This window comes from Sceloporus occidentalis, unplaced genomic scaffold (genome assembly GCF_023333645.1).
Source record: "Sceloporus occidentalis isolate IW3139 unplaced genomic scaffold, rSceOcc1.0.p SCAF_9, whole genome shotgun sequence".
In the NCBI taxonomy this organism is placed as follows: domain Eukaryota; kingdom Metazoa; phylum Chordata; class Lepidosauria; order Squamata; family Phrynosomatidae; genus Sceloporus; species Sceloporus occidentalis.
In genome coordinates, this window is record NW_028316989.1 from 32,723,868 (window position 1) to 32,845,913 (window position 122,046).

A 122,046-nucleotide genomic window follows, 5' to 3' on the forward strand; every position below is an offset into this window, starting at 1 on the left:
ATTTCATAGCATTGAGCTATGGCAGTTAAAAGTGGGGTCAAACTGGATTATTTCTGAGGTGCAGATGCAGCCAAGGGATCATCTTTAGGTCTCAGGTTTTGGCCCTGAAATCTTGGCTTTTTATAGTCCCGAAACACTAGATTGCTATGCTTATCTTCAGCTATTGTTTCTCCTTTGGGGCATGGGCAAAACTTGAAAAGTTACTTCTTGGGCTACAACTTGCCAGACTGACTGGGTTCTAGGAACTGTTGTCCAAAATCTTTTCTTAGCTGTGGCACAACTATGCCGCCCATCACAATGAGTAACTGCACACCAAACATTTCTTAGCAATGCATCCGTCCCGAGAACATTAAGATCCCAGTCCAAATCACTTCTCAGCATATCATTGCTTTTATGAACAAAACATCCCATTAGGAAGCTTCAAAGGCAGAGCTGGACTCTTAGAACAAGAAGCACCTTTCCTTTTAATAAAGCTTTAAAGTGAATGTCTGTTTCAAAAAGCTTCTTTTTCTGGCAACGCCTGAAACTCTTTCTTTCAAAGAATGAGAGAAGGCAAGGCCACCCAAGGGTGGCATCAAGCTGGTTGGCAATTCTTTGTTCCTAAACGCCACGCCAGTATTTCAAACTGCCACAAACAAAACAGAACACCCAGGACAATAATGTACCGCAGGCTTAGAAGAAAGGATTATGATTTGGGGAGGGAAGAAAGGTGTCTTCTTACCTAACCAGCAGAAAGGTAGCCAAGAACCAAACATCAAAATGCAGTAGAGCATTCAAAACTAAGAAGTTAAGAAGATCCATGTTGGATCAGATTGCAGGGATATCTAATCCAACATTGCGATCCAACACAATTTTTCTGCTCTTATCATCTGTGGGCTTTGCTACAAGATGTAGAATTATCTGGACAAGATGCAACAAATATATACAGTGGGCTCTTCGTATCTGCTCAGGTTTGGTTCCAAGATCCCCTATGGATACTAAAATCTGTGGATGCTCAAGTCCTTTATATGCAATGGTTTCTCTTATATAAATGGCAAAACAAGGTTTGCTTCTTGGAATTTATATGTATATTCAAGCCATAAATGGCTGGATCTGTGGATGCAGAATCCATGGATACTGAAGGCCAATGATAAAACTATTTGGACAATAATTCTAGAGTTGTGCTCTTAAAAAATACCAAGTCATTGGGGGAGTCTGGGCGCTATAATCCAAAAAAATCCCTAACCATATGGGCTGGACAATTCTGGGGATTATAGTCCAATGGCTGGGGACATTCTGGGAGTTGCAGTCCAAAACTCCAACCCAACATGCTGGTCAGGGGATTCTAGGAGATGTAGTTAAAAACAGCCCATGCTAGTTGGAGGTTCTGGGAGTTGTAGTCCAAATACTTAGCCATGCTGGCTGGGGTATTTTGGGAGCTGTAGTCCAAAAAATGGGGCTAATGTGGTATAATCATTGAGCGTTGGGAGATTAGGATCTGAATCCCGGCTTGGCCATGAAAACCCACTGGGTGACCTTGGGCAAGTCACACTCTCTCAGCCTCAGAGGATGGAAATGGCAGACCTCTTCTGAACAAATCTTACCAAGAAAAACCCAGGATAGGTTCGCTTTAAGGTTGCCATAAGTCATAAACGACTTAAAGGCACACAACAACAGTCCAAAAAGTCACACAGCAAAAAAAGGCAAGCAAAGCACAGCTCAGGGGCTGGTGACAATAAGGGCTTCTTCTCTCATTTTCACAGGCCCTAAGAAATCTACAAGGTAAAACAGGAATGTCAAGTTTGCAGAAGTTTCCTTTACATCTCTGTTAGTCAGTGGAGGGAGGCAGACCCAAAACATTTCTGGAACAAACCCACGCGGTGGAAAGTTTTAGCTGCTGAAAGCATTAGGGCTGGAAGGGAACGGTACGTCAAATCATAGCAAAAACAAATGACATGGAATAATTCAGGCAAGCCCTTCTCAGCTGAAACTGAGTGAGCAATTTTAGCTTTTGGAAATGTGCTGGAAAAGCGGTTAAGAACATGCACTTTGCATGCAGGAAATTGCAAGTTCCATCCTCACCCCCCTGAGATAGTATTGTGCTTTCCTTCAGTTGCTTCAGAATGTGGTAAACCAGCCCTTCTGCATTTTGGGAACCTTCTGCTTATTCTGAGAATAAATCTACCCCAAAATCCTGCCTTGATAGCATCACAGTATGTGCAACCACTCTTAAGATATTGGTTTAGACAAGTACCTAAAGGAGTAGTAGTATTTACTAGTTCAGTTCAAAACAAGGAGAGCTAGAGGCAAGATGCAATGGCCAGGGTTAAGGATGATTTATTTAAATTAAGATATTTCCATAACACTTCCCAGCCCACAAGGGCTCTCAAGACAATTAAGAAATAAAAAGCAATGAAAATGGTACAAAGTTAAAGCATTTTTAAAAAAGATATATATTAAAATGCTCTTTACATTAGGCCTTGTCCACTTTGAATAAGGTACAAGTTGAATCTTCCTTATTTGAGATGCTTGGGACCAGAGGTGTTTGGGGTTCAGATTTTTTGGATTTTAGAATACCTGTATTTGCATATTTGTGGAGATGGGACCCAAGTTTAAACACAAAATTTATTTACATTTCATATCCCAAGTCTAAACACATAATTTATGTATGTTTCCTATACCCCATAGACACATACCTTGGAGGCATGTTTATACAATATTTTAATAGTTTTGTGTACATTGAGCCAAAAGTGCCACAATCTCAGCCACCCATGGAAAAAGGTTTAGGTCTTGGAATATTTTGGATTTGGGAACTCCAGGTTCAAATTGTAGACGTTGCGGTTACGAATTTCGGAAAGGATAAAAGGGTAAATTCTTATATTGCAATTGCTGTTCTGTATTTGCACCTATTTTGTTGGTTTTAAGACTTTTATGGTTTTCATCATAGATTACAATCGCAAGGATATATTGAATGGTCTTACAATTAACTCCTGCGCCAGCATCTCATTGGATGCCTGGAACCTTGCGATACTGGATAGGTGTTCAGTGTAGTATATAAAGTTGTGTTGTTTTAAAAGAATAAGCTTAAACTGTGATTGTGGTTACAGTATTTATTTATAACTGGTCCCACAGAACCTGGAAAGATGTACACCAGCATCTCCAGGAGAGCTGAGAAAGATTCCTGTTCAAAAGCCCCTAAATGGTCACTGCTAGGCAGAGAAAGGTCTGGTGACCTGTTTTTTGCTCTATAGCCCAGACTGCCAAACGCACATGAAAAATGGAAGCGGGCACACACTTCTCATTTTCAATATTTCCTCACAATAAGTAGCATGGGGAAGTCTGTAAACTATTTAAAGGGCAAATTGCATTTCCTAGACACTACAGAATTTCAAGGAAGTGAACATAAATACTCTAAAGGTCCCAGATCCTATCTGATGTTGGAAGTTAAGCAGGGCCAGCCATGGTTACTCCTTGAATGGGAGACTGTCAATGAATCCCAGGTGCTGTAGACTGGATTTCAGAGAAAGGAACTAGCAAAACCACTTCTGAGCATTCCTTGCCTAAGAAAACCCTATGAAAACTGTGGGGTCACCATGAGTCAAGAGGCAACTTGAAAGCGCATACACACACAAAATTATTCCAACTAATTCCAGAGACTAGTGCAATTTTTGTTCTTAAGATTAGTGGAAAGTTAATAGCATGTTGCACAACCACTGTGCTTGGCAATTTATTTAATGGTTTGGAAAGCTGCTTTTAAGAACGACGAGCAAAAGCTACCAATAACTGAACAGTAGGAGGGTGATGCTCTCTGAATCCCACAACATCACCTTTCATTTGGAGATGGCTTCTGCACATCATTATCTTCATTCTTACTTTCAATAATTAATTAATTAAATTACATAATGAAATAAATCTACTAACAGCTTCCATTCATAATCCTTGAAGAGTTGAACTTTCCCCTGTACATGCCAAAGAAGTGCAACTCATGTCCGTTTTTTTCTTGTTAACTAGCTGCAGTATTTACATGCTATTTTGTGTGCTATGCAGAAGTGCCCCCTGCTGTCCCCAGAACATCTTACAGCAGTCTGAGTTTGTGCCTTTGTCACGCTGCGTATGCATTCTTGTGTAGCAAATAAAAAAGCATAATTCAAGCCTAAGAGGAAAGTGGAAAAAACCTTGGCAAACCCCCATGGTTTGCAGAAGTTCAAATACACCATCTGTGTTTCAGGACACTTGATGGCTGTTTCCTTGTCATCCAAGGATCACAAAGCCAAGCTACACACCTTGAGCAAAATCTGAGCAAAAACACAGAACAGAAGGGACAGGAAAGCTTTAATGAAGAGTCTGTGAACCAAACAAACTCGACAGAGCCTCAGAGAGCCACAAACTGAGCAATATAGTGAGGGAAGCATGCAAGTTCTGTAAGACAACAAAGGAACAAGTACTGGGTACATCATCCAGCAGGCAGTCTTTCCGGTCCACCCTGACAGAGATGTTGTTTTTTTACATAAAATGTCATTCCAACATTGAATGCTCCTGTCCTATCACTCTTCTCTGTTCTGTCCCCATCTGTTCCACTCAGATGACAAAAAATAAGTGTGACTAGGATTCCAGGCAGCTCAACACAAGGAAGACAGAGCACAGTACCACCAAGGGGCATCCAAAGACTGCTTCCATTGTGGAGGGATCAGACATGCAGAAGGATCTATCAGGGTCTAAGTCCTCTTGGGCAGAGAGGGAAGAGAGAGTAAAATTAAGGCGCTCCTCCAGCAAAGATGAGTTCCAGGGCAGCCTGGATATCCCCTCCAGTGGCTTGTAATGCTCGGAGGCTCAGTTCGTCATCGTGAATGCCCATGTCTCGTAGCTGCTGCAGCTGGGGCTGCCACTGGCTCTGCAAGCAAAGAAAAAGGGAGAGAGAAAGAGAGAGGAAAAGGGGGATGTGTGAGCTAGGCTGGGCAGAGAGATTCTCACAGCCATTTGCATGAGTGAAGTTCAGTGTAATAACTTGTGGAGACCCCAATGAACACCTTTAAGAACACATATATGCCTCATTTGATGTGAATAACCGCACAAGCATGCAGATCAATTATTTGTGTGCTGTGTTCAGATGTGGAATGTGACATGTGAATAATTATACAAATGTCCAGATCAAGAGTGTGTGTATGCATGTTGTTCTCTTTTGGAACTGGGCAAACTTCCAAGCCTCCCCAAGACTTCATTTGGCACTGAAGACTGGCATACCTTGCTGCTACAAGGAAAGCTTTGTTGGTGGTAAATGATGAAGTAGATGGTCTACAGCAAAGAAGCATTCAAGTCATTTTGCTGATGTGCGCCAACATTCCCTCACAGCGCAATGGTAAATTGTGCCCCTAAACAAATAATTCTACCCACACTGTCCCTGGCAAACAATCCATTTCCCCATGGCTGGATAAATGGGGAGTCCTTAGGCTGACATTCAATCTCCACCCTACCCTTGCTGCCAAGAGAAGGGTTATATATATAGTGCAGATGCAAACAAAGAAAATCTAAGTGCAAAAGCATGACCCATCCCCACCCCACAACTAAGAAAACTGTGCAAGTAGGTTAGTAACAGAGCAAAATCCACTCTCCAAGTCTTTCGTCCTTCTGATCTTTTTCCAGCCAGAAATTGTCAAGCTAATGTAAAATAAAGTATCAGTCACTAATATAAATTAACCCATACTATAATGCTGGACAACTGTTACTATTTGGTCATGATGCTGACAAGGACTCTTAAACTCATGTGGCCTAGTGGCAGAAGCTCAATGCACTACTCATGTAGACGGAGGTGGAAAATAAGGATAAATAACATCTGCACCTCCTTTATCTATCTGCTACCTGAGAGCCTTTTCCACACAAATTGTTTGTCAGTGCCGCTTTGCACACCATTGCACAGTGCAATGCAGACTTTCTTCCAACAAGCAGGAGGAACAGCGGGATGGGTTACTGACCTGTAGATTTGGCTGCCCAGATGCCTGAAGGGCATGCTGTAAAGCCTGGCTGAAGAGGTCGTTGGTGATGGGTGTTCCCGACTGGACACTGGAGGACATTGGAGACGTGCCTGAAGAATGTCCCTGAGGAAGCAACAATAAGGGCGATGTTAGAAGAGACAGGTCAGATATTCCTAAGAAAGCAATAACTTGGGGTTTAGGGCTGAAGGAGGTCAGTTATGTGTATCATGCATGAAAATTTGCAGCTGGGTCAGCAGACAGCTTCTCATAAGCTGAGATCAGGTATGCACCGACCAAGGCCATTTTGAGGTCCCCAATGAACACACATCTCAGGAACATTTTGCAAAATTTCAGAGAGAGTGGGATGCAGCCTTTCAAGACCCCCTGAGATGCCAGTGTGATTCGCTGGCAATCACCCACTCAATCTTAGGTGGAGCAGGTAACAAACTCCCAAGAGATGACTGAGACTACTCATGGGTAAACATGCACCCAACTGCATCTCTAATGGCAAGGGCTGTGTGTGTGTTAGAGAATGTGTGATTCTTGAGACAGTCCTCAAGGAGCTCTTCTCAATGGTTCAGCACTGTGTAGGGTTTAATTCTGAGAAACTGAAAGCTGGCCAAGAGGCTGTGCATATATTTCATGGTGAACATCCAGTATGCTTGAAAAAACACCACTGACAACATCCTGTTAACTCAGGCATATGCAACTCATGGCCCTCCAAATGCTGTTTGACTGTATGCTCCATTTGCCTAAACCCACCTAGCCACTGCAGCAGAATGAAGGACGTTGCAGTCCAACATCATTTGGACATCACCACTTGCCCACCCCGGTTTACACATGCACTATGTGTGTGGATGGTGCATCCATCCACACATATAATGTTGCTATTCACAGTTAACTCATAGCTGGAAGGAAAGTTTTTCTGCTCTGCCCCCCTCCCCCCCAAAAAACTCCACACTCTTAACTAAAAGCCTTCCCTGTCTTCCATCAGGCAGCTAGAATGCAAGGATACCCCATGAATGCAAGTTTGGGCTCAGAGCATGGAAAACTTACTTTCTGGACTACAATTCTCAGAATGCCTCAGCCGGCATGTTGGCTGGAAAGTTCTGGGAACTGCAGTCCAGAAGAAATCTTTTTCACCCTTTCAGCCTAGTCATCCTTCACCCTTACCTGTGTCCCAGGAGTTGGAGTGTGGGAGCTACTTTCGGGGGTGCTGGCAAGGGCCAGGGCTGTCGCCAATTCACTCTGTGTGATGGGCCGTGGCCCCGCTGCTCCCGTATAGCCAAGGGATGCTGGGCGGGACCCAGAGGTACTGCTGGATGGGGTAGTCCTTGTACTCTGTTGAGAAAGAAAAGGCAAGCTTGATAACAACTGCTGGCATGAAACAGTGCTGATCACTTTACAGCTTAACTCATCAAAGATGGAGAACCTCAAAGTTATGGTAATCTGTGTTTGAAATGTGGACAGCAAGATATCTCCGTTAGTGGACTTGTGACAAAGCAAGAAGATATTGGAACAAATACAAGGGGTGATTTAGAAAATACTTAAAATCCTTCTTAAACCAGATTTTTTTTCCTGTTAGGAATATTTGATGATCAAGTCAGCATGAAAGGATTTTATTATAAAGAACAGCAGGAGCAAAATTCCAAAAAATGTTGAAATGCCAAGAATGCTAGACTGAACAGCTAATCTATTTGAGATGGTAGAAACAGATAAATTAACTATGCTGTTAAGGGTTAAACTGACTGATAATTTTTTGAAAGACTAGGAATCTATACAATTCATAAGAGCAAAAGGGAAAAAAAATAAGTCCTGCAGGTTTTCAAGACATACATGGGTGGATTAGCAAATTAATATGCAGTGGTGGGAATTTCGCTTAGATGCAGCTACAACACTTCTGGTAAAAAAGCGGGAAGTCATTTTTTATCTTTTGCTTTATGTGTTGTATATTTCTATTGTGGAATGTTTATTTATCTTGTAATGTGTGTCTTTGTGGGGTATATTTCTCCTTGTTCCTTGTACTGTTTGTTATGTACATATGTTGGGTACTGTGTGGCAAATTTAAGCAAAACAAAGGTGGTTTTTTTTTTCTTAAATAGAGATGGAGAACTTCTCTCAGCCTGAGGACCAGGCTGAATTCAATGACAGAGAGGTTCACAAGGCCACATTCCAGTGGTGGGTGGCAGAACAAGAAAAGCAGCATATTTCAGTTTAAAGCTCTTATTGTTAGGGACTTAGCCTTTGAGAGACACATATCAGCCTTTCAAAATGGCCAGGAAAAAAAAGTTTAGAAACCACCAAAGGACTAGGTCATGGAGAAGATGCCATCTGGAAAATCCAAGAGTTTCAGATTGGGATGGCAGGGGGCCCAAATTCAGCCCCAGAGCCTGATGTTCTCCATTTGTGGCCTAAGGAAAGAGCTCAAGCAAGGAAAGACCTCAGAGTTGGGCAAAAAATTTGCCCCTATTCTTGAACCACCCTCATGCAGAGATGTCTTATGTAATGATTTAAGGGCTTGACTGGGACTTAGGAGATTCCAGTTCAACTCTGCTGAGCCATGAAGTAGACTGAATGATCCTGGGCCAGTCATCCACTCTCTCTCACTCTCACATGCTTCATGGGGCTGAAGATAAAATACAGAAGAGGAGAGCCATACAAGCCTGAAGGGGGATAGACAACCAGTGTATACTGCGGATCACTCCAGCTTCCAAAGTTATGTTTCAGACCTTCCTCTACAGAGACACCCTCCTAGATTTTGGATTCTTTTGACATTGTGTATGCATGTGCTTTCAAGTTGCTTGTTCACTCATGGAAACCTCATGAATTTCCTTTTCTTTGGCAAGGAAGACTCAGAGGGGGTTTTGTCAGTTCCTTTCTCTGAAATATAGTCTACAGTACTTGGTCTTCATTGATGGTCTCCCATCCAAGTACTAACCAGGGTGAACCCTGCTTAGCTTCGAAGATCAGACAGAATCTGATGCCTCCAGGGTACAGAGGCTCTCCTTTTTGATATTACCTGATGGAAATCATCTTCATCATCAGAAAGACCTTCAAACAGGAAACCACCTGTCCAAGAGATGATACCATAATGAAGGAAATTCAGGTCCCATTAGATAGCTACTTCCAAAGCCTGTCCAAACCCTAGATTTAGAAGTGGGAATATCTAAGAATTTAGCACAACTGGGCTCTACCTAGCTCTACATCCCTGTGATTCACAGAACCATGGGCAAAGTCTTGTCAACTATTTAGTCCAACCGCCCTGCTCAATACACGAAATCCAGACCAAATCCAACCTCAAGAGATGGCTGTCTAGCCTCTGTATGAAGACCTCCAGTGATGATGGGATTACACATCCTTATTTAAGCGATCAATGCCACTACTAAACTGCCCCTTCTGTTAAGAAGTTCCTAAGGCTGCCATCACTAAGGTATGCCTTTTAATACTGTTCCTGTTCAGGCTGCTCTGGTAATCTAAACTCAGTCTTACAACATGTCTCTTACCTGGCATGTCCCGGTAGGAGCTAGAAGGCATGCTACGCGAGGAGGTCTCTCCAGTGGGCAAGGGTGTGCTACCAGCCACAGAGTGGAGAACTAGGACAATGGCGTTCACCAAAGCAGGATGGGTTGGGATTAACCTAGAAAGAATGATGAGAACAGTTGGGAAGTCTGAGGGAACAAAAACAACCCGGGGGCACACTTTGCCAGCCTCTGGTTTCAACTGTTGCACTTTTAGGTTTTGCTTATAACCGTATCTCTGGTATTACTCTTGGAGGAATCAGCCTAGAGAAGATGTACTAGTCTCAGGGTAACATCATTTAAAATGTTAGCTGCTTTGAATCCCATTATGGAGAGAAAGGCAGGATATAAATGAATAAAATAACAACAACTGGTGTTGCACGGGGATCCTGCCCATCCCTAGCAGTTAGGAAATTCCCTATTGGGAGAAATCCCTTATGAGCTGGAAGACATATATCCTTACTTGGCTATAAATAGTTGCTGCATCCATCAAGCACCAATACATTTAAAAAACAAAACAAAACAATAGCCTTTTCTTATCATGATCACCATCCAATCTGTTCTGTTGTGGTGGCACTAATCAGGTCCTGATTCACGACATATCTAGGTCTGTGAAGTTTGACAAACTTACGTGTCCAACATGGTCGGATCAGCAAAGACAGAGAAGAGGTCCTTATCCTGCAAGACTCCTGTGGAAACATAGAAAGGGAGGTCCTTGTAATCAAAAGGAAAGAAACCTTTAAATCTTATTTCCCCAGGGAAGAAGAAATCTCTTTTTTTAAAAAAAATAGTTTCTCTTAGTCAGGAAGGTAGCATATAAATGGAGGTCCAGTTAATTATGCATGTCCTCCCTTCTCCAGCTACTGGTTTTGCTCTTGCTTTTATGACATACTGTTGGTGGCTTTAATTTTGCTTAATCTGTCCTGGTTATTTATTGAGAGAGAGAGAGAGAGAGAGAGAGAGAGAGAGAGAGAGAGAGAGCATGTTTTTATCTGTACCTCAAACACGATAATTTTTTTTATGACTGGAGAAATTAAAATACGCATAAGAAATTTAACAGATAAAGGTATTTAATAAAATGGAATATATAAATAAAACTTCTTATTTATAAATTTAGATGTGTATTTTTCTTGCATAACATCCCATGGAAAAACATTCAGATTTTCCTGACAAAGGTCATTTTCTCACTGGAAAAGTGAGATACAGAGGAGCAAAGTGAATTCTAAATTCTATTATTTACATTGACGGGAATTCACCATCACAGTTATTCTAGGCTAGGTTATACATCCATAACTAATTCATGGTTATAGCCCCTATGTATTCACAATCATAACATTATAGCCAGGATTGTAAGTCACCCAATAGTACTTTACCAGGTAGCTGCTGCTGTGAGTACAGAGGTTTGGTCTTCTATCAGACAAGATGTGATGTTTCCAATGCAAAGAAGAATTGTGACAGGGATTCTCCTTTTGATTGTCACATCAAAAATGAGTGAAGAGAGGGGGTGGAAACATCAGTATTGTGCACCTGGATCAACAGAATAGACCTCTGTTGCTTGCAGCAGCTGCTACCCAGTAAAGCTGAACTGGAGTGGGGTCAGGCCAGGAGACACTATCTAGTTAAATATATTTAACTTAACAGTTAAGTATATTTAACTTAAGCTAAACAGTATCTCAATACTGATCTATTATCTCAATTATTATTATTATTAATGACACCCATAATGAAAGCTCTATCCTTGTTGAAATAGTAAGTCAGAATAACCATGAGGAAGCAACATACTTTCCTGCATCCCACACCTTACTCGGCTCTACTCACCCAAAGCAATTGGGTCATTGCTAAGGCCCGGTGTAGCAACTACAATCTGATCCAAGGATTCTTTATTCCCCAGCATCTTGAAGACCTGCATAAGGAAACCCATAATAATCACCAAGGCTGTATAAGAAAGCTGTAAGTTGGTATTTGTAAGAACTCTCCACCCATCTGCTGTGATGCTTCCCATCTTATCATGGAGGGAACAAATCAGGCACAGAAGAGCTGGAGTTTATCGTGCTCACCGAATCTCTGAAGACTGGGCTGCTATGCAAAGCAGTGTGTAGAACACGAAACTCTCGGACAGCAGCAACTTTATCTACTGGTTCTGTGGGCAGGAGAGGCAAATGTTCAGACACCAATCAGAATAACCTAGCACAACTCTTGAGATAAAGATCCAAAAGGCCACTGAGATGAAAAGTACATGGAGCAGGGGCTTCCTGGTGTGGGGACATCTCAAGGCTGTAGTGTGTCCGTCCCACTACAGTTTACAGAGCTGTTTCTAAACTCATGCCCAGATAACTATGGATAAACATAGTTACAGATACTTGCATATATGTATGTATATATGCGTGTGTGCCAACACATGCATGCGTGCGCACACTCACAGAGCATCCAGTAAAATCTCAATGTTTGATCATTATTCTTATTAAGTAACATTAACTTAGACACTGATGGTTTAGCTGGCAGACAGATCTACTTGGGAGTAGAGCAGGCTAGAGTCCCACAGTCCTCTCTTTCTATAGATGAAAGTGTCCACAGATTAAAGTATGGTGCTTTTGGGTTGTTATACTTTGCATTATTGTCACTTTCCTTTCCCCAAAACTACCCACTATGACCACGACTCACTAATCCTACTCACAAAGAGTGAACCATACCTGGTTTCTGTTCTGGTTCAGGCCAGGACTTTCGAAGGACATGGACTGTGGAGCCGGACTGGATGCCATAGAATTCCAGTGTTTGGTCGTCTCGGAGCTTACGGCCACAGTAGATCAGGTCTGAAAAGACAGAGATCAAGATTGTAATGGAGGATGACACATCAGTAAATGCTGGTCTTGCAGGCCAAAAAAACCCCACCAGCAAGACTCTCCATTTCTTGAGCAAGACTTCTGCTTAACATTCCTCCAGCAGGAAGTATTTTATTCAGGATAGCTTTTGGAAACTGACCAAAGGAAAACTGGATGCTGCAATCTTATTACTGATGTGTTTTAAATTTTATTTTAGTTAGAGTATTGTGTTTTATTTGTATATTTTAAAAAACTTTTTTTGTGAAGCACACTGAGTGCTAGCTTTGAGAGGAAAGGCAAGATATACTATACATAAAATTAGATAAATGGTAAAATGAGCAGCTTACCAATGAGCTCTGGGTCAGGGACAGATTCTTGCAGTTTCCCGGTGATTAATTGTTTTAGGTATGAGATGCTACAGCCTCCCAAGGGGCACTCTCCCAGCTCTGTTTCTGGCAGCCTTAGGATGGATTTGGGAGCCAGGGGTTGGTCGGCTAGCTTGACGGCAATGTAACACTCGGAGAGGGACATGGCATCAGTTTCTTTGGGAGGACTTGATTGTGTGAAACTCCAGTCAGCACTCCAAGTAGTATCTGGAAAAGAAACCAACTGACATAAGACTCAAGCTTCACTCACTATACTAGTTCTATTTCAAGCTGAGAATAAATTGATGCAGTACAACTATCTGGAGATTTTATTTCAAAAAAGGAAATACGTAAGCCTATGGGCACAGGCTATCTGCCACATTTGTCTCCACTACTTGTACCTGTGACTGATTCAGAAGTATAGAATCATAGAATCGTAGAGTTGGAAGAGACCACAAGGGCCATCCAGTCCAGAACCCTCCTCCATCAAAGCATCTCGACAGATAGCCATCCAGCCTCCATTTGAAGATCTCCAAGGAGGAGATGACTGGTTCCAGTACAACACACTCCGAGGGAGTGTGTTCCACTGTCAAACAGCCCTTACTGTCAGGAGGTTCCTCCTAACGTTGAGCTGGAATCTCTTTTCCTGCAGCTTGCATCCATTGCTCTGGGTCCTGTTCTCTGGAGCAGCAGAAAACAAGCTTGCTCCCAATATGGCATCCCTTCAAATATTTAAACAGGGCTATCATATCACCCCTTAACCTTCTCTTCTCCAGGCTAAACATCCCCATCTCCCTAAGCCATTCCTCATAGGGCATGGTTTCCAGACCCTTCTCCATTTTAGTCACCCTCCTTTGGACACATGTCTCCAGTTTCTCAATGTCCTTTTTAAATTGTGGTGCCCAGAACTGGACACAGTATTCCAAGTGAGGCCTGACCAAGACAGAATAGAGTGGCAGTATTACTTCCCTTCATCTATACTATACTTCTATTGATGCAGCCTAAAATCGCATTGGCCTTTTTAGCTGCCGCATCCCACTGTCGACTCATCCAAGTCATTGATAAAGATGTTGTATAACACTGGGCCCAGGACAGAGTAAGAAACAAGCTTATTATTGTGTTTATTTGTTAGTCTATTCCTCTATAGCTCTACGGTTTATCAATGCTGCTCTCCTTAAAAGAATAGTCAGGATTTAATTCCTGTATTTAGTCCATCTGACATGACTGGTTCCAGTACAACAGCATTTTAGGACTTCGACTGGACAAAAAAGGGAGATGGATAGAGTTGAACTGTGTTGCCCCGAATGGCTTCTGGTTTTTATCCCTAAAATGGGAATGAAAATCTTGGTCAGTTTATCACACCTCCCTCCTGGTTCCCAGCCTACAAACACCCCATTCCCAAACCCCCTCCACCATTCATATGGCCACCCATCCCCCTTGGCCTGAGGCAATATATTTCCTCCTAACATTGTCCTTCAATGACCATAGTTAGAGCTAAACTTGTCGCCTCATCATGTTTTGCATTTCTATGGCTATCCTTACAATCTGATCATCAAGGTTCTTCCTGGGCAATAGTTTACTCCATGCATTTGAGTCATGGCTAAGAATCCAGCCTGATGTATTGGTCTCAGTGCTGGACTATGGCTCTGGAGTCCAGGGTTCAAAGACATAGCTGTGTTAGTCTGTAGATTCAGTACCTGAAGAGATCTTGTGACACCTTTGAGACTCACTGAAAGAAAGAAGTTGGCAGCAGGAGCTTTCCTAGACTAAAGCCTACTGCTTCAGAGGCTTTTGGTGGAGTGGAAGCCAGGTACATATATACACACCATTAGTGTGTGAGGATGTCAATACACATACCCACGGCACATATATGTCTGTACTTGGCTGCCAACCTCTTTCTCTCAGTGTGTCTGGAGACACTGTGCCATGAAAACCCATCTGATTATAAAGGTTCTTCCTGGGCATGACTCCATGCATTTGAGTCCAGCTTTGAGCATTGGGTGACTTTGGCAGAGTCACACTCTCTCAGCCTCAGAGGAAAGCCATGGCAAACCTCCTCTGAACTCATCTTGCCAAGGAAACTTTGGAGGGCTGCCATGAAGTCAGAATTGACTTGAAGGCACACAACAACAACAACAACAACAACACAACAACAACAACAACAAAACAACAACAACACAACAACAACAACAACACAACAGCATGACTAAGAAACATGAATTCACATTCCTAGGAGTGTCTTTTTAGCTTTTTATTTGGGAAAGGCCCTCCATTTTCCCCTCTGGGCGTCCTCCATTATTCCCTGGTTCGTCCTCCATTGTGTCCTCCTCCTCCTCCTCCTCAGGGAGGACAGCTGCTCCCTCTTTAACAACCACAACCACAACCACAGCCAGGCTTTGCTGACCTGAATCCCAGTCCCTTCAGGGGTTAAAACACAACCCCTGAAACGAAGTCCTATATATAACGATGTATATAAAAGCCCTGGCTGTAACCATTGGAGAGCACTGCCTTTTCAGGGCCGTGTGCAAACCCCCGAGGGAAGAAGAGGAAAGGCCTCTCTCTCTCTCTCTCTCCCAGGGACCCGCTTCTCTTAAGAACCCCCGCGAAAAGTATTACCTGAGTGTTTACAACCGACGCTCTCGTCCAGCCGGAAGCGCTTCCCGCCGGAGCCCGCGCGAGGCATGCCGGCCCTTGTAGTCCGCAGCGAGCGAACGAACGGCGAAGGGAAGAGAAGGAGGAAGACTAAGAAACAAAATGGCGGCGGGAAAGGCGAGGAGGGCGGTGGCTCCGGCCCCGCCTCTTCTTCGCAAGGGTTTATGGGAGTTGGAGTCCCAGCGTCCCGAAATGGCGGAAGAATAAGAGGCGCGTGTATGACGTCACGGGGCCCGTTCCGCCAATCACGGGGAGGGAGGGAAACGAGGCGGCCAATCGGAGCGCGGCGCCGCTGAGGGTGGGGCTCGGTTTAAAAAGGGAGCCAAGGCGCGGGGTTCTGGCGTCGCAGCGGCCGTTGGGAGTCTGAGAGGCAGAAGCGCTTTGGAAGGGCAGGTAGGCGTCCACGCTGGGGAAATAACACGGTTTGGTACCGCTTTAACTCCATTTTGGCCCAAAGGCGAAGGGATTCTGGGGGCTGGAGGTTGTTGCGGGGCCCAGAGCGGGCTTTTGGGGGAGGGTTTGTGCTGTTCTAAAGGGTCGTGTTTTAAACCCCTTTGTCTTCTTTGGCTGTTGCTGTGGGCCTTCAAATCGTTTCTGGCTTATATATATATATATATATATATCATTAATATTTACATGTGTACATATATATATATATATATTCACATATGTGTGTGTGTGAATATATATATATATTCACACACACATACATATGTGAATATATATATATATATCTGTATATATACCCATGTAACTTTTATAAAAATTATATCATATATATATATACATATATATTGGCGTAATAGTATATAGTATATATATATATATATATATATATATGTCATAAATGATTTCAAGGCCCACAACAGCAAAAGAAGACAAAAGGTTTTAAAACGACACTTTAAGATATATATAATATAAATAATATATATAAATGTGCATATATGTGTGTGTAATATGTATATATAATATATAAAAAGATTTATATATATATATATATATATATATATATAGTGTGTGTGTATATATATTTATATATATGTATGTGTATGTGTGTATATATATATATATATATATATCTAGAATGAAAGTGCCTCTTTGAAGGAGGAGAGTTGTTTTCATTCTGTAGGAATTTATTCAGTATTATGTGCCTTCAACTCATTTCTGGCCTATATAGAGTAATACTATGTGTATCTATGCATATGTAATATATGTATACATTATGTGTAGTATAAGTATAGAGCTAAAATACTTCTTTGTAGAAAAAGAGGTGTTTTCGTTGTATAGAAACCTATTCAGCATTATTCAGCATCAGCTCATTTGCGACTTGTATATAATAGATAGATAGATAGATAATACACACACATATAATATGTAGGTAAGTATAGTATTATAATGTTTCTTTGAAGGAGAAGGGGCATTTTTATTCTATATGTAGTATAAGTATAGAGCTAAAAGGTTTCTTTGAAGGAAAAGTGTTTTCATTGTGTAGGGATTCAGTATCAACTCCTTTGTGACCTATATATAGTAATATGTGTGTGTGTTGTGTGTATAATATGCACACACGCACACACATATATGTAGGCAAGTACAATATTAAAATGCCTCTTTGAGTTAGAAGAGGTGTTTTTATTCCATAGTAATTTATTTGGTGGTAAGTGCCTTCAAGTCATTTCTGACATATATAGTAATATATATATTACATTACATGCGTATCATACCTAGTATGAGTATAGAATTAAAGGCCTTCCTTGAAGGAGAAGCAAATAGCAAACGACCAGACAATATACACAATTCATTGTGTAGGAATTCAGTATCAACTCATTTCTGACCTATATATAGTAGTGCGTGTGTATAATATGCACACACACACACACATATTTACAGCGCTTCATAAATAAAGGTTAATAATAAAGGTTAATATAATACATAGGTAAGTATAGTGTTAAAATGCCTCTTTGAAGGAGAAGCAAAAGCAAAGAACCACTGAGTGGCACAAAGCTTCAAATGCAGCCCTAAACCATGAATATTAGCCAAAAAAGAGTTTTTTGCCATCTATTTGACTGGCTTTTGAGAGGAAGCTACGCTGGGATTTCAAGATAATATTTCTAAGAGAGCACTATTAAAAGATTCCTCTGTTGCAGGAAAAGCGATAAGGACTCTAGGGATCAGATTTCATAGACTGCAGGCCATTGCGTTAGTTCGTGTATCATGCACATTGTATTCTGCCCGCCCAACAGGTTAAACATCTGTCGCTATCTCCTGTATTTCCTGCAGGTTAACTCAAAATGGCCGACGACGAGATCGCTGCTCTGGTGGTGGATAATGGCTCTGGCATGTGCAAGGCGGGGTTTGCGGGAGACGATGCTCCCCGAGCGGTGTTCCCCTCCATTGTGGGGCGTCCCAGGCACCAGGGGGTCATGGTAGGGATGGGCCAGAAGGACAGCTACGTGGGCGACGAAGCGCAGAGCAAGAGAGGCATCCTGACCCTGAAGTACCCCATTGAGCATGGCATCGTCACCAACTGGGACGACATGGAGAAGATCTGGCACCACACTTTCTACAATGAGTTGCGCGTGGCCCCCGAGGAGCACCCAGTCTTGCTTACTGAAGCTCCCCTCAACCCAAAGGCCAACCGGGAGAAGATGACGCAGATCATGTTTGAGACCTTCAACACGCCAGCCATGTACGTGGCCATCCAGGCGGTGTTGTCCCTCTACGCCTCCGGACGCACCACCGGGATCGTCATGGATTCGGGCGATGGGGTCACCCACACGGTGCCCATCTACGAGGGCTATGCCCTGCCCCATGCCATCCTGCGCCTGGACCTGGCTGGCCGTGACCTGACCGACTATCTCATGAAGATCCTGACGGAGAGGGGCTACAGCTTCACCACCACGGCTGAGAGGGAGATTGTGAGAGACATCAAGGAGAAGCTCTGCTATGTCGCCCTGGATTTTGAGCAAGAGATGGCCACTGCTGCTTCATCCTCCTCCTTGGAGAAGAGCTATGAGCTGCCAGACGGGCAAGTGATCACCATCGGCAATGAGCGTTTCAGGTGCCCTGAGGCCGTCTTCCAGCCCTCCTTCCTGGGCATGGAGTCATGCGGCATCCACGAGACCACCTTCAACTCCATCATGAAGTGTGACGTGGACATCCGCAAGGACCTCTATGCCAACACAGTGCTATCAGGTGGCAGCACCATGTTCCCTGGCATTGCTGACAGGATGCAGAAGGAAATCACGGCCTTGGCTCCCAGCACAATGAAGATCAAGATCATTGCCCCACCAGAGCGCAAGTATTCTGTGTGGATTGGGGGCTCCATCCTGGCTTCCCTCTCCACCTTCCAGCAGATGTGGATCAGCAAGCAAGAGTACGATGAGTCCGGCCCATCCATTGTCCACCGCAAATGCTTTTAATGGTCTTAGGTGGCCAATCTTGTCTGCTCAAGTCGATAGATATGTTTTGCTCTCCTTTTAACTACGTTCTTCTCTATTGCAAAACCTCAGAATTGTGCCAGTGCTTCTATCTGTCTATTTCTGCAATATCTGTCTAGTGTATTCCAACTCATCTTGATAGCCATTCCTTTGACCTGTGACCACTTCTTCTAACCTTAGTGTATGAGCATAAAGCATTTAGTTTTTTGTAGATGTAATAACAGATGTCAATAGTTCTCTTGCTGGCAGCTTTCTTGTCAGAAGAGCTAATAAAAAGTGCTGGTAATACAGTAAGACAATTGTAGTGTGTTTATTGTAGTCTCTTTTCTCTTGTCATCGTACGGGTAGAACACAGATCTATCTGTGACAGGTGCTGACACAGACTATGTTTTTCTGAAGTGAAACCTTCAAGGGGGACAACCTGATGCTTTACCAGTGTTTTGAATTGCAGATCCTGTGTTGGCTGGGATGGTGGAAATTGGAGTATTTCAATATTCCCTGCCATTTAAAAGTGTATTTTAAAGACGATGCATTAGAATTTCTTTAATATATATAGTCTACTGGTTCACTTGTTTGAATGTATGCCATATGACAATCCTCTGCACAATTCATGCAGTGTTTGTTTTGTGTGCTTTCAAGTCATTTCCGACTTAAGACGACCCTAATTCAGCCTATCTTAGGGTTTTCTTGGCAATATTGGTTCAGAGGAGCTTTGCCATTGCCTTCCTCTGAAGCTGAGAGCATGTGACTTGCCCAAGGTCCCTCGGTGGGTTTACATGGCCAAGCTGGGAATCAAACCCTGGTTTCCAGAGCTGTAGTCCAACACTTGGACCATTATTCATCAAGGCTGGCTCTCACTCAGCCTTGATGAATAATCATTTTCTCTCTCAGTGGTAGGTTTGGCTGGTTTAATTCTAATAAAATTGTAGCTGTCTTACTCTTGTACAATCTGGCTACCAAAAGGTCCTGACTGAAGTGCCCACTAACCTAGCCTCTCTCAGTGATGATGTGTAATGCCTCTGATTATTATTAATATTGGTTCTTGTCCCATGGAAGGAATCATAGAATCCTAGAGTTGGAAGTGACTCCAAGGGCCATCCAGTCCAACCTCATTCTGCCAAATCCTCACTCTTACTTTATGCAACCTCTTCCAGGAGCTCTGAAATCTCCCTTATTTGGAAGATGGAGATGGCCCATTGGTGTAACACCCCTTCTTTATCCTGTGTTTAACATATAGATAAGAAAGGGAATTTCCTCTGATTTGCAAGTGTTGATCAGTAAATTCCTTTCTTAAGTGTAAAGTTCAAATAAACGTCCACAAAGTGCCTGTTCTGAATTTCACCTGGATAAACATTAAAATCAAGATGGACAGTCATTTCGTACCTCTGTTTATCATGTGTGACCATATACCCACTAACTGAATAAAACTCCATGAATCTGATGAAATCAGATCAAAATCTTGTGCCATAGTGTGTTAGCCTTTAAGGTGCCATTGGAATAGTGAAGTTTCTTCTGGCTCCTTTCAGGCTAAGGATTTATACTCCCCATAGCATAATGCTGCTAAACAAGGTAGTGTGGTTTTCCTCCCTATGCTTCTTGTGACTACACATAGTCACAAGGGGGCATTTTTGGAGTAAAATGTAGTCTTCCCTTTCCTATGTGTGTCAGGCACTACAACTTGTAATATCTGAGGGGCGAGCAGAGGATAAAGGACTCTGCTTTGCTCCGTATACCTTGTAGCAGTTTCTGCAGAGGAACAAGTAGCTTTTAGGTACTTTCCAGCAATATTTCCTTTATGGATCTACCTTACTTCAATACCTGGCAGAACAATGCCATAATGGATGTATCAATGCAAATCCCAGTTCAGTGACATTTACACAAGTGCAAGAGCTGCCTCATCAGATTTGTTCTTCCAAAAATGGTTGTCTATTTTCACCAACATTGGCTGAGAAATGTCATTTAAATGCTCAACATGTCTTAAGTTTTCTTCCCATTTTCCAGAGGCACATTTTCAGATTACATAGTTTTGTGTCCAGCTGCACACTTAATGAAAGAGAGACGTTGGTAGCATGCTCTTTCGTAGACTTACGCCTGCTTCCTCAGATGCATGTGGTGAAGTGGAAAGAAAAATAGACAGCTATCTCGAGAGCAAGGATGTTTTATTGAAAGCAACAATGGTGGGTGCACCAGCAACAATAAAAGGGCAAACCTGGGATAGCAAACAAATCTGACACATTTAGGAACATTTTCTACAATTGATTGGCTAAAAAATGCTACATAAGCTGTGGATATGTTGGTGAGGCGAATGCCTTAATATCCCACTCCCTTGCTTGTGTTTCTCTGATTAATCTCAAGGCACTTGTTCAATGTGTGACTGCTTATCAGTCTTAGCCTTAGTATCTAAGGCACAACAGGCTTCTTATCTCACTTTCCACTGGTAAAGAGCAGCAGTACATACCTTCCAAAATGTAATAGATAAAACCCGAAATATTCGTGGCTAAGCATCAGAGAGTGGTTCATATGTCTTCAGCTTTCATTCATATCTAACCTATTCCCCTCTCTTACTAATCATCACTTTTTGTTGTTGTGTCCCTTCAAGATGTTTCCGAGTTAAGGTGATCCAAAGACAAGCCTATCATGGGTTTTTCTTGGCAAGATTTCTTCAGAGGTTTGCCACTGCCTTCCTCTGAGGCCGAGAGAGTGTGACTTGCCCTAAGTCACCCAGTGGATTTCATGGCTGAGCTGGGAATCGAACACTGATCTCCAGAATTGTCATCCAACACTCACACCCCTACACCACTCTGGCTCTGTACACCACTCTTTAAAATCCTCTTTGCATGGTCAGTTACTGGATTCCTTCAGAATGACATGCTGTCACCAACTTGGCATACACTTACATATACTATGCATCCTATTAGATGTATTGTGCATCCCATGCATAACCATTTATCTGAATTCCTGTAATACATACAACTTCTTTGTGTGCAAAACTGCAGAACATCACAGTGACCTCCAGCCTGCAAGCCTAATCTAGACCATACTACTGTAGTTCTGTGAGCAAGCCTCACAATTTGAAATCCCCACCCTTTCTGCAAACTCCACCTCTGTATTCAGAAGGGAATCTTCACAATCCCCATGCCCTGATCAGAGACAGGACTAGGAGCACTTTCCTTCCTTGAAGCACTAGTGGGCAATAGTTTCTTGTGGGGTTTTCAGGCGATGAGGTCATGTTCTAGAAGAGATTTTCCTGACATTTCACCAGCATCTATGGCTGGCATCTTCAGAGAATGCTGGCATGGAAGTCACTCACTTCCCTGCCAGCATTCTCTGAAGATGCCAGCCATAGATGCTGGCAAAGCATCAGGAATAAACTCTTCTAGAACATGGCCACATAGCCCCCAAAACCCACAAAAAACTATGGATGGAGGCTGTGAAAGCCTTCCACTTCACACTAGTGGGCAATATTTTGCTCTCCCCGCTTCTGATGTGAGAAACTGAAAAAGTGACTTCGGAGCTACATCTCTCAAACTCCCTTCACCAATACGGCTACTGAACTCTTTCCAGCTCTAGGGGTGAAAAATGAAAAAAAGAAATTGATCTTTGGGATCACTTTCACAAAACCTAGAGCAGCGGTTTCCCGAACCTTGGTCCTCCAGATGTTTGGGACTTCAATTCCCAGAAGCCCTGGCACACTTGGTCAACAGTCAGGAATTCTGGGGGATGAAGTCCAAAACATCTGGGTGACCAGAGTCTGAGAATCACTGACCTAGAGGATTCCAAATCAGATAGACTGACCACAAAAGTACTAACCTGACAACATACTGCAACATTAGTACTAACTTGACTAGTTTAGGAAGCTGAAAAATGTAAGCTAGAAACTACAGGGAATTCAAAAAAGTCGAGGAAAAGCCAAATGTAAATGCATAAATAATTTTGTTTGAGGGAAAGCAAGTGAAGAGAAGGAAATAAAGTTAACCATCATACACAGACTTGCTAATAAAGATCTATACATTTGTTCTAAATTAGCTGGATAGATATAGCCTGTCTGAATAGAATTTGAGCCTTCAGAGCATTTACCTAATTCCTTGCATCTGAGAATTCTTTAGAGAGCATTAAATTCCTGAAGTTGACAGTTCCAAGGACAGAAAGGAAGTGAGAAGATGCTCCTATATATATATGGGAATATCAAGCCAACAACTACTGACCTCTTAGGAGAGAGGTTATTACTATTGCTAAAAATGTTTTAGGCAGTCCATCAAAAGTCAGTCTATAGGCTGTTTCTAACCTCTTACTTATTCTGAATCTACATTAAACAGAACCACGCAACTTGGACTAGATGGATTGTTGCAGGAAAGGGGATTAAACTATAAGTGTTGTATGAGATGCAATCACCAGCAGATGGCTTTATTAAAGAGGGTGCTGAATTCAAAATGCACCAGATGGCGGTGTTGGTCCAAATCAGAATATAGGAGTTTGTCAAATTGTCACCAATCTCTTTGTCATAATCACGACTTACCCTCTTTTAGAACGATAGTGATCTTTGTCATGCTAGGAACCAAGTCTGTGGTCTTTTTTCACACCTTCTTGGAGACACCAGAGTACATGATGGAAAGTACTAGGATTGCTAGGTTTGCAGCAGCAGCAGCAAAGGCAAAATCTGCAGATGTAATGTAGATGTATGTATGTATCATCTAGCCCTTGGGCCAAAAACGAGTAGAGAGCACTAGCTAAAGTTATCTACGTGTCGTACATCATTATTCTGTTTATGCATGAAAACAGTAAAAAAAAAAAAGTCAAAAGCATTTGCGGCTGACAATGGACGGGCCAGACTCATCGTATTCTTGCTTGGTGATCCACATGTGCTGGAAGGTGGAGAGAGAAGCCAAGAGGGAACCGCCAATCCACACTGAGTCCTTGCGCTCGGGAGGAGCAATGATATTGGTCTTCATTCCCTTTGGAGCCAGGGCTTCCAACTCTGTGTGCATCCTCTCTGCAAGGCCAGGGAACATGGTGGTCCCACCTGCCAGCACCATGTTGGCATACATGTCCTTCCGGAGATCTCTGTCACACTTCATGATGGTATTGAACAGCGTCTCATGGATGCCGCATGACTCGCTCCCCACAAAAGCTGGTTGGAAGAGGACCTCAGGGCACCTGAAGCATTCACTGCCAAGTTTAATCACCTTCCCGTCTGGCAGCTCATAGGTCTTCTCCAAGGAAGAGGAGGCAGAGGCAGTAGCCGCCATCTCCTGGTTAAAGTCCAGGATAACGTAGCAGAGCTTCTCCTTAATATCTTTCACTATCTCTCTCTTAGCCATAGTGGTGAAACTGTAGCCCCTCTCCGTCAGCATCTTCAGGAGATAGTTAGTCAGGTCATTCCCACCTGTGCGGAGAACTAGAACAGCATGCAGCAAGGCATGGCCCTCATAAATGGGCACAGTGTCCACATGACTGCCCCTGGCAAGAGCAACAACCCCAGTGGTTCGACAAGAGGCGTACAGAGACAGCACTGCCTGGATGGCCACATAGAAGGCTGGGACCTTGAAGGTCTCAAACATGATCTGTATCATCTTCTCGCGGTTGCCTCGGAAGTTAACTGGACATTCAGTAAGCAAGACTGGATAGTCCTCTGGAGCCACCTGCAACTCTTGGTAGAAGGCGTGGTGCCAGATCTTCTCCATGTCATCCCAGTTGGAGATGTAGCCATGATCAATGGGATGCGTCAGGGTCAGGATGTCTCTCTTCCTCTGCGCTTCTTCTCCCACATAGAAGTCCTTCGCTGTCCTACCTCTTCTCCCAACAACAGAGGGGAATACTACACTTGGGGCATCATGTCCTGCAAACCCTGCTTTGCATACTGTAGTGCTGTCAACGATAACCAAGGTAGGAATATTGTTATCCACCATTTTTAACTCGATCTGTAGGAAAACAAGCAAATTGTTAAAATTGTTTCTGCTCTCACCCAGAGTGACCCAAATGCTTCTCCCAGACTCCATTGTGAAAAGTTGAATATGCAGTTTCTCAGTGGTTAAGACAGCTTACCCTGATAAAATAGAATTATGTATATGTAACCCTCTTCTCCCCTCAACAATTAATAGATTGACTATTTTAGTGACCTAGTGCCCACCACTGCCACTCTTACTATAGATGTGCTTTACTTTGAATCCAGTTGTTGTTGTTATTGTTGTTGTGTGCCTTTAAGCCACATCTATTGGTGGGGTTTTCTTGGCAAGATTTGTTCAGAGGAGGTATGCTATTGCCTTCCCCTGCGGCTGAGAGAATGTGACTTGTACAAAGTCACCAAGTGGGTTTCATGGCTGAATGGGACTCGAACCCTGGTATCCAGAGTCCAACACACAAGCCACTATGCCATACTATCTCTGAACCCATTTGACCCTGGTACATTTGTTAGAGTATCAGATTAGGACCTCACAGATTCCAAATCCACCCATGTCTTTTTCTTTTTCTCATGCTCTCTTCTAGTAAGACCTCAGCAAACTACAAATCCAAGGATTCCACAGGGTGGACCCATTTCAATTGAAGTGGCATCAGTGCGCTGGAATGGCATAGTGTGGAAACACTCTTGGCTAATGAGGAAATGGCTGAACAACACTGCAGTATCTCTGTGGGTAGGGACTAGAAATATGGCGTGGAGACGGGAGCGATCAGATTGTCCTCCAAGAAGATGGACACATGTTGGGGGTGTTTCTCCATTCTCATTTGCTAGTATTTCCAGTTGCCAAGCAATTTTATTCAAGCAAATATCCAGAACAATATAGCCAACCCTCTGTATCCATGGATTCTCCATCCATGGATTTAACCAACCAGAGTTTGGACATATTTATTACTACTACTACTACTAATACTAATAATAACAATAATAATAATTTCCAATAGGCCTCAATATCCACTGGAGTTTGGTTTTACCATTATATAAAGCACACCATTTTACTATGCCACTGTATATAATGGAACTTGAGCATCCATGTATTTTGGTCACCATGGGGGGGGTTCTGTACCAAACTCCAGTGGATATGGAGGGCCCACTATATGTTAATTTTACAGAGAAACAGATGCTAAGTTAAGTCAAAAGCAGACTGGTTCTTCCTTCTTAATTATTTGAATTTTCATCAAACAAAACCACTCAGTTTGGACATGGTGGGTTATTGTAATAAAAGAGATTAAACAGTGAATGTTGTATTAAACACGAATACCAGTTGGTGACTTCATCAGGAAAGGTGCAGGATTCAAGGAACACTAGATGGCAGCGTTAGTCTAAATCAGAATATAGGAAACGTAGGCAGGTGTAGCTGTGTTGGCCATGTAGCAAAGTACAATAACATCCAAAATCCACGAAACAGTGATACCTTTAATTGAGCAACCAAAATGCACAAAATAAATTATGCAAGCTTTCAAAGTTCCATTGGCTTCTTCATCAGGCAAAAATGTTATGAATCATGCAAAGGGAAAAATGAGAAAATTAGTCACAGGCTTGCATTTTCTTAGCTTGTTTTTTTGTGTTCATTGGAGGTATATCTATCTAAGCTGGTACCTCCTCCTCTTGGCCATGTGGCATCGGGAACAAAGCCTTCCAAAGTCCATGAGATAAAATTTGAATGCCATTAGCAACACAAAATGATGCTTCTTCTGACATGCCAGATATCTCTACCTTTTGTCACATTCCCTTTTGTTAGGTAGAGAACACTTCTTGGAAGCACCATAGTACATGATGGAGGGTACTAAGACTGCTAGATTTGCCGCAGCAGACAAGGCTCAATCTGCAGATGTAACACAGACACATGTATCATCTAGCCCTTTGGTTAAGAACCTCTTGTCACACAAGTAGAAAGCACTAGCCACATCATGATGCTATGTTTGAATACTTGGAAGACCAGTCAGCGTATGGTTACACTGGGTGTCCACTGCTATTGCCTAAGATTTGAACCATCTTAAAAACAATTGTCTACACTACAATATGGCTTATGCATGAAAGTGGCAAAAAACAACTCCTCAAAAGCATTTGCGGTGGACAATGGATGGGCCAAACTCATTGTATTCTTGCTTGGTGATCCACATGTGCTGGAAGGTGGAGAGAGAAGCCAGGAGGGAACCCCCAATCCACACTGAGTCCTTGCGCTCAGGAGGAGCAATGATATTAATCTTCATTCCTTTTGGAGCCAGGGCTGTAACCTCTGTGTGCAACCGCTCAGCAAGGCCAGGCAACATGGTGGTCCCACCTGCCAGCACTGTGTTGGAATACAGGTCCTTCAGGAGATCCGTGTCACACTTCTTGATGGTATTTAGAAGGACCTCATGGATACCCTCATGGTTTCCCATCAGATCTCTGTTCAGCAACCAGGGTTGGAAAAGGACTTCAGGGGATCTAAAGCGCTCACTACCAATAGTAACCACCTTCCCATCTGGCAGCTCATAGCTTTTCTCCAGAGAAGTGGGGGAAGCAGCAGCAGTGATCATCTCCTGCTCATAGTCCAGAGCAACATAGCAGAGCTTCTCCTTAATGTCAGTCATGATCGCTCCGCTAACCATGGAGAAGTAGTTGTAATCTCTGGCATTCAGGGTCTGCCAAAGATAGTTGGTCAGGTCATTCCCACCCACGCTGAATCTCAAAACAGCATGGGGCAAGGCATGACCTTCATAGATGGGTACAGTGTCCACATGACTACCCCTGACATGAACAACAACTCCAGTGGTTCGACAAGAGGCGTACAGAGACAGCACTGCCTGGATGGCTACATAGAAGGCTGGGACACTGAAGGTCTCAAACATGATCTGCATCATCTTCTCTGGGTAACATTTTCGGCCCATGGAATGTTTGGTAAGCAAGACAGGATAGTCCTCTGGAGCCACCTGCAACTCTTGGTAGAAGGCGTGGTGCCAGATCTTCTCCATGTCATCCCAGTTGGAGATGTAGCCATGCTCAATGGGATGTGTCAGGGTCAGAATGTCTCTCTTTCTCTGTGCTTCTTCTCCCACATAGAAGTCCTTCGCTGTCCTACCTCTTCTCCCAACAACAGAGGGGAATACTACATTTGGGGCATCATGTCCTGCAAACCCTGCTTTGCATACTTTAGTGGTGTTGACGACAACCAAGGTAGGAATATTGTTATCCACCATTTTTTAATTGATCTGTAGGAAAACCAACAAACAATTAGTTTTTCAGCTATCATGCAGAGTAGACCACATGCATGCCCCAAACTCTAACATGAGAAGTTGCATATGCAGTTTATCAGTGGTTAGGATAGCTAGTCCTGGTTAAAGGGGATCTTTTAACCCCCTTCAAAAAAAGTGGACTAGTTTTCTCAGCAACCTGGTACCACCACTGCCTACCCTACCATAGAAATCTTTCCTTTGGACCCAATTTACTCTGGTACTTTTTTTTTGTTAGAGCATCAGATTAGGACCACAATGCATATTCCAATCCTTCCAGTGCTTTTTGTTCTCTTCTTCTCATGCTCTCTTGCAGTCGAGAAAACCACACCAAACTACAAATCCAAGGATTCCACGGGTGGATCCAGGGCAGTGAAAGTGGTATCAATGTGCTGTAAGTGCATAGTGTGGAAACACCTCTGGATAGTGAGGAAATGGCTGAACAATACTGCAGGACCTCTGTGGTTGTGGACTAGAAATGTGGAGTGGAAATGGGGCTGAAGAAATTGTCCTCAAAGAAGATGGATGATGCACTGTTTGCTGGCATTCCCTGTTGCCAAGCATATTCATTCAGACAAATCACAGCCAAAGAGTTTTCTATTTGACATTAGACTTCTTTCATAATAATAATAATTATTATTATTATTTGTTGTTGTTGTCGTCATCCTTGTCCTTCTTCTCTTTCCTCTTCTAATCCGATTTTTAAAGTCTAATTTGTTCCTGGGAGAGTTGCCAGAGTAAAAACTGGAAATGGATCCTATGCCTTTCATGGTTGTGTAGAAGTGGGAGTTAACATATAAATGTAAAATGTGTGTGTGTGCGTGTGTGTGTGTGTGTAAAGGTATCTAACGAATACAATAAATCTATAAAATAATCAGTTATTCAAATTAAAGCTACGCAATCCAATCCCTAAATAGCAATATGGGAGAACGTCCATAAGACATAAATCATTTGTCAAAGGAAAGTCAATGGCTTGAGATCTCATCAGATTCTTCATACAAATGGAAGCCAGATGCATTTTGGTCCTAAGGTTGGACAAATTCAGAAAGTCCATGGACCAGTTATTCACCTCTCAGGACTGTCTTTGGCCAAAGTGCAGAAAAATTAGATTTCAACTAGTTTGGAAGTGGTGTTGAAGTCCTTTTCCAGTTTTCCTTTTTAAAATTGCTGATAGAGTTGCATGGATCATCCATGCAACCTGGTTAAATGCAAAACCATTGCCCCTGAAATCATCCACCAAGTCCCAGCTCCAGCAGCAACTTAAAGTCTTTGCATTTTTTAAAAATTTGATTGATTGATTGATATCGCACCTTATTCCTTAGGCAGGATCCAGGGTAACCTACAGCATTTAAGAATCAAGGTGCAGTTACAATATGATTTATAGAAAAGTTTAAAAATAAGAGCAGTTCAATTAAAAGCAGAAGATTCCAACAGTATAAAAACACAAGAGAAAAATAAAATAAAAAATGTTTAGAAATACAACCCCATCACAAAGCCTTTCTGTTACATAGAATTTAAATCCAAAGCCTGCCTGAATGAGAAGATTTTCACCCGCCAGCAAAAGGAAAGGAGAGAGAGGTCAGGGATTAGTAACTAAAAAAGTTTTCTCCCAGTTTTACACCAAACATGCCTGTGATAGTAGTGGCACTGAGGGTGCACCTGAACTGTGTAACTAATGCAGTTTGACACCACTTTAACTGCCATGGCGCCGTCCTCCAGAAATCTGGGATTTGTAGTTTGGCGAGCAGAGAGCCAGCATGGCACAGTGGTTTGAGTGTTGGACTATGTCTCTGGAGACCAGTTATGTAACAGCAGGAGGAACTATTCTGTCTGCCTAGCCTAGCCGAACACTCACCTTTGGGCGATGCACCTTCCTTTGCAATCAGTCCCATAGAAGTCTCAGCAATGCAAGCATGAAATCTTTTCTTTTGCACCCAGTTCTTTCCGTGAGGCTGCTTTGCTGAGCGGTTTCCTGCTCAGTTGCCCTTTGCTTTCTTTAAATACCGTGTTAGGGCTTATCTCTGAAAAGACCTTTTTTAAAAAAAAAATCCCTTGTGCCATAAATAGACATTGTAAACACACCTCCTCTAGTGATTTAGTGAGAAGAGGAAACAGGTGGCCTTTTGTAATATGGGTGTAACACTGGCCCATCCAAGACTGTCCCCGTAGTTCCTAGCCTTGCATGCCAGTCACTCTCACCTTGTGGTTCCCAAACTTCAGTCCTCCATATGTTTTGGACTTCACCATCCAGAATTCCTGACTGTTGGCCAAGCTGGCTGGGCTTTTGGGAACGGAAGTCCAAAACACCTGGAGGACCAAAGTCCACTGCAGCTAAAGAGATTATCAGATTGGGGGAAACTGGAGAAGAAAAAGGCATCCTACTGGCAAAGTTGTGCGATTGCGCTGAAGGTTTTCAGACAATGTTGCGCTCACCTAGGACTCAACCCGTGAAGATCCAGGAATGCTCCAGCAACAAACCATTCTCGGGACTGGAGCATTCCTGAATCTCCATGGGTTAAATCCTGGATAAGTGAAATGTGTCTGAAAATCTTCAGCACAATCACACAACTTTGCTGGGAGTATGCCTTTTACTTCCAGCCTTTTTCCCCTTGTCTGATAATCTCCAAAGTCAAGAGGGGTGCAGTCAGCCCTTTCCTTCACTGTGGCAGCACAAACTGGTGCTGCCGCAGTGCAGTCAGGAAGGGCACGCTTGGTCCTCCTTTGATGTGGCATCACCAGCTGAATCATGAGGAGTCTTGTGCTACTGCATCCAGGGGTGTGCTCATCCCTCTCCTTTGCTTGTACCAGTGTGCGTCTCCTCATGAAGAGACCATTGCTATGCTAGTGCATTCAAGAGGGGCGTGCTTGACCTTTGCTGTGGCAGCCTCCCTAGCGAACTCAAGAAGGGCACACTTGGTCCTCTCCTCACCCCACAGTGGGAAAAAGGCCCAACCAGGTCTCACCCCTCTTCTAGTGTGTCACCCGATGTGTTTTGCACCTCCTGCACCCTCCAGTGACACCACTTATAACATCCTTATAAAATGTTAAAATATGAATATATATGAATGTTTGAATGAAAATACGCGCACGAAACAATCAAAATATTTTTATCCATACACTACGTCAACGTGTGGATGTAAAGCCCTGGTGGTGCAGTGGTTAAATGCCTGTACTGCAGCCATTCACTCAAAACCACAAGGTTGCGAGTTCAAGACCAGCAAAAGGGCCCAAGCTCGACTCAGGCTTGCATCCTTCCGAGGTCACTAAAATGAGTACCCACATTGTTGGGGGCAAATTAGCTTACTTGCTACTTAGCTTACTTGCTGTTCACCGCTATGATATTTGGAATAGCGGTATATAAATAAAAAACCAAACAAAAACAAACAAACAAAGGGGGCACACATACACATCTGAATCTTGGGAACAAAAGGTTTTAATGACAATAGAAAAATACATGATCTCTAGGTATATTTGGCTAGTCTGGATGAACTCAATGGTAGCATTCCTCTCCACCCTCTTCCCTGCCAAACGTCATATAGAGGCCAATAAGATTTCTTCTAAGGTTGCACTGCAAGTTTTCTTTACTCAGGTGGCAAGTTCCTTGTTTTGGAACTTCAGTGGACAGAAAATTAACTTCAGCTTCTGCTCTGAATTGTTTTTAGAACTCTGTAACCAATATTGCAGAACCAGGCCTTGTAAGAACCAAGGATCAAAGAAGGAACCAAACTAAGCAGTATCATCAACAGACTACACACACATGCTCTTTCTCTCTCTCACACACACACACACACACAAGTTTTTTCTTAGCACTTTAGACAGGACAAAAACGAGAAATTACAGCTATACTTTTGCAAGTTGGGTTTATTGCTGCAGAATAAAATATATTCAGTTAGAGCATGGATGAGCCACTGCTGGGCCTCCAGATGTCCTTGAACTTCATGTGTCTTCATTACTGGCCATACTGGTTATGGGAACTCCAAGTTCAGCAATATCTGGAGGACGACAAATTTCCCATTTCTGATTCAGAGGCAGGACCCACTATTACTTTCCAAGCAATTGAGGATGAGATGATAATTCAAGGTTGTACAGCTGTCTTATTTTTTTAACCATGGATTAGGACAGCACAGAACATTACGGTGGATACAGTATGGTCCGGATTCATCATACTCTTGCTTAGTGATCCACAATTTCTGAGAGGTGGGGAGAGAAGCCAGGATGGAGCCCCCAATCCACACAGAATACTTGCGCTCTGGTGGGGCAATGATCTTGATCTTCATTGTGTTTGGGGTCAAAGCCATCATCTCCTTCTCCATCCTCTTTGCAATGTTAGGGAACATGGTATTCCCACCTGACAGCACCATGTTGGCGTACAAATCCTTGCGGATATGCGCATCACATTTCATGATGGCGTTGAAGATGGTCTCGTGGATGCCGCATGACTCCATGCCCAGGAAGGAAGGCTGGAAGACGGCCTCGGGGCACCTGAAACGCTCATTGCCGATGGTGATCACTTGCCCGTCTGGCAGCTCATAGCTCTTCTCCAAGGAGGAGGATGAAGCAGCAGTGGCCATCTCTTGCTCAAAATCCAGGGCGACAAAGCAGAGCTTCTCCTTGATGTCTCTCACAATCTCCCTCTCAGCCATTGTGGTGAGGCTGTAGCCCCTCTCCGTCAGGATCTTCATGAGATAGTCAGTCAGGTCACAGCCAGACAGGTCCAGGCGCGGGAGGGCATGGGCTACAGCATAGCCTTCATAGATAGGCACTATTTCGGTAACCCTATCCCCTGAATCCATGACAATCCCAGTGGTGCGGCCAGAGGCATAGAGGGACAGCACTGGCTGGATGGCCACGTATATGGCTGGCGTGTTGAAGGTCTCAAACATGATTTGCATTATCCTCTCCCGGTTGGCTTTTATGGTACGGATACATTCAGTAAGCAAGACTGCGTGCTCCTCGGGGGCCACGCGCAACTCACTGTAGAAAGTGTGGTGCCAGATCTTCTCCATGTCATCCCAGTTGGTGACGATGCCATACTCAATGGGGTACTTCAGGGTCAGGATGCCTCTCTTGCTCTGCGCTTCGTCTCCCACATAAAGTTCCTTCTGTGTCATACCTGCCAAGGTACTCTGACACTTGGGCCTGCCCACAACAGAGGGAAATACAACACGTGGAGCATCGTCTCCTGCAAATCCTGCCTTGTACATTCTAGAGCCATTGTCGATAACCAACGCTGCGGTTTCATTATCTGCCATTTCCAATTACGCCTGTAGTAACACAAGCAAATAGTTTTATGATTATCATCCAGATTTGACCATATGTATGAAAGTCAACCTGGTGTAGTGGTTTAAGCATTGGACTACGACTTTGGAGACCAGGGTTCGCATCCCCTCTTGGCCATGGAAACCCACTGCTTGACCTTGGGTAAGTCACACTCTCTCACTCTCAAAGGAAGGCAAAGGCAACCCTCTTCTGAACAAATCTTGCTGAGAAAACCCTGTGAAAGGTTCCCCTTAGGTTCGCCATAAGTCAGAAACAACTAGAAGGCACACAACAACAACAACAACAACACCCTCTTTAAAGTTTTCCTAGTCTCCAAATTTTATACAGATGAGTGAGAAAACGCTTTGATTATTCACAAATTTGATTAATATCTTCTCTCTAGGAACATCTAGGTTCTCCAGTGCAACTCAGTGGTCAACTTTAACTAAAAGTTGCACTGAAAGACCTAGAGATTCCTAGAGAGAATACTCTGCTAGGCCTTTGTAGCTCCTCCAGCACAACTCTATGGTCAATTTTAACTACAAGTTGCATTGAAAGACCTAGATTCCTAGAGAGATTACTCTACTAGGCAATTGTAGCTCCTCCAGAGAAGTTCTATGGTCAGTATCTGTCCGACGTTGACCCCAGAGTTTCCCTGGAGGACCTAGAGATTCCTAGAGAGGTGTCCTCTCAGGTAAAAACAAGACATTTTTGTTATTTGTGGTTTTTCTATATTCACGAGGGTCTTGTGCCCTGAACCCTAGGAAATATGGAGGGACAAGTGTATATTTCTTTCACTTGGTCCCTTACAGCAGCTCACCTGGATGTTTTCTTTCTGCAACAGGCCAGAGATGTCTGTAGGTGGTGATGCTGCCTTTGTGGCAAATCTCACAGTAGTTTCAAAAAGTATGAACTCTTTTCCTTTGTTCTCACTTCTTTTTTCTGATGCTACTTCTGCCATTTCCTGCTCACGTGTCCTTTGCTTTTTCCCCAAGTCCATTTTTGGACTTTTAAGAGAAGCTTTTTGAAAAACACCCAGGCAATAAAGAAACATCATAAACTACCTCTTGTAGTGTTTTAGGAAGGAGAGGAAACAGGTAGCATTGTATTGCATGGCCAAGGATATACCTTTGGCCATATTCCAGCAACAATGTATGAGATCTCATTGTTAATGCAAACTCTCTATCCTTGCTGGAGCATATGAGTTCTTCTCAGAAATACATTTAATGGTGTTATAGGGAGGGACCGTATTCTTCTTTCAGGTTTGATTCTTGATAGAGAATATTTTAAAGGCTGTGTTATCTGAGTCTTCCATTGATTGCTTTGCCATTTCATTCAAAGGAAGAAAGCCCTCTATTTGTTCTAAATCAATGGCAAGGAAATACTCAATGAGAAAGGCATTTAGGTTTCCTCTGCGCTTCAGAAATAATGCAGTTTGACACTACTTTAACTGTCAAGGCTTGATGCTATCAAATTCTGGGAGTTGTAATATTGTGAGGCATTTAGCCTTTAGTCAGAGAGTTCTGGTGCCATAGCAAACTACAACTCCCAGAATTCCATAGCATTGAACTTGGCAGTTAAAGCGGTATCAAACTGGATTACTTCAGCAGTGCGGATGCAGACTCAGTGTGAAAGCATTTTTCCTTTGTGCTCAGGCCTTCCTTATCCTGTGTGTCCATTCCCAGCCCTTTTGCCTTTTGCCTGCCCTTGATCCCATTTCCGTTTCCCTGTTGACACACAGTTTTATTAGAAACCTCTTATGCAATAAAGAAACATCATAAACGAATGTGAGGCAGCCTTTTAACAATGAGTGCAAACTCTATGTTTTGTGATATTGGCAAACTTGGGTCAAAGACATCTCTTTGGCCATATATGGTCAAAATCATGTCTTTGGCTTTATGTTAGCTGTCCTTTATCTCTCTCTTTTTGGTATATGTGGCCATGTTCTTATCTGTATGTGTTTTACATGTCATTGGCCAAATTCACCATCATACACACCTGCTCTTGTGCCTTTTCATACTACAGAAGTATAGCATTATGATTCTATTTAACAGCTATGGGCTGCAGACCATGGAATCCTGGGATTTGTAGTATGGTGAAGCTTTGGCTGGGAATTCCCCTCCCTAAACTGCGAATCCCAGGATTTCAAAGGATGGAATAATAGTGGAGTGGATTTCTAGAGAGCCAAAATGACATAGTAGTTTGCTTATTGGACTAGTTTTTTTGGAAACCAGTGTTCAAATCCCCACTCGGCCATGGAAACCCAGTCTGTGACCTTGTGCAAGTTACACACTCTCAGCCTCAGAGGAAGGCAAAGGCAACCCTCCTCAGAACAAATCTTGCCAAGAAAACCCCACAACAAATCTTAGGGTTGCTATAAGATGGAAATGATTTGAAGGCATACACCACTAACAATATGACTCTGCAATTGTGTAGTGTGAACGGGACCCTTGGGGGATTTTTATGTCTGCCAGGTCTGGTTAGGTTCTTATGTCAGGAGGCCACTGTGTGACCTTGAGCAAGTCACACTCTCACAGCCTTAGAGGATGGCCATGGCAAACTCCTTTGGAAGAAACATTCCAAGAAAATCCCATGATAGCTTGGTCTTAGGGTCGCCATAGAAACAACTTGGAGGCACACAACAAGACAAAGTGTGGCCTGAAATTCATACCCATCCCGGGTGTATGAATGCAGAACAGCAACCTAAATCTTGGAAAAGAGTGACATCTACTGCCAGAAATAAGAAGTCAGCTTTAAAGAGAAATTTTCCATTTGCAATGCCTCATATAAAGAGAGCTTCCAGACAGAAACTTAAATCCAGTGGTTAGGTCTCTTTGGATCAACGGAATTTCCGTCAGTATTGGCTTATCAGGTTTCCCATTGATTGAATGGGTGGGACTCATATTAGGATCTAGGTGAGATGAATTCTGATATTGTGCCTGGTTTTGTTGTTGTTATCCACCCTAGAGTCGATCTTGATCCATGGCGACCATGTAGATGAGACATCTCCAAGACTCCCTATGCGCCACTGCTCTGCTCAGGTTCTGCAAATTCATACTCCTGGCCTCCTTACTAGAGTCCATCCATCTGGCATGTGGCCTTCCTCTCTTTTTGCTTCCCTCAACCTTTCCTAGCATTTTTGTTTTTCCAGTGAGTCTTGATGTGGCCAAAGTACAACAGCCTCAGTCTAGTCATCTTGGCTTCCAGAGAGACCTCTGGTTTGATCTGTTCTAGGACCCATTTCTTTGACCTCTTGGCTTTCCATGGTAACCTCAGCACTCTTCTCCATCACCATCTCCAATGAATTCATTCTCTTCCTATCCACTTTAACTGTCCAGCTCTCACATCCATCCATGGCTTGTACGATTCTTTCGTGTTCAGTTGCATGTCTTTGCATTTTAGGATCTTTTCTAGTTCTCTCATAGCTGCCCTCTCCATCCTTAGTCTTCTTATGGTTTCTTGACTGCAGTCCCCACTCTGATCAAGATTTGATCCTAGGTATGAAAATTCTTTTACTATTTCTATTTCCACATTGTCCAGGTTGAATCTGTGTAAATTTTCTGTGGTCATTATTTTTGTTTCCTTTATGTTCCACAATAAGTTTGCCATTGCACTTTCCTCCTTGGCCTGATGGCAAGAGCCATCATAGTCAAGGCTGACTGAATAACAAAGAAGATGGAGCACTAGTTTGCCTTCCCCTGATTGTGCCCCAGCTGTAATCTCATCTCAGCAGGAGCCTGTCTGCCCTGCCCTCAGTGGCCCTAGAAAAGATCTATACTTTTATTTAAGAGTGGTTTCACTGAGACCTGACAGTCTGCTTCCTGGAGCCGGGAAAACTCAGAGGACGGTTTGTGCTGGAGCCCCACTGAAGAGCAAAAGTCTGCAAGAAAGTAGAATCAACAAAACATCGGTTTGCAGGAATCATCTCAGGGTAGCCGCGTTGGCCATATTGCAAATCCAATCGCATCCAAACCATAATACCTTTATTGGAACAACCAAAATGTACAATTACATGTTGCAAGCTTTTGAAGTCACACTGGTGTCTCCATCAGGGAAAGAGAAGAAGGAAATTGAAGATGTTAGTCATAGGTCTGCATTTTCTGTTTTGGTCTTAAGTCAGATGGTATGGAGGGCTATCGGCAGGCTGGAACCTCTCCCTTTTTGGCCATGCGGTCACAGAGAGATTTTCAAAGTCAAGGAAATTTTAATGTCCATTTGCAATTCAAAGATGTTTCCTTGGAATCCAGCATGTCTCCCTCCTTTGTGAAGCCACAGGCTCCTATGTAGGTAGAGAACACTGCATTTCTCAAGAAGCCTTTATGTTTTGCATTAGGGAAACTTCAGGTGGTGCAGAGGTAAAGCATGCCAGCGCAGTCCCAATATTAGGGTAAAAAATGCTTTACCGTTGTTGGAGGCAGAAGCCTCAGATGGCAAGGTTCCAGTGCACTGGCTCTTTCCATAGGATTCCCATGACGGCTATAATGCAGTATCTTGAAATCCAAAATACAGGATTTTTTTCTGAGCCATTGTGGTGCAGTGGTTTGAGCGCTGGACTAAACCAGGGATTCCCAAATGTCACTCCTCCAGGTGTTTTAGATTTCAGCTCCCAGGAATCATGGACGTCGGCCATAGCGACTGGGCCTTCTGGGAGCCAAAGTCCAAAATACCTGCAGAACCAAAGTTTGGGAACCTATGGAGATCAGGGTTCATTCCATGCCATGAAAACTCACCAGTTGACTTTGGGAACGTTACACACTCTCAGCCCCCCAAAAACCGCGATAGGGTTGCCCTGTTGTTCTTAGCTGCACTCAAGTCGGCTCCGACTCACGCTAATCCCTATCCTCCGCTGGCTTGCCCAAATCCTGCAAGCCTTTGCCCATAATCCCCAACTGAGTCTATAGTGTGACTCTTGGTTGAGAGCATGTGATTTATATGTTAATCTCTGTGTTGGTCTGTTGTCTATTTAATTTATGATCCATTGTCTGCTGGGAAATCTCCCTGACCCTGGGTGGTTATCATTTGGATGAGCTGGGTATTCTCATCATATTCCTTTTCCAGGCTATTCCTGCAGTTTGTAGAGTTTGTTGGGAGTTCTTTGCAATCCATTTTTTATTCTCACCACCCTAAATAATTTAGTGCCAGCAGCAAATGTAGCCACCTCACTACTAACCCCTGACACCAAGTTCATCACTAAGACGACAACATCAGGAGATGCTTTACACCTTTGCGTTCACTTCCTAAGGGTCTTGTAGGTTGTGTCTCATTGCTTGATATATTAATTTTATACCTGACTCAGTTTTGCAATGTTTAATTTTTACTGCACCACAGCTTTCGCGGTCATCATATTGTTAACTGCTGGAGTAAGAGGATTTTAATACAGTGCATTAAATGTTTTCACTGCTTTGTTCGATGGTTTTCATGGTACAACGGGCAAAACTCCTAAGAACAAACCTGCCAGTCTTGAGCCTCTCTTCCTTAAAAACAGTTCCAGAGCCTTGTCTATTGAGACTGTTGAGTCACAGTCTTATTTACCGAGCTCCATGCTGTGGAATTCTGGGAACTGTAGTTTGTTGTGGCACCAGAGTGGAGCTCTGGTGCCACAACAAACCTTCTAGGGATGCTTCAACTGGACATCCTTTACCGAGCGGTCTAACCGCAGCAACTACAAATCCCATTATTCTGTAGGATGAAGACAAAACAGTTAAAGTGGTATCAAATTGCTTTAAGACAGATATATGCGTCAAGTGACCTGCGTATTTGCTCAGTCGTATATCTCAGCGCTACCTGTACATTCCCAGAATTCCAAAGCATGGAGCCGTGGCAATTAAAGTGGTGTCAAACTGGATTATTTCTGCAATGCAGATACAGCCTGAGGCTCCATAGCATGGAGCCAAGGCAGTTAATGCTGCATCCGCACTGCCGAAGTAATCAGGTTTGACACCACTTTAACTGTCCTGGCTCATTGCCATGGAATTCTGGGAATTGTAGCTTCTTGTGTCACCAGAGTTCTCTGACAGAGGGCTAAATGTCTCACAAAACTACAAATTCCAGAATCCCAGAGTGTTGAGCCAAGACAGTCGAAGTGGCATCAAACTGGATTATTTGTGCAGTTTGGACGCAGCCTATGGCTCAGTGCCATGGCATTCTGGGAACTGTAGTTTCTCGTGGCACCAGAGCTCTCTGACAGAGTAGGCTAAATGCCTCACAAGACTACAAATCCCAGAATCCCAGAATGGAGAGCCAAGGCATTTGAAGTGGCAGCAAACTCGATTATCTCTGCGTTGTGGACACAGGGCAGGTAAGAGTGGTGTGCAACTGGAGTATTGCTGCGGTGTGGACACAGTCTTAGAGTGAAAAGCAGAATTCATTCCCGTGTGTGTGTGTGTTTGTATATATACAGTACACACACATATATACACACATATATAACGTCTATACACACACACACATCTATACACACACATATGTAATATGCACACACACATATTTATCTACACACACATATATAATATCTATCTACTGCATACACCCCACCTATATACATACACATACAACCATACATACACATATATGTATGTAAATGTATAAAATCTATAATACACATATCTATCTATACAGAACCATATATATAATTACACACACAATATCCATACACACAGACACATATATCTACACACACACATCTATTATATATATATATATACACACACACACACACATATATAATATGCATACACGCACATATATCTGCACACATACATACATACACACACACATATATCTATTATATCTATACACATACACACACATATATATCTACACATGTATATATATATCTATTATATCTATACACACATACAATATGTACATACACACATATATATCTATTATATCTATACACACATACAATATGTACATACACACACATATATATCTATTATATCTATACACACATACAATATGTACATACACACACATATATATCTATTATATCTATACACACATACAATATGTACAGACACACACACACACACACACCTATTATATCTATACACACATATATAATATGCACACACAGATATATGTGTGTGTATATATATATATATATATACACACACATATATCTATTATCTTTATACACACACACACACACACACACACACACACACACACACACACAGAGACACAACCGGAAGTGTCCGTCCTGTTTCCCTCTCCCCCTCCCCGCTTCCATTGGTGCCCTGACATTTCCCTCCCCTCCTCTCTCTCCTCCTCCTCCCCCTCCCCCTCCCCTCGGCCTGTCACTCACTCTCCTTGGGCGCCGCCCCTTCCGGCGCGCGGCCAAGTGGGCGTGGCTTTGCCTCCCTCCCCTCCAGACTCTGACTTCCGGCGAGGCGGCTGTGGCTCCTCCTCCTCCTCCTTGTGAGACGGAGCTCCGCCGGAGGAGAGGAGGCTGCTGCCGCCGCGGAGGAAGAGGAGGAGGAGGAGGAGGGTGAGGCGGGACCGGACCGGGGCGCTTGGTCGCTCCTCCTCACCGAAGCCCCGAGGGCTCCCCTTCTTCCCCGCTTCCTTCCTCAACGACTCCTTTCTCTCCTCCCTTTAAGAACAAGCATTCATTGCATTTCAGGGAGGTGTCTGTTGTTGTTGTTGTTGTTGTCTTAAACCTCCGCCCCGGGATCCTAGGCAGCCCTCCTCCTCCTCCTCCTCCTCCTTCTGGGAAGGAAGGAAAGCCAGGTAATCATCATCATCATCATCATAATAATAGTAATATAATAAAAGAATTAAATTTATTCCATTTATACTCCGCCTTTCTCCCAGGATGGGGCCCAAGGCGGACTACAGAGAGGATCACTTAAGGGACCTTCATAATAATAATAATAATAATAATAATACATTTATTTGTAATGATGATAATAATGTAATAAAAAGATTAAACCTGTTTCATTTATACTCAGGATGGGGCCCAAGGCGGACTACAGAGGGTAAGAATAATAACAACAACAAGAATAATAACAAGTTACTATAATTAAAGGTTAAATTTATTTCATTTATTGACTATTTTAAAATACTTCTACAATTACAAGTCTATACTTTTATAATTATAACTCTCTAATTATAACATGCTTTTATAATTATAGACTTAGGTTCCGAAACACACTGCAGGAATCATAATCCAGTCTGAGACCGCTTTAACTGCCCTGGCTCAGTCCCAGGGGATTCTGGGAAATGTAGTTTTGTGAGCCATTGAGCCTTCTCTGCCACAATCAACTACAATTCCCAGGATCCCCTAGCATTGAGCCAGGGCAGTTAAAGCGGTCTCAAACTGGATTGTCTCTGCAGTGTGTTTCAGACCTGAGTCTGTACCGAAGTGTTCCTGGGCCACGGCAGACGGTGCAAATGTACTCCCTTGGCGCTCTCTTTCCAGCACAGTTGCCGTCTCATAGATGTGTGTGGGGTTGTGGTGTGCTTTGGGGATGTCCGTTATAGGTGTGGTTGATGGGAGGGTGTGTGTGTGTGTGTGTGTGTAGGGATATTTGTGGGTTCAGGCAAAGTCTGGTGGGCGGATGGTGCTAGGGCTCCTTGGTTGCCGCCTGCAGCTCTTGTTGGCAGATAGAGTAAGTTGCAATGTTCAGATAAGAAAGTCCTCTCTGTGTGTGTGTTTATGGGTATAAGAGAGAATAGAGAGACTTCTCCCATGATATATATATAGATAGATACAGTAGATAGATATAGACCTGTTACAGACAGCCAAAATAAAGCTGCTTCGAGTCACAGTGGAGGTATGGTGTTTCAATGATGCATGCGTCCTAAGAGCACAGAAGTCGCACCAAAGCCACACTTCAGCCCTAAGGACTGGAGCGTGGCTTTGGTGTGGCTTCTGGACTCTTAGGACGCATGCATCATTGAAACACCATATCTCTACTGTGACTCGAAGCAGCTTTATTTTGGCTGTCTGTAACAGGCCATAGATATAGATATAGATATAGATATACCATATCATTCCAAATCAACAAAACAGTATTATCTTTATTGTGCCAACCACAATACACATTATACACCATGCAAGCTTTTGAAGCTCCACTGGCTTCTTCATCAGGCAAAGGTCAGAAATCATACAGGAGGAAAGAAAGAAAGATTAACTGATTGATTGATATTCATGTTGCAAGCTTTCAAAACTCCACTGGCTTTTTCTTCCAGTAGAGGTGTCAAAAAGAGGAAAAGAAAGAAAGGTTGACTGGCCCCATACAGACAGACCAAAATAAAGCGGCTTCAGGTCACTTTGGAGGTATGCTGTTTAAATGATGCATGCATACTAAGAGGCCGGAAGCTGTGCCAAAGCCACAATCCAGTCCTAAGGATAAGAGCACAGCTTTGACACAGCTTCTGGACTCTTAGTATGCATGCATCATTTAAATAGCATACCTCAAAGTGACCCAAAGCAGCTTTATTTTGGCCTGTAGGTAGTCATAGCCCTGCGTTTGGTCAAGACGTTGCGGTTGTAGTCCTCCATTCAGATGGTATGGATGGCTATTCATGCAGGTGGACCTTCCCCTCCTCCTGATCATGAGGGTCCTGGAGATTCATTCCAGGAAATAAACTTTAAATTCCATTAACATTATTGTTTCAAACAGCAGAAAAGCAGGCAGAGGCTTTGGAAGACCATAAACCGTGTGCTGAGGATTTGCCGTCATTTTCAGTGTCCCTTTCTTTAAGCCATCCAACAGGTAGATTTAGGGTTCGTGGTGGGCAGTTCCGGAAGTTCATTATATGCGCTCTTCTTGTTTGGGAAGAACAACGTGTTTATGGCAGCCATGGCTCACCTGGCACCATTGGCCACGAAGGAAAACCTATCTGGAGGGCAGAAGATCAGAGAAGGGAGGTCTTTGGTTTATTGTTGAGAGATCCACATCGACTCAAAGAGTCTTAACACTTTGGTAGATACAGCCGGTCTGTTTTGTTTTTAAAAATCATAGTTAAGAGTAACCACAGCTTATTTATGTTTTCTCAGATGTCAATCCCACTGTATTCAGTAGGGCTTACTCTGTGTGTAGGCTTGAAGACAGAGACAGGGAGTTTGCTCCATTGAGTTTGGTGAGACTTTAAGCACACATACAAAACGACTGTTTATTATATATAGAGTCGGCCCTTCTTATACATGAATTTTTTATACACGGATTCAAGCATCCACGGTTTGAAAATGTTCAAAAAAAGTATACATTTCAAATATCAAACCTTGAGTTTCCATTTTTTATAAGGGGCACCATTTTGCTATGCCACTGTATTTAATGGGACTTGAGCATCCGCAGATTTTGTTATCCACGGGTGATCTTGGAACCAAACCCCAGCGGATAACAAGGGTCCACTGTACAGTGACCATGGAGTCCACAGATGCTTATGCTAGAATTTTCTTTATCTCAGTCTCAAAGGTGCTCCAGGATTTCCTTACATCTTTTTAGGTAAGATTCGGTTGCGGTTGTTTAGTTTGTATTGTTCGGTGATCCCCTCTTCCCCCCCGAAGTGATGCATAGGTATCTGAAAAATGCTGAGTGGCAAGATGGAGATGTAGGAGGTCTGGGGTAGAGTAGGGACATTGGTGAAGAAGTGAATCTTGGGAGGTCTGTTCAGGCAAAGAGCTTTCTTAGAATGGTTATTGGAAGGACAAAAGAGACAGTGTCTTTTCTTCTGCGACACTTAAAAATCTCACAACAACCTCTTGACTGAGATGTTGCTCACTTTACAACAGGGACTCTTAGTTCAATAGGTTTTTAAAGATGTTGCTTCATCTAGGCTGAGGTCATTTGGCATTGTTTGGGTTGTTTGCTGTTGCTTTTTGTCTTATTAAAAGAAATGATTCCATATAGTGATGTCACTCTATGGTGATATTTTTATCCATTCTTGGTTTTCACCTTGATTATGTGTTAGAGGTGCTGGAAACAAGTCAGTAACACAGTATTATGAAATATTAACTGGAGAGGCAAATTGGATGTCTTTTTAGTTTATGGTTGACTTTTTGATCCATAAAGTATCCTGTTTATAGTAGTGTAATCAGAAGAAATAAGGATGTAGCGCTGAGGAAATCATATTTGGCTTTTATGGCTGTAACCTGAGTTCTATTAAATGTAAAAATTCGTAAGATCAGACATAGATGCTCTTCAAAGATTGGAAGTCAGATGCAGCTGGCTGCCTATAAATGGATGGCATTCCAGCACAGTTCGGGATATGAAGTGTTGAACAACAAAAGAATTATAGCAGACTAATTTGAAATTAAACAGAGATAAAAGTGTCCCACGGAGGATTTTTTACCCAAAATCACTCCAAAGACTGAAATATTATTAAATTGTTTTGACAGGCTTTTTGGTGGTTGTATTAATACTTAAGGTGTGGCAGCCATCCTTGCTCAAGTCCCTTTCTTTAGCGCTGGAGGCTAGTGGGGCTTTGCATTCATGTGTAATTACAACATTCAGCGACAATGCCTCCGTCTTGCTGGAACCTGCCAAGTAGGGTTGTTTCTGACCTGTTTGAGATCTCCGAGGAGCCAGAACAAGAGTTCAGTGGATCTTCCTCCACTTGAGGTGTTTACCTGATACATCAACAAAATACTAAGGTGTGAATTACAGTATAATACCTGGGGCACGTGTTCCATGTTTGCCTTCTGTTGGATCTCTGCTTCTCAGGCACAGTAGACAATATACAGTTAAGTATATTAGGAATTGTTCAAGTAGAAATATCCATCTAAAAGTGTTTAGATGTGGCAGCTGTTTTGTCCCAAAGCCTTGCTGTGGATAGTTATGGGACTCTAGGGGGTATTAATAGACTTGTGCTCCCAAACATTGCCCTTGCAGTTGCAAATCATAAGCAACTAGTAAGTTCAGGCATTTTACAAGAGTCTTTGTCATTTTAGTCTAACCAAAAGCTTCAAGCAAAGTAGTGCTGTGGGGGTTGGCAGTAAGCTTGCCTTGTGATCTTGAATACTTCTTTATGACTTGCAAGTATTATTCAGCCAGTTGCTTAACTGAATATTTGAGGCGGATGCTGGAAATTCTTTGTCTTGTGTTGATCTTTTGGTCTCCTAAAATAGGTGAGGGGTGGTTTTATTTATTGCTTCTCGAGATGGCTTACTTAATTTTAGCAAAATGTCCTCATGCTCTTCCAGAGTGAGGTTATTCTGCTAAAATTAAGACAGCAGTCTCTAGGGTGGCAATAAAAGGAAATGTGTTTTGTTTTCTGCTTTGCTTCAGCAGGAGGGTAGCTGAGGCAAGGGTATTGTTTAGTTCTGAATTCCAATCTGATACTCTGTTTTAATGAATCCTCTCTACATTTTGCTTGTTTAATAAATGGATATGAGATTCATCCCAAGAAAGAGCACTTAGGTAAATTCACAGAACATGAATAACTTGTGTGGAAGTGAACAAAATGCAAGAGGTTGGGCTCTTATCCTGGGATGTTCCCAAATTCTCCTACAGTTCAAGGAGAGAACAGAAGAAGGGGAAAGTAAAGTAGGGATAAACAGGGAAAGCCCACATGCTTGTTTCAATTCTGTGCAGAGTTATGGGAGAGATTGTGGACTTCATGTCTGACTTGTATTTAGCCTGGCATGGCATCAGCCCTTCAATTATATTTAAATCTCCCCCCCTTCCACGAAATTTCTTTCCTGATTCAGGATCAATAGGTAACTTTCCTTGAAGATGCTTGAGCTCATAATTGCTGGCTGCCTTTTCTCGTTACATCTTATGAGCCATCTGAACTTCACAGGTTGCTCTTGTGTTGATAGGGCATATCTAAGGGTCTGAAACTGGGAAGTAGGTCTCATTAATAGAGGAGCAGTTGCTATGGGAGAATAGAATACTCCTTCTTGGCACCCTGTTGTTGCTGCCGTGTTGATTGATAGTGCTAGTCCTAGTGTGATTCTTCTCTCACTGCCTTGCTCTCTCTTCCCAAATCCCATTTTTCACAGGCATCTTGCTTCCCAAGTCCTATCAGTGAGGGGCCTGTTGCTGTGGCAGCAAAAAGTGGTGACAGAGGCTTGCCAAAGTGTGTGTGTGTGTTATATATGTGTGTACATGTGTGTGTGTGTGTGTGTGTGTGTATGCACGCGCGCGCGCGCACGCACACACACACACACAGGGTAAATCCCATGTGTTTTGTTGTAAAAATTTCCAGAAATTATAAGCTGACCCCTGGACTTTTCTGCCAGAGCATGCAGATTTGATGTCTATGTATTTGGAGTTGATGATTTCTTGTTGCTGCTGCTGCTTTTGTTTTTAGCTCTTATATATTTAAAATTGACAATGAACTGACCTACTCATTCATTTTTATCCTACTGTTTCTTCTTCGTTCACATTTTTCCTGATGACCTGTGAGGTAGGCAAGCATTGAGCTTCATGACTGAGTAGGGATTGGAATCTGGGTCTTCTCAGCCACTGCACCACACTGCCTCTGACCAGTGTAGCCTGTTGGTATTGACAGAACTGAGATAAGAAAGGGAAAACAGGCTAAAAGACAAACTGTGTCTAAGCACCCCCTATTTGAGTTTTAACTACCAGTGCCTACAAACAAAACTGAGGTTTGCCATGGTCCTTAAATGATCGACTAGATCCGGATGTAGTAGAATAACAGGCAAAACAGAAAGTCTGTCCAGCATGCAAATCAGCTTTAGAATAAAGAATCCCCTGAGTGTATTTGCAAAGAAATTTAGATTTGACGTGTGAATTTCAGACTTCTGAGGTTTTCCACTCTGGGAGGAGGACATGAGCTTTGCATTCTGCTTCTTGTCCTGCAGGGAGGAAAGCTGAAAGCAATTTATAAAGACCCAATATTTGTGTTTCAGATTCCCTTGCTCTTGGAAGAAGCCTTTGGCTGGCGTCTTGTCCAGCAGAACTCCCCTCTTATCACAGCCATGTTAACAGCAGGATGAAGCTGGAGGCCGTTGTGGAACAGCTGCAGAAGCAGCAGCAACAACAGCAGCAGCAAGCCCCTCTGCAGATGGATTCCAGAGAGAGACAGCAGAGGCAAATGAGAGAAACCCAACTGCATTATGCGCAGCAGCTGACGGTTCAACAAGCTGCTCTTTCGGCCACATCTGGCAAAGCCTCAGGTGGCCCAGCTCTTGGCCCTTCAACTCGAGTCCCACCTGTGCTTGGGGCTGTCCGAACATTTGATCAGAGCAGTATAAATTCAGAGGAGGATGAGGAAGAAGAGGAAGGAGAAGAGGATTTGGAAGACGGCAATCTTGAGGACGATGCTCCACGAACTGGGAAAGATGCATGTTCCGCTTTGAAGTACTTTCACGCTTCCAAAGTTGTCCCCCACAACCAAAGAGTGGCTTCTTCTTTGAATCCCCTGCCAGTTTTAGGGCTACAGCGGGGACCACAGGGAAAGGATGAGCAGGGTAAAGAAGCTGTGAATACTCCATATTCTGGCTCCTCATCTGGGAGGCAGAACTGGAGATTGGATGAGCAACTCAAGCAGGTCAGTGAAGATGATTTTTCTTTCTCTTGAGGTTAGCTGTTAAATGGGAGAATTAGAACTTTTTGATCTTAGAAGTGGCTGGCTCTACTTGGGGGCTTCCTTTTGGGATCAAAGATGGGAATTGTTTGTCCTTGAGGTGTTCTTGAATGACAGCTCCCAGCATTCTTCATCATTGATTATGCTGGCTAGGGTTGATGGGAGTTACAGTCCAGCAACATCTGGAGAGCCACACATTTCCCACCCCATGTTTAGAGCAGGAGTGAATAGCCTCAGACTGTGGAGCCAAATCTGCCCCCCAGGGCTCTTCAGAAGGTGACATTCCCTTCCCTATGACACCATTGTTTGGGGTTTTCCTCAATTTGTATGTCTGTTTTCTCATTCTGAAAGACTGAATTACGTCTGCTAGGACTTACTTTGATGTTGTACTTTCAAGTCATTTCTGACTTATGGCGACCCTGAGGCAAACCTATCAGAGGGTTTTCTGGGGCTGATATTGTGTATCGCCCAGTGAGTTTCCATGGCCAAGCAGGATCTCCAGGGTTATAGTCCAATGCTCAGACTACTAGTGGTAAGGGTTTAAGGTAAAGCTAAAATGAATCTATACGTTTGTTTGGCTTCATCCTGCACTGGAACGTGCCAGCCTTCCAAGAACTTAACAAATGGAATTTGACCTTTAGGCCAAACAAAGTTCTCTGAACCTTTTGGTGCACCAGATATTTGGATTTCATTTCCAATAATCCCTTACCAACGGCTATGTTGGCTGGGTCTTCTGGGAACTGAAATCTAAGGTATTTGAAGGACAAAGGTTCCCCAGACCTGTATTCAAGGTTGTCAGTGAGAATGAGATGGATTGAGTACTTTTTTCCTGTCTGTGAAATTGTAGAACAGACCAGAACACCATGTTGACTGTGAAGGAAAAATTATGGCAGCCCAATTGAAGGGTTAAAAAACATTGGCTCTGAAGTGGAGGATAGGGAATCAGTCCTAGCCCTAAAACACTTCTTCCTCGGCCTTTGTGAGAGCAGTAGTAGTTACTGCCTTCTCAGTGAGTTTGGGAAGAGGAAATGCATTTTGGGAGTATAGTGACTCTTGTATCTATTGGAAGCCAGTGAAGCCGCCTCTATTCTTCTCACAGGTTCTGCTTGTGCTTCATACTGACATTTTTGATATGGCTGTCTGGAGAACTTGCTTTTTCCCCCTGCTGCTTTTGTGTGTAATGCTTCTGTGGTCAAAGAGCTTTCTAAGTGTTGCAATTTGAAAACATGCCGAGTGATGCAACTGGCAGAAGTTCATCCATTCTGCTGAATCAATGGTAAAAGGGCCTCTGGGTGTTGTGTATTTATGAACTGTCTTGCTTGGGATGGAGGTGGAGTGAGTAGAGCTGGCAAAATTTCAGTTGCATCTCCTGCATGCTTGTTGCTCAAGAGCAAATGTTTACAACGGCGTCCTGTGTGTGTAGCACTGTGAGCTTTCATGGACATGGCCTGTGTCATGTATCTGATGAAATGTTATCATCAGCTGATATGTGTATGTACATTTCCATATAGAGTGAAAAATGTGCTTTTTTATTCATTAACACTGGCGTTTTTATTTTCCTCCACCTAGTGCAAGGTCTCCTTACATGGCTCTCCTTCCCACTTTATTCTTATTACAGCCCTGTGAGGTAGGCTAAATTGAGAGATTTGCTCTAAGTCACCCAGTGAGTTTCATGGCTCTCCTAAATCTTAGTACAAAAGATTTTAATGGGAACATCCTGATTCGCAAATGTACGCAGTGGGTCTCCAAAGGTAATGACATGCAAGAGCTCCAGTTGTTTGTGGTGTTTCCAAGGAGAGCTCAAATGAATGCAAATAAGCACAGTCTTGCCATTCATAGCCACAGCTGGTCCTGTTGTGAATACCTTTGCAGACTGAGAAGTGGGTATGTCAGTCAGGAGATTACAGGATTGTTGCAGAGATGAGATTCCCCCACCACCACCACCACCACCTTTATTATCATTTGTTTTCTTTCAAGCTCTTTTGTTTGGAGATATATAGAATTCTTGGTAGGTCTCATGTATCTGGAATGGCACAATTTAGTGGGTTATACATCATCCCTAATAAAAGTGGCTTTGTAACCAGAGTAATATGAATTCTGTTATTGACTTTCTATTATTATTATTATTATTATTATTATTATTTTATATATATATATAATTATAATATTATAATATAATCCAGGTATTATCCTGGCTCTTTGATATGATCATGCCTTAAATCTTGGGTGGGAATCCTGTGGCCTTTTAGATGTTGTGCTGTATATCTCAGCATTCCTCACAATTGGCTCTACTGACTTAGGGCCACTGGGCGTTGCAGTCTAACAACATCTGGAGAAACGCATGATTCCCATTGTTGCCCCATAATAGTGCCAGAAATTCCTTGCCTGCAGTGTTAGAAAGATCCCAAGAGCTGGAAATGCTGGGTGTCTCCTGCCAAAGCACTGGGATTGTTGTTGGTTTTGTCTTGATTGGTTGTCAGTGAATAACAGCTAGTTACTAAGTCCTGTGTTTGAAGGAAGACAACCTCACAAGATACAGCTCATGAAGTTTAGAGTGTCATGAACAGTGGCTATGGCATTTGAGAACTTTGGTAGCACTAAGACATTAAATTACATTACATGCAATCAGATAAGTAGGTACACCTAACTGAAACTATTTTTTGGACAGAGTCTTCTCCAGATGTTAAGATCTTTGCGGAGACCTTTTTGAAACAGGAGTTGTCTGCAAAGGCCTGCTAGTAGCCACATGTTGTTGTTGTTAAATACCTTCACGTTGATTCCTGATTTATGACAACCTGATCTTGGGCTTGTTTGTTGGTTTGTTTGGCAAGATGTCTTCAGTGATGGTTTACCATTGCCTTCCTCTAGGAAAGAGTGCCATTTGTCCAAGGTCTCCCAGTGGATTTCCATGGCTGAGCAGGATTTGAACCCTGGTCTTCTTAACGCCTAACACTCAAACCACTATACCATGGTGGCTTTCAGCGGCCAAATGGGAGAGGATTTTTCTTGGGTCTTCCCCAGAGTTACACTCAGTTTCCACCCACATAGCAAGGGGGGTTTATTTCTTTATTTTATATCCACTCTTTCCCCCCAGTTGTGAGTTTTAAATTAGCTTACAGAATTAAAACAGACACAGATAAAAATGCAATATGTATTTAAAATATATTTAATGTTTAAAATATTCAAATATTTTTATTTGAATAAAATAAAAAAGGTATAATCACATAGGTCTTCACACTGGCCTTTTAAACTGTTTGGATCTTGATTTATTTATTGTGATGATTTTAATGGCTATTTTTAAACTATTATTAGTTAGCTGCCTTGCGTGCTATTTTTTCCTCAAAATGGAAGCCAATAAATCAATAAAAAACCAATAAAGAAATAAATCCTTGGGAATAGCCAGATACTGGCATAAATTGTGGTGCTGGCCCCTGTAAGGCACAATGAATTTGTCATTAAGAGGACAAATTCAAGGAGAGTGGGCTATTCTAGTCATGATAATATTTTGGAATCTCAGTGTTTAGAGGAAAATGTCACCAAATACCAGTTGCCTGCTGGGGAAGGCATTGTGTTGTGTTTTATTTGTGCGCATCCCAGAAGCAGCTGGTTTGCCGCTTTGAGAAGCAGAATCCTAAACTAGTTGTATCTTTTGTCTGGTCTCACAGGGCTCCTTCTAAGAACATAAATGAGCCTGCATAGGACTATAGCTGAATGTTGTTGTTGCTGTATGCCTTCAGATCATTTCCGACTTATGGCGACTCTTAAGGCCAACCTGTCATGGGGTTTTCTTTGCAATATGGTTGGTCCTAAACTTTTGCGGCTTTGATTATTCACTAGGAATCTCTAGGTCCTCCAGTTTTCTCTAGGAATCTCTAGAGAAAACTCTAGTGGTCAACATCTTCCAACAGTCATGCTGGAGGATCTAAAGATTCCTAGAGAGGACACTTCTCTAGGCATTTGTAGGTCCTTCAGTGTAATTCTATGGTCATCTTCCATCAACTGTTGACCAGAGAATTGCCCTAGAGGACCCAAAGAGTCCTGGAAAGATTATTATTATTATTATTATTATTATTATTATTATTATTATTAACCTTTATTTATAAAGCGCTGTAAATTTACACAGCGCTGTACATACAATCTTTTTAATTGGACGGTTCCCTGCCCTCAGGACCAGTAACAGTGGTTTTGTATATGCGGGTTTTCCATGTTCACGGGAGTCCTGTGCCCCTAACGACAGTGAATGTGGAGGGTCCACTGTACTTGTTCAGTGGGGGGTTTGCTACTGTCATTCTCTGAGGCTGAGAGAGTGTGAATTGCTCAAAGTCACCCAGTGGGTTTCCCTGGCTGAGCAAGTGCTTGAGCCCAAACCACTACACCAAGCTGTCTCTCTGGATGGTCCCATTGAAAATACAACTTTAATTTGCTTTTATTAATTGAATGACCTGTGAAGCATGTGAAGTTGATGTTATGGCTGCTCTCTAGCCAGAAGTGAACATTTCTCAAACCCCCACTCCACCCCCAAATTCATGCTTGGCTTCTTTCTCTAAGTGTTTATTCAGTGCCACTGTTTGCCAGCTATTTTGTCATTTATTGTGAAATTGTATTGGGAGTGGGGATTTGCAGGAAAAGTTAATCTAAGTTTCTTGAAGAAATGTCAACACATTTTAGACATACCTTTATGTTCAAAGGGTATTTCTCACATCTTTGCTTCAGCTATGAGCAGTGCTGGAATGCACCCAAGAGAGAGATGCCAGTTGAAAGCAAAAAGCTCTTTTACATTAGCGTGCCTGCTGTAAAGAGAACAGAACTCGAGGGCTGCGTCCTTATTTGTGTTACTCTGATTTAAAATCAAACAAGGAAAAAGTGTGGAAGTGCAATCTGGTGGGTTAGCATCAGTCTTTCTCCATTTTACGTTAACCATGACAGATACAAATCTATAAAAGAAAAAGGGCCACATTGGGAGCAAATAGAGGTAGGAATGACTTTAGAGTGGCTTTCATGGAAAGGCAACGCAGAGATGGGAAGTGTGTGTGTGTGTGCATTAATGACTAGTAAAATGTTACACAGGGAATGCAAAGATGGCATGAGCTTTTGAGTTTTCCCAGAATGCTTCCTCAGACATGAGGGTACAAAAATTAGGAATTAATCCAAAAATAGTGGCTCAGCCATTGTGTGCCTCTCTGTGAGCATAAGATGGTTACTGCAGGCTCCATAAACAAGAGAGGTGTTAAAGCATCAGCTTTCAGCTTGTTGGGATGGACAATTAATGACTCCCCATCCTCATTGACCAGAAAGATTTAGGCCATTGTCTTTTTTGAGCACAGAGGCCCCTGACTTGGCTTGAATCAGAGGCAGTGAGAGGAAAACAGTCTTTATAAGAGCAGTTAGATTTAGGTAGTTGGCTAGGTTTTTAAGAAAAGTCTGTTGAAACCAGATTTCAAGTGCTGTGGGTTAGTTGAAGGCATTGTTCTGTGCAGCCTAATAGTCTGGCCCGTGTAAGTGAAAATAGTGTTTTATGGCTGGGATCACTGCTAAAAATGGCATGGAGGGCTGGAGGTGGAGAGAAGGAAAGTGTCCAGTTGTGGATGCATGGGAGGAGGCTAGAGAAAAGTGTCTCCTCTGAGACTTCTCAGAGGACTTCTTTCATCAATACAAGCAGACAACTAGATTTCTGGCCTAGACCTTTTCATCTTCAAATTTTATTACAATGTTTTAAAACACAAATCTGAGATGTATAGAAATCAAAAGTGATACAAAACATAATTCAACCAGAAAGGCTAAAGCCATCCCTTCCAGATATCCAAAGAATGAAAAAAAAATTCTTAATGCTAGTGAGCAAAATGATCTAGTGTATTTGTCAAGGAAAGAGCTTAGAAAAGTTGCATTTTGGGACATGTTGCCTGGGGGATTCTGGGAGCTGTGTTCTGAAGAGTAAGTGTTTTTACTTTGTTGTTGTTGTTGTGTGCCTTCAAGTCGTTTCCCAGTTACAGCGACCCTAAGGGGCTTTTCTTGGCAAGTTTCTTCAGAAGATGTTTACCATCACCATCCACTGAGACTGAGAGAGTGTGACTTGCCAATGGTCACCCAATGGATTGCCATGGCTAAGCTGGGATTCGAACCCTGATCTTCCAGCATCCTAGCTCAAACAACTATACCGTGCTGGCTCTCATATCAGGGTGCCACCACCAAAGGACCCTACCTCCAGTGTATCTTAACATGGCAGGGGACTTGGAGAATGGTTGTATTATAGTGCACCCCTTGGAATTTGATCCTATACCAAAGTTACCGAATTGAATTATTTGCAGTACAAAAAGCCATTCAATATTGGGGCAACCTGCCGAAGCGTTTAATGAAGACACCTTTTCCATGCAAGATCACACCCCTCTGAAGGGAAATCTATGTTGTGCTGCATTGCCAAATTACAAAGCTCTGAAACCAAAGTGATTTTCTTTCAGTTTATACCTCTTGAGGATCTTATTTTAAGATGTCTGTAGCTTTTAGGCTTTGCCCAGGTTTTGTCTACTATAGGCTGTAATTTTTGAAAAGTTATAATTTATTGAATACACTGTGCCTTTAAAGAAAGCAAAACATATGGAAAATAGAACAAAGGTGCAGTAAGTTGTTTTGACTGACCAGTCTTAGTCTTTTGAGTATCTGATTATGAACCTTGTTCCATACTGATAACATAGTCAATTTAGTCTTCCAGAAGAGGTGTTTGCTTTATGTACATTATTTGCAACACTGGCACAATTAGGAGAGCTGAAATGAGTCCGATTAAAGCAGTAGTTAGAAAGAGAAATCTTAAGCTGTTGTAGCAACATAATAATATTTTAAAGTCCCGTGCTTGGTGTGGTATTAAGAATTACAAAAATTCTTATTATATAGCTGGATGTTAATCATTTGGGCCTTGATGGTGTCCCAGTATCTTTGATAACCTGGGTGAGTCCCAGTTCAAATGGGCCTAATCTACAGATGGACCCAGCCTACTGATGCAGATGTGGCAGAGTTCTCTGATAGTAAAAGGAAACTCCTCCATTTGTTACACACTTGGGTCATCCCTTTTATTAAACAAAAGCACTTGTTTGCAAGCAGGCACTGAAAGAGAAAGTACTTGGTAAACCTTATTAAAAATATTTTCCAGTGGCCAATTTCAGGATGTTCAGGAGTGTTAGTTTGAAAAAGTAGCTTTCCTAAGCTTTGGGAGTGGTGGGACTTTCCCCCAGTGTAGGATATTTTTGCACAGAGAAGCATTGAAAATTGGCATTCCCAACCTACAGTTTGAAGTACAGTCAGCCCTCTGTTTTCGCGGGGCATTTGTTCCGGATCCCCCTTCAAAAACGGAGACTTGCTGATATTCAAGCCCCTATCCAGTCTCAGGTTGGCTTTCCTGCTGACCAGTAGAATGTCTTGTCTGTTTTTTGTTTGTTTGTTTGTTTGTTGTTGTTGTTGTCTACCTTTGAGTCATTTCTGACATTTGGCGACCCTAAGGTGAATCTATCATGGAGTATTCTTCGCAAGGTTTCTTCAGAGGAGGTTTGCCATTGACTTCCCTTGAGGCTGAGAGCATATGACTTGCTCAAAATCACCCAGTGGGTTTCCTGGCCAAGCTGGGAATCAAACTCTGGTCTCCAGAGTCGGAATCCAACACTCAGACCACCGTGCCACAATGTGGACTGAGCCCCAGTTTATTCACCCACATCCATTTCTTTACTGGATCTGCACAGTGATTCTGGACTTTCACAGCTTTCTCAGCATCACTTGTGAAATAGAGGGAGAGCTGGATATCACCAGAATAAAATCTGCAATATGAAGAGAAACCATTTTACTCAATTTGCTGGTACTCATCCCCTCCCAAGACTTACGGCTACATGGGTGGGACGAATGGATTCTTTTGATCCCTCTTGGTAATGTTCTCCTGTCAAATAATCTGTTTGCAAGTGCTACTTAAATTGACTTTCAGTCAGAACGTATGTTTGATCTAAAAATGTCTCTCTCTTGCTATCTGTCGTGCATTAACAGCATTTGAAATTGATGAGTCCTGGACTAAAAAGGTGTTTCTGGCATCACTTGGCTCTTTTCCTCGTCTTCCTCTCATTTTTAAAAACCTGAGCTCCATTCCACCGAGAAGTCAACTGGAAGATAACTTGCGCCTTTTCACTTACCGAGTATGCTATCGAAAGGAAGAAGGGTGTTGATGCCTGGCTGCTTTGATTTCCATTCAGCCTCCCACAGCCAAGTAAATAATTGTTGAACACACTTGCAGACAAAAGAGCTGGCTCAGCTTATGACACTGGGGCGGTGAGAATCTTGTCAGCACAAAACGAGGAGGGAGTGTTGGCCGCTTGTCAAGAGGCTGGCAAATCCCCAAAGAAAAGCAGAGGAAGCCAGTTCAGCCTTTTCTCTCTCGTAACACTTCTCAAATCCATCTGGACTTTGTTGTCAAAGAGTTTTAAGAGCTGTAGTAGGGAAGGGCGATTTGGCTAGCTGTCGCTGAATGGAGGAGAAATTAAAACGGACATGTGAGAGTGACATTATTTTAGTAGATGGTAAGTTACAATCCCTACCTAGTTTACGTGATAGTTAAGTACTGCATATACGCGACTAAAATCAGCCTCAAGTCAAAGGCAGGTTTTGGGGCCAAAATTATGGAATTTGATATGACCCGTGGGTAAGTCAAGGGTAAAACTTAGGGGTATATAACAAAGGATCTAAAGCAGTGATTCCCAAACTTTGGTCCTCCAAATGTTTTGGACTTCTGCTCCCAGAATTCCTGACTATTGACCAAGCTGTCAGGGGCTTCTGGGAGCTGAAGTCCAAACCACCTGGAGGACCAAAGTTTGGGGACCACTGATCTAAAGGATGAAGCAAAGGAAAACAATGCCAAAGAACTTAGAAAATTACAAAATTCTAGCAGGGGTAACTGTTTGTGCTCACTCTAAAGGCTGGATGGATGAGAGAGTATTGGGGCAGAGTGCTTCTTTTAGGTGCTCCCAGGATGGATTAAGCTGCCTTTCACCAGGGGATGGGTCCTTTTTTGATAAGAGTTAAAGTACAAGACTTTGAGCCGTGGATAAGTCTACCCAGTTTTTTTTTTTTTTTGGGGGGGGGTGTGTCATTTTTTTTACTAAAATTTCTAGAATTATACATGAATATTTTTTTCTAAGAGCAACACATTTTGAATGTGCATTCTTCCTAAATATGGAGAAGGCACCAGATCCTGTCTGATCTTGGAAACTAAGCAGAGTCAGCCCTGGCTAGTACTTGGGTGACAAACCATCAATGAATACTAGGTGCTGTAGGGTGTGTTTTAGAGGAGGGAACTGGCAAAACCACCTCTGGGTATTCCTTGCCTAAGAAATCACTGTGAAATAGCTTTTCCATTGTAGGATTGACATACTTGTTTATATTTGTAGGACTTGGCACAGAAATAGTGCCAAGATTTCCAAGCTGATAAGTTACCCAAGGTGTGTTTGTGAGTGCTTGACTATGAGCACTCTGTAGTCAAATGCAAATCAGGCTCTTTAAGTGGGGTCAAAAGTGAAGTCATGCAACTCAAGCTTGCAGTCAGGATGGTTCATGTGGGATGGGATTTTTTTTTTAAATAAAGCCTTGCACCTGCCAAATTTAGATACTGCTGAGGAATTTGGAATGCAAAACATCTCTGCCTTGAACATAAAATCTCTGAACGATAGACGTCACAGTTTTCATAACTGGCAGAGACCGTTCAAAGATGTGCAAGCATTTTCTTGACAAAGCATTCTGTAACATATATGGAATATTTCCCTTTCCCCTTTTTAAATACTGAATCAGCAGCATTTAGGGTATAGTTTTTTTGTGGGTTTTTTGGGCTATGTGGCCATGTTCTAGAATGGACGCTGGCCATGAAAGCCTTTGACTTCGCATTTAGGGCATAGCTTAGCAGAAAGAAGTAAGCTTGATTTTCAGTACTGTTTCTGCTGAGGTGTCCATTTCAATAGTGCTAATCCCACCACTCCTTTTGCTTTCTCCCAAAAAGGTAAATGACTGTCTCACACTTTGCTGGGAAAAAGGAAAGGACTGCACTTGTGAAAACATGTTTACAGTGAAGGCCAAACCTAATCTCCATCCCAGACTTACACTGCATTGTCAATTTCATATTGTCCGGGGATACCCTGTATGACTGCATTGGGTCCTTGTGAATATATAAGGCTTCCCATCTGCACACTCCTCTCTGCATAGACGCACATTGCTCCCTGCCCACGTTTAGTCTCATTGCTCTTTATTTATTTATAGCATTTCTGTAGTGTCCCATAACCAGCAGTAGTGGAGCGGTGAAGTTGGTAAGAATTGTATTTCCCTGTCGTTGTTTGGATGTGGGCGGGCTTGAGCAACTGCAAAGCTGATAAAAAGTCATAAAATAAACCTAATGAAAACATACAACTGGTAAAGTACCCATGTGTAATTCAGCCACTTTCCTGTTTTTCACGCAAAACTCTGATCAGGTAAATGCTTCTCAAGCATTTAGAAAACTGGAGAAGTCAGACTGAGGCCCATGTTCAATAAGAAGGGGTGGGGATATTTTCTCCCCTGGTTCTTGCAAAATATAACAGGCAACAGAAGGTTTGTGTGTGAGAGAGAGATAATTATTGCTTTTCTCTTACAGTGCATGAGAGCTTCCAGCACAGGGCAGTAAGCCTGATCTTATCAGAGTTTTGTAGTACAACATTTCCCCCCCTTTTTAACAGCATCTGGTTCACTTCCGAGCGCTCTTCTCCACCCACAGAAGGAATTTCTGCTGTTTTTCCAATAATCCTTGATTCGTCCCTCCCTCCTCCACCCTTAACTCGGTGTGTGGCAAACGTGTCAGGCTTAAGTCAAAATGGCCCCCTTGGACAGCATGTCCTTGTCTCAGGCTAGGTGTCCATTATTTGCAGGGGCTGCAAATCAAGAAGACGTTTGTGATACTATAGAAAAAATTAGGGGGCCTGCACAGAATTAAAGGTTAAGTTAATGAATCTGGCCAGGTCTGTAGCTGCAGTTGGGAAGCCCCTTAGATCACACAGCTTTGAAACTCTATAAAGTGTTACTGTAGTCATGATTGGTCCCAACCCTTTGCATGGTGGCTCAGAACAATTCTCATCTGTTCAACTCCAGGCTCATAAGAAGGGTTTTGTCTCCTCCTCCACCTTCTCAGATTTATTCTTAGCAATGGTAATTTGTAGTCTATTATTCTTGTGGGTAGCCTACAGTAGCAATGTGTAAGATTTCACTTGGTGACTAGTCAAAAGCTGCTCATGAATACAGTGACCTAATTCTTGATAGCTTGAAACATGTTGCACCATCTCATACCACCACTGTTTTTGGCTTTGACAACCTTAAAATAGTTTGGGTACCACGGTTTAACATGAACTTTTGACATGATTGTAAAACCCCAATGAACTAATATCTGCAATGACTGTAAACTAATATCTGAAATGACTTCCCTTCCTCAGACCAGGTACTCCAGATGATCAGCTGAATATTCCTGCTTCCCAAAGATGTTCCCTGCCTGGCCCAAAGGGATCCTCCAGTGGGGAAATATTCCCCACTGGAAAGGATGCAGAAATGGACAGACAGAATATCAAGGTGCTGGAGCAAACAACCTAAGAGGACCAATTCCAACATTTGTGATGTACATTGCAAATAAAATAAAAATAAATGGCAAATAAGGATAGGAAAGCTGATAGCGCTGAACAAAATGGTGGAAGATGTGGAGAAAGTAGATAGGTAAAAGTTTTCCTTCATCTCTACTAATACTAGAACCTGAGGATGTTCAGTGAAGATGGGAATGTTCAGTAAATGATGGGAAATTCAGGACAAATAAAAGGGGAGTCCTTCACATAGCACACAGTTTAACTGTAAAATCTGATGGCTACCCACTTGGACAGATTTTAAAGGAGATTAGGCAAATTCATGGCAGATAAAGCTGTGCATTACCAGTTTTCTCAATGGCTACATTGCTTATAATCCCACAGGCAGTATACCTCTGCTTACCAGTTAGTGGGGAAGGTAATCAGGAAGGTGCATTTCTAGTAGATTGATGGGTTTCTTAGTAGAATCTGGTCAATCGCTATAGAAACAGAATGTGGCAGGAGAAAGACCTTTGGTCTCATTCAGCATGACTCTTGTGTCTTTAGGCATGCAAGCTGGTGAAATAAACCTGTACAACCCTATCCTGAGGAACTAAAATTGTTATGGAAGTAATACATAAATATTCCTGATTCACTTGGCTTTTGAGAGCGCCAGCCAGTCTGGAGGCTGTTGAGTCATACGTAAATTTGGTATCCTATTATTCAGATGATTTACTCAATTATTTTTATACCTTTGCTTTTCTAATAACTGTGATTTGCCCCAAGACTTCTGATCTGTTCAGGATAAAAAGGCGAATAGACGAAATTCTCTGTAACTGTAGTGATGGAGACCATGGAGTGGGTTCACGGAAGGGAACAGTGCATGAGAATGCCATCTGAGGGCTGGAGTCTGGGCCAACAGCCATTTTGAGATCGAGTGTAAGAAATGTTCAGTGTCCCCTTTTCATAAAAATTGACCTGGAAGTTGTTGTCTACAAAAGCAGCTTTTATATCCACCATGAAATTTAGTGGTGCAAATTTAAATTCATGCCACTGGCAATAGTGACTGGTCTCTTCTGGGTGTTATAGTCTTTAAAAAGCACTGTACAGCTATTGCAGAGGTGGTGGTGGTAGCTGACACCTTCGGACCTTGATTTGTTCCTCCAGAATGAGGGTACCTCAGGATTTTAATTTTAGAGATTGCAAATGCTGCATCATGTCATCTGTCAAAGACAACCTTTTAAAAGATACTGATATGGCTGGGCTGCTGCACACAGGCAGAGAACTTGTTGCATAAATGCAGGGGACGAATCTCACTGCAGATGAGATGGTGATGTTTCTTGGTCAGTTCAGAACTTTGCTTAACAAGAAATTGAAACGGGTGGGTGGAGAGGAATAGTTTTATCTCTCAGGAATTCCTGCTTCTGTTCTTGAGGAAAGGGTTAACAGGCTTTTGCAAAGGGGGGTGGTTCTGGTGGGGAAACTGAAATTGTTTTGGACATCTGAATTCCACTCTAATAAGATGTTCCAGGTGGCTGGGGAGTAATCCTAAAATAGCTGGGGCTCTAATTGCTTCTGTAAAGTCAGGCTTGCAATCTCTGGGGAGGAGCTGCTCCCTGGCATGCTTTGATAGCAAACTAACCTTAGAAGGTGTGTTTGTGGGGTGGAGATGAAGGGGGAATGTTGCCAGCAGGTTCTTGGGATGCCCCAAGGGCCTAAAACTGCCACCCTTCCTCTCTCTGGAACAAAACATTTCAGAATCTTTTGTCTGTGATATCTGTCTGTTAGAGCTCACAGGTAAATTGCAACACACCTCTTTCCTCCTCCAGATTTGTAAAATCATTGCAAATACTTGCTGTTTCTGATCTGAAACACAACTGGAGGTTTTATATTCCATAATCAAGTATTTATTGTGACAAGAATAGCAGTCTCGAGCAAAGAAAATCTCTCCAGAGATTTGAGAGAGAACAAAGGCTGAGGTCCAAAACACACTGCAGAAATATTCCAGTTTGAGACCGCTTTAACTGCCCTGGCTCAGTGCTAGAGAATTCTAGGAACTAGTTTTGTGAGATATTTAATCTTCTCTGTTAGAAAGCTCTGGTGCCGCAATAAACAACAGTTCCTGGGATTCCCTAGCACCGAATCGGGGCAGGTAAAGCAGTCCCAAACTGGATTATTTCTGCCGTGGGTTTTGGACCAAAGCCAAAGGTTCAGATACCTGCTCAGTCTCTTGGAGCAGAGGAAATGGCCACTAGGTTGAATAAAAAGGGATCCATTTGAGTGAGAAAATGGAAGAGCTGCTGTCCGTCTGTGGAGGATGGTTGGGTGATCTGCTCGACATGGCTAAAGCTAAGGCTGGGATGGTGGTGGTGTTAATATTTATTCTGTTATTATTATTATTATTATTATTATTATTATCATCATCATCATCATATATGATGATAGTGAGGTTGTCATTAATGCTATGTCAGCTAGCAGCCTGTTTTGTTACAAGGGGGGGGGGAACAGATTGTGTCACTTATATGATTGAATTAAATGAAGTAAATTGACCTAACCTTTTTTTTCTTGTATAAATCTTTATTTTTTACCTGCTAATTTACACATTTTTAATTCTTCTGCCAGTTGTGAGAAAACGCACATGACGCACATCCCTTTTTATTTAAGAAATAAAGTCTATACTTATCTCTCTGATGCAACCATGTTCTAATTGTAAACAATGATATTTTTTTAATGAGTAGCCTTTAATGTATCTCAGGCTATCTGATGGAGGAGACCAGAAGCTTTTGTTTTCTAATGCGCCAGGGAATGGCACCATATTTGTACCCCTTGGCTATAATTCTTTCTTTTAAATTTGGAAACTCTTCACAGACCATAAGCGGTTGTGTACCAGCACCACTTCATGGACTGCCACTTTGAGTAGCACTCATGTAAATGGCATTGCTTAAAAACAGCACCTTATTAAAAGGTCTTTCTAGTATTTTTCTGCCACTAGAAGGACAGGAAGGAAAGATGCCATACTAGCCTCTCCAGGTGCCTAACATTTCACCAGGTGTAGCCTACAAGCTTTCAAGCCTTTACCAATCCATATGGATCTTTTAACAGAAGCTCAGGGTAGTAGTTAGTGGGATTCTGCAGCGTTCTTGCATTTCTGCTAAGGTTGCTTTCTTTCAGCAATGTACAGTAAGTACACCGTGCTCTTCACTCCAAAGACTTTTAGAGCAGATTGCAGTTAAAGCTGATGCCATGAGACATATCGAGAGGGAATTCAAGACTCTAGCACCCGGAGGAGAACTGCCAAGCTACAGTTTGCCAGCTTTGAAATCTGATACGAGATTTATATCTATTCGTCATGATACAAAACTGTCCGTGTGTTTGGCCTCGACATGGATTTGTCGTTGTTGACAGTCTCATTAGAAAAAGGAGTGGGCAGAAAGTAGATAGAGATCTACTTGTAGCTCTGGGTGATTTGCTGGAGATAAGCACAGGATTCATCTGGTTCCCATTTGTTTCATAAGGACAAATAAAAGTGTAAGTGTGTATGTGTATCAAATAAAATCATCTCTGCTATGGGAGGTGGTGTACTGAAAGATTGCTTATTTCTCAATCTCATCATTTTGCTTTTATGAAGTATGAGCTTTCATTGGCTGCTTTTGAGTACCTTTTGAGCACATCTTTGTGCATTTCTGTTGGCCTGGGAGGCTCACGTTTAGAACTCTTGACCTATATTAATTCAGTTTGCATAAGAAGCAGAGATTATCTTGGTAGTCAAAGCTTCTTGGAAAGGTAATTTTTTGGATAATAACTCTCAGGATCTGGGAGTAACAATCTAAAAAGTAACTTTTCCAGGCTGTGGATACAACCGGTAAGTAGTTGCATTCACGACTGATTATTCTGCATCTGTTCCACCCACTCAACCACTATTTCGTATCTGGTTCTGGTTGGTAGACCTCAAGATTCTAGTAACAAAAAAGTAGATTGTACAAATCTGAAGTATGCTGTAGAAAGCCAGGGTAGTGCTAGAATGTAAAAACTGTTTCTTTTATTCTTAATGGGAAAATGTTCTGTTGGCTTAAAGAAAATTATTCCCCATGAGTGGTAAAAGGAAGATCCAGAATGAAATTTTAAAAAGCTAAAAAAAAAAACCCACCCAAAAACATGCTTTGCATTTTTTAAAAACCTTTTTGCTTGTACATAGCATTTCCAAAGGTGTACTTTGTTGAAAGAGAACCATTGTTTTGGATTTGACTCTCAAGCTGCCTCCAGTTCACAGCTAAAGTAGAGAAGAGATGTGCGTTGCCATTGCTTATGACTCATTTCTTATGCCCACAAATGGGGCATGGGAATAATTCCTGCTTAGTCTCTACCTCTCCTCCATACCTGGTGATTGATGTTGTTGTGTGGCTTCAGGTTGTTTCTGTCCTAGGTGACCCAATCACAGTTTTGTTTTGTGTTTTTGTTTTGTTTTGTGTTTTGGCAAGATTTGTTCAGGGGAGGCTTCAGTGACTGAGCAGGGATTTGAACCCTGGTCTCCAGAGTCATGGCCTGATACTCATACCAATACACTATGTTGGCTCTCAGTGACTGATGTAGCTTCCTTTATGTCCCCTGATGGCCATTGTTGTCTGACTTGTGTCCATCTGTCTTAACCAAGCGCTGGTAGTTGTGAATGATCTGGCTACTGCTGCATATTTTTAGACTAAGTTGGCTAATATTGTAGTTGAGGCAATGGGAGAGTGGTGTCTGTGATTTTTTGCATGAGTGACACCTAGATGAGTTCTCCTGCCAGCAAAGCTCATTTTCAAAGCTCTCCCTGAAAAAGGGCTGGGAAAACCGACTGCCTGTAATAAACAGCTGACATAACAGAAGTGGCAATAATCCTCCATTAAATATCTTTCAGCTGATGGGGCTCACTGGGTAATTGACTTTCCAGCAGGAATTACTGGCTCAAACTAAATCAGTCGGCATTAGGGCAGCCTGCTGCCATTTGGAAAGGGGGAGAGTGTAGCTTTGCCTGACTCTGACAGGGGCTATTCATCTTGGTAATTCAGTGTACGTGTCACTACCAGATGACACTAAGACTGTAGACATTAAAGTGGAGTCTAATTAAAAACTGTTTTTGTTTGGAAATCCCTTCATGAATTCAGTGGTTCTTTATCTGATTTTAGATCCTGTGTGCTCACCACCAGATGGTGGACGGGTGATCCGAACCAGCCGGCGATGTTTGACCTCACTCATTTGGCTTTTTGTCCGTTGCCCAGGCTACTTTTACACTCTGGTGTTTGCAGTTCAGATGGCCACAGAATATATCAGTCCGTTCCCACAATCATTAGAAGCAAATGCTACTCTACCACTTTCTCCTGGTTTGGCTGTCCCTTGAGATGATGATGAGCATGATTAGATTTTGCATATAGTTGCTTCTGTCTGTCAAATGAGTGTCAGCAGGGTCCAACTTTAAGCTTGGATCCAAAGTACTATGAGCAGGAACAGAACATATATTGCTGGAGTTGAGTGAACCCTTGCAGTCTCACTAGGAAAACGATCTCTCAGTGAAGTGTCTTGGGACTGCACTACAGTTTGAGAACAAGTGAATAAATAAAATACAGGCTATATATAGAAAGTGCAACTGTTCATAAAAAGGTTTTGAAAAAAGCTGCTGCAAATCTTGCACAGGAACATTTGAAAATGGAAAATCTCCTTCAGATCTGCTTAGCATTGCTTTTCTTAGGCAGAACTCTCACAGTAAAACAGGAAAAGTCCATATGTGACCAGAAAGGGTGTTTGGATATAGCTCTTGTTTCTAGATGACATCTGACTCGCAGAATCTGGTTGCAGCAGTTAAGAAGATCTTCTATTTCTTAACTGAAATGTTTGCTATGTACTGAATGATTCATTTATATTCTACCTGCTTGCTCCTTTTAATTGCCACCTCTTACGGTCTTTTTTTTTGCTTTCCCCACTTTAGAATGGGAGCTTGAGCTGGAATGAAGATGTTGATGGCAGCAGAGGAAGAGAGGTATCTCGAGACTTTGCCAAGGTTAGTACAATGACTTAGGTTTAATCGTATGTTTGACTCTAGGAGGGAACAATAGCTGAGTTGCTTTCACTGTACAAATGTTGCTATCAAAGACATTAATCTCTGTAATGGTTCTGCAACTTGAAGGGAATTTCAGAAAGTTATCTCTTTAATTCCTGCAAAGTGCCAGGTGAGCCTAGCAAAAATGAAATGGCTACTTGGTAGAAAAATGTGTGCATTCCTTCCATTCCAGCTTTTACGTATGTCTTGATTAGGCCAGGAGAAAATGGGCTGACCATCCTTTATTGAGTCACTGATTCAGATGATCATAACTCATTCCAACACAGAAACAACAGGATCATCAACATTCTCTCTTTCCATCTCCTTTATTTCATGCACCTGAATCACCTTGTTGACTTAAGAAGCCTTGCTGCTCTTCTTTCTTTGAATTGTTTTGTTCTGGAACAAGAGGGCTCTGCCAAATGTAAAACGATAGACCCCAGTTTTTACCATGTAGTGTTATCACTGCTTAGGGAGGGAAGCAACAGAATCAGGGAGATGTGGCCATATTTATCTCATTATTCAAATTAGGCTTTGGGTTGATGTTTTCCTTTTGGTGAGCTCATGTTATGTTCCTAATGAAATCACCCCTGCTTGCGGCTGGCGCTCCTCTTTGGCAGCTGAAAGCAATTTAATAACCCTTTACCACCCTTGTATCCACTTAAAAATATTTCTGCTGCAACTTTTCTCTTCATGGAGATAGAAAAACAATTTTGTATCTGTCATAATGGCTCAGTGAAGATGGTCTTGATTTTAGGAACTTAACTTTTGCTTCCAGTCTTGGGGTGGTGAGGCATGCATGTGTGTGTTTGCATGTTAGTTCAAGGTAACGTTACCCTCCTGCCATTTCATCAGATGACACCTAAATTGCCCTGTGTTGCCTTATTTTTTCCCCACAAACAGTCCAGTGTGAGTTAAATTTTATTTCTTTTATTTCTCCAGTTATACGAATTGGATAATGACCCTGAACGGAAGAAATTCCTGGACGACCTCTTCATCTTTATGCAGAAGAGAGGTGAGTAGACTCTATATAAAGTTTTATTTAAGTATCCTGCAAAGGAGCAGTGAAGAATAGGAAATAGTTTCTTCATCGGGTTCAGCAGTTGTGAGCAGGGAGGAGAGACAATTAGTAATGCCGATTTTAAATAGAGAGATGTAAGTAAGTACTCCATGAAGCAGCCCTTCTGTTGAGTACTACATCACAATGTTTCTGACAGCTCCACCTCTCGCCCTTATTTGGTTCAGAGCCAAGTATGATTAAGTCATCATGTAAGTATGCTGAACAAAAAGTCCATGTTCCAAAGAGTTTAACATTAAAAGTGTGACAAAGGGAAAGAAAAGTGAAGGGTAAGAAAGAGAGCAGCAAGGATAACAAGAGATTAATATTAGCAAATAGACATTGCACAGGCTGTGCTCAACCTATTTTTTAAAATCCTTTCCAACTCAAGAAGTAGCAGCTGTAAGCAACATATTTTAATTCTCATAGTACAACCAAAGTTGAAGAGTGTCTTAGCAAATTTTCTAGCAGGGTGGACAAACACTGACCTTCCTGATGTTTTTTGGACTGCAACATCCAGCTTTCTTGACTAAATTGGCAATGTTGGCCAGGGCTGATGGGAGGTACTGTTCAACAAAATCTCTGTCTTTGCCCACTCTTGTTAGAGCAAATATGAAAGAAGCCCTTTCTTTCCTCCACCAGTGTTGACAGCCCAAGCCAACCTATTGAGACTTTATAATAATTGAAACAGGTTTTTCCACATCTTGCGGGCTTCTGCTTCCAAATAAGACACTATAAATAAATACAGCAAATCACCTCTCTGTTTAGTGCTGCTAAATCTAGAAACATAAATATAACCTTGACTGACTATAGTGTGTCATTTGGTGTGCCACAAAATGCAGGGTAGCTATGAAGCCTTTTCACTCCAGATGAATGTCTGAAGCAGCCTTTCATGATGAAGAAGTTGCTTCCATCTTTAGGTAGCATGATCTGATATGTAACATGATGAGCTAGTCCAAGCCAGTGAGTTAAGGTCTAATCTTGGCGGCTCGATGTGAAAGACAAACAGCAGATTTCACATAAGCTTCTGAAAATGATCGAGGATAAATAGTCCTGGCCCTGAATACTTTTCTCTGGCAGAAAACTGAGGGAGGGGGGTGTTGTTGTGTGTGTAGAGAAGTGCCTTGCTATATTAGGCCTGACACAGATTGAATATACAGGCCTTGTCTGAACACAGCAGGTGGCCACAAAGCAATTGCACCTGCAAGTGATAAAATGCCTCTTCAGTGGCAACAGTGATGGGAGAGCAGAATAAAAACCATAGCACATTTGGAGAAGGGAGGGAAGATCAGAAATGTGATCAGAACAAATGGATCAGCTTGGTCAGATTTTTAGCTTGAGCCTTCCAATCGGAGGAGTTGATTTCACACCTGAAAATGTCTTCTTCTGTAGTTTTCAAAGAGGTAGCCTATGTTGTTTGGCACCTTTAAAACTAACAAAGCTATTTTAGCATATGTACATAGACATGGTCATTAATATTGGAGTGAAACTAGGCGGCAGTTACACTATTAACACAGGTAATAAAACCATGAATCCTGCAGAAAGAGCCTTGGAGCTGGTTTGGGTGAGCTGAAGAAGAGGGGTGGCTATGGAGATGACAGCCCTGACTACAAACAAGGTTGATGTTGGGACAGAGTGCCTTTTAACCTAATTCTAGCACAGATGTCAAATCTAGATCCTGAACAATAAAACAGAACTCTGGTCACACTTTCTGAAAAATGCAGTCAGTGGTGATGGTTATGGATTTCTGTTCCATCTAGTGCTCAAGGCAGCTAAAGTAAATACTAAAATGTAACCAAGCAGAGACAAACTAAAAACAATAAAATAAAACATAAGAACCAGCATAAAAAAAAAACCATGCAACAGAGAGCCAACTTAGATTTCAAAAGGAAACCATTAGCTTACTTGAAGAGTATGTTTTTCAGTGGATATGAGATATTGGGAACACGGGGGCTGAAGGAATCTCCCAAAACTAAAAATTTCTGTATTTTATAAAACTAGTCTTAGACTGAAGTATTGGCTTTTCCCACCTTCTCAAGTGGGATTATGTCTGATTATTAACCTGGCTTTTGAGAGACCTTCTTTTTGGATGCAGGTTGGTTTCAGTGAAGAAATGATGCCTCAGAAAATGAATTGCTGAAAGCCAGCATGGCATAGTGGTTTGTGTGTTGGACTATAACTCTGGAGACCAGGGTTTGAATCCCTCCTTTGCTATCGAAACCCACTGGGTGACTTTAGGAAGTCACACTCTCTAAGCCTCAGTGGAAGGCAAAGGCAAACCCTCTCTGAGCAAATGGTGCCAAAAAACCTCTCCTAATAGGTTCACCTTAGGGTTACCATAAGTCTGGAAATAAGACTTGAAGGCACACAATAACAAGAAATATAATGCAGTGGTGCTAAACTGCAAAGAATTCTAGATAAAAAAAATGTTTTATTCCTTTTTGTGCCCTCCCTTGTGAAGATCTCATAAAAAGCTTCTAATTGTGCCATTCTTTTACTGCTCAAGGTTTCTGTGTGACCTTAGTTTTCCCAGATGGCTTGTCCATTCTGAGTTTGATGTGTATATACATAGAAGAGGCTTTGTAAGCCCAAGTGAGTGGTTTTAATGTTTTCCTGCTGTTGTATGCCTTATCTGCATGTTTTCAAATGTGAAAAAGCTTGCAGCAAAAAAACCTCTGATATTGATGAAAGCATTTGGCAGGGGGTTCTTTTATCTCCAGGCTGCAGTGGTGCTTATCAGGCCTATCTAGGGAATACCCTTAAGATGTGCCTCCTCTTACTTTGCTGCCTGCTTTTTGCTACCTGAAGGATATCCTGGAGTTTGTATATAGGCAAGGACAATATCCTTGTCTTTTCATCTGCTGGCAAAACATGTGTGAACTAAGAGGAGTGTCCCCCGCCCACTTGCACCATGCAGATTTCCCATAATAGTGTTGTGAACCCAGTAAGAGCTTTACCAGATGCTGGTGGGAGAGTCATTTCTGTTGCTGGTCCCAGATGAGATTAATGGTGAGCAAATAATTTAAAAAGTACTTGGTGTCTTGAATTAAGACCAGCACATTTCTGTGACCATGGAAAAACTGTAACTACAGACTACCAGATAACTGAGAGTTACACATTTGTTTCCTGCTTGAGACCATTGAACCATGCTACGAATGTGGGACGTATGTGTTCCTCTGTTTAAAAGATAGGGAAAGAGTACTCATGAAACACAGGAGGTTTCTTTTCACTCTTTTAGTTCTCAGTATTGATTGCCTTTTCCCTCTCTATACGTGGAGCATGCTATTCTATTATGCTTTCACTTACAGAACCTTCTGTGACATGGCTATAAGGAATTTGGAGAGGAAGGCATTGACTGCTTCAAAGCACTGGCTGTTTTGTTTAGTGTGTTAACTGCTGAGAGGACTTCAGCTCTCAGATAACTGTAAATTAAGCTGGAAAATCATTTCTTTTGTCTCAGGGAATTCAATTTGGGAAGAATGGAGCAGCATAAACAGTGTAGTGGAGTGAAATTGTCTGTGTTCAATTTCTTACTGCGGCAACCTGCTACAACCATACAGAAATGCTGATTTTTTTTTCAAGTGTGTGAACTACGCTTTTAGGATGGAGTTGTTATGTGGATGGCACTATTCTGTCCATTTTTCACTTGAAGAATCACAGTTTCAGTAGAAATGGTGTTTGGATCTCACATCAGCCAGGGATCCACATAACACTTGTCACAGATGAGTATAATTTTTGAAATTCTGGTAAGATACCTTACCTTTCTCCCATGTCTGGAGAAAGATAGAGAGATCTCCCAGTGTTGAGCTGGGGCTCAGATAATATAACTTGTTAGTTGTTGAACCTCTACCTTGTTTGGCATTACAAGGAGAAGCCTGTAAAGCTGAGAGGAGTCCATGGCTGATTTTTGGTATGCCTCCACATGCAATTTGATATCACAGGTGGTAATAATAATAATAATAATAATAATAATAATAATAATAATAATACTTATTTATTTATATACCACCCTTCAGCCAAAGCTATCAAGAGCGGCTTACAATTTGTTAATTAGGTAAGACCTTGCCCTCCTCAGAGGAGTTACTGTGTTGATAAGTATATCTTCCCTGCCCAGCCTGACTAGCAAAATCAGCCAAATTGGTGATCCCTCACTTATTAGGAAAATCTGCATTTATCTGGGTCCCATGTTTCTCAGGGGGGAGGCAATGGCAAAAGTCCTCTGAACAGATCTTGCCAGGAAACCCCCATGATAGGTTTTGCCTTAGGGTCACCATAAATCAGAATGACTTGAAGGCACACAACACACACATACATGGTTCCCCTTATATGTAGAATACTCTTCTGCCTATCTGAACTTTGAATAATTCAATTTTTTCTTTCCTATAAGAAAAGAGACACCAAAACGCATTTCCTGTTATCTGAGAAGGCCCTGGGCACTTTTCATTTCCATCTTAATGGCAGACATTTTTGCTGCCACAATTCATAGCCATTGTGCTTTATCAACTTTAGCATTAGGCATTTTGATAGTATTATAAGGACGACCATGACTGGCAAAGAAAGTAGTCTGTTTGCTGCTATGTGCATCAGAGGTCTTACTTCAAACTTGAAGCAAATAGGCTCAGGCTGGCCATACTAAAGGCTTAAGAACATCAATGGATCTGCTTTAGGTTTTTTCTTCTTATTTTTTCTCCCTGAAAACTGCATTTCTCCTTCAGATTTCACTGGGGAAAGGGAGTTAGTTCAAGGGTCAGAGGGGTGAGAACCCCACCAGTAGCAGAGCTGTTGAACATCTGGTAAAGATGTTGGGAGTGCAAAGTATATTAAACCCAGCTGTGCCGGTAGCTGTTGAGCGATTGAACACTAGTGAGGCTTAATGTGATAGGGAGCCACCTCCATGAGAAACCTGCCCAGGGATTAATGGGATATGATGGGCTCCATTGAGCTGGAGCTGATATGGAGAAGGGGTTGGATGGCTGCCATTGGGAAAGCAGGAGGCATATACCCAACTGCTGCCTTCAACTTGGCAAATGAGTTTAATAAGCGGATGTGATCTGTCAGTCTTAACCAATGTTCAGTGGTGCAGTGGAGGGAGGGAGGGAGAGCAAAACCTGATGGCATTTCCATGGGTACAGATAAGAACAGGGCCTCATGTCAAATAGAACATGATTAATTACCTTCCTCCCCAGCTCCCTGTTTGATAACCATGTGTGATGGTCTGCAGGCCTGGTGATCAGGTAATGATGGTCACATCAGGAGGTGTGAATACCTGCGGTGGAAATAGACAAGAGGGTGTGGAATGGGATGAATGATGTAGAATATATGGGATGGGGAGGCAGAAAAGGATGCATTCTCTATGGGTTTTCTTTTCATGCTAACTTTAAATCAAGACCTTATAGCAAGTGTGAGGGAAGTACAGCACAGGGCTGCTTGCATGCCCTGTACCATCCTTTTACAGCCCATGAACCCGCCCAGTTCCCACTGAACCTGTCAGTTTAAAAAATGGTGCAATTTTGGGATGACAAGTAGTAGTAGTAGTAGTAGTAGTAATAATAATAATAATAATAGGATTTATTTATATGCCGCCCAATTATTGGGAATCTGGGCGACTTACAACAGAGGGGATAATAGACTGATAAAGTACCCCCAAATAGCTCTCAGAGGGCCTCCCCATGCATGACAGCAGGTAAATCCCTTGTTCAAATATTCTCCTTTTCCTCCATTTATCTTCAAAATGATGACAGGAAATGATGCATCATCACTTCCACTTACCATCTTAAGGGGCCCCCTTCCAACTGTAAGATTAAAATGCTTCTTAAGCTTAATTCTTCTAAGATTTACTCAAAAACTTTCAACTATACAGTAATATTCTGGTATTGTTTGGCCCCATCCTTTTGCCTTTGGCTTCAGATAGTATTGAAATGCAGCCTCAAGAATTTTTCCAACATATAATTTAGAATTCAATACACTAGGAGCGGTTTTCTATCTCTGATCTAGGGAATATAAAGCTTGCATTATCCACCAGCTTATGCAATTTCTAGTGACTGAGAAGAAGAGACAGCCACTTGGTGATTGGATCAGATTTGAACCTGCATTTTACTGGTCTGAGTTGTAACACTCTTAACCACTAGACCACAGTGGCCCTCAAAGTAGTCTAATCCAATTTTTAAAGTATCTCTTCCATAATTGTCTTAACTAGGTAGGTTCAGAGTTTGAGAAAGTAACTTGTTTGACCTGCAGCTGCCAGAATCCCACAACCGGCATGGGGAGTCATAGTCCAAACGAGCTACTTTTCCAAGCTGCGTCTTAATGGAAAATAAAGGGTAGAATGGGAAAGCATGCTCCATCACCATGGGTAGCATTAGAAGCTTTCAAAGTAGAAGCTTTTGGAGAAATAGCCATGTTAGTCTGTTGCAGCAGAGGAAGGGAAAAGGATGGGGGAGAGAAAAGGGGAATCCAACATCACATTGATGAACCAATTGATATTTTAGCATGGACTTTTCTGGACATCAATCCACTTTAATTTCAAGTTGAAAGATATCCAAGATACTTAGCAAGAAAACTCTTGCTAAAATACAGATCAGTCTCAACTGTACTGCTTGCTAGATTCCTCTTTTCTTCTCCCTTTTTCCTTTCTGTGCTTCTTTTTAGAAGTTTTCCCCCCAAATCCCACCATTTTGAGAAGGGGGCCATGAGCTTATGCATATTTGTGGCTACCATCCAGGGCACAACTTCAAATTGTCAGCGTGCAGCAGCCGCAGAGAATAATTCATCACCTTGGTGTACAGGCATCTTGTCATCTCAGCTTCTGGGCTCGAGTTAAAAATGCCCCCTTTTTTAGTCTTCTGTGCCTGAAAGCAGACACCTCGGCTGCTGTTTATTATCTGTGTCCAAGGCCCCGTCTGATTCTGATTACTCTGTATCAGAGGTGAGGTGGCTTGGGATTGTGTGGCTGCAGGGGTGAACAGAGCTGTGAACATTTGCACATATATGTGCATGCCTATGTGCACGGGAATGCTCTACTAGCAAAAAAAGTGAATGTATACTGAATCCGGAGGCAGAGGAAATGGCCTCGCCCACCCCTTTGCTGGCATGGGGTTTGGCCCCTCCGTCTGGATAGCTGTGCTCCTGTGCTGGAAGAGTGGGGCTTGCTGGAAAGTACAGTAAAAAACACGTTTGCCATCAAAAGGCAACAAGTCTTATGCCGTGCCCCCGGTCAGTGACCTTTCCCTCTGGAATTCTCCCCTCTGACCCCCAGATCATTAATCCCCACACTGCCAGATGACAGTAATCCATCATGGGCCCTGACAAGCCTTGCAGCCGGCTGTGAAAGGATCTGCTCAGCCTCGGCCTCTCTCTCTGTCCCATGATGCTCGTTTTTCAGCCTTCCTGTTCAGCACTGGGGGCTTCCAATAAAGACTTATCACCTTTCCCTTCCTACCCGAAAGTGGCAATGCGGGGGAGGCAAGGGACCCAACATGGGACCTTTCCACACTTACTGTGTGTATTTATTTCTGTCAGTCTGCACCTGTGGAAGGCTCTTGAATACCTAAAACTCAACCTACCTTTTTTGCCCCCACTATTGAAGCTGTTTCAAAATTACAGCATCTTTAAGGCAGACAGCTTTAATATAACACACAGTTTGTGGATTACTGTGCGTTGCATTGCAGCAAATACATACCAGTTCTGTCCTGCCGGTTGAACGAAACCTTCAAACTGGCTAGCGCTGTCAGTTTAAAATTAAAGTTTTGGTTTGGTATTAAAACAATAGCATACTTTTAAGATGGCAAATAAACAATATATTTATTTTTTATGGGTTATGGGTGGTTTTTATGGAGCAGGTGGGTTTTAGTTATGCTTTTAACTTTTTTATAGTTTGATGCAATGTTATGTTGTTTAGAGATTATTTTGATGGTTTTGAATTTTATTGAAATGTTTAAATCTTTTTCCCTCCTGTAGGCAGCATACAAATTAGATGATAGATAGATAGATAGATAGATAGATAGATAGATAGATAGATAGATAGATAGATAGATGTAACAGCAGTAATAGAAATAGTAAAATACAGTCAGCCCTTCTTATACACATATTTTTTATACACGGATTCAAGCATACACGGTTTGAAAATGTTTCAAAAAAAGTATAAATTTCAAATATCAAAGCTTGATTTTCCATTTTTTAAAAGGGACACCATTTTGCTATGTCATTATATTTAATGGGACTTGAACATACACGGTTTTTGTTATACACGGGGAATCTTGGAACCAAACCCCAGCGTATAACAAGGGTCCACTGTAGTAAGAATACAGTCAAGTACCCAATGAAAACTAGGGCAAATGTAACAGTAAGTTTTAACTTTGTATGGTTTTTTAAAATTTCTTTTCATGTAAGTTTTAACTATGTATTTTTCCCTTTTATCTTGTATTCCTTTGAAATGGTCTGGAGACTTACTGAATAAAGATGTATTGTATTATTGATAACAGTAGTAGTTTTCATTGTTATAAATGTACAGTCCGCTGTCCGTATTCATCCACTGCTTGAAAATATTTTTTTAAAAAAGCAAACCTTGATTTTGCCATTTTTAAATAAGGGACACCGTTTTACCATGTCATGTTTTTTTTTAAATGGGACTTGAGCATCCATGGATTTTTGGTACCCACAGGGGATCCTGGAACCAAACCCCAGCGACTGCCAAGGGCCCACTTTAATAGTTTTTATTGTTGCCAAGAAAGCCAGGGAAGCAAGCCATAACTGAATTTCTCAGGGAAGAGTTTTCCTTACCCAGGGTGCAACCACTGAAAAGGCATTGCCTCTCGGCACTCACTTTTGAAAGCAGAGGCAGCACCAGCTCCTGGAGCAGAGCCTTTGATTCTTTAAAGAATGTGCAATGTTATGTATGTTTTGTACTTTAATGGTTTTAAAAGATGTTGGTAAAGCTAACTAAAAAAATATGTGTACTAACTTTGCTGGTCATCAAGAGTAGCAGAGCTCAGAGAAAAGCAGTGAATCCCAAACTCATCCTCATCTCTACTTCCCTCAGTTAGACATTTTATTATGTGGTTGTTGTTGACTGTGAGCAGGTTTTAATGTGATTTTTCTCAAAGCCCAGAGGTATAATCAACATATAAAAGTGAACAAAACCAATTACAGTATAACGAAGTAGGTAAAATCTTCCAGTAATTTCAGAATTATTTTCATTGCATCATCCAACCAAAAGAAATGAAGTCCATCTCAGTGCGCCAAATGCATGTGGTGACCTTCTCGAACCATAAACATGAGGCGACATCAAATAATGTTCTCTGAGTGGTCAAAAGATCATCTAACCTATCCAGGAGGCAGCATGCACAGTCCCCAGGTGGCCATGAAACAGATTGGGTAGCCTTGGGGAAGTCATCTTTTCTCACCCCATCCTCCCCCTTAGGGCTGTTGTGAGACAAAGCCATTGCACGTACACTTTCATATGAATGTACTCGGACTTTTTCTTAGTGAATATGCCAAGCCTTGGTGCCATAAAACCAAACTTGCTTTCAGAAGAAGGGCAGTATTTAGCCACAGCAGATCAATAGGATTGTATTTTATTTTTGAAATGAACCAGGATTTGTGATTCTCAGTGTGCTGCTTCCTTTGCTAAGGGCATGCAGAACCCCGCAAGACAGAGATCCTGAACATATATGGCTGCCCTCTTGATTGGGTTTTCAGACTTCAAAGGCTCTGACGGGGGTTATTAGGAAACTGGATCCGGCTGTGAAGTTTTGAAAGAATAAACACAGAGCAAGTTAAATACCCCCTTGATTGGACTCACTCCTCATCCTGAAATGCCGCTACTCAAGCTAGGAAACATTGTGGTGGTATTCACTGGGCAGAGGTGTTCAGAGCAAACAAAGAGACGACTGATGTTTGACCTGGTTTAGTCTGTTAATCTTAAGAATAAAGGTGCAGGGAATCAGTGGATTTTCAAGTGATGTTTGGGGAATCTTAGGGCCATTGGGATAGACTTCTTTTTTGTGCACTGGAGGTTTTGACTTACCACACTTTTAGCTTTTAGTTCATCACATAATTTTAATTTTTTTCCCCTGTTACAGACTGAACATACAATTACAGCTGTCCTGTGACCATTTTGCTCTTGATTTGAGTTTTATCAAGCCTCTCAGAGGGACTGTATCTTAGATTTCTCATATGTGTAATGTGAACTGACTTGTTGCCTCCTCAGAAAGCCTGTGATCTTCTTTATGATACTTAGCATTTGTATGGAAAATTCAGGGTTCCTTCAATTTTGGACCGACTCTGAAGGGAGATGCTTTCAAAGGCACCCTTCCTTGAATCATTCTGTCTTCTCCTTCTTCCTCTTCGCCAGGAGCAGGAACTGCGCATCAGTCTCATGTGACATTCCAATGCCTTTGGTGTTACCATCAGGCTCCTGTCCCCATTAGCAAATATTTTTTGCCAAAAAAATTGGAATCATCACTCTGAAAGTAGAAGAGATACTAGTACAGATGGTCTGGATGGTTAGACATTCTCTATGGCACATTCAAATAAATTCACCAGCTCCATGTCAGTAACCATTGCAGCCTTGCAGTGTCCTGGTGTTGCAGTGAGAAGAGGTGAAGCTTTGAAAGTGGCCTCCAAATAAGTTCATGTTCTACATGAGATTTGAACCAGGACACTTCCTGTATTGCAGATTTAACCACTGTTTGTCCACTGTTAATTTCCACAATGTATACCCAACACTCCAGCCGACAATTTGTATTCTCAGGGGAATTTACAAAGGACTCCTTTGCCTCCACACTTATACACATACAAACATTACCCCCTTCAATGCAGGAATATATAGCTAAAGCACTCCTTAGAGACAGCCATCCAACTTCTGCTTCCAAAGTAGGAGAGTCAGCCACCCTTCGAAGCAGCCTATCGGTCAGCAGTCAGACAACTCTCACTGTAAAAAGTTATTTCTAGTGTTTAGGTAGAATCTCATTTCTCATAATTTGAATTCATTGGTTCATTTTCCAGTTGCAGAAAGCAAGCGTGCCCCATTTTCTACAAGACATCCCTTCAGATCTTTAAAGATAGCTATCATGTCACCTGTCAGTCTTCTCTTCTCCAAGTTAAACACACCCAGCTCTCTTGGTCACTCCTGATACGATTTTGTTCCTGGTCCTTTGATCGTTGTGGTTGCCCTTCTCTGGACACATTCCAGCTTGTTCTTCTTGAATTGTAGTGCCCAGAACTGACACGGGGTTTTAAGTGATGTCTGACCAAATCAGAACACAGTGGGACTACTACTTCCATAGTGGCTTAAATACCCTAAAGTCACCAGATCATGTCTGATCTTGGAAACGAAGCAGGGTCAGCCCTAGTTACTACTTGGATGGGAGACCGCCAATAAATGACAGGTGTTGTAGGCTGTATCTCAGAGGCAGAAACTTGCAAATCTGCCTCTGAGGATTTCTTACCTAAAAAACCCCCAGAAATTCCTGAAGTTGCCATACATTGACAGGTGACTTGAAGGCTCATACACACACTCCCTTTACCTCCATCTGGGCCCTGTTGACTTATGCTTAGCTTGTGGTCTACTAAGACCTCAGCTCCTTTTCACATGCACTGCTTTCAAGCCAGGTGTCACCCACCATATATTTTTGCCTGTCATTACTCTTGCCTAGATGTAGTGCCTTACATGTTGATGTTCATTTTGTTAGTTTTGGCCCAATTCCTCAGTATATCAAAATCATTTTGAATTCTCTTTCTGTCCTCAGGGGTATCACCAATCCACCTCCTTTTGTATCACCTGCAAATTTGACTGTGTTGTTTAAATGGGGCAAATTCTGATTGCATCTGGGTTTTTGTGATTCTGCAGTCAGTTGATAGTGATTGAATGGTAGCTGCTTGAAACCTCTGCAAAAGTTAGTACAGACTAACTCAAGACTTAATTTCTGGCATCCTGATGCAGATACTGCTTTTTCAAGCATTTGTCAGTGTATTCTGCATGTGGGAACAGATGTGTATTGCTGACAAGCCATGGTGCTCTCCCTGGCTGGCTTTCCATCCCCTCCCATCTCTCTCTCTCACACACAAACAACTTCTGAAGCCATTTTCCTGTAGTTACTTGCTGCTATTCACCCAGTATATAAATAGGCCGCCTGTGCAGTCTTCCTTTCTTTCTCTTTTTCTCTCTCTCACCCCCTCCCCTCTTTCTCTCTCTCCCTTTTTGCCAAGAAACTTTATTAGTTGCCTCCCCTTTCACTCTCTTCCTGCCCCATCTGGTCACTGGATCAAGCTTGCTTAGTAATAAGTTAATACCATTCACTAAATTGGATTGGGAAAGAGTGGGTGGGTAATTAGCCATATAGGCAGCCTCAGAGCGCATAAAAGTGCATTTGCCGGATGCAAAAGCTATAACATTCTGGGCTTTAATCTTGGTTAATTTTTTTCCCCATGCAACCAACACACTCTTGCTTTCTCAGTTCATGGGAAATGTTCATCAGGACTGCAGGAGACTTTCACATACAAACATGCACACAGTTTTGCTTTTGTGAAAGCAAGAGTAGGCCAGGGCAGTTATGCTCTTCATCAGCAGATATGGAAAGCTTCCCAAGTGATTTATACAGGATGTGGCACTCAGCTGTTGGCTCCACCGTGGTGTTTGAACCATGTTGTGTCCTGCACAGCATCTCTGGAACAGATGTTGTCATAAAACTTGAAACTGGAACAGGTTATAGGATGGGGAGGCAAAGGAGCTGCTTGTAGAACAATTGACTATAGAGCCTATACTCCTCTTTGTTCTCACAGCAGGTTCTCCTGTTGCACTTTGGGACATAGGTCTTCACACACATCTGTTGGAACAAAAAGAACCATTCGCCTGAACAAAAGCCCTGTTTTAACTACTCTCATGTTAGCACACCTCTGTTGTGAATCTGCTTCCTGCAAATCCCACCCTTTCTGAAGCCACCCACCCTCCGGTATTGAAGACTTTACAGGGTTATTGCAAGGATTATGTCAACATAATTCACATGAAACATTACTCAATCGAGTGTTTGACAGCACCAAATTAATGCTAATTCTTAGTTATGCAGAAATGTAATATCAAATGTAGTTATTAATTCCAAATTAATGCTAATTCCTAGTTATGCAGAAATGTAATAGTAGGAATACTTTTTCTCAAGAGTACAAAGATACCCATAATCTAAGGTAGAGTGGAGCAGAGTTTGTACTTCATACTGCAGCATCCTGTTGCAGGTCACTTGTGCCATTGTGTACCAAAAGAGTGGGTCATATGTGGTCCCTGAGGCTGTTTTTGTGGCCTTCAAAATGGCCAGGCTCCCTAGATAGACCTTCCCTTTTCTGACAAGGGGGGGGGGGGAGAATTTTCTCTCCCGGAAGACCCAGAAGTAGCAATTCACCTTTTAAACAAGTTTCAGTGCTCTTGCAGTGTTTATAGAAAATACCAGTTTTTAAAGCCAGAAGTTGACTTGTAGCCACTTCTGACTTTTGGAAGGAGCTCTTTGGGCTGTCTGTACAATTCCTGGAAGGTCTTACAGGCAAATAAATAAATGTCCACCATTTCTGCCACAATTGCCCATGCCTGGTTTACCGATTGCAGCCCTGGCAAAGGCCTGCAGCCCTCCATTCTTCTGGCAAGAACAGAAGCAGAGAGGATCTGGTCTCTGGTAAAGGATGAAACACCAGGTTGGATCAACCATTATTCTGAATGTGTAAGCCTGGTGTACTGCTGCTACAAACTACAAAGCAGTATATTTAAAGCCAATGAAGGGGATATTTCTTTAGCAGAATATCATGTCTGAGAAGTTCCTTGACATTTAATAAGCGAGGAGCAAAAACACAAGAGAATTCCACCTTTGGCGAATGGTAGAAATGGGCAATGAGAAATTTCCTCTGCTGGCATTCCCAGTTCAAAGTATGTCTTGTTTGAGCATTGAAACTGTCCTTTATATTGATATTTGTTGCTGACATGCTTTCCTGTGTGTGTGTGTGTGTGTGTGTGTGTGTGTGTGTAAGTAAAATCTGATCAATAGGAACTTCTCATATCCTGAGCACAGCAGCAAAAGAATGCTATGGTTATGAATGTTTTCTGCTAAGGAGCCTGACAATGATTTACAGGAAATCTTTCCTATGGGCAGCATCAGTCATGTTTGCTTGGGGTTCCCCCCCCCCCCTTCCTGTCAAAGCCGGCCCCTCATATGAGCTACCCATTGTGGCATTTCCTATTCTGCTCGCATATGGGATTTTAAGGATTTTAGTGGCTAGATATGTGTAAACACAAAATTCTGGAGTAATCACATTGAAGTGATGCCATCTGAAGAGAAGGTTCCATCCAGAGGCGCTTTGTCCATGATGCAGTGAAAACTAAACCAAGTCTTCAAGTCAATATATATGTATAGGTGTGTGCATATAGAAAGCCTTGACTTCTCTGAAGATGCCAGCCACACTTTAGTGAAACGTCAGGAATAAACTCTCCTAGAACATGGCCACATAGCCCAAAAAACCCACAAAAAACTAAGGATGCCTTTGACTTCACACTTGACTTCTGTTTTCACTACCTTATGGACTGTCTGTCTATTTAGCTATCTGTTTAGAATTTTTAAAGCTCTGTTTGCTGGAACAGAACAAGGGTTGCTTAATATAATCCGTGTGCTGTGAAACTTTAGAGAAAGTAGGCTGACGTCTACGAAAGCTCATGCTGCCAACTTCTTTTTTTCAGTTAGCTCAAAGGTGCTACAAGATCTCTACGTACTGATTCTACAGACTAACATGGCTATATCTTTGAATTCTACTACTTTAGGTTAGTTAGTGTGAGACAACGCTTAAGCCAAAGGTGGACAGACATTTTGCCTCTGAGGGCTGCATGTGAAGGAGGGCAGTGCGTCATGTGCTGCTGTGTGCTGGCATATAGTTTTTCTCTAATTGTTATTTATATGTTATGTGAATTATTTTTTATATTACTTGAATTCCTTTCTGTTTTTTAAAAAGCACTAAATTTTCTTTGAATTTAGCCACCTGGTGTGCAGCATATGGACTGAGCTTCCTTCCTTGGCAACTACATTACTCTGCATGCTGTCTTCACTTTTCTAAAGACTACTTGGCTTGGGTTTTCCCCCCTCTTTCACACATTGAGGGATGTAATCAGTCCAGTTTGACAGAAGGAAGTTGCACTTGAACAGAAAGGGAAAACGTAGAGGCACCTGCCAAAAAACTGACTCCAGGACGTCTTGAAAGTGTGTGTTCGCCAGCTGCCTGTCACAAGATAATAAATACATCGTTCTGACTGCCAAAGTTTGAGCAGTGACAGAATCAGCCAAATACAACATCATAACCAAACTTCAAAAGAACTGCTCAGATGGCTTGTGTTGCTAAACTGTAAAAGCTCTGATTTTCCTCTTCTTTCAGACACATGTATCACACATCCCTTTTAGTTGTCTTTATTTCTAGAACACAGATGCTGGTGCCAGTTCAAAACATGGCGCTTCTTGCAGGCACTGAGGCATTATCTAACATTGATTCACGCATTAGGAGATGGTTAAAAGCACTTTCGCACAGTGCAGAATTATTGTATTTAATTCACTGATACAAGATAGGGTGATGGCCAGTGGGCTTTTATATTTATTTATATAATATGTTCTGAAGTAGCCCACTAACCAGAGTTCTCTGGGCAATGTGCAGTTGGTTAAAAATGTAAACTAGGGTCCAAAACACATTGCAGAAATAATCCAGTTTGAAACCGCTTTAACTGCCCTGGCTCAGTGCTAGGGAATTCTGGGAACTGTAGTTTTATGGCACATTGAGCTTTCTCTGTCAGAGAGCTCTTGGATCACAATAAATTACAAACCCCATTATTCCCTAGCACTGAGCCTGGCCAGTTAAAGCAGTCTCAAACTGGATTATTTCTGCAATGTGACTTTAAAAATAAGGGATGAGGAACCTGTGGCCTTCCAGGTGGTGGTGATGCTGGCCTTAGCTCAGCTCCCATCATCCACCACTGGTCTTGTAGGCTGGAGCTGATGGGTGTTGGAGTCCAACATCAGCTGGAGAGCTACATGGAGACGCTTCATTTTAAAGGAGATAAGACAGAGGGTAGTTCTACCAATGGCTTGTATCCATGATAGCTGAAAGGAGTGTATGTTTTATTGCCTGTTGCCTGTTTGAAGCAGTGGGGAAGGCATTTTGCCTTGAGTTTCTGCTTGTCGGCTTCTGAGAAGCATCATATCAATACAGTGTTGGACAAGATGGCAAATTGGTCTGATCTTTTCTGCTGCTGATGAGATCATTCTCTCCCACTGTCCATCTGCTATGCATACTATTAATGGATTAGATTCTTGAAGCTAACCAGGCTTAGCAACTTCCTCCTGATAGTAACAACTAAGCAGTGGATCATAATCTGTGCACTATCCCTTAGTAGTATTTTCTGCACAGAAATTGGAACTGATTGATGGTTGCCAGATTTAACATAAGACATTAAAATGCCTCTTTGGAGTGATGTTGTGAAGGCATTGCTAGAGATTGGTGGAAAGGTGACTTCTGGACTGTAACTCCCATATTCCCCAGCTAGCATGGTCACTGGCTGGAAGAAGTTTTTGGGGGAAAAAGCCTAAAATGTTAAAAAGATCCTTTAATAAATAAATAAATCTTGGCATTACAAGGACAAACAGCAGAAGTAACCATCCTAGTATTTCTAAGCAAGAAGGAGCCATTTCTGCCTTTAGCTACAACAGCATTTTACTATTGGATATATCTCCAAAAGAGAAGCCAGGTATATTTATATGAGATCTGAAGTAATAGATTGGAAAAGTATGTGATTTTCTTTGATGACCCCTTTTGATTGGTATATTTCCCTACTGTTTACTGAGCATAGGTCTTTTAATTTGTTGCATCATAAAGTGTGGCACTATAGTTATTTGTCCTACATATGGCAGTTTATGAGACTGGCTATAAATATTAAGGACACATGATGGCCTGGAAATATTTTTACCATGGACCAGAAGTGCGCATGCATAGCAAACTGATATTTCTTTCAGTTATCTGCATTTATGACAATATGTATCACAATGGCCCCATACGGACAGGCCAAAAAAAGCTGCTTCAGGTCACTTTGGAGGTATGTTGTTTAAATTATGCATGTGTCCTAAGAGTCCAGAAGCTGCTCCAAAGCCATGCTCCAGTCCTAAAAACTGGAGCGTGGCTTTGGTGCAGCTTCCGGACTCTTAGGACACATGCATTATTTAAACAGCATACTTCCAAAGTGACCTGAAGCAGCTTTTTTTGGCCTGTCTGTATTGGCCCATAGATACCCTGTTAATGCAAACCATTCCTTCTGCTCTTCCTTTGGAGGAAGTTAAGCACACTTGTGACATCAGGGAATGTGTGAACTTGACTGCCTGCTAGGATGAGAGCAATCCCTCATAGTATTTTTGTTGCCTTTTTAAATTTTATTTCAGCCAGGAACTTTTGTTAGATATCAAATAATTGCAGCTGTCAGACATAAAGTTTCTAGTCCATCTGGTTGCAGAGATAAGGTTTGAAAAATACATTTAAATTGGTAAAAGAAATTGGACAAGAAGTGAGCTAAATGTTTCTCACTCTTGCTTATGGATTCTGTTCTATAACCAAGTTTTTTCTATCTCATTTCTTAATTTTTTTTATCATAACAGTTTTGGTGTGGGAATTCTGTTGCTGTGATTTACCCAGAGGTTGCTGTTTGGCTTCTGTCATGTCCAGAGTAACATGAAGAACTTGCTATTAAATATACAAACCAGATACAGATTTCAAGCTCATTATATGCTTGTGTGGGAAAAGTTGCCCATCTCTGGTATAATGGTATAGAGGAAGTTGCTCTTTCCTTCCTTTGTTGGGCTGTGGTGTTCCTAAAAGAGAGCATTAAATGTTTTTCAGGAATGTATAGAAATCTTATGCAGACCAAAGCCACTGTTCCTGTCCCTTGCATCCAGTAGTGGAGCTGGACAATTTGAGACACAGAACTTAATGTCCTTATTGGGACAGGATGGGGGGTTAGAAATACGTAGCCGATATTTCCCTTCCACCCCCACCATCATTGTTTTGTGCTTTACCATTGTTTTTACATTCTCTCTATATATGTTAGAGCAAAGTAAAACAAAACTACCAGTCCTCCTCCCGTCAAAAAAACTTTGCAATCTTGGTTAAAAATACAAATACTCTGAGCATGTGCAACTCTGTATTTTTTAACTATGCAATGTCACTGCAGGAATAAAACAGAGTGTGGGAATTGTCATCATTTGGTTGGTGAAATGGATAATACCTCCGCTGCCACCACCATGTTGTAAAGGGGGTTCAAAAAAAAAAATGAGAATGCTTTGATGAGCAACATCAACCCCAGGGAACCTTAGTTTGGCCATACTAGCTCCAGTGCTGATGTTGGCCTTATTGGTTGCTGTCTTGTTCCCTGGGTAGTCTCAGGAGGAGAGGAGATCGGGAAGACTTTGGCCCTAAGGTGTAGCTCTATCTGGATCAATCTTTATACCTTAACTTTCTAAACAGTTATAATGTCTGCTGTTCTGCTTTTCCTCCTGCCAGGCCCCTTTCCTCTCCCTGTTGGTGTTCCTAGGTTCAAATTGCCTAGGTAAAAGTTTCTTAATTTAACTGGGGGCTGTTGGGGCATATGTTGGCTGCCCTAAGAGAAAGTGTGTACCAGGAAGAGAATATTGATGTTTGTCAATCTAAAAGGGCCTGAATTGGTTTCTGGAAGAGTTGGAGATCTTTTCTTCCTTTGAGGAAAGGTGCTCATCTGTAAAATGGACCCAAAGGTGGCAGTGTGTACACTTTTATACATACAGTGCCTCCAGCATGCATGGCATTTTGGAACAGCAACAGAAGAAAAGTTGCTGCGCAGAGGAGTTTATCTAAAATTTGTCAGAGAAGAGGAAGCAGGGAGAGGAATGAAAAGGTGAAGTCCAGGGTCATTCAGAGAATACTCCTGCTGTGCAGTAACCATCTAGGTTTAGCTTTAGGAGAGAGGAGGAGTGTGAAAGGGATGAGCTCAAAACTCTATGGAAAATGTGGGTCTTAAAATGTTAGAAGAGAGACGTGACACCAGAAAAGCGTTTTAGGAGACAACTCCAGGCTTAAAATCTTGTCACAATCTAACTGATTCTTCTTGTTTCTCTTGTCTGTCTGTCTTCCTCTGTCATTCCCTACTATCTTTTATGTGGCTTCAGGAACACCAATCAACCGCATCCCCATCATGGCAAAGCAGATCCTTGACCTCTACATGCTCTACAAGCTGGTGACAGAAAAAGGAGGTCTGGTGGAAATCATCAATAAAAAAATCTGGAGGGAGATCACCAAAGGCCTTAACCTACCCACCTCCATCACCAGTGCTGCATTTACACTTCGCACCCAGTAAGTCCTGAGGTTTCCCACAAATCAATATAAATTTCTCTGTGCTGCAGAAAAGAACTAGAAGGGTGAGGAATATGCATTGCCGGGGCAGAGGAGAAGCCCATAATAATGTGTGCCACTTTGCTACATTACATTTGCATTCTGACTATTCAGTATAATTCAAAGCAATCTATATGAGATTCTTCATCTGTCCAAACACTGAGCAAGGTCTTCAGCAATGTGTCTGCATGTGCCCTCAGACCATAGCTCTGTAAGAAGGTCTGAAATCAATTCTATTGTGGCTGTTCTCTTGAGAAGCCAAAGCAAGGGGAACCACATCTTGACAATTTCTGAGCAAGTTTGTTGTTCTCACTGTTGTTGTAAAAAGGTATGGTAAAGAGAGGCCTTTTATTTTTGTGAACTAGAACAAAACATGCAGATTAATAGGATGCATGGGAATTGCCGTGTCTCATATCAGGCTTTGGATGTTCTGTTTGTAGAGTTTGGGAAGTGTACTTTGAACAATCCCAGCTCTACCCTTTCCTGTAGTTAAAGTGAACATTTTAGAAATCTGAATCATGTTCTGTGCTACACTTTTAATTTCTGCTTGTCCTTGATACTTACAATCATACAGTGCAAGAAAAGGAGATTGGAAGCATTCCAGCTTCACTGTTTGTGGTCTGTTATTTCACCCAACCTGGGCAAAGTCAGGTTAACTTAAACTAGATTTATTGAAGTGGTCCCAGAAATCTTTGTTTAAACTAACTTCACTTCCTAATTTGGACATGACAACAAGCCAAGATTATCCTAAACCTGGAAGTAGTTTGATGCAACATCTCAACCTTTGCCAGATTGTAAAAACTGTTGACAAGGATATCAAATGGTGTTTGAAAAATGGTTTCTATATCACAGTTTATGCAAGCTGGTTTTGTTTCATTGAGTTTGCCTTTAGTGTTCTTTCTCTGTACAGTATTAGGAAACTTATTTCACCATGGAGATTGATAAAACTAAATAAAAATTCATAAAGGAATCTCCAAACCAGTGCTACTCAAACTGGTGGTCCCTGGACCAGTGCTGGTTCCTGAGCCATTGGCTGCTAGTCCCTGGTGAGTTTCTAGGAAAGAAAGACACAATTGTAGCCAGTTGCCACTAATATAGTGCTGATTCTTGACACATTGGAAAAAATAATTGTGGTCCCTTACATCAGATGTCCTGAGACATGTCCTACTTTAAATCATTCTTTGCTTGTTGTATCTCTGGAAGTTTAGACTTTGGTGGTTATAATTAAGTAAAGTGTTTTGAGTTTTCTAAATTGACCCTATGCCTTGGCCAAGGTTATTGCATAGCTCTTACAGCATTCCTATAGTCTATGTGCAGGTTTCTACTCACATAAACATTGCCTGTTTTTTTCTTTGTTTTATTCTGCTTTCTTCTAGGTATATGAAGTACCTCTATGCCTATGAATGTGAGAAGAAGTCCTTAAGTTCTCCTGCCGAGCTGCAAGCCGCCATTGACGGCAACAGGCGGGAGGGCCGACGGCCCAGTTACAGTTCCTCCTTGTTCAGTTATTCTCCTGCTGCCCCAGGGCCTCCTTCGCTCTTATGTCCTCCAAAGATCCGCTTCCCCATTGTTAGTCTTGCTACTGGCAGCGGAACCAGCAACCCTCACTTCTCTTCAGCAGGCGCTCTCAGGAAAGGTCAGCCAGTTCCCAATACTGTATTTGAATTGACAGCTTCTTTTGTTAGAACTGATTTGGAAGTCGCCCTGAATTTGGAAAGGGTGTGTGTGCGCGCACACATACTTTAATTGTGCTATTAATTGTCATCTCTTATTGTGAATATGCGGAGATATATTTGACTGAATCATGGTATGCAAATACAGGACAGGTTAGACAGAAATACACTATAAAATAGGGAGAAAAGAATTCTTTACACCATGCAGGTGCCATATTTATAAAAATCTATAATATTCCTTGCACCCTTTATGGGGTTTTTTTTTGGTAATTTTTGTAATTATGCTTTTATTCCAAAATAAAACAAAAAAAGCTTCTTGTCAATAGCTACTGATTGTGATGACGCTGTGTTACTTGAAGTATTCAATATGCCTCTCAATACCACTTGCACAGGAAGACTTTAGTCTTATCCAGCAGGACTCTTCTTACATTCTTAATCCCTGAGCATTTTGGTTTCTTTCCCTCAAACCTTTTTGTTAGCTAGTCAGGGCTGGTAGGGCTGTCAGCACAAGGTATAAAGAAGTTGCTGTCCCAGAGGGGAAAGTAGTTTTATTGGCTAATTTATTATTAAACAGCAACAACACTTGGCATTGTGCATTCCTTTTAATCTCAGATTGCCTACAGAGTGGCAGCCCCTCTCTATTTCCTTAAGGCAAGCTTCCTGGCTGAGGTCCTGAGCTCCCACTTGCTTTTCTAGGTGATGGCATCCCCCTGACTGTTTCCACGCCAAATCGTATTGCTATGCCTGTGACTTTGGCAAATCAGCAGGCCACAGTAGCCGCTGCAGCAGCAGCAAGAACAGCCACCTTGGAACAGCTGAGGGAGAGGCTGGAGTCGGGAGAACCAGCAGAGAAGATTGCGCGGATGACTGAGGAAGAGCAGCGATTTGTCCAGCAGGCATTTCAGCGGAACCTGTTCAGCATGGCACGGCAACTGCCCATGAAGATCAAAATCAATGGCCGAGGTGAGGTGATTTTTGGGTGTCTACAGTCCAGTTATCTTTTTGCTTCCCTTGGTGACTGAAGAGTAGGACAAGTGCCCCCTAGTGCAATACTTACCCTAGCCCTAACCCAACACTGTGATGTTTTGTACTCTTAGATAAAGGAGAGAATCCAGGAAAGTAGATCCTACCTCTTGGTTTAAACCAAAAGTGAGCAAATGTAAGCCCTTGGGCCACATATAACCTGTGAGATCTTTTCATCTGCACCTCAGGTATCATGTGATGATTCCTCTTCCTCCCACCTTGCTCCTGGCATTTCATGAGCAAGGAAGTCACCTCCTCCTTATAAGTCTGGCATACATGTGGAGCAGAGGATCAGAATTCTGCTGAAACATTGGGGTCTCACTTTGTAGCTAATTTCATCTCTGCCATCTTGGCAGTGAGGAGTACATTAAGTAGTGTAGAAATTGGCAGGTACCACTGTTGCAGGATAAATCTTACCTAGATCATGTAGAGGTTGGTTCTGGGGCTCTCTTCTAGTCTGGAAACCAGTTCATTTGGCTAGTATGTGGCATATTTTTTGGTGCAAGAGCCAGGTCCACCTGCTGTACAATAATTCAAACCGCATGTGGCTTTGAGGCCAAAAACACGCATTTGTAACTGATTTTCAATCCATTTTGCATTCCAGTCACAAGATTTGTGGCTTTTATCTTCCTCAGTACTACTACATGGCAGGGGCGGCTGGTAATCTTGTCAGTGGTACTGTAAGTCTCCTTTGAGTTTAATCTAAATTTTAAAGGGAGGATCCTAAGTGCTGAACACTGTTCCCTTTGATATATCCCTTAAAGTTTGGATTAAAATGCAGAGTGGATTCACCATTCCAGGGACCCGGAAGCCACCAGCTGCCACTTCAATGTGGGCACAATAAGATCTAATAATTCCTTTGATGCTTTTTTTATTGGCAAACAAATCTGGAGGACAGAGTAAGACAAAGGTCTTATCAATAGCAAGTTATAAATAGCAGGACTACAGAAGGGGCAATGGGTTGAACAGCCATTTTCAGGTTGGGAGCATGCATTGGGTAATCCAAAGTAGGAGGAAATGCATAAACCAGCTCACGCTAGTCTTTTCGCCTTTCTCTAGAGGATAAATCAGATTCAGCAGCGACAGCAGCCGCATTGAATTGGACACCATCTGGCTTTGGAAGCATTAATATGTCCGTGGAGATCAATGGGACAATCTATGCTGGTGAGAAGAGTATCTGTTTCTGAAAATCAGGAGGAGGGTTGAGGCTGGTGGAAATCTTTGAAAAAGCCACCCCATTTGCAAAAAAAGTCCCTCATCTGTTTCCTTGGATGTTTGAGTGGTATGGACATTGCCCTGATTTTTGCATCAAGTTGGAACTTAGCTGTTCACTAAACCATTTGGGATTTAAAAAGATCCTGGATTGATTTTTTTTTATCTGTCAGATTGTGGGTTTTATTCTGTTTGAATTGAAATGCTTCACATTGATTTAAGTTGTCTTAGAACAGAAGTGACCCAAACTTCACAAGGGATGGGGCCAATTCCCCCCACCACCACCCACCACCCGCATCCCTCTTCTCACTGGCTTTACCAACAATTCCGTGTAAATAAGGAGTGACTAGAAATGTTTTTGATTTACTTTGTTTTCATCTCATTTTCAGCCCCACCCTTCCCACTCTGAGGGATATGTAGGTAAAATTAAGCTAGAGTTAATTGGCAGTTTGGGTAATTTTCAGGCAATTTCCCTCCTCCATGCATGACAAAAATATTGGTGGTATGTTGGTTTTAGAGTGCTCTGTGGGGTTTTCAAAACAAACTTTCTCTGTGTCTGTTTTAAAGAGATCTCATGATTGCACCATCACCACTGAGTAATTCCTTGCCTGAGCAAACCCTATGCAATGCATGGGGTCACCATAAATGGACAGGCAACTTGAAAGCACATAAAAACACACACAAAAGTGCACTGTCCTCTGAGAAGTGGTGATACATAGGACAGGTTAGGATTATTTTTATAAATAACTTGTCTCATTGTTACTCTGAAGAGGCCATTTCGTCAAGGCTTCTTCTCTTCGTTTACTAATCCTCTTCCCCTGATCTTGCCCCATAGGAGTCCTGTTTGCTCAGAAGCCCGTTGTCCACCTCATTGCCGGATCAAGCGCACAGAGCACTGGCGGGGGCAGCAGTAGTTCTTCCCATTGCTCCCCCAGCCCCACATCCTCCAGGGGCACACCCAGCGTTGAGCCCTCCACCAGCTGGTCTCTTTGAGTGGGGAGCTGGGAAGAGCAGTCTTGCGCTCTCTCTCACTCCTGAAAATGGCTCCTCTCTGCTTGAATGGAATTCTGTCGGTGACCTCGCCTTGAGGAACCCACTTTGCGATTGGCCTGCTGCAAAGAACCCACAATTCTGTGGCTGACAAGGTTCCCATCAGGATGGGCTGTGCTGCCCATGTAGCCTTTCTTCAGGTCTTGCTGTGTCCCCAGTGGAAAAAAGAAGGGCAGTGGGGTTGGGCGGGGGGATGTTAGGAAAGGGACACAGGGCGTGTTTCAATCAGGGATTCTCTGGACAGGTTGTGCATTTTTGTAGATGACTGAGTATTGCCATGGTTGCAAAACAGCCAAGGCACCAAATTTCCCCCCCCCCTCCCTCTCAAATGCTCCAAACATTTCTTTCTTCTAACATGACTGCGGTGTATTGACAATCCTACCCCCAAAGGCAGGGGGGAAATGTAGCTCTTTAGTCTCTCTTAGCCCGCCCTTACAATTCCTCTCTGCACTTTGCTCCACACAAGGGGCTGCACACTCATTTTTGATCCTGGCTATAAAACGCATTACCTTTTTCTATCCCTAGCCAAAATCCAGTTGTTACTCATAACCTAAGTAGATCATTTGAATCAGTAGGATTTACATAAGAGTTAACAAGGGGCTAAATCCAGTTGCTAGTCCCAAATGGAGTAGATCCATTTGAAGCAGTGGGACTTACATAAGTGTTGACTCCAGTGTTTCCAGTGATTCAGTGCAACTACTTTAGTAGGGAATAACAATTGGATTTAGCACTTACCATACAGCAAGGGTTCTGTGCTAAATGGCACCAGCAATAGGATGTAGGTTCCTATTTCCTCTTCTTTCCCTTGACTTCGGTCTGCTGCCTTCCTCTGGAGGACGGTCTGGCCAGAAGTTCCTTTTTAGCGTTGCTTCATTTTAATATCTTTGGGAAGCAGAGCAGAGCTTTTATTTCCTTTCCAGACTCTGAATAGAGTTGGAATGCTCTGTACTGGCTTTCCCCCCAGGCTTAGCTTCGGACAAGGATTTTCTCTCCCAGTACTGTGAGTCTGCTCCATGGCTGACCTCTGTCAGGCCTTTCCCTTAACATATTAAGCTGTGACATTCCTTCACATCATTCTCTCTGTTGCAAGGATGAATGGAGATGTGGATTTGTGGTAAAAAATATAATTGCTTGTCAAAAAGCTAATGATACAGGTGACTGGAGATTACCCCTGGGAAGCAGTCATCATGCTTCTTCTATTCCTTCCTGTCTCACAGAAATGTAACAGTAACTTAGATATCTTGACGCTGAAAGTACCAGGTATACCTTTATTACTGCCTGTAATCCATCTCTCACTATAATCTAGAGCCCCACCTTTTTTGCGTAACATGTGAAAAGGGAAGGAAGTGTTGGCTGCTTTCTGAGAACATCCCTAGGTGACTGCATTATAGTCTTGCAACCCAAAGCTTCCACGTTCCTTCCCTATGACTTCCCTTTTAAAATCTAACATGGAAATTGTACATTGTTGGAGCTACTGCTTTCCCCAAACATGAACTTCTCTGCTCTATTTTTCCTGACACTTCCCTTGAGCCCTAGCTTGTTTCTGCTTATTCCTTTTAGGTGACCTTTCCTAGCCATCCATGGGGTTGACAACCCAACTCCATGCCAACAGGGATCAGACCTCCCTCTCTTAACCCTGGAGAATCTCAGTCATCCTACAGACTTGCATCAGCTTCTCCTGAGCAGATGAAATACCTCAGAAATATGTACTTATTGCTGTGTTGTTGGTTTTTATTTCTCTTCTGGAAGGATTTGCATATGTTAAAGCTTCTTTTTATATGTCTTGTTGACTGCTTTTTATTTTTAATTTTATATATTGTAGCACCAAAGATACACCAAAAATATGAATGAAAGAAAGACAGAAAGAAAGAAAGGAAAAGAAAGGAACCCTCTGAGTCTGACGGCTCAGAAAGCTTTGATGTCTCCAGTATAGCATGGAAGCACTTGGCACAAGGTGTCTCAGGCATGGAAATCGGGGTTGTTGTAGATTAATTGCAGGTTAATTTCTCAGGCTGGCTCATCTCACACTCGTTTGCATGTCTTTCCTCCTAGACTTGTTTCTGACTTCAGGATTTGCAAAGTAATCCTTGTTTCTTGCATCCTGATCTCAACAGACTTCTGGCTGGCTGTAGAGTTCTTGTATCTTTATTGCAACCACAGTAAAGCCTTGACCACACTTTTGATTACTACTCATCCTATAGATAGCACCCTGGTTTGAGAAGGATCCAAGCCTAAATGGTGCCCAGTAGATTTTAGCACCAGTGGATGTGAGATTTGACATTACACCTGAAAGGCAGTTGGGTTTTTCTCAGCTTCAGGAATTCCCTCTCTTTTCTATAAGTTGCTTTATAAGAACAATGGATTTCAGGGAGAAAGCAGGATATCCAACTTGAAAATCATCTTGGGCATATCTGTAACTGTATCACTGTGGCAATGGTGCTGAATTACTGCTCTCCTCAATATCAGTCTAAAGGAATAGATTTAGACTCCTGTTTTTCCAGTAGTAGAGAAACGTGGCCTAGAGTGGTTTATTCCTCTCCTTTCCTCAAAGGGATTTCCGGTGTCAGTCATTTAAGTACATCTGGTCAAATAGCTACAGAGGGGAAAGAGTGCAGGATGGGGAATGTCCTGGATAAGTTACTTTTGAAGTAGGATACAATGAAAGAAAGAAATCTGGACGGATCTTTGACCCACAGGATACTGATGCTTGCTCATGTTAGTGTCTGTCTGAAGATAATTAATTTGTACCAGAATTTGAGGTTGGTGTCACCTAGGCCGATTTCTCTCTTGCAAAGATATTGCAATGGAGGAATGTATTTGAAATGCTTGGCGACATTCACTATCCTCCAGAAGCTTTCTCTGTCTCCTCAGTTCCTGAAAGTGACTTAATCTGCTAACACCTCTGTTTCCTTCACCCCTATCATGTGAGCAAAGCCACTCAGAGCTCTTCTGTTGTTGCCAAATCAGTTCTAGCAGCATGGGCTTCCTTTATATCCACTACACAGCTATTGCCACACAACGTTCAGGAACAATTTTTAATAAGGGCCAGGACTTGAAAAGAGTTCCCCTTTTTGGCCTCGCGGCTCTCTGACTGACCATGGCTAAGAGTCTGGGAGTTTTAGTCCAAAACCAACTTTCCCAAAGACAGGTATAGTCAGGTACTTTCAGCAGTAGCACATATTGACATGGGCCAGGTGTACTCTTGATCATAGGTAAATTGTACATATGAGTTCGTGGCTTAAGGCCATAGGAATCCCTGTGCCACCAAATTAAGCACCCACTCTGGGTTATTCCTCTCCTGCAGCAGGCATGCCACAGAGCCAGTTCTGTTTGACTGTCATCCATAATTTATCAGAAGGGATGTGTGTAACAAAACATGCAATGCTCATCAAAAGATCTCAAAATTAGTCCTAGGCCAGAGATGGCCAGCTGCTGGCCTTTCTTTATAGCAGTCTTACCTGTTCTCTAGCCACTTTACCAAGTTTTAATTAAGTTGTAGGAAAAGATTCACTCATTGTGCATGCACATGTTTGTGAATGACAGAAACATTTCACACTTTAATGTTAGCTCTCTTCAGAGAACATCTCCTTTGAATATTAATGTGACACTGGATGTTTCAGGGCAGACTAAAATTATAAGCAGCCAAGTTGGTCCATTGAATTATTTTATTTTATTTGATTTTATTTTAAATTGCAGTAACATAATCCTTAGATTAGGACCTGCTAAATCAGGGATGGAGATTCTTTCTGCTCTTGAAGTTTTGGGCTTCAGGTTTTCAAGGGACCAGACCTGACTGTTGACTCCCAAACCTGGTGCTAAAGGAGCTTCTCTTGTTATGGTGTGCATGCATCCAGGTGAAGCAAAGTTATCAACCAGAAAAGAGGCAGAATTGTTTTGCAAAACATCTGTTGAAAAGACAAGATTGTACAATATCCTGGTAAGAGAAATAAGTGCAATTCAATGTGTAAGAAATAGCCAAAAAATAGCAGTAAGATCGTACCTTTGCTGGGCTATGAAATATCACTAGTATAAACAAACATTGAAGGCCACCAGAATTTTTCTTCAGGTTGGGCGAAGATTTCAGGTGATAAATCTTGTAGTTTAGGGTGAATTTGTCTGGAGCATCGGAATGCCAAAGGTTCCTTCACTCTAGAGAAAATTGTTCTAAACTACAAAAAAGATTTAAGTTTGCAGAAATCTTCATCCAGCCTGAAGAAGAATTCTAGTGAACTTCAGTGCTTGCTTTTACTAGTGATGTGTTTGATAATCTGGTAAAGATATGACCTTACTGCTATTTTTTGTCTACTTCCTACACATTGAATTGTTCTTCTTTTTTTTACCAGGATATTTTGTAATCTTCAACAGATGTTTTGCAAAACAATTATGCCTCTTTTCTGGTTGATAACTTTGCTTCACCTGGCTGCATGTGCACAACAGGAGAAGTTGCTTTAGCACTATATATGACTGAACGGTTTAAAAAATTGAAAGTCGGGTCTGGCCCCTGGAGAATACAGAATACATCTTTGTCTTACAGGTTTACCCAGTGGACAGGCGCATAGCCTCTTCTTCCACCACAATCTTGCCAAATTGTAATTAAACAAGTGGCAAGAATCCAACCTGTGTTTTTACTGATGGGAAATTTTTCAAAAGCTCTGTGGGAGAGATTCCACAAGTTACTGTTACACACTTTGTAGGGGCTTTGTAAATAATGCCTCTGGCATGCCTAAGTGCACACACTCCCATTTTAGCTCAGTCCCAGTGACTCTATTATAGAGCTGACCATGTCTGATGAATCCAGATTATACAAGGAAATACTCTCATGAGAGCCAAGTGGCCATCTTTAGTCCTGCAGGGTGGGATAAACAACTTTGGATCCCCCTTCCCTCTGATGTTAGTCTGTTCTTTATTCCTAATGCAGATGGTTGCATCTCCCCTCAAAAGATGGTACAAAGAATAGAGGAGACGAGATCAAGAACCAAACCTGCAAGTTGGGAGCACACAGCACACACTCAGGCCTTCAGTTTGCATGTGATGTGTTAGGCACTCCTTCCATTTGGGTGGACCTAGAGTTTGGAATAGTTCCTTTTTTTGGACTACAACTCTTAGAATTCCCACTGACCATACCAGCTGACAGATTCTGGAAGTTGGAGTCTAGGAAAGTTAACTCTGGTCTGAAAACACCCAGCCAAAATATTTTACCTCACTGGACATTTCTTTATGTCAGGAGCCTGGAGCTAAACAATTAATTGGTAATGAAATCCTGTGGGTTTTCTGCTCTCTTCTGACACCAATACAGTTAGTGGATTTTTATTTTAAAGGGGAATGAGATTACAAAAGATATGCCCAACTTTATATCTGACACCACTACCCATTGTTTTGACCCCCTTGCTTTTAACAGAACACTTACAAGAATACATCTGTGAATCTTCAAAGATCAGAGTAGCTAAATATTTCACAGAGTGCATTTTTTCCACACAACTAACATGAAGCCAAATGTGGAATCGAGTTCTTAGCAGTTCTTTCGAGTACCCAGATTGCCTTTACTTTATTAAGATGAGGTTTCTACAATTGTGAGGCAGGGAGAACATGAAGATCCATAGTTCAATTCCTGCATTTGAATACCATTCCAAGTCTTCTTACTGATTTCTCATCATGTCATTAAGTCTCAGGTCTCCTCCCCTAGTCTTTACCAAAGCAGAGCACAAAACCCAAAATTCTACTAAGTGTACAAATTGAGTGAATATTATCCAAAGCTGCTTGGTTTACATAATAAGATTGTTTTTTGCAAAATTTAGAATGGAAAGGGCGGGGGCAGTCAGTTGTTTTTCCCAAACATTTTTTAAACAAGCTGTTTGGGGCAACGAATCTTGGAATTTCTTGGTGTGACGCATTTGTTTTTAAAATCTGAGTCTTTTCTAATCATGTACAGAACAGGAGTGGAAAGGCAGAGATCTTAGGCATGTGTGCTTAGGAGGTGTTGAACTGACTCCACACACACCACTTGACCTTCTTGTAGCCTTTCTCCTCCAGCACCTTTCTCCCAGCCATCATCCTTGCAGTAGTGGCATTTGACCCTTAAGAAACAAGATGGGATGAGTAGACAATGGTGTTACCACCCCTATGCTCAGGTGTATTAGAGTGCTTCTTCCCTTGGGGAGAAAAATCACGCCACTGCTTACTTTATTTGTGATTTCAGGGAGATCTGAGTTAAAAACAAATGGTTCTGTGACCCATCAAGGCCAGTTTGGCCTGGCTGTACTTGGTAATTTCTTGCACAGAAAGCTGGCTGGTTCACTGTGACAGCCTCCCATGTTACAAGAGCATTCAAGCCTGTAAGCTTCTCACACAGCAAAACTGGAACAAAGCAAGGAAGTGAAACATTCGCTTGTATCCAGTTCAGGGAAAAAGGATAGCTTTGGGGAATTGTGACTATATAGATATATAGATATATATAAAGAAATATGTATACCTCGTGAAAATAAGCTGCAGCATCAGACTCGGACTGTTTTTGTGTGTGTTTTCTGGGTCAGCCACTTTAAGACTGTGAACAGTTTGTTCCCTCCCCTTTTGTTGATGATGCTGATGGTTTTGGCCAAGTCATGTACCTCTTTCTGCTCTGCTTGTGCGGGTGCTTTTTTGGGGAGATAGTTCAGGAAACCAGCAGGAAATTGTGAACTTGGTAGGGGTACGTGGGTGGGGGCCTTACCACTCTACCTCTCCCTGACTCGGAATATTAAAAGATTGTATGGCACTCAGGGCTTTTGATATGACGGGAAGGGCTGTTTCTCCTGTGGCAGTGGGTTTCATGTTTGCAAATGGTGATTCTCTCCCCAGCCCCCTACTCTGCTGGACTTGTGAGTAAAGGCCTGCTCATGACATGCAGAAACCAAACTCTGTGCTTTTGGTGTACAAAGCATGTGCTCATTGACTTGACTCCAGAGAACACGAAAGGTTACAAGCATGTATGATGCTGCCTTTTACTATGGAGCTTGGAAAAATTAACTTTTTTGGGGATGCTGGTTCCCAGAATCCTCAAGTGATGTGAGGAGTCGCTGTCTGATAAAGTGGCTTTTCCAAAATCTACCCTACACCGTAGGTACATTGGGCCCAGAATGAGAGTCAACACTTTTCAGCAGCTGGCAGAATTCTTTCCCCGCATTGTACCTGAGATCCAGCTAGCTGGCAGATCCAGAGAACAAACCCTGGACCTTCAGCATGGAAAGCAGTGTACTTGTTCACTGAGCTGTGGCCCGCTCTCGAAATATTTTCCTCCTGCTCGTTTTATTTTATTCTTGGTGGTTTGGCAAACCCACTCCAGTGCTTTCTGGTGGCACCAGAAGACATTCAGGACAAGGTCCCTTCAGCCATTTGGGTGGAAGGGAAGGAACTGTCTCCCAGTTTTAGACTCTCAGGGTCCTCCAAGCGAATGGGTTGATGCATTACATCAGTGGTTCCCAAACATTTGGTCCTCCAGATATTTTGGACTTTATCTCCCAAAATTTCTGACTGTTGGCCAAACTGTCTGGGCCTTCTGAGAGTTGAAGTCCAAAACCTTTGGAGGCCCAAAGTTTGGGAATCGCTGCATTAAATGTGCATGCAGCCTTTTCTGACTTATGCCAACCTCTTCTTTCCAGCGAGATCCTAAGGAAAGAGGAAGGTGTTGCTCTTAAAAATCACCCCCCTTCCCATCCGGCAGCAGCCTTGCAATTAGTATTTTGTTTCGTTTTTGTTTTCTTAACTATTTAAAGGAAGAACTAAAATGTGATAGCCTAGATGGTGAATAAATACCTCAGACGTCTCCTTCCAGCAAGTGTCTGTATATGTTGTTGGTGGATTTTTTTTTCTATCTTACATGTTAACTGAATGTTTATATTCCAATAAACTTCTACCTCTTCATATGTTGGCTACACCTGTGTTCCTCTTGGCGCCTTTTGTTTAGCTCTGCTGAAGGTGGGATGTTGGCTCCATGTTTCATTTTCTTGGCCTCTAATTTAGTTTCCAAGAATAGCAAATGGAGCCGGGTTGACCAGAATGGTAGAGCCTTATCAGTTGGGAACCCCACATGCTGCTAGACTACAGCTCCTATCATCCCTCAGTATTGACCGTGACGGAGTTTATTCAGGAACCAGGAATGGGGTGGGATTTGAAAATCCCAATAATAAGTTGCCTTATAACCAGATCAAGCTCCTTGTTCAGTTATCTTTCATATATATAGGGGTAAAGAATTTCAGAGAGAGCCAGCATGGCATAGTGGTTTGAGTCTTGGACTATGACTGGAGGCCAAGGTTCAATTCCCACTTGTCCATGAAACCCACTGAGTAACTTTGGGCACGGCACACACTCTCAGCCTCAGGGGAAGGCAATGGCTAACCTCTGAACAAATCTGGCCAAGAAAATCCTATGATAGGCCTGCGTTAGGGTCACCATAAGTTGGAAACGACTTGAAAATAGTCACAACACATATACACACACATACAAAAGAATGTCAGGCTCTGGGCCCAAATTTGGCTTTCACGGTCCCTTCTCACAGCACTGTCATTGGGTGTTTTCCTGGATTTGTATAGAATTTTCCACCATTCTAAAAGGTTGATATTTTTGCTTCACCCCTTTTGGAACTGGCTATGACCACCACTACAATGTGACCCCCAGGAATTCAAAGATATAGCCGTGATAGTCTGTGGAATCAATATGTAGAGGTCTTGTAACACCTTTGAGACTGACTGAAAGAAAGAAGTTGGCAGCATGAGCTTTTGTAGACTTCAGTCTAGTTCCTCAATGCATCTGAGGAAGTAGACTGAAGTCTACGAAAGCTCATGCTACCAACTTCTTTCCTTCAGCTAGTCTCAAAGGTGCTGCAAGAACCCCCAGGTTCTCTGAAACTGAATTCATCCCTTGGGCTGAAAGAGGTTTCCATCCTTGGTCTACTCTGGCTGGCAGCATGGTGGAAAGGAGTCTCATCTTTTACCTACCCAAGCCTTTTAGTGGGCAGTAACCATAACTACCTAAATACTCTAAAGGCACCAGAACTTGTCTGATGTTTGGAAACTAAGCAAGTCAGCTCTGGTTAGTATATTTGCTAAATAGGCTATATTTCAGAGGAAGGGACTGGCAGAACTAGTACCTTCCTCTATACAGAACCCCTGTATAGTTCTTAGGCAAGGAATACCTCTTGAGAAAATCCTATGAAATTCATGGGTTTGCCATAAGGCAGTAGGTGACTCGAAGGCGCACACACACACACACACACACACACACACACACACACACACACACACAGTATATATGGTACTGATGAGAGACATCATGTTGTAGTGGCTTAAGTGTTAGAGTAGGATTCAGAGGGGCCATTCACATACACATGGCACTAGAATTCCACTTTAAATGTTGTAATTACATCCTATGGAATTCTAGGAGTTGTAGTTTAGCAAGGGACATTTAGAATTCAGAGAGCCCTAGTAGCTCACCAAAATAAAGACCCCAGGATTTCACAGAATGGAACCATAGCGGTTAAAATGGAAATATAGCACTCTTAAGTGTGAAAGTGGTGTAGTGGTTTGAGTAATGGACTGCAACTTGAGAAACTAGGTTCAGTTTCCCACTCTGCCATGAAACCCATTGGGTGCCCTTGGGCAAGTCACACTCTCTCAGCCTCAGGGGAAGACAATGGCAAACCACCTCAGAACAAATCTTGCCAAGAAAACCCCATGATATGTTCGCCTTGGGGTCTCCATAAGTTGGAAACTACTTGAAGACACACAACAACTGTGTAGTGTGAATGGGATCCAGGAGACCAGGGTTCAAATCCCCTTATAGCCTCACTGGGCAGCCTTGGGCAAATCGCACTTTCTCAACCCAAGAGGAAGACAACAGCAACCCTCTGAATAAATTTTGCTAACAAAACCCGTTTGAGTCCATGAATAAAGACTCCGTGGATACAGAGGGCCGACTGTACATCTCATTTTGGAATCCGTTTTCACAAGATCATCAAATGGACCCAGATACTGTGGAACTGGGAAAATTCCTCAAAATGCAAAGCCATTTCATAAGGCTAAAAGAGGTGAGAAACAGCTGGACCCAACTCTGCCTTTCTGCAAAAACCAAGCTCAGGGTGGTTGATAAGAATAAGAATGTCTCCTTTCCTCTAGCTCAGCTTTCCCCAACCTGTTGCCCTCCAGATGTTAGGAGTACAATCCCCATCATCCCCAGAAAACATGTTGGTCGGCTGAGTTCTTTGATGTCAGTGTGGTTCCCAAACTTGGATCCTCCAGATGTTTTAGACTTCATCTCCAAGAATTCCTGACAATTGGGTTTCTGGGAGTTGGAAGTCCAAAACACCTGGAGAAGCAAAGTTTGGGCACCATTGAGCTAGAAGATCCTAACACTTTTCCTGTACTATTCTAGGCATAGTTTAACTGGATCTGGAATTCGAGCAAACAAAAATAACAGGTGATCCACAACTGTACAGAAGGGCTCACTATTTCGTAAAGATGTTTTCCTCCCTTCCTCCTGTAATGGATTTTGTCTCGGTGGTGAATTATTTATTTGTGTTGCTAAGGCTGCAGCTCCCCTCTTAAGCCAAATGCTGGCACAGATCCTGGCTACCGTTGGCTATGAAGGAACCGGTTCCTAAATCCCTTCCTAACAGAAGGACTGGTGCACTGTTTACACAAAAGACCACGAAAAGGAGTGGTTCTTCCGGTTATTAAACCAGTCTGTCAGTTGGATGGGAACTGGATGAAACTTAACATCACAGGTCGGTTTCAAGGGGGACGTATAGAAGGCCCTGATCGACAGCTGTGAGTATTTTTTAATACAAATGATGCAGCAAGAATAATCTCAGTTGGGTTTTTTTTTCCATTATTTTTATTTTCCATATTCTCGCACATGTACGCATCTTTCCATGCCTATTTTGTCTTCACATCTTTACAAACATAATTCTATGACAACACTTACCCTTTCAAACCTTAACTAGTTTTTGATCATTCCATAAAACCCTTTGTATGTTTAGGTAAGCCATGCTTTCAGTCTATTCTTTCCCACTCCTTTCTAACCGCAATATTTCATTGAAGTGTACAACATTTCAATGTATAATCCTTCCATATAAATAAAATTGTTTTTGCAAGTATTGCAAAAAAACCTGTTTTGCAAGTTCTATCACTTATTGATGTAATATAGCATAGTGTTTTTTATTGTTTTTCCTTTGCCTTGTAACCTGCCTTGATTCCCTCAAGGAAAAGGCGGGCTATAAATAAATTTTATTATTATTATTATTATTATTATTATTATTTAATCTATTTCTATATCTTTATAATCTGTTTTGGAGTAATTTATTTTGGAGACTATGGGCATCAAACTTCAACTATCACACCTCAATTCTCACATTATTCTTCTGTACTGAGAATAATCTCAGTGGATTTTAAACAAAGTGGGATAAGGGAAATTTTGGCATTCATTCTTAGGATTTCATCTTCTGTGGATAACAGAAGCCACAATAGCAAGGCATCCAGAAAGTTAAATTTCCCATATGGCATTGCAGTTGTTACAATACTGTACCACCATCTGAGTTCAAACTGGAATTTGGAAGCATTGTTTTAAAAACTACCAATTTCCCAAATCATCCCAGCTAGTATGGCCAGCGGATGGGGATGCCTAGTAGTTGTAATCCAAGAAAGTAACTTTGACAAGTTCTTGCTCCAGTCCCTGTTTGTCCTTTGAACAGTTCCTATTACTCAGCCTGGCCTCCTTTAAAGGTTAGTGGGAAACTATGGCTGTATCTGCACTGCAGAAATAATCCAGTTTGACACCACTTTGACTGCCATGGCTCAATGCTACGGAATTCTGGAATCTATAGTTTTCTGTGGCACCAGAGCTCTCAGACTAAATAGCTAACAAAACTATACCTCCCAAATTCCATGTCATTGAGTCATAGTAGTTAAAGTGGTGTCAAACTGGATTGTTTCTGCAGTGCGGCTGCAGCCTAAACTAGCATGATGTAGTGGTTTGAGTATTGCATATGACTCTAGAGATGAGGGTTCGAATCCTCACTCAGCCACGGAAAGAGACTGGGGGGCCCTGGGCAAGTCACACTCTCTCAGCCTCAGAGGTAGGCATGGGCAAAAAAGCCCTCTGCAAAGATCTTGTCAAGAAACGCTGTCAGCCGGAAATGACTTGAAGGAACACAACAAGAAGACTGGTAGCAGAGAAGAGCTGGGTATGCCAGCCTTTCAATTTCCAGGTGTGTTGTACTCAAATCCCACCCAACACAGCCATTTGAGCTGCAGTGGATGGGAGCTATAGTGCAACAGATCTCAAAAGTGTGCATTGGGGGAAGCCTCCTATATGCCATCCTAAGTTCTTTGCAGGAAAAGACCGGATGGATATTATATATAACTTTTGTTTGGGGAAAAAACAAAACTTCCCCCAACTCTTATCTGTTTGAGCTCAAACTCTCTCCAAAAGCAGCTCAGGATGACAGGCATTCCCCCTTTTATCCTCATAGCAACCCTATGTTCTAGGGTTGCCACAATGAAAACTGGAGAGATCTCTTGTACATTTCATGGTCCTGCAGAAGAGGGAGATTCAGCAGGTCTTGTTTCTTACCTGGTTGCATGATACCTAACACCAACTTAAATTCCCGCTTTGGAAGGTACAGAAGCCTTTTCTCATTTTCAGTCTGGACTCTGGCAACCCTATGGCTGCCTGCTTTTTATTCAGTAAGATAAGCATGTTTTCATATTGTCCCTGCAAACTTTATAACAAATCCTTCCATTGTGATCTGACACTCTCTGAAGACCGTCTTGTTGTTGGGTGCCTTCAAGCCATTTCCGACTTAACGGCAATCCTATCATGGGGTTTTCTTAGGAAATTTCTTTAGATGGGGGTTGCCATTGCCATCCTCTGAGGCTGAGAGAGTGTGACTTGCCTAAGGTGACCCAGTGGGTTTCATGGCCAAGCAGGGAATCGAACCCTGATCTCTAGAGTTGCAGTCCAACACTCAAACCACGATGCCACAAGACCCTCTTACCTCTGTTTCCAGAAATGGAGCCACGTAAGTCTCTTGCAACATAAAAAGGACAAAGGGGGCAGAGAAGAAGAAATGTGGCCGCACCTTTATGATTTTTATTTATTTAATATGGCTTTTAATTTTGCATGCGCTTTCACGGATATAAGCATCCATTTCTTTCTATGATGCAATATAGAGTACTGTATGGTACAGTACAGTACAGAGTACTGTATCCTGCAAAAATAAAAACCAGTTCGTCTTAAAAGATGCTGCCATACTTGTTTCTTTTTTCTTCTCCATCTTCCTTCTTCCTTTTTTGACCCATTTCCAGTTTGTTCGCTTGTGACAATTCACAAACCATAACACAAGATGGCAGCAAAGGTGGGGACCTGAACAACTGAGAATGAGAGATGCAGCTCCATTCCCGGCCTTATTCCTGGATTTCTGTCTAGGAGATATTTAGATGGGTTTTGCTGCGATGGAAGGAGAGGGGACTGTGGATGTGTGTGCCTTCAAGTTGACTTAGGGCAACTCCATTAATTTGATAGGTTTTTCTTAGGCAAGAAATATTCAAGAGGTGGTTTTGCCAGTTCCTTTCTTTGAAAGATACATACAGCACCAGACGGTGAAGGTGAAATACCATTTGAAGGTATTTCTCAGACCCTAGGTCCCTTGCCACTTCTGCTGAGCTGCATGGGACCCCTTGAGTTGTTCCTGTTATTAACTGCCTTCGAGTCGATCTTGATTCATGGCGACTCTAAGGATGAGACGTCTCCAAGACCCCCTATCTTCCATTACTCTTCCCATTTTCTGCAAATTCATGCCTATGACCTTAATAGAGTCATCCATCTAACATGTGGCCTTCTTCTCTTCCTAATTCTCTCCATATTTCCCAACATTACTGTCTTTTCTAAGGAGTCGTGTCTTCTCATGATGTGGTCAAAGTACGACAGCCTCAGTTTAGTCATTTCAGCTTCCAGGGAAACTTCAGGCTTGATCTGCTCTAGGACACATTTATTTGACTTCTTGGCTGTCCATGGTAAGTAACCTCAGCACTCTTCTCCAGCACCATCTCAAATGGATTGATTTTCTTTTTGTCCATATTCTTCATTCTCCAGCTCTCGCATCCATACATAGTACAATCAGCCCTGCTTGAAAATATTCCAAATACATATATATAAATTCCAAATAGCAAACCTTCATTTTCCATTTTATATAAGGGACACCATTTTGCTATGCCATTATATTTAATGGGACTTGAGCATCCACGGATTTTTGTTATCCATGGGGGATCCTGCAACCAAACCCCAGCGGATAAGAAGGACACATTGTAATGGGGAAAACAATTGCTTGTACGATTCTGACTTTTGTGCTCAGTTCTATATCTTTGCCCTTTAGGACCTTTTCTAGTTCTTTCACAGCTGCCTTCCGCATTCTTAGTCTTCTTCTGATTTCTTGACTGTAGTCCCCATCCTGATCAATATTTGATCCAATGTATAGGAACCCTTAATATTTTTATGTCCTCATTGTCTAGACTGAACTTGTTAGGATCCTCCATGGTCATTATTTTTGTTTTCTTTATGTTCAACAGTAAGCCTGCCTTTGCACTTTCTTCCTTGACCTTCCTCAGTAGGGACCCCTTGAGACCACATTTTAATCTAAAAACTAACCTTGTTGCCACCTCCCCATAAATAACCTATTACACTTTTGCAATGCATTGGGACATTTCCAAGGATTCCACTGGTATTTGCAACTAGCCAAGCTAAGGCATATGAAGAGGAGTGCAAAGAGGCAGAGTACTTTAAAGAAAAGCTTTATTCTAACTAAAAGAGTTCTAGAACAAAAGGCTATCACTACATTCATTGGTTGTCTCCCATCCAAGCGCTAACCAAGGCTGACCCTGCTTGATGTCCAAGATCAGACTAGATCAAAACAGGCACAAAAGGAGTGTTTCAAGAGTGGTGAAGGTGTGTCTTGCCATGCCTTTGATTTCAGGAAGAAATTTCACAATTCACCTGATTCCTCCTTTTCCTTTTTACTCAGTGACTTGTGGTAGATCAGCAAGTGCTGTTGATGCCCACTCATTTAAAAACAGCAGGCTGAAAATGATTCCTCTCCCATACACAACTGAAAGGTTGGAGATGTTGGGGGGGGGGGATAGAATCATAGAGTTGGAAGAGATCCCAAGAGCTATCCAGTCCAACCCCATTCTGCCATGCAGGAACTCACCATCAAAGCACCCCAAAAGATGGCCATCCAGCCTCTGTTTAAAGACCTCCAAGGTCAGAGACTCTATCACTCTCTAAGGGAGTGTCTTCTGTTGTCCAACAGCTCTTACTATTAGAAAGTTCTTAATGTTGAGGTGGAATCCCTTTTCCTGTAGCTTCCATCCATTGCTCTGGGTCCTATTCTCTGGAGCAGCAGAAAACAAATTTGCTCCATCCTCAATATGACAGCCCTTCAAATACTTAAACAGGGCTATCATATCACCTAACTGTACCTTCTCCGGACTAAACCAGCTCCCTAATTCTCTCCTCATAAACCATGGTTTCCAGACCCTTCCACCATTTTGGTGACCCTCCTCTGGACACGCTCCAGAGGGTTGGGGTAACTGGGATTTTTTCATGGAAGATTCTCTTCGTCTCTCGTACTCCTAAAACAAATCCCCAAGCTTTTTGTTGTTGACTGCATCCATCCCTCCTCCTGCCTTTCTCGTGTGGGAACCTGTCCTTTCCTGGGATCAGAGGGGAGTAAACATTGCTGAATATTTTTTCCATCTGTTTGTTCAGCGCTGTGAGCTTGGAGTGCTTTCCTGGCTTGTCTTTATCAATGCCACTCGAGATCATTGCCACGGTCAAACACCTGCTTCTCTGGCTCTCGGTGGTTGGCACAGCTTGGAATTGCATTCCTCTCTCTGGACCCCCTTTCCCCCCTCATATGCCTCTACAGCTACATTTTCAGACACTTCCTTTCTTCCTTCTTAACCAGGACTTCTTCATGCCTGCTGCACTACCAAGGGCACTTCTGGACTCCTCCGTTGTCTCATCTTACCTTAGGAGCACCTTTGGAGAAGCAGGTAAGTCAGGATGATAAAGTCAGGATGGAGAAGTGACCAGGGTTAGGGTTTATTTGGGGGGCGGTGGGATGTTATCCAGGGAAGACGGCGAGACTAGTGCCCTTGTTTGAGCCTCAGCTTAAAAGAGAATAAACAAAATACATAATTTCCCTTTCCTTTTTGCAAATCAATATTTAAAGTCCACTGATTGAGTAGCTCTTACTGTTAATAAACAGTGTGGCGTAGCGGTTTAAGTGTTGGACTATGACTCTGGAGACCAAGGTTCGATTCCCTGCTCAGCCATGAAACCCAGTTGGTGACCTTGGGCAAGTCACATTCTCTCAGCCTCAGGGGAAGGCAACGGCAAACCTCCTCTGAACAAATCTTGCCAAGAAAGCCCCAGGATAGCATTGCCTTAGGTTCTTGATAAGTCGGAAATGACTTGACAGCACCCGACAACTAGCTGTGGTTGGGTCTAACTATAAGGTTTCACCTCTTGCCTATTGCACACTCTCCTATTTATGCGTGCACATGAACAATAAAAGTGTTTTGGACCGGTGTGCCCTCAGCCATTAGTACACCTGCAGCTGCTGATCTGTGTTTTAAACAGTCATAGCACATGATTAGACCATTTTCTTTTCTTTTCTTTTTTCGGTCTAATGTATCATTAACCAAAAGAACAAATGAGTGTCACAGATTCTGGAATCAGTAAAAGACAGGCTAATCCAATTAATAGGGCACGTCCCCAATACAGAAAAGTTTGGGTGCAAACTTGGTTGCAAAGAACTCGTAGGGGTGATACAGGTGTATCCCTGTTTTTATCAGCAAAAGTGTACTGATTTTACAGTAGTACATTTAGGGAACTCAACCTGGCATTTGTGGGGCTCCAACTAGACCTCCCATCCAGGTTGGAGGCACAGAATCATTAAATCATTGCTCTGGAAGGGGCCTCAAAGGCTATCCAATCCAACCATCTCCTATGCAGGAACACACTACTAAATCACTCCCAAAAGATATCCATCCAACCTTTGTGTGAAGATCTCCCATGAAGAATCTATCACACTTGGAGGCAGTCTATTCCACTGCTGAACAGTTCCTATGGCAAAGAAGATCTTCCTAGTGTTCAGGTTCCTCATGTTCATCTGGCTAGACAACAGTTCATGTGAAAGGGATTAATTAGGAGTCTTAGTACACCACAAGCTGAACATGAGTCAAGAGTGTGATGTGGCTATGTTTCACCTGGAGAAGAGAAGGATGCAAGCTCCAGGAAAAGAGATTCCACCTCAACATTATGAAGAACTCCCTGACAGTAAGAGATGTTTGACAGTGGAAAAGTGGAGAGTGGTGGAGTCTCCTTGTTTGGAGGTTTTTAAACAGAGGCTGGATGGCCATCTGTCAGAGAGGTGCTTTCATTGGGTAAATGAGTCAGCTGGGTGAAAACTATTTTTGCACTTTGAACTCTGTTTGCAGCAAGTGAAATAGACTGAGGACAAAGGAGGGAGGAACTGGGACATTTTCAAAGCCACTCAAAAAGTGGGATGGCACAGGATCCATCAGGAAGATCCCTGGTGCTAGAGAGGCATCTTAGGAAATGTGAGTTTTTTATTTAAAAGGTTACTATTGCTGGTTGTTGACAAGGGATTTGAAGGAGGAGCAGGTGGGTCATTCTTCTCTGTGTCTTTTTTGTTTGCCTGCAAGAAGAGGCTCTGTTCCTAAGAGAAGAAGAGGGAGCTTTGTTTGAAAGGAGTGTGGGGAGGGGAAAACTCCAAAAGTGCTGGGTTACCCACAGGAATGCAGCTGGCACAGGTTGGCTGTCCTACATCAGGCGCCTTGGCAAACAGAGGCAAAAGCAAAGGATGAAGGCAGTGGAAGACCTGGGAGGACAGACTTTCTCTAGACAGAGAAAATCTGCCACAGGGAAAGAGAAAAAGAGCACATCCAGGCTTCCTGCTCTGGCGAAGAACTCCAAAGAAAGAGCCTAGTTTTACCCTGAAAAAAGTAAGCAAATAGAAATAGGATCTCTGTGTGATTTGTTATTGTGAAAGAGATTGACCTTTCCTCCCTGTTCAAAGATATAGCCATGTTAGTCTATAGAATCAGTAGGTAGAGAGATCTTGTAGCATCTTTGAGACTAACTGAACGAAAGAAGTTGGCAGCATGAGTTTTGCTAGACTTAAGTCTACTTCTCCAGATGCATTACTTCCTCAAATGCATCTGAGGAAGTATATTTAAGTCTATGAAAGCTTAAAGCTTAAGTGTGTGAAAGCTCATGCTGCCAGCCTCTTTCTTTCTTTCTTTCTTTCTTTCTTTCTTTTTGTTAGTCTTCTTGCCATGTCATCTTCACAACAACCTTGTGAGGTAGGCTAGGCTGAGAGATGGCAAACGGCTCAAGATCTGCCCCGTGGAATTTGACATGGCTGTGCAGGGATTCGAATCTGGGTCTTCTCTAAGTTCTAGCCCAGGGATTCCCAAACTGGAGTGTCTGCACCCCCAAAGGTTGCGAGATGGAATTTCAGAGGGTGCAGCAAACATAGTTGTGTTAACCTGGATTCAGTTTTTGTTTGTCAGTCAAGACAAAGTCTTGGAGTCACCCGAATCCACAGACAGACCTGTAGATCGCAGTCCAGCAAGGAAGTTTCACATTTTGACAAAATCACGAATGAGAAGCAGGAGCAAAGAGGTCATTGAATTTCATGTTCGCATCAATTGAGGTTAATTTTACTATTTACCTTTTTTTGTGTGTGAATAAATTAGAAACTAGTTGCTCAACTTAGATTTGCATTTTATGCACTGAGTTAAAAGCTTTTTTTAAAGTTCAGTTTGTTCATCCGCATTACTGTATGTTGTTCAACTTGGGATACAAACATTAGAAACTAGACTTCTTCATCTTTAAATGTGATATTGCTTTTGTAGGGGGTGCAAATATTAATTGAACATTTCTCTTTTTGCTTGAAGGAACAAAAATTGTTTAATGGGAATGTAGAATATAAGGCATTCAAGGTCATGGTGTAGTGGGTCGAGGGTTGGACTATGACTCTGGAGACCAGGGTTCGATTCCCAGTTCAGCCATGAAACCCACTGGGTGACCTTGGGCAAGTCACATGCTCTCAGCCTCAGAGGAAGGCAATGGCAAACCTCCTCCAAACAAATCTTGCCAAGAAAACCCCAGGATGGTGGCCTTTAGGGTCAACATAAATCAGAAACGACTTGAAGGCACACAACACACACACACACACACAGAGTTATGGCCCATTGAAATAAATGCTGGATGGCAAGTCAACATATAAGCAAATCCAGTTTATTCAGTGAGTCTAGAATCATGGAATCATAGAGTTAGAAGAGATCCCAACGACCATCCAGTCAATCCCATTCGGCCATGCAGGAACTCACAATTGAAGCACCCCGAACAAATGGTCATCCAGGCTGTGTTTAAAGACCTCCAAAGAAGGAGACTCCACTACCCTCCGATGCAGCATATTCCATTGTCAAACAGCTCTTACTGTCAGGAAGTTCTTCCTAATATTGAGATGGAATCTCTTTTTCTGTAGTTTGAATCCATTGCTCCATGTCCTGTTCTCTGGAGCAGCAGAAAACAAGCTTGCTCCATCCTCAACATGACACCCCTTCAGATAGTCTCCTCTAGTTGGAGTTTGCAATAGGATTTTGGCTCATGTGCACCTGTGTGTCACCAGCACCAACATGGGAAGCCACCAGTCTCTGACGTTCTTGGAACATTTGTTCTCATTGCACCATTGGTAATCCAGCTTTGCCCGTGGGCATTTTGGTAATTCCTTCCTCCTCAACAGCATAAGGTTATTCCAGGTGAATTCTCCTGATGCCACTGGGACCCAGCCATCGTGACGGCTTTAGAAACCACAAGGGAAAGATCAGATTTGATTTTTAAAAATATCTTCTTTGCCTTTGAGCACATAGGGGACAATTATTAACACCAAGCAATGCTAATCTGCATCTAGCGCATGACTGTGAATTTCCAGGTAGAAGGAAAAAGAGATTATGTCGGCGTCTAGGCCTTGTCAGCTGCTCTCAAAAGACACAGTGCACCTCTGGTATTGCTCCTGCCCTGTCCTTGGCAAGGCCATGTGGGTAGTAGCCTGGAAACACAGGTGTCCCTGGCTCATAACAGAGCTGGAAAGTTATTTTTTTAATACTAATTTGTTTCTGGTACATGTCCTCCAAGATTTCACCAATCAAAACCTGGCCACATGCGGAGAAGCAACATCAGAGTGGGGTCAAGATGTCAAAAGTGAGGAAGAACACACAATCTAGGAGAAGCTGCAGCACTTTGCTTTTGCCTGAGCCCACTGGGAAAGACTGGATTCTGCCACTCCAGTTAATGGAGTACAAATATCTTTTGGACTTTGAAATCCGTTTGCAACAATTGAAGCAAGTTGGGGACCAAGGGGGAAAGTGAGAGGAGGAGAGAGAAACCAGGACATTTTAAAACCAGCTGAAAAAGTGGGATGACAGAGGATGAATTGGGTCTCTAGCTGCCAAATCAGGACTGTTGGGGGTATGCTGTTACTCAACTATGTCTGTGAAAATAGATTTGCAACCGTTATTCATTATAATGGGTTTTGTTTTACACATTGCTCATTGCATTTCTGGCTACTTTACTGTCACTTTTCACTACTTAAAAGGCATGCTCCGGTGTAAGGAAAGAATGTCATAAAATGCTGGAAATCACAGTAAAAGTGCCTCTAAAATGGCTTCTGTAAAATTAACTGGAAAATACACCAATAAAATATTTTAATCTCAATTATTAAGTTACCTCTAAGTAAAAATACAATGATCCTTGGTATCTGCTGGGGTTTGGTTCCAGGACCTCTTGTAGATACCAAAATCTGTGGAGGTTCAAGTCCCATTGAGTACAAAGATGTAGTAAAATGATGTGCCTTATATAAAATGGCAAACTCAAGATTTCCCTTTTGGAATTTACATATTTTTGGAATATTTTCAAGCCTTGGATAGCTGAATGCATGGATGAAGAATCTGTGGAGATAGAGGGCCGTCTGTATTAAGTATAGAAAGTATTTGATTTGGGGAACAGACATTTTACTGGATAAATCAGGGCTGTATTAAGTGGCATGTCAAACTACAGCCTTGGTTCCATGTCCAGTTGTGACTGCAGGAAAGTGACACCAAAGGATGTAGGTGTGAAAGCCACCCTTTTGCCCACACATACATTCATTTACATCTACCTCCACTTCAGAGATAACTGCAAAAAAGTGGAAGAGCCGGAAGCATGTAAGCCCACTGCTTTCTCATCATTTCCATCTCCAAAAAGTACCGTTGATCTTCACGGCTGTCTTGTCGCATCCTCTTCTTTCACCGTGTGCAAGCTCTACAAATCAGAGGGCATCTCCTGCTCTGTGTCTCTTTATACGGCATGGGTGGTGCCCATCTTTTGGCGAATGCGGGTCTTCCGATAATAACTCCACACGGCGAGGCAGAGGTGTTTTTGCATGGCCAACCTTGTCACTGCTGATGTGGAATGACAAGGTGGGGTGGAGGCGGAGGAGAGGCGAGTGAAGGGGGTCAGTTTCGGAGAGGTCATGTGGACTAGATGAGAGACTCTGCTGATGTCTTTGGAGCACAACGGATGACCTGCCGCCCTGTCTGAGATCCTGGATTATTTAAAGAGAGCTGTGTTGATCTGCACATTGGTAGGCAGACGCTGAATCCATAGCGGCCTGGGAACTGCGCCTTCCATCTCCCCAGCGATCTTGATGCAAGGGGGTGAACTGAAGGCCAAATCCAGTTGGAAACCTCTGCATCTTATATTTGTAACTCAGTCAAGTGTCTCTGAGTCTGCAAGACCTGAGCAGAGAACAGGATGACTTGGAGATCTCTCATTCATAGGATCAACAAAAGTCAAAGTCTACTTGATGACAATTGACAAGAAGAACATTTTCTCCAAGAGATTGATCTCCATCTTTTCTTAACCTCATCCCCAAAGAACCAGTTTTGGGTGAGAAGGACTTTCCTGTCCCAAACATTTCCTGGGATCATCTCTCCAAAGGCAGAAAGAAGCACTGCCACAGTGCAATAGGGGCGGATGGCCTTCTTCAAGGACTATGTTTATCCAGCTCTGACCTTCTGTCAGTCTGTCTGCCTCTTCTTCTTCAAGGGGATGATAGAAGGGCTGATGGTCCTCCTCTTCCTATGGTTACTAGTCCAGGTGTTGCTCAACAAGCATCAGCGAGGTTGGTACCTTTCTCTTCCCTTTGGTCTCATTGCGTGGCATCCATGTTCATGAGGGCTGATGCTGGGACAAGCTCTCTCCCTTTTGCAGTTTTCTTTTTACTTTGGTTTCGTCTTTTTATTATCAGATTGTTGTTGTTGTTGTACAATGTTAAAGTCATTTCTGACTTATGGTGATGCTATCATAGGGTTTGTTCACAGGGGGTTTACATTTGCCTTCCTAGACAGCAAGCATAGCATAGTGGTTTGAGTGCTGGACGATGACTTTGGAAACCAAGGTTCAGTTCCCTGCTCGGTCTGGTATAGTCCACAAGTGCTATAAATAAAGCTTGTATGGACTTCCCCTGGAAGACTAATGGGGAGTTCTGGACTTCCAAGCAGAGCCCTGTTTGGGATCAGCCTGCCTATTGACTTGAGAATCAAAAAAAGATCTTTTCAGAGGGGTGTTTGACTAGGCAGCGGTCCTTTGCTTCCTATGGCCCTGCGTCAGCAAAGCTGTAGCACTGATAAGCCCAGCTTTTTCCATCTGTGTTATCAGTTTTGAGGTGAGGCTGGGTTTATTTTAGCTCCTGAGCTAACTTGTACTGCTGATGTAATCGTGCCACAACCGCACGGCATCCCTGTTTTTAAAGAATGGAGCACAAGATGGGGGTGATGGGGGTTAAAAGGTTTCCTTGTCCTATCTCCAATTGGTTGGTTTTTCCTTTGAAAAGGGTGTGTGGCTCCTTTGAGCCTTGGAGGTGGGGAGGTGCTGTACATGGGCATCCTCTGCCTGATGAACAAAAGGAGCATGACTTGTTGTACCAAATCTTATTGGAGCATAGTTTAAATATTCACCAGCAAAATTATGCTACGCAGGTCTGTTGTTGTTGTTGTGTACTTTGAGTCATTTCTGACTTATGACGAACCTAAGGCCAATATCTTGGGGGTTTTCTGGTCAAGAATTCAGAATCCAAAGAAAAGCAAATTCTCATTTCTAGCAAAGCTTGTAAACTTGTCCAACAGTCTTATAAGCCTGTGTTGCAGTTTTATGATAAGCTCTGGATTTGCTCCAGCTGTTGAGTGGGGCAGGTGAGTGGACAGCCCATGTCAGATAGTTCCTTAAGACTTGCACAAACACACCTAGCATGGCAATTCCTGACTCACATGCCCCAAATCTGACCAGGCCCTGCATCTTCTCATTGTTCTCTCTCCTCTTTCTTTCCTCTCTCTGCAGTGCATTTGCAGGTATTCCTCGGGGTGGGACTTGCCCTTCTTTGCTTCTGCCTTCTGCTTGGGTGTGCAATATGCTGGCATCAACGCAAGAAGAACCACCTCGAGGAAGGCAAGGCGCAAGCAGAGGATCGGACTCTGGTGGACTTGGGCCTGGTTTTGCCTTCGCAAGCTACAACAGCTGTGGCTATCCAGAAGCAGTATGTAGAAATAGAAGGAGATGTTCTGGGGGTCCCATCTCCCACAGCCAGTGTTCATTCTCCAGGCTCATCTGGCCCCAAGAGTCCACCCCAAAACATTCATCGTGGCCGGGCTTCCCTCCCCAGCATCCCCATATCTCAGAAGCTGAGCCTGCCAGTCAAGGTGCCACAAGGCCGGAAGCGCCGGTGTACCATCTCTGGAGAGAGCATCTTTGGGGATGAGAGCAGTCTTCTCTCCCGCCCCATCCTGGGTACCAGCATCCCTCAGTCTTACACCATCCCAAGAGGCCTCTCTGGTGCCACTATGAAGCCAAGGCCTCACCTCCACTTCACCCTGTTCTACTCGCAAGCTGAGGCCTTGTTGACCGTGACGGTGATTGGCGTCTCCCACCTGTCCAAGGGTCTCCGGTCTAGTCGGAATTCCTATGTCAAAGTCTACCTCCTTCCAAAGTTTGTTGAGCCTCAACGTACATCCTTGTGCCGGAAAAGCCTGAATCCAGAATTTCATGAGCAGTTCTACTTTGGGCGCTACAGCCTGGAAGAGCTGCAGAGCCTGACTTTGCGTTTTGCTGTGTACGCCAAGGAGTTCCACCACCTCAAAGACTCCTTCCTGGGGGAGGTTATGTTCCCATGCGCCCAAGCCACCTGGACGCCGGGTGTTTCCTTGGCCTACACGCAGGAGCTGTCGACCACCAAAACCAAACTCAAAAAGGTGAGGGTTTGTTGTTGTTTTGCCCCGCAGCAGAAGCTTTTTGTGAACTGATCCTGTCTACACAAAATATGCTAAATCTTTAAGGTGCCACAGGATGCTCGATCGTTTTTGTAGCTTTGTAACATGCTTCTTTGCTGGCGTCCAGTCCAAAAGTGTAGGATGCTTAAATGTCAGCACTTGATGGGTGATAATCCTTGGAATTGTTATGCAGAGCTTTAGAAACTTAGGGATTTTTTAAAAAAGTAATTAGTGACAGTTCAAAAGTGCCAAAAGTAGTCAGTAACCATTGTAGTTACAAAGTGATGGTATGCGTTCATGTTTCTCAGAGGTAACCAGGTGCATCCACACTGCACAATTATAGCATTGTTATAGGAATTAGATATCACTTTAATGGCCAAGGCTCCATCCTATGGAGTGTTGGGATTTGAGTCTGGCGAGGGATGGAGAATTTTGTGATACACTCTCTTGAACTATAGCATTATTGCCCTCTGCATGCGAAATCTTAATATCTCACAAAACTACAAACCCACTGGGTGACCCTGGGCTAGTCATGCTTTCTCAATCTTAGAAGAAAGCAATGGCAAACCCTCTCAACAAATCTTGCCAAGAAACCTCTTTGATAAATTCATCTTGGGGCCACCATGAGTCAGAAATGTCTTGAAGACACACAATAACAACATCCAATAAACGTCCCCTGGAAAGGAACTAGAAGGGGCCAGAAGTCCCTTAGTTTTTAAAAGTGTTTTAAAGCTGTAAAATAGTGCAATGGGTAGATCAACACTCTTGGGTTTTTCCAGGAGTGGCACCCCACAATTGTTACTAAATGTTCTTGGTAAGGGAGGTCCAGGGGGAATCTTGGGGCATGGAGATCACAAAACTGGCCTCCAAGGGCAACATGTAGTGATCAAACTATAACTTTGCTCATCCTTGCTCTAACAGAGTATGTGTAAAGGCCAATTGATGGGGAACAAGAGGGTCTAGACCACTTGCCTTGCTGTAGACTTCCTAGAAGCATCCAGCTGGCCGTCATGGAAGGTCAGAAGCTGGACTGTTGGTTTCCTCTTTCAGGGGTTTTCTTATGTTATGATGTATACATTAATTTGCAAGGGCTGGGCAACTTGTGGCTCTCCAAATACTCTGGGACTACAGTTCCCATCAGCATGGAAACCAGCATGGTCAATGATGAGGGATGGTGGGGGATGTAGTTCAACAGTATAATCTGGATGGCCATCCAAGTTGTCCATCTTTGATGTAAATATATCCTTTCCTCTTTATACCTTTGTGTGTCTATCTGTGTATATAGCTTGTGTATCAGCAGACCCATATGTAACTTTTCTCTTCTGCCATTTCAGTGTTTCAGTTCTCAAGACATGCGCTTCTCCCCTTCATTCTCTCAGCCCAAGTCTATGGGGCAGCTTTTCATCCTGCTTCAGTACCAAGCTCTGGCCAACCGTATCAAAGTTCTGATTCGCAAGGCAGAGAATCTGGGACGGCTCACCCGCATCCCTGGCACTCCAGGTACATTTCTGCCAGTCTCAAAACTCCTAGCATTAGTCCACTCAAAACCTGAGATCAACAGCAATTAAAAAAAGCACCAGTAGATTCAGAGGCATCACTAGGGATGTGGCAGGGATGTGGATTACAATGGGTGACACCTTGTTGGCGGTGTCACTTGGTACACTGGTGGGCTGCCTTTTGGGTATGGTGGCTCTGCCATCTGGCCAGTAAAAAGAGTCACCTCCCTTTACCACCCTTTGCTACCTGGCCAGCAGCTTTGCCAGAAATGCAAAGACTACTGAAGAGAAGAGCAGGGGTATTACGTAAAAATGATCTACATTGGATGTCAAATATACTAGGCATGCCACTGTTGGATTATTGCTGTTGTTGTGTGCCTTCAGGTCATTTCTATCTTATGGCGACACTAAGGCAAACCCATCATTTTTTTTTCTTCTCAAGGTTTGCCTTTGCCTTTCTCTGAGGTTGAGGGAGTGTTACTTGTTCATAGTTGCCCAGTGGGTTTCCATGGCCAAGTGGGGATTCAAACCCTGTTCTCCGGAGTTGTAGTCCAACATTCAAATGACTACACCACACTAGCTCCACTATACCACTACACTGCTAGAGCCCAGTGTAAAAATGTAGAGTCCACTGTGGAACCCCAGAAGGCAGGCATTGGGGTGCAGCTAGGACTGCAGTAACATTTAAGCATTTAGAAATACAATTGAGGCATCCAAATAAAAGGGCCAGGAACAGGTACCAAGGTAATGGGAACACAGCAAATGTAAGAATTCCAGGTGTGTATGATGCTCTGTGTCTCACCCTCCGCAATGGCTTGAACTCACACTTCTCACTTTTTCTAGACCACTACGTTGTGATCCAACTGTATCATGACGGGAAGGTCTTGGATACCAAGGAGACCAAGTCAATAGCGGGATACAATCCGGTGTGGAACACCCCATTCCTTTTCAGTATTCCTGCGGGAGACATCCAGGAACAGCAGCTGGCCTTGGAGTTCACCATCATGCAGGTAAGAGATGGGTCACTCTGCCAGCGTTTGTAGGTTGGAGGTGGGAAGCCATGGAGGGTCTGGGGATTGCCTCTACCTCATTTCCACCCCAGGCAGACCCCTCTGGCAACACTTTCATTTTTATATGAAATGAAAAGTGAACACAGAGTGAAGTGTTTCAGGGACTAAAACAAGGCTGGGGGAGAGATGAGACTCCCCCCCCCCCCGCCACTGCAAAATAGAGGGTATTTTGGAGAGAATTTCTTCCTTCTCCTTCAGCTCTTTGATGGCAGCAGTAACGTGGCAGATTGTATGGATATATTATGTATGTAGACTACATATGTGTGTGTGTGTGTGTGTGTATAATCTACATAAGGAATATATCCATACAATACATATTTGATCATATATATGTATATATGAAAACACGTTGATAGTGGTTATTGCCGATATAACAGCTATAACAGAATAGAATAACAGTTATTCTATTTCTTGTAAACCTTTCTTAAGGAAATATAAAAAGAAAAATTATGATTCACTTTCCCCACTTTTTTTTTAACATTTCAGTCTTTATATGCATTCTTCTAATACGTATTCTCTCCCCTTCCCCCATGAATAATGTAAACCAACTCTTCATTCAGCAAATCCTGATATCGTCAAGCCATCAAGTCTTTGTTTCAAATAGTCCTGAAATTTATCCCAGTCTTTTAACAAATTTACTATTGGCTTTACCTTCAAGTGTGCATGTCAATTTGTCCATCTCAGTAATGTGGCAGTTTGACTTGGGCAGTGTGCATTCAGGGAGGCTGAGAGACTATTTTTATTGCCCTCCTGTCTCCATGCTCAGCCAAGCTGCCACCAAAGACTAGCCTGGCAGCCTCTGCAATGCGCAGTCAAGCTGCCATGTTGCCACTGCTGCCAAAGAAGTGATGAAGGAGAAGTTGCTGGTGGGCAAGAGAGACTCCCTTTCCCACGCCACCAGCAAAGCCACCTGACCCAGAACATTTGCACCCCTTCCCACCGGCACACTGCACAACCCTCCTTTGAGGTATCACCCAGTGCAGTCTGAACCCCCTGCACTCCTTAGTGATGCTCCTGTGTGTGGAACTTGACCATAGAATTGCATTGATATAGGGGCATTTGTAAGACCTACAAATGCCTAGAGAATCTCTAGGAATCTCTAGGCCTTCCATTGCAACTCTGTGGTCAACTTCTTGCAGAGGTGCCCTGGAGGAAATATAGAGTTCTAGAGAGAACATATTATTCAAATCCATGAATAAGCAAATCCACGCAAGTCTGACTAAAAAGATTGAATGTACAGCGCTGTGTAAATTTACAGCGCTTCATAAATAAAGGTTAATAATAATAATAATAATAATAATAAGTCATATGTGGAGGGCTGACTGTATTTATTATGTTCCTGAGCATGACAGTGTCAGTACTGGTGCGCATGCACTCTCACCATCACCATTGTCACTACTGATTGAGAGTTGTCTGGGGTGGGAAAATGGCAGGAGATCCCTTCTCTCCTAAGGGAGGCTATTGGTCTCCAAGGACCTGATACTAGCATGTGCAGTTGATATTGGTATTTCTCATCTCCCTTCCCCCTCTTCTTTTCCCAGGCTCGCCTTTACACCCGCAGTTGTGTTGTGGGGCGGGTACTGATCGGCCCTCATGCCCCAGAGATGGGGCAGGTCCATTGGAAAGAAATGTGCAGCCGGGGAAATGTGGAATCTGCCCGGTGGCACTCAATCCAACCTTCAGGCTTTGCCCTCTCCCCTTGATGCACAGACCCAAAGTTTGCTGCTGGGGCGATGTTGCTTGTTGTGTTAAATGGTGACCATAGTGTCATGGCATGGGTGGCTCCTTGTAACATGAGGAACCCTGGAGCCGAAGGACTTTTTCACCGCGGGTGGCCCAGGGGGTCGTGAGAGAAGGTGGGCATTACCTGTAAGATAAGTGGAGTCCCAATGACAGATTACTTTGAGAATGAACCGGATGAGGGGAATGAGAAATCTAAGTCAGTTCCAAATGCCGTCAAGCCAATTCTGAATACTTTTGTGTGAGGAATATATCTGGGTTAAAAGATCAATCTGTAATCTGGAAAACGTGAGCCAAGGAAGCCAGAAAAGAGCAAGCACACCATGATTTGTGCTCCAGCACTATTTCTTCCTCTGCAAAGCCGGTTCATTCTCCTCAAATGCACTGACCTCAAATTCAAGATCCACTGCAGCAACTTTTTTGGAGGATTACATCATCAGCCCAACTCTTGGCCGACAGCTATAAATGAACAGAGAACTGCATCAGCAAAACTGAACTTGGACTGCATTTGCAGGCAGGCTCAAGGGACTGAAGCTGCTAGAAGTAGGATGCTGGCTGGACTATTGCTGCTGCAGTACGGATGTTTTGTACCACTTGGTTGCTGCGGAACCAACTGTTTTGGAAAGGAGAATAATATGAGTGCAAAGGGGGATGTCAGATTGACAACAAAAGGGACCCTGGACTGTGCAAAGTCAGCAGCTTTGTTGAAAGGCTACTTGGAAGGTGACTGTATCACTGGGAAGTTACCAGTTATTAATAACTAGCTACTTGGAATTGGCTTCCTTTTTCCAACTGAGAAAGGTATAATTATATTACCACTGTAACTTAACAATGGTCAACATTATACCTATTTTTATAGTTACAGGATGTGGTCTTACTACATGATGGTTCAAGTGCTGGCTTATATATAACCCTGCCTTTTGCTCATTGTGAGTATTGCAATGACAAAGTCGGTGGCGGTCCTCTTGTAACACAAGCCAGTCACCTTTAGAATTTTTTTTAAGTAGTGAAAAACTTTCCATGTGAGTAACCTTAGAGGAACAGCAGTGTTACTTTTTTTTTAATGTACTGTAATTGTAATGGTAACAGATGATCTTCTTGTAACCTGGAGCTATAAAAGTAACTTCCCAAACTCTGGTTGTAATGCTGAGGATAAAGGGGCACTAGAAGTCCATGTAGCTGTGTGTTTGGAAAAACTTTGTTTCTGTAACAGGAACATGTTTTGTATAAATTATGTGTGTGGCTTTAAATGGGTTTCGTTACACACGTTTTCAGACTGGGTATATTTCATTTTTAAAAACATTCCACCTTCTTTCAAGGGGCTCATATGGGCATATGTCAGCTTCGCAATACCCCTGCAAAGTAGGGCTATCTAAAAATTGGTGACACACTAAAATTATCCCAGTGAACTTCTGGTCCACCCCTCGTTTTGCTATACAAGTGCAACCCTCCAGGTATTTTTGCACTGCAACTCCCAAGATTCCTCACCATTGCTAGCTGGGACTGATGGGAGCTGAAAACCATAGATAACCAGAGAGCTATGCTATTCCTCACCACAGCATTACACCATCCCAGATCTCAGTCTGTTTTGCTACGGAGCTCTCTCCTGTTCCCTAACAGGAAGACTGATTTTGGACTCCTTGGCACCAGAAACATTTTCAGACATCCACCATAGACCCTAAACTACCAGCTGTAGTCACCATGCATGCACCCATCATAGCCTCAGCTAGGTAATTTTAGACTCTAAACTTCATGATGTAATAAAATTGGTTTGGAACAAATTTTCCCAACATGGTTCAAGATCCTACACCAAGGAGATATAGAAATTTATCACACGGGACAGAAATGGGATTTAAAAATCTGGGAAAACCCCATAAAAGTGGGTTGATTTTCAGAACGCTGGGTTAGTAAGCAATAACGTGACATTAACCCAAAGGAAAAGTCAGCAAAGCCTGCTCCTTTTTACCTTTGGGATTTTCCAAAAGTAAAAAGGAGTGGGTTTTGTCTACTTTCCATTCGGGTTAATGTTGCATTAATGCTAATTAACCCTTATGTTGTGTGAAAATCTTTTGCGGGTTTTGTCCATTTTCAGTTCAGGTTAACCCGACGTCGTCTGAAAAATCTACCCGCTTTTGTGGGTTTTTTCCAGTTTAAATTCATTTTCTGCACAGAATCTGTCCCATGTGATAAACTCTATAGTATAATGTTATGTTGGACCTTTCCCCCTCCTTGTTAGCTGTCAAGCCCCACAAGTGGCATTGCAGCTGCTCCTTACTGATGGTTTGGGAGGGAGGCAATTCATAAGAAAAAGATGCGGCTGGTCCTGGCTCATGGGGAAAAGAAATGACGATGCAGTCTTGATAGAGTGCAGTAGTTTTCTTTCCCCCCAGAGCCAAGACCAGCCATTTATCTTTGCTGTGAGGGGAAGGAAAAGGATAGTGTACTCCATCCTGGAGCCAACGTTCATTCTTCCCCACCACCATCATCAACTTGAATCAACTGCCTCTTCTTCTTCTCAACTGCCTCCCAAATTCATCCCTTTCCCACCAAGA

General features: G+C 42.6%; 7 protein-coding genes across 12 annotated transcripts; 3 read left to right on the top strand and 4 right to left on the bottom strand.

Moving 5' to 3' along the window:
* Positions 1–4,294: 4,294 nt before the first annotated feature.
* On the bottom strand, positions 4,295–15,389 carry LOC149307206 (ubiquitin-like protein 7). Of its 3 annotated transcripts, none has more exons than XM_089538587.1 (11): positions 15,267–15,389; positions 12,633–12,878; positions 12,157–12,276; positions 11,524–11,606; positions 11,285–11,369; positions 10,098–10,155; positions 9,452–9,585; positions 8,968–9,017; positions 7,122–7,289; positions 5,949–6,071; positions 4,295–4,870 (listed from the first exon to the last, which is right to left on the bottom strand). In XM_089538587.1, exons 1-11 carry the CDS (start codon positions 15,331–15,333, stop codon positions 4,733–4,735), a joined length of 1,272 nt encoding a protein of 423 aa, XP_089394713.1. In that variant the 5' UTR covers positions 15,334–15,389; the 3' UTR covers positions 4,295–4,732. The 3 variants fall into 3 exon arrangements, with proteins under 3 accessions (XP_089394713.1, XP_089394714.1, XP_089394715.1); XM_089538588.1 differs by lacking the exon at positions 15,267–15,389 and adding an exon at positions 15,055–15,228; XM_089538589.1 differs by lacking the exon at positions 15,267–15,389 and adding an exon at positions 13,052–13,435.
* Positions 15,390–15,587: 198 nt separating this feature from the next.
* Positions 15,588–19,032, top strand: LOC149307207 (actin, cytoplasmic type 5-like). Its single transcript, XM_089538590.1, has 2 exons — positions 15,588–15,695; positions 17,580–19,032. Exon 2 carries the CDS (start codon positions 17,591–17,593, stop codon positions 18,719–18,721), a length of 1,131 nt encoding a protein of 376 aa, XP_089394716.1. The 5' UTR covers positions 15,588–15,695; positions 17,580–17,590; the 3' UTR covers positions 18,722–19,032.
* Positions 19,033–23,516: 4,484 nt separating this feature from the next.
* On the bottom strand, positions 23,517–24,645 carry LOC149307208 (actin, cytoplasmic type 5-like). Its single transcript, XM_089537609.1, has one exon. It carries the CDS (start codon positions 24,643–24,645, stop codon positions 23,533–23,535), a length of 1,113 nt encoding a protein of 370 aa, XP_089393735.1. The 3' UTR covers positions 23,517–23,532.
* Positions 24,646–26,720: 2,075 nt separating this feature from the next.
* LOC149307209 (actin, cytoplasmic type 5-like) lies at positions 26,721–29,839 on the bottom strand. The gene is made up of 2 exons (XM_089537610.1): positions 29,763–29,839; positions 26,721–27,886 (listed from the first exon to the last, which is right to left on the bottom strand). Exon 2 carries the CDS (start codon positions 27,872–27,874, stop codon positions 26,750–26,752), a length of 1,125 nt encoding a protein of 374 aa, XP_089393736.1. The 5' UTR covers positions 27,875–27,886; positions 29,763–29,839; the 3' UTR covers positions 26,721–26,749.
* Positions 29,840–31,771: 1,932 nt separating this feature from the next.
* LOC149307210 (actin, cytoplasmic type 5-like) lies at positions 31,772–41,597 on the bottom strand. 2 transcript variants are annotated; one of them, XM_089538596.1, is made up of 2 exons: positions 41,531–41,597; positions 31,772–33,171 (listed from the first exon to the last, which is right to left on the bottom strand). In XM_089538596.1, the coding sequence occupies exon 2, from the start codon at positions 33,157–33,159 to the stop codon at positions 32,002–32,004; it is 1,158 nt and encodes a 385-aa protein (XP_089394722.1). In that variant the 5' UTR covers positions 33,160–33,171; positions 41,531–41,597; the 3' UTR covers positions 31,772–32,001. The 2 variants fall into 2 exon arrangements, with proteins under 2 accessions (XP_089394722.1, XP_089394721.1); XM_089538595.1 differs by lacking the exon at positions 41,531–41,597 and adding an exon at positions 33,987–34,058.
* On the top strand, positions 40,651–92,545 carry ARID3B (AT-rich interaction domain 3B). Its single transcript, XM_089538594.1, has 9 exons — positions 40,651–40,900; positions 46,995–47,635; positions 65,222–65,293; positions 66,275–66,347; positions 85,586–85,769; positions 87,185–87,444; positions 88,178–88,444; positions 89,564–89,668; positions 90,552–92,545. Exons 2-9 carry the CDS (start codon positions 47,078–47,080, stop codon positions 90,707–90,709), a joined length of 1,677 nt encoding a protein of 558 aa, XP_089394720.1. The 5' UTR covers positions 40,651–40,900; positions 46,995–47,077; the 3' UTR covers positions 90,710–92,545.
* A 14,215-nt stretch (positions 92,546–106,760) lies between these two features.
* LOC149307212 (synaptotagmin-11-like) lies at positions 106,761–120,717 on the top strand. 3 transcript variants are annotated; one of them, XM_089538008.1, is made up of 5 exons: positions 106,761–106,845; positions 114,263–115,170; positions 116,523–116,688; positions 117,528–117,694; positions 119,296–120,717. In XM_089538008.1, exons 1-5 carry the CDS (start codon positions 106,767–106,769, stop codon positions 119,455–119,457), a joined length of 1,482 nt encoding a protein of 493 aa, XP_089394134.1. In that variant the 5' UTR covers positions 106,761–106,766; the 3' UTR covers positions 119,458–120,717. The 3 variants fall into 3 exon arrangements, with proteins under 3 accessions (XP_089394134.1, XP_089394133.1, XP_089394132.1); XM_089538007.1 differs by lacking the exon at positions 106,761–106,845 and adding an exon at positions 108,764–108,822; XM_089538006.1 differs by lacking the exon at positions 106,761–106,845 and adding an exon at positions 112,834–113,048.
* The last annotated feature ends 1,329 nt before the right edge of the window (positions 120,718–122,046 follow it).

What these genes read in the sequence shown, in the direction of transcription:
- LOC149307206 (XM_089538587.1), bottom strand. Translation starts at nt 15,333, where the DNA reads ATGCCTCGCGCGGGCTCCGGCGGGAAGCGCTTCCGGCTGGACGAGAGC. An exon ending in GCCCAGTCTTCAGAGATTCG is followed by an intron (nt 11,370 to 11,523) that starts GTGAGCACGATA and finishes TTCCTTATGCAG; the next exon opens with GTCTTCAAGATGCTGGGGAA. An exon ending in ATGAAGATGATTTCCATCAG is followed by an intron (nt 7,290 to 8,967) that starts GTAATATCAAAA and finishes CTTTCTCAACAG; the next exon opens with AGTACAAGGACTACCCCATC.
- LOC149307207 (XM_089538590.1), top strand. Translation starts at nt 17,591, where the DNA reads ATGGCCGACGACGAGATCGCTGCTCTGGTGGTGGATAATGGCTCTGGC.
- LOC149307208 (XM_089537609.1), bottom strand. Translation starts at nt 24,645, where the DNA reads ATGGTGGATAACAATATTCCTACCTTGGTTATCGTTGACAGCACTACA.
- LOC149307209 (XM_089537610.1), bottom strand. Translation starts at nt 27,874, where the DNA reads ATGGTGGATAACAATATTCCTACCTTGGTTGTCGTCAACACCACTAAA.
- LOC149307210 (XM_089538596.1), bottom strand. Translation starts at nt 33,159, where the DNA reads ATGGCAGATAATGAAACCGCAGCGTTGGTTATCGACAATGGCTCTAGA.
- ARID3B (XM_089538594.1), top strand. Translation starts at nt 47,078, where the DNA reads ATGAAGCTGGAGGCCGTTGTGGAACAGCTGCAGAAGCAGCAGCAACAA. An exon ending in TGGATGAGCAACTCAAGCAG is followed by an intron (nt 47,636 to 65,221) that starts GTCAGTGAAGAT and finishes TCCCCACTTTAG; the next exon opens with AATGGGAGCTTGAGCTGGAA. An exon ending in GATCAAAATCAATGGCCGAG is followed by an intron (nt 88,445 to 89,563) that starts GTGAGGTGATTT and finishes GCCTTTCTCTAG; the next exon opens with AGGATAAATCAGATTCAGCA.
- LOC149307212 (XM_089538006.1), top strand. Translation starts at nt 112,901, where the DNA reads ATGGCCTTCTTCAAGGACTATGTTTATCCAGCTCTGACCTTCTGTCAG. An exon ending in GCTCAACAAGCATCAGCGAG is followed by an intron (nt 113,049 to 114,262) that starts GTTGGTACCTTT and finishes CTCTCTCTGCAG; the next exon opens with TGCATTTGCAGGTATTCCTC. An exon ending in TGGAGTTCACCATCATGCAG is followed by an intron (nt 117,695 to 119,295) that starts GTAAGAGATGGG and finishes TTCTTTTCCCAG; the next exon opens with GCTCGCCTTTACACCCGCAG.